Source organism: Carassius auratus, chromosome 22 (genome assembly GCF_003368295.1).
Source record: "Carassius auratus strain Wakin chromosome 22, ASM336829v1, whole genome shotgun sequence".
NCBI lineage: Eukaryota > Metazoa > Chordata > Actinopteri > Cypriniformes > Cyprinidae > Carassius > Carassius auratus.
The window spans coordinates 16,068,116-16,190,018 of NC_039264.1; the positions used below are offsets into that span (position 1 = coordinate 16,068,116).

The 121,903-nt window shown below is 36.3% G+C and overlaps 1 protein-coding gene across 6 annotated transcripts; it reads left to right on the forward strand.

The window, feature by feature from the left end:
- Positions 1-36,632: 36,632 nt before the first annotated feature.
- Positions 36,633-119,023, forward strand: pcbp4 (poly(rC) binding protein 4). 6 transcript variants are annotated; one of them, XM_026197918.1, is made up of 15 exons: positions 36,633-36,650; positions 36,813-36,915; positions 86,384-86,562; positions 89,281-89,304; positions 94,600-94,632; positions 97,142-97,258; positions 101,056-101,187; positions 102,536-102,664; positions 103,830-103,904; positions 105,922-105,993; positions 109,030-109,071; positions 109,291-109,369; positions 111,400-111,455; positions 114,955-115,124; positions 116,839-119,023. In XM_026197918.1, exons 3-15 carry the CDS (start codon positions 86,455-86,457, stop codon positions 117,170-117,172), a joined length of 1,371 nt encoding a protein of 456 aa, XP_026053703.1. In that variant the 5' UTR covers positions 36,633-36,650; positions 36,813-36,915; positions 86,384-86,454; the 3' UTR covers positions 117,173-119,023. The 6 variants fall into 6 exon arrangements, with proteins under 6 accessions (XP_026053703.1, XP_026053708.1, XP_026053707.1 ...); XM_026197923.1 differs by lacking the exon at positions 36,633-36,650 and having other exon boundaries at positions 36,768-36,915; positions 116,567-116,981; XM_026197920.1 differs by lacking the exon at positions 36,633-36,650 and having other exon boundaries at positions 36,770-36,915; positions 111,403-111,455.
- The last annotated feature ends 2,880 nt before the right edge of the window (positions 119,024-121,903 follow it).

Here is a 121,903-nt window from a genome sequence, read left to right on the forward strand (position 1 = left end):
TAAGACGGATCCCCCAGTTCCTGCACAGTGCTGAACAAATAACAGAAATAAGGGGAACGTCGAGGACTGACTCATGGTCTGGTTCACAATACATCCCAAAGATGTTCAGGGCAGTTCAGGTCATACTCTTTCTTTAGATTTGTGGTGTGGATTTTGAATAATCTGACTGATTCATATCTTTTAGCTCACCAAAATATTTCTTTAGGTTCTTCCTCTGGTTTGATCTCAGTTACAACTTTATTTCTTATAAGTACGACTTAGTATCTCGCAATTGTGACTATTTCTTGTAATCATGACTTTATTTCTCAAAATATGGCTTTATATCTTAATATGGCAGCTTGAACTTAATATTATAATGCAAAGTTTTTGTTAAATTGTTTCTTGTAATTTTGAATATTTCTTGTAATTGAGTGTTTAGATCTCACAATATGGGCTCATATCCTATATTTGCAAGTTTCGTCTTGCTTTTGAGACTTATCATTTCAACTTAATTTCTCATTACTGTCACTTTAAATCTTATGACTCTCTCCCTCTCAACTACAACTACTACATGCAACGTCTTTCACCATTATGATCAAACAATTTATTCTCTTTTCCCCCGTCACTCTACACTATATGAATGTCCTTTTCTGAAATAAATCAATCTATTTAAGATTATCTGTCACAATGATTTTTGTTTTTCATTATTGCAATGTTTCATATCTTATCATTTCAAAACATTTCTTGTAATTGCATCTTTGTATCTCACAGTTGTGAATATTTATTGTAGTTGTGACTCCAATTCCATTAATGCACTTTTTTTATATTTGTGACCTTTATTATGTCAACTTTTTCTTGTAATTTTTCAAAAACAAAAGTTGTAATTTTTATGCCATTTCTTGTAATTGTGTTTATATCTCATAATCCAGGTTCGTATCTTATAATGATGGCTTTTTTTACTTGCAATTGCAAATGGTAATTTAAACTTTATTTCTCATTATTGTCACTTTATATCTCACAATATAACTATCTCTATTTCTCACAAAACTACAACTATCTCATTTAACCTATTTCACCATTGTATTTATAGAATATGGCTTTTTTAACTTTTTATCCCCTCCTTTCCCTATGTATGAATTTCTAAATAAATAAATAAAGAAGAATAATGTTCACAATATGGCTTTATATCTGATTATTGCAGCTTTTCACTTTGTATCTCAAAATGTTGACTATTTCTTGTAGTTTTTATTTATTTTTTTTTTGCACAAAATGTATGGCTTTATTTATATTGCAACTTTTTTTTTGCATTTGTGACCACCAATGTATTTTTTTTTTTTCTTTTAAGTACAACTTTGTATTTGACAGTTCTGACTATTTATTTTAATAATATAACAGTGTGGGTTTATATATTATAATTAGTGTATTTTCTTGCATTTGCGATTGATAATTTCAACTTAATTTCTCATTGTATGACACTCTCGCAACTATGTTTTTGTAGCATGGGTCACAATTGTGAATTTAGGTACAGTATGCAGCATGACGAAATACTTCAGAATTGCATCATTTCATCTTAATAAAAGTTATTTTGAAATTCTTATGCAACATGGCAGTCTCATTATCGTTCTCATAAAACAATCCAAAACACTTTTTTGACCACTATTTGCAAAGTTGAAAGCACACCTTAAAATATGGCTTCACTAAGGGGGTGTTCATCCATACCCACATTGGGCAATGCAGTACAGCTCCTCAGGAAAATAGGTCACCCACCAGAACAAGCGTGGGCGACTTTGAGAAACATACACCCTTGCGACGAAAAGGGCTACACAAAAACCCTGAAGCTGCATTCAGCTGGAGGCCGAGGAAGCATTAAAAGTATCAATCGTACACTGCACTGCCATTTAAAGTTTATTGCCATCCATATTTTTTTCCGGAGAGGGAATATTAGAGAAGTGAAACAGAACCCCTGTTGTTCTTTAGCCTCTTCAAACACGGCGTGGACCGAGGACAGACCGGCCACTCCTGGGAGGGAGCCAGGTCTTACGCCTTTAAGCCATAAAAGAGCGCATGACTTATGAACGTCTGGTGTTAAAGAAAGATGGAGAAAGAGAAAAGGAGATCAATATTTAGGTTTATGCAGTTGGCAGCCTTCAAACGTGGCAGCTGGAGACAGGGCCTTGGACACTTGCGGGGGGTGTCAAATTTACAATGCTGAAAGCTGCGAAAATCCCCATAAACCATTGCAGCCCATTGTATTACACCCTCCCACAGCATTCTTCTTTAAAAATAAAGGTGATGGAGGATAAAGCTCAGAGCACAATAGCTAAAGGGAGAAATAGGCTGAGCTTTAAATATATCACTCTGCAGGGACAAAACTGCAAACAGCGACACGTAAAGTCCTTCAGGAGCATATCTGCGAGGATGTGACACAGAGAATTAATAAAACTGTCTTGAGCTGTTCAATTTTAATTAAGAGCTGGAGGGGTCTGGGAAGTGAGTTTTAAAGTGAAATGATTCCACCCCTTCTTAACCCAGCCCAGACCTTAGCCTAACCCCAAAGACGGCCTTCGCTGAAAATGCATTCTGACATGCAAATAAAACCGCCAGTCAAAGTGTGGCTTGATTCTCTAAATAGGCTCTGTTGTGCGTGCTTAAAAGTGGCATGGAGGAGTCTGGGAGGTGAATTTTTAATGAAGCAGATAATTTACTCACCTTCGTGTTGTTCTGCACCTGTATGACTTCCTTTTCTTCAGAAAGGCTCAGTGGTAGAGCATTGTATTAGCAGTGCAAAAGGTTGTGGGTTCGATTCCCAGGGAACACAGGTTAGGTAAAAATTGTATAGCCTGAATGCACTGTAAGTCGCTTTGGATAAAAGCGTCTGCTAAATGCATAAATGTAATGTAAATGTAATGAAGTCACAACTGTAAAATACAGACATGTACTTGAGATTCAAAGTCGCAATTATTAGCAACAGTCACAGATGTGAGAAATTAAGTCACATTTGTGTGAAATGAACGGGCAATTACAAGAAATTAAGTAAGCAATGAATTACAAAAAATTATTTACAAGAAACAAAGAAACAATTGTGAAATTTAAACTCTAGATTATAATTAAGAGCAACAGTCAAAATTAGTTGTTGTAAGAATGTTGTATTTGTAAAAAATGAAGCCGCGATTGCGAGAAATTGAGTCAATTTATTTTATTTCTCATAACTGTGACTATTTCTCAAAATTGCAACTTTATATCTCACAAATGCAACGATTTCTTTCAAATGCTACATACTTACATTTTTGCGATGGTACTTTTAAAGTGTATGTAACTTTTTTTTCTCAATGGTTTTGCCTTTTTGTCTTGTAATTGTGACTTATAGCTAACAGTATATACTTCAGAATAACAACAACATAGCTCACAATTTGAACTATTTCTCGGAATTATAACTGTATTGTTCATAGTTGCCTCTTAAAGACACATTTACAAGAAGTTACAATTTTGGGATAAAATGTTGCGATTGTATGTATAGTTGCATTTATGAGAGTCACAATTACAACTTCTAAAACATGAGTGCGACTTTGTATCTCAGTGATGACCCTCACAACTGAGTTCAATTACTTCTCACAGTGGTGGGAAATTAAAAGTTGCTGCCAAATTCGTTTCTCGCAACTTCAACTATTGTTCGTAAATTGCAACAATAACTCACAAATGTGGCCATTTCTCAAAAACGCTACATTCTTTATTATTCATTATGGTGACTTTATATGTTGATAAGTAACCATGTCTTGTTTTAATTCTGATGTAAAAACTAGCTTCCATAGTGTTGTGAACTTTATTAACCAATTCAGTGAAAATAACAAGCTTATAAGAACAATTTGTTTTTGAATCGGCTGATCCGCTGCTACAGTTTGAGACTTAAATTTGCAAAGTTTTCGTATGACTTTGGGAAACCGAAAACAGAAGGGAGCGTGTAAATAATGATAAGTAAACAGTAGTTTCTGGTGAACTACTGCTTAAGAATAAAATGATTCCACCAATTCCTAGCCCAGATGGACGGTCTTCACCAAAAATGCATTCTGACATGCAAATAAAACCACAAATCAAAGGACAGTTTGACGCTCCTAACAGAATCCATTCTGAGTCTTTAAAAGTAGCTTGGTCTCTTTCTGGAGATCAGTTTCCACAGTCAAACTCACTTAGACAGGCTAAGCTGTGTCCCTTTAGCGTGCCATATTGGAACGACACTATTTTTAGAACAGCTGATGTATTCCCTCTATTATTTTAAGCAACGAGACAACCATCACAGATTATATAAACACCCTCCCACTGCTTTTCAAACGCTACAGTATCTTCCTCCAAACAAATCCATAGATGTGTTAAAAGGATTTCAACCCCCCAAAATGGAAATTTTGTCGTCATTTATGCACCCTTATGTTTTTGAAAACACATATGGACTTATAGGTGAAATTTTGAAGAGTGCGCTGGCTTAAAATGTCTTGATGGCATTGTTTTCATCTCACAAGATGTTAGCTGCTGGACTGGAGTGGTGTAGGTTACTTGGGGATTCTTGTGATGTTTTTATAAGCTGTTAGGACTCTCATTCTGACGGCACCCATTCACCGCAGAGCATCCATTGGTGAGCAAGTGATGCAATGCTACATTCCTCCAAACTCATTCCCATGAAGTAACATCTTGAATGGCCCGAGGGTGAGTAAATATCCAGCAAATTGTCAATTTTTTGGACAAACTATTCCTTTAAGAGCCTGCCATTCCAAAATGATGGATTCATTCCTCAAGTCTGGAGGCAATCTAATTGCAGAACCAGTAGACGGCGAGGGTGAGAGGACAGGGAGAGGTAAAGAGATAGAAAGAGGGTTGTTTTTCCTTCTCGCGACAGTAATATCATCTCCCAGCAGACTTGGATGCTGTTGCCTCCCAGCTGAGGCGAGCCCAGACAAACAGGCGCAGGTCAATAATAACGGCGCTAGCAACTCTCTTCCACAACGCCAAGCTACGTCGCTGAGAAACGCTGGAGGAAAGACATAAAAGAATGAAGGGAAGAGGGTAGGTTGTGAGAAGACTGTGTGAAACTGCCTTAGGAGCGAGAACATGTCTGTGAGGAGCCCTGACAACCTCAAACCCCATCTGTTAGAGTTATAAACGCACTACTTCTGCCAAAAAACTACGCTTGTGTTTATGTTTAATGGCTCTGGAGTACCGTAGTAAGCACAGGACTCCGCTAGGCCCTGTCCGTTTATAAAACTGAAACTGTTCCCTTCTGACACCTGCTCCAAACCACTGGCAAGGACTCCAAATAGTCACCAAAAGACAGAATGAAAGGGGAAAATGAGGGTGACTTTGGATCCATTATGAAGCAATGCTCGGTCCCTGCTGGGAAAGATTTGGCTTGACATTTTTACATAGCAATTACCGCTTATTTTCCTCTCTTTGGGTCTTTCTTTGCGGTGCCATCGTGTGATATTGATGGCTCTGCCTCTATGCAGGGTTTAAATCAGACGTAGATCAGGCTGAATCTGGGGGAAACACACGGTGATGGTTTTGATTCGACTCTAATAGAAACTTAATACATTCATGAATGACAAACAAGACGCCACCTGATCTCTGGCAGCTGGAATGGAGAAAAAAGCCACATCCGATGCAATGTAACGACACTGAAAGCTGCTATTAATATATCTATATGGCCTGTTTTATGGCACGCACAGGTTGTTGTTGATGATGATGCATCATCTAATATGTTATTATAGGAAATAAATGAAAACATCTGCTAATTGTGTAAAAGTTCAAATTCTAAGAGTAAACTTAGCCCAGCTGTCATCTGATTTTTGCTGGCAGATTAATGCAAACAAAAGATTGATTATTTATTTATTATTGATTTTTAACTGATATGCAATGCAATGATGTAAGAGACTAAATCAAACATGTTATGCAACTGTATGCATTGACAATTAATTTGAATAACTGAATGATAACTAAGGTGAGGTAAATAAAATGTTACAAGGAATAGAGCAAGTTCTAACACACACACACACACACACACACACACACACACACACATATATATATATATATATATATATATATATATATATATATATATATATATATATATATATATATATAATGTTGAAATAAATGCAAGAGCTAAGGTAATACTATTTATCAAATAAATGCATGCAAGAATATTTACTATGTTGCATAAATAAATACTGTAAATTAATTCAGGATGTGAGGTCATATTTATTTTTTTCAGAAAGTGAAAAATACAATTAGGAAATTATAATCTGTATAATTTTTTTAAATATTAAAATACTTAAAATTAACAAAAAGAAAAAGGTGTGGTAAACAAACAAACAAATACTATATTGCAAAATAAATAAATGCAAGAAGTGAAGTATTCTTTATCATTTTTTTAACAAGCAAATAAAATGTAAGATATGAGGACATTTATAAAGTGTATACTTTTATTTTAAACATATTTCTCTTCAAATCAATCGATCAATAATGTAATAATTACTAGTTAGCAAAATAAAGAAATTAATAAAATATGTGAGTAAATATTAATTATTTATTTATTATTAAATAAAATGCAATATCTGGGAAAATTAAATATATACAGAAAGTCTGGTAACTGTATTTTTTTTTTTCAAATAAATAAATGCATGACTTGGGATAATTATCTTATTGTCAAACAAACAAACAAATAAATGTTGATGTGGTAATTATATTATTTTCAATAACAAAGCCTCTGTAATAATTTGCACCATCACTGTGCAGTTTATTATTGTAACAGCCTGCATATTAAAATGTTAAACTAGCCTTCGGCTTCGTAGCCATCACTAGCTGTATTGTGCTTTTTGGCATATGCTCGTGTGGACTGAGTGGAAACGGAGTTCAGTTTAACCACTGCGTTTAATGATTGTCTTTATGCTATATAACCACTGGTTTTTATCGTCAGTTGGACGACTCATGGCAAATCCCATGAAATTTGCTTTCTATAACTTTTTAGTTATCGCATGTTTCGCAGGCCCCAAACTGCCAAACGTTCCACTGGCGCCAAACACCCGCTGGCCATCTCGAAGTCGTCCTCACTGCGGGATCCAGTCAGCTGTGTGTTTCAGTGGAAGTGTTCAAACTATGAGTGTTTACAAGGAAGTTTGACTGCTGAAGATACATTCGGAGGATTGATGACTACTGAAAAGGCCAGGCCTCTTTTCTAAAACGCTGATGAACCAATTTCATCCCCATCCTTGTGAATAATATTCCATGGCTTTCAAACCATATGATTCATAATTATTTGCATGTAGCATATCTGGTTTCTCTCAAGTGAATAAAGTGCGGATTAAAATGAGTCGTTCCAAATTTCCTTCAGTTTATTGCCTGTTAAATGTCGCTGTGAAACCCCGAGGACTCAAAGAAGGAACACCATCCCTGACATGCTAACAAAACCCTATGTTAGATTTATTTTGGTAAAAAAAAAAAAAAAAAAAAAAATCTGATTATTTTTATTATCTTAACTTGTCAAGCTTCATGCCAGAATTAGCCGTGATTAAAATCCCCTGCAATTTCATACTTTGTTCTAGCACGATTGTCACATTATAACACTGTTTGGGCAATTACTGCCTCTTTCACTGGGGAATTATGCTTGCATTTCATTAAAATAAGAGCTGCAGGAATAATTGCGTCTCTCTTTTCCTTCTTCTTCTTCTTCAGTTCGTCTACTCTCTGCTTCACGTGCTTCTTTCCATGTCTGAGAAATGCGAGGAACAAACGTGCTGATGATAAACGAAATTAGTTTGAAATGAGAAAGACACAGGAGCATCATCGAGGGGATCCAGCATCAGCCGCAGGATTTCACTGCCAGAGAAGTCCAGTCTGTGGTTCGAGGAAGATTCACTGCTGCTGTAGGGCTCATTATGGCAACAACAACAAAAAAAGCTAACAAAATATTTTGGGTATTAAGTGTTTGAAATTGTATGTGACAGGTTGACAGACAGATAAAGGCGAGGTAAATATATATATATATATATATATATATATACACAGTGGGGCTCGAAAGTTTGGGCACCCTTTGCAGAATCTGTGAAAATGCAAGTGATTTTCAAAAAATAAGAGAAATCATACTAAATGCATGTTATATTTTATTTAGTACTGTCCTGAGTAAGATATTGTACATAAAAGATAGTAACATTTAGTCCACAAGACAAAAAAAATGCTGAAATTATTAAAATAACCCCACTCAAAAGTTTGGGAACCCTTGGTTCTTAGTACTGTGTTCTGTTACCTGATGATCCTCGACTGTCTTTCTGTTTTGTGATGGTTGTGCATGAGTCCCTTGTTTGTTCTGAACAGTTAAACTGAGCAGCGTTCTTCAGAAAAATCTTTAAGGTCCTGCAGATTCTTCAGTTTTCAAGCATCTTTGCATATTTGAACCCTTTCAAGCAGTGACTTTATGATTTTGAGATACATCTTTTCAGACTGAGGACATTTGAGGGACTCAAACACAACTATTTAAAAAGATTCAAACATTCACTGATGCTCCAGAAGGAAACGAGATGCATTAAGAGCTGGGGGTGAAAACTTTTGAACACAATGAAGATGGCCAAATTTGTTTTATTTTGTTGAAATATAATTTTTTTCCATTTAGTTCTGCCCTTCGTAAGCAACAGACGATACTTGTATGTTTTCCGGAAACACAAATTAAGTACAATTTACCTTGATCTTCAAATTCCAAAAGTTTTCACCCCCAGCTCTTATTGCATTCTTAATGATTCTGCAAAGGGTGCCCAACCTTTCAAGCCCCACTGTATATTAGTAAACTAATAAATCAATAAATTAATTAATCAATTAAGCACAGGTGAGGTAATTATAATAAACGATAACATTAAATTATACAGTATATTTGCTCAAGAATTAATGGAGAATGGGATCTACAGTTAAATATTAATGACATGATAGAAAAACACAATAAAGAAATAAAGAAAGAAATCAAAAACAGAATGACTGAAAGAACGGATGATAACAATTAATCTCTTTACTTACAAATTTTTTTTTTGCATTTTCTTGCATTATTTGTGTTACAATTAATGACCATAATTGAATGTGTTAAACCGATCGACCACTATTTATTTATTTATTTATTTGCTTACTTGTTTACTTACTTGCTTGTTTATTCACTTACTCAAGGTGTAAGTTTAAAATGTTTAAATCGGATTACTAAAAAAAAATCCATATAATATACATTTTTAACAACAGTACCATGATATATTGGTGATATAACATTGCTGTTACCACCACCTCTCTCTCTCTCTCTCTCTCTCTCTCTCTCTCTCTCTCTCTCTCATACACCATCTGTGCAGCCAGTGCAGTGTGATTTAGCCCTTAACGTGCTGTGCTTTTGTAGACATTAAACGCCTCGAGCCGAGTTTCTATTTATTCATGTTCTCCCGGGACTCAGAGTGACAACACAAAGACACCAAACCCGCCGGAAGAGGAACAGTTCAGCCCATCATTTGAATAATAATAATAATAATAATAATAATAATAATAACAACAATAATAATAATTTGAATATTATATTATAATGATAATAAAAACAATGATGAAATGAGCAGCCATAATGTCTTTATACATGTATAAATGCCGGTGAGGTGATAATGAATGAACGACATGAATGACAGACTTTTTTTTTTTTTTTTTTTTTTTTTTTTTTTTTTGAGCTGTGCTTTTAACTCATCAAATACAAAGATTCTCGAGCAGAATATCGATCTTACATCAAAACTAATTCCGGTTTCACTCATTTGACAAATAACGGTCTCGATGGGGGACTGAGATGTGCCTGCACAGATGCCAAAAGAAGCCAAAACACTGCGGAAATAACAGAAAAGCTCCTTTAAGAGCAGATCTCTGTTCGCTGCTCGCCTCGTTCAACTGTTAAACACTTCGGGGCCGTTTCATTTATCCGTCCTCCTTCCAATAAAAGAGACATTTTGATACAACAAAAGACAAGAAAACGCAGGAAGTGACAAATCCTCAGGAAGAATTTAATGTAATGTATTTTTTTTTTTACTGTCTATGGGTAAACCCGGTCCGTATTGTCGAGAGTATAGCGCCCCCCGGAGGAGCGGGCGGGAAGTGCGGAAACTGCATCAGTCTTTCTGTGCCACAGAAAAGCTCGAAGCAGTCTTGTCAGTGCATGATCACAATCTCGCTAAGCAGCCTTCCTCGTGGTTTTATTACAAAATGGAAGACAGACACTCATTTCGCTACAAAAGCTAGACTGGAAACCCAGAGCTCAGACTTAACTTTGCCTGATTACTGAGCGTCGAGCTGACAGATAGACTTGAGGACCGGCTGTATAAACCCAACAGGCCTTTCACAAGAGGGACGACCAGACAATTCCCTGCTCTCATTTGGGGATCAATATATACAGACGGCCCCTTGTTCATCTCCCCTAAATCCTCCATCACTAATGAGCATGGAAATGTGCTAAGAAAACTGCTTCCCAATAATATTTGCTCATTTGACAAATAAGAATGACCTAATAATAATAATAATAATAATAATAATAATAGCAATAATAATAATAATAATAATATTCTAATAGAAAAAAAGGGCAATATTGCTTTATTTATATATTTTACTGAATGGATGAATTAATGAATGAATGAATCTTTTTTTTTTCATTTTGGCCTAATATGAAAAGCAAATGGGTCATAAATTATTATTTACATAATAAATATTTAATATCTTAGAAATGTTGTGGGGTGGGGGAAATAAATATGTTTTCCTTTTTTTATTATATGTACACATCTATTTTATTTTCCTAAATAAAAAAATAAAATATATGAATCAAGAAAGATTATTATATAATATACTGTATATGTTATGCTATTAATTACAAAAATTATGACAATAACTTGGCATTAAAAACTATTCAATATATTGGTTTAATGAAATTATATATATATATTTCTGTTGGCTTAACACATAGAAGAAATGGGATTAAAATGTTAAGACATTACCAATTTAATATTAACATAATGAAAATACAGTATCTTTTGTTGTGACCCCCCCCCCCCCCAAAAAAAAATATAAATAAATAAATAAATAAAATTATATAAAATTATATATATATATATATATATATATATATATATATATATATATATATATATATATATATATATATATATAATTCTTACACTCTGAATATATGTCTATATATAGATGAAAAGTCTTCATAAAAATTTGTACATATGTGGAAAAATAATGAATTATACTTAATACATTTATATGCAGATAATTAATTAATGTTGTCCTTTTGGCCTAAAATGAAAATTAAATATGATAACTGTTTTAACTTGTCTAACTACAATATAACATCTTAAAACACTGAAAATATCAATGATTAATTTTGTTTGTTTTTACATGTTTTGTGTTTGATTATGTTATGTGTGATTTTGTATAAGTACGTATGATTGATATTATTATTATTATCATTGTTGTTGTTAATTATTTTAAATCCTTATATTAAAATAGCTGATTACAGAAGAGGTACATATGTGTTGCTTTATGTATGAACTCTATCTTTTATTTATTAAATAAACATACATTTGCTGTCAGCTGCATTTGAGAATATGTATCAAGAGAACTTTTTACAACAATATTTATTTATTTTAACCACTTTTAGGTACTACTACTATTTATTATTAATGACTGTTTTTTACTCACTGTAATTGTAGCATTATGCAGAAAGGATGTTGAAATAATCTTAACTCACCGGCTGGCCATCGCAGCCATCAACGCTGACACTAAGCGCTTCAATAAAGAGCAACCTTGATTCACTGATGCCCAGGAAGTTTTCTCAGGTCGAATCTGGCTCGTAAATATCCGTGAGCAGCTTTCCACTGAAGTGATGCTCTCATGAGGTCAATGGCATCTTTTTATTGCTTTGTTAAGTTTAATGTTTGCTTTGTAAAGCTGGAAATATCTAATATAATCTGGGAGCAGACAGAGTAATACCCCTCTCAACCTTGTATGTGGCATGGAAACTGACGGCCTATACAATGCTTTGTATTGTCTGGAACTGGTTTTCTATGAATAAGTATCCACGGTGAATTGGCTTGCAGAAAACATCCATTGAAAGGCCAGCCATATTGTTATAGGGACACTGTAACCCTCTTAATCTACATTTCCTTGTTATTCTTATATTCTACTTCCTCTGTATGTGAAATACTTCCTTCAAAAAAGAGCGGTGATATAAAACCACCATATATGTCTGTAACTATATGGATCTGTCTACTAGACATTAGAAATTAGTTAATTTATAACAACCATGATAATACAGGATGGTTTCAAACTGGTTTTAGGCAGAAAATTGGATGTTTATAGCTGATGGTGTTGATCAAATAATATATATTATAATATATTATTATTAATAATAATATTTTGATATTTTCTTTTCTGGTGGCATATTTAGATATGTTCTGAGTAACATTTGAGAAGAAAAAAAAATCATCAAACCAAATATATAAAACAAAAAGCAAAAACAGAAACAATACAAAGTGGAAATGGAAAAAAATAAATGTAGAACAAGAACTGAAACTAAACAAAACAAAAACAATGCAAAAACAAAAGCAATAAAAAGAAAAAGAAAACAAAACCAAAACAAAATGAACATAAACAATATATATATATATATATATATATATATATATATATATACACACACACAACAAAAACTGAAACAAAACAATGTAAAACAAACAAACAAACAAAAATACATAAATACAAAAGAAAACAAGAATTTACCTGATGTAAAACACAAAATAAAGGTAAGGAAACTAAACTAAAAACTGTCACGATTTTGCTATAGAGAGGAGCAAGGAACTCCTTGACAAGGGATAATCATAAACAACGGTCTTTAATAATCAAACGCAGGGAAACACAGGGCAGGCTGGAGACACACATAGCACATCAAGACGTTTAACAAGGAAACATAGGGCAGACAACACTTTAAATATAGGACTAAACTAGGTAATTAACGAGACACATCTAAACCAAATAAGACAATCACACATGGTAGAAACTGGGTCACAGGGAGCATGTGGGGAGAAAAACACACATGAGTCCATGGGCATGACAAAACCAAAAGAAAACAAAGGTGTAAACAATTTGGGAGATAGACAGAACATATAAAATAATAATAATAATATAAAATAAAATAATAAAATGGAGGTGACCTTCAAGATGAAGATGTTTTCTGTCATCCTACCTGTGTAGTTAATTTGCCTTTATTGTACCTTTATTGGTTAATCATCCTCACCTGTCCCTCGTTTGTCAACCAACTTAAGTTCTCCTCTCTGTTCTTGTCTTTGTTGGGTGTTGGAAATTTCATGCTATTTGGATGTTATCTTCCTCTGCCTGTGGATTATCATTAAAAGCATAGTACAAAGCATTGTACATGACCACATTTTAATAATCATTTCAAAATCGAAATGTCAGCGACGTCAGACAATCTTCTCATTGCGTTTCTGCTGCAATTTGCTGTGCTTCTCTAAGAGACAGTTTAGTAATGCACATCCTTTTGCATCGCTCTCTCTGTCTGTCTGGATTTAGCATCAGCTTCTGAAGAGCCAGTGTCTTTGACTCGGATATAAAGCAGGTCATTGGGCAGGCAGCAAGATGGTTAGTTCTGCAGACGGGTTTTCGCTTCAAATGCTAGGGGTGGAAAATGTCATGATGGCGAACGGATGGTTTTCAGAGCTGCCAACCAGGCTTTAGGAGCAGTGGACCAAGAGGAGACACAGAGAACCCCAGCCCTCCTTCTAATTAACTATTTAACACCTTAGATTAAGAAAACTGTGAATTATTGAAAGCACAGAGCACGGTGGAGCTGGGAAGAGCACAGCAGAAAGCCACACTGTACTGTAAAAGAGCTGAATGTGCAGCAGCATGTTAAACGCTCTGATAAATGAGGCATTGCTGCGCCACAATGTAATATGTAATATATATGCAATACATTAAATACAACCAGCTATTAACAAGACAAGAAATTTCTTACAAAGAATTACAAAGAGTGATTTTTAATATAAAACCTTACGCCATGGACATGCAGAGCAGCCGTTCTCAATCGGTTTTACTCTGAATGTCATGTGGCGACCCAACAAAAGATCAAAATGGCTATAAAGCAATATGGATTTAAGGAAAATAAAATAAATTATTGAAAACAACATTGTTGTATTTTTGTATTCAGATAATGTAACTAGATACTAATGTACCCGTTATCCGTGATGCTATCAGAACAGATCCGTCACCAATTATTTAAAGAGCACTGGTTCAAATAAAGTCTGTGACTCTCCCATCATGCCCAAAGCAGATGAAAAAGAGAATATATAGAGGTTGTTGATTCGACGTGAAATATTACTGTGTTGCCTAAAATGCGTTTTGCAGAAGAGATGAAGCTGATTTTGCACATCAATGCTTTTGCATTATAAGGCAGACAGAAATCATATCTGAGCTGTATCTATTTGTAACAGGAGAATGGCCAGAAATGTGCCCATCTATTTGTAAAGTAGGAACGATGAGCATTGATGCATCTTCCCACAAAAGAGATCTATTTTTTATTTTTCATATATATATATATATATATATTTTAACCTTTTCATTATTTTAGATCAAGCATATTCAACTAAGGTTTTTCTTCTTCTTCTTCTTCTTCTTCTTCTTCTTCTTCTTCTTCTTCTCTTTTCTTTCAAAGATCTAAATTATCAATTAATAACATTTTAGGACTCAATGTGATCCTTAAAATCCTTAAAAGTAAACCAAAACCAAACAACACACACACACACAAAATAAAAATTAAATTCAAAATAAATAAAAAATTCAAATGTTCATGTGAATTTACTGGCAGATTTGCAATAGTAAATCTGCACTCGTATTCATAGGACATTTTATCTTATCGCTAAGAGTTCTCCTACATAGCATTACACATTTTTGGCTAAGAGTTTTCTCTTGAAAACTATTCACAAAACTGCTGAGACAAACCTTTATTAAGGAATAGAGAGAAGTCTCAAGCTAAGAGTAAGCATATAATCAATGAAAAACAAGCATATAATCAAAGGAAAATTTGGAGTTGGGATAACCTCCAAAACCAAAAAAAAAAAAAAGAATAAAAAAGAAAAGAAAATATGATTGGGAAAACATATATGTAAAATTATAATTGCAGCGTGTTTTTAAAACGTTTATGTTCCGAGGCATTGCCAGCAACAGCTATATTAGCCCTTCTGGAAAAAAACAGTAGAAACCATCACAGAATTTGTATTGGTTTCACTGGTTATAACAGGAATTGTATTGGTTTTAATGGTAATTTTAGTGGTGCCTGTTGGTCTCTACTGGTGATTGGTCACCGTCTAATGTTAGCTTTTTAAAAAAACTAATTCCTATTGGTTTTAGTGCTAAAACGCTTTGTGAAATACTCTTAGAGCAATATTTAGGAGTCCTAAATTTAGGATTGACACACTCATTATTTTTACGATTTTCTCCTAAATTACTGAGTTATGAGCTACTTTTAGCCTTAAAAGTAGCCTTAAAGTGAAAGTGAAGTGACATTCAGTCAAGTATGGTGACCCATACTCAGAATTTGTGCTCTGCATTTAACCCATCCGAAATGCACACACACACACACAGAGCAGTGATGCTCAATGCTTTGTGAAATATATATATGCTTTAAGATGCTTTAAGATGCTTTGTGAAATATATATATATATATATATATATATATATATATATATATATATACATATATATATATATATATATATATATACATATATATATATATATATATATATATATATATATACATATATATATATACATATATACATATATATATATACATATATACATATATATATATACATATATATATATATATATACATATATATACATATATATATATATATATATATATATATATATTTCTTTACAAGCTAGAACAATTTATAGAAAATATGTTATTAATCACTTGTCGCCACCTACTTGCGTAACTATATAACCTACAGAAACCTACAGAAAATCATCACTAATGCACAGTCACTGATGAAAACAGATGAGCAGAGTGATTCAAATAGAAAAGATTAAAAAAAAAAAGATTAACCATTCCAGTAACACAAATAGAAAGTTAGTCTTAAATATTTTCTCTAAACGTTATTTCTATATCATTTGGGGATATTTTTTTATTAAATATTTTAGTTGGACATTCGTCTAATGTATACAAACAATACAACTTACTGCTTGTTTAACTTTCACAGAACATTTAAATGTAACATTCACATAATATTATGGCCTAAATGGCCTTTTCTCTAACGCTCACAGAAAAATATATATATAATAATAAAAATTAAGTAGACATTTTGAACATTGAAAAAACATTCAGAAATAACAGCTCATAACTTGATGAGAAATTTATCAAATCCCAGTGCTAAATATCAGCGCTCTCAACCAATCCGGTTCAAAGACGGGAACTTCCTATTGTACAATTGAGAATACAGAGAATTAAATACTTCGGAAAGACTAACGTGAGAAAAGATTTGTCCTCCGAGATGATTGTTATCGGCTCATAATTGCATCTGGATATATGGAGCACTTAACTGAATAAGGAGCTTTAGGGGAGCATTCGTAAGCCACCTGCACGTTGCAGAATTCATGGTAGGAGAACATCTGCGCGTTGAAAACAGAAATAAAAATAATGAGGGAGATTATCTTTCCATTCAAGCCCCTACTTTGCTAAAGAGGGTTCATAATTACACTGTCAGGGCACAGGGCCGCATGTGCTGTTGATAATTTAAAAATGCTTATAGATATATCCTCTGCTTCGTGTTTCTGGCCTCAATGGATTTAAATATGAAAAATAGGGTGGCACAGGAGTACTTTTAATTGCCTATATGAAAGGGCTTATCAGACATTAAAGGCAGCATACATCATAAGCACACACACAAACACGCACATATGAATAGATCAAACCTGGCAACTCATAGCAACATTAATACTGCTAATTAGACCCTGCTTTCAAAAGGCTGAGAGTACCGTTTCAGGTCTTGGGGTTTAATTATGATCTCGGAGCATACGTGTGTGTGTGTGTGTTTTTGTGTGAGTTGAACTATTCGTCTCAAATGAAGTGGAATATTCTCCCCAAGTGCTATGCATCTACCTATCTGCCTTTGTAGGTCTTCACAGCAGGGCATTCTTCCATTACGCTAATGAGTGAGGAAATGAATCGCTTCTGAACAGACCTTACAGCCCCAGGTGAAAACGGGTTTCCTGTATGAGCGAGGAGATCACTGGGCCCTGTGGCGCCACATATCGCATTCCGACTTAAAAAGGAACATTGAGTCTAATGATTTTGCATTGAAGAACCTCAGCCGTGTCTGTAAAACATGCATTGAAATATTGAGGCGACAAATCAACGTTTCCTTCCGTCAGCTGATGCATCCAGGTCGTTTGGCCATCTGAAACCCAAGAAAATATATTAATGTTTTGTCTTTATATTAGTGGTATTATTATTACTGTCTTTTATTGTGTGTTTAGCCAAGAAAATAATCATGAACTTTATACATAGGTTTCAGAATTTTAACAAAATGTATGTAACTCATGCATGGTTTGTGCTACGGAAATTACTTAACATCCTTACTCTTCTCAGCTTTGTAATGGCAGTGATTGGTGCCTGAGTTTTTGAAGTACTCAAAAGCGCATCCAAGTAAAAACCACCAAAAATAATGTTTACACATAGTTACATTATGATACAGGTATGTAATATCCAGTGAGAGGGGAGATGGGGGAATATCCCGGTCTATATGTCTCTTCATCTACTGAATGATTTTTATTTCATTCCCAGTTCCCACATGGGTGACACTACTCCAATAGACAAAGTACCCAAAATAATAATAATTTTTAAATATTGCTACGTTGCAATGATGCAAACAACAATAAAATCAGAGAAGGACTTTAACTGCAAGTGACATGAGCATATGCAAATCAAGAGCACACCCAATAACATCTTGCTCAAAATGTTCAGCTTATTTTTTCTTTTTTAAAGTAATTATTAAAATGACCACACTGACAATAATGTATATCTTCAATAAACATGTATATGACCAAAAATGTAAGAAGACATTTCAGTGGACTTTTAAAATGTGCTTTTCTTGAGAAAACATTTTTTTTTTTTTCTGATTTAGTCGAGTTGGTTTTGCATCGAACACAATGTGATTCTCTGCAATCGAGATCTGACAGCAACATCGCGTTTTTCCGCTTGGGTGAGCGATTCGCGGACAGATTACCTCACGCATGCAATCAGCCACATGCAGGGAAAACCAATGAAAACGTGCTACAATCCTGACGAGTCACAGCGATAGAGCGGAGATGAGAAAGCTGCAGAGAATCCGCTTGCCCGGAAGCTTCCATAACTGACGTAGATTTACAGAAAATGACTGCCATTTGACTGCGTTTTTTAGCACTTCCGTTTCTGACGCGCAGACTCAAACGAAGCTTGACGACGTCAGCAACCTGTCTGACAGATGTAAATCTTCTAGTAGCTGTGCGTGCAAACTGTCATCGTTAATCTTGCAGAGACGGCGAGCTTGAGCGGGGAGTTCTTTGACGTGAGCAGTGTTGTGGGTAACGCGTTACAAAGTAACGCGTTAGAGTACTCTAATTACTTTTTTCCTGAAATTTGTAACTTAACGCGTTAGTTTCGTGCGTAAGTAATCAGTAACTTCGTTATTTTTTTAAAAAAAGTAATCCGTTATTTTAAGGAAAGGAAAATCCCGACTGCAGCCTGCTTTTTGTCAGACAGTAGTCCTAGGTCTACTGTGCCACCTGCGGATGTACAGTATCAGCGGAGCCGAAGCTCCGCTGTGTGTGTGGGGTTTTTTTTTTTTTTTTTTTTCGAACTCCCGGCAAGATAGCAGAGAGGACAGTGTTTATGGAAGTACGCACATTATTTTCAATTTGTCAACGAAAAAGAAAAGAACATAACGGTAAAATGCACACTCTGCTTTGGTGAAAAGCTTCTGTCGACCGCCAAAAATTGTACCTCAAATTTAACGCTACGTTTTAATCACTACTTTGAAGAGTAAATGTAAGAGGACTGTGTTAAAGCGAATTTAGGCTTGTGACTGTGAGTGACACTTTAATAATAATTAGTTCGGCTATTAAGCGATTTGTCATTTGCCTGTGTGGCAGTGAAGGATTTAATTCGGTTTGTTATCATTTTTGTTTGACAGGCAGCTGTTAATTTCTGTTAGATCATTGGCTGGCTGGTTGTTCATCATTTCTAAATGGATTTAAATCTGCAAGCCTGTTTAAGGTTGTGTTTACAAGTAAGCATAATTGTACTTTGATAACTGCAATATTTAAAGTTAAAGAAAAATCAGGAGTTATCTTGTGGTGCTCATAATATACAGTAGCCTAGGCTACCCGGGCTGGGTAGGTGCAAATTTTGATTAATAATATGTTCTGTGATAATAAATAAATAAAACGCCATGTGGAATAGCCGATTGCTGACTGTCTTTCCTGTTATTGTTATCCTGCAGTGTTAATTTAGTCGGATGACTGACGTTATTCATTGTCGGGAGTCACGACTTCTAGGTGCATTTAAAGGGGCCGGGGGCTGTGTCTGTCATGTGTGAGCCGCTGCAAACGGCTTTTAATTTTTGGTAACGCATGAGTACTCTAACGCGTTACTTTTATGAATAGGTAACGCTGTATCATAACTGATTACTTTTAATTGATGGTAACGTTGTAACCTAACTAACTACTTTCCAAAGTAACTATACCCAACACTGGACGTGAGTGAGCAGGAGTAAGTATTCTGATTAATTATTTTGTATAGTATTTTAAAATGTACGCCAGTACGCCATAGTAAGTTAATTGCCTGCGAGCTTCTCCTCCTGTCTGTACGGTAATGTGACAGAGAGACGAGTGGTTATGATGCAATCGTTAGCCTATTTTTTACAAAAACTGTTTATATGGGGCCGTAATGTAACATAGAATGTAATGGAGCCCTTTATATATTGTCGTGTATCTTTAGAAATAAATAATGGACAAACGGAGTCTTTAAACGCCTCAGATGTAAAGTTATTCGCTGTCAAAGTGACGCCAAAATGAATGGGAGTCAATGGGAATGCTAACGCAAGTGAAGTTCTGCAACAAGATGGCGGCACGCGGCCGACTTCAACTTCCGGTCGACTTCCTTGCCGCCTGCATCCTACACACACAACTTCACAGCAACCATAGAGAAACCCTAACTCCCTGGTAACCACCCACAATCCCATACAATATTTCAATCAGCCACCCCCCACACATCTCTATCAATCAGATTGAAGCATATAAAGCCTGGAAACCATCTAAAACCCACAGCAACCGCAAACCAACTTTCTGGCAGCATCCTAGCATGGTCAAACACAGCTGACATTTACTTTTACTACTGTGAAAATGCAGTTACTTTTTTTTTTTTTACAATATTGCACCTCATTTCTACACAGTGCTTGAAGTTATGCAAGAACATGAGTGCGTGGAATGTCTTTTCTCACCAGAAACTGACCTACTGTTCAGGAAATAGAAATAGAAATTATGTTTATTGTCTACTGATGAGATGGTAACTGCCGAACTTTCAGCTGAAGTATTTGGACCGTCTACTGCATTCAAAGTGAGGTAAGCATGTAGTAGTTACAAAGGACATCATTTATTGATCTCGTTTTGTGTGGGCTCGTTGTGTCTGGCAGAGTTTAGAATAACACAAGTACGTCTCTCCAGAGAAGACACTTGGCCGCTTGAGTTAATGTTTTGCTGAAGCACGACGCATTTAACAAAAATAATAATTTGGAAATCATTGCTACTATGAATGATGAAAAGATCAACACCAATAACAACAAATTTCACCTCATTGTCTACAGCTTTACACGATTTGACGTGACAGTCAACGCGTCAACCACTCTACATGCAGAACACATTGATGCAAAACTGTAAAACAGATTGTATCTTGGAAATTTAAAGGCTTGATAATGAGATTCTGGAATATAATAACCCTCGTCTTAGCCTTTTACGGCTTCTGAGCAGACAGGAACAATAGCGAAGGAATGACAGAAGGTCATGTTCAATGACTTGCCAGTGTGCGCAGAGACTAAATGTATCTACTACCCTTCTTTGTTCCAGCGTTCAGCAACTTCCCTAAAACCCTACAGGCAGTAAAAGGGAGTGGGTGGACATTACCGATAAAAAGCAATTAATACCCGCAGTACATAATTAGAAGATATGACAAAGTAAGAGAACTTTTACAGCAGTCTAAACAAAAGACTCTAGTGTAGGAGGGCTCAGTCTCTTTTAGCATCACCACACAAGGGCAATGGACTCCTGCTGAACGCCAGAATAGAATAGAACAGAACAGAATAGAATAGAACAGAACAGGACAGATTAGAATACTCATATTTTTGGAATACTACTGTATAGAGAAAGAAAATGTGTCTCATATCAAGAAACTTCAGAGGTTTGACGGTAATCAGAGGTGACGTGTTTGATCTATGGGGTTTCTGGAACACCTACACAAGAGAGAAAGTGAAAGAGAATTAATATACTGTAATCCTGTTTTTCATCTTTTTTTGCCCTGTGCTAAATCACCCTATGCTTTATATATATATATATATATATATATATATATATATATATATATATATATATATATATATCAATGCAGTAGGGTTGCCATTACTTACTGCTTGTGCCTCTTAAAAATTGTCCTTGTGCCGATCTGTTTAACTGGCACAAGCCCACATTACCCATCAGCCCTGAGAGACCAAGGCTCCTACTTGAGCAATTCAACCCGCCACAAGTTGTGGATAAATCTCAGTTGGAGGTTAAAAAAGAACTCCCTTATCCATAATACAGGCCCACAAGATCCCATCTATCCTGTAAACAGCTTTGTTTGGGACCAAGTTGAGATTCATGTCCCATTCGGGCATGCATTGTGCCTGACCCGTGGCCCATTGGGATCTGCAGTTTGTTTGGCCGCCGGCCAATCACTATGTCCTACCCCAAGACCTCATTGGGGCCGTGAGATGATACATCACACTCGCTCTCCAGTGCTGATTCAGGCTCTCTGTCGTAAAAGATAAAAATAAAAAAAAATGGCTGCATATTAAATTTGGATGACCTCTTTGAGATTGTCCATTTTATTTATTTATTTTAGCTTCGTCGATCCTAATATCTGCAAAAAGTATTTTCCAAAAGATCCACAAAAACCCGTCTGGCAGATGATGTCGTTTTTTTTTTTTTTTTATGGAGGTCTGCCAGCGTATACATTAATGCATGTACAAATCAGACAGACCCTGCAGTTGTCAGAAACAATCTCTGTCTAGAGCTGAGGCTCTGAAGTAAGTAGAGTAAGGACACTGTCTTTCTAGGTCTCTTGAAGAAGTTTGGGAACAGTCATTTTCAATGGAACATAATTATTTAAAATATTGATCATCAAGTGAACAGAGTAAACTAAGAACCTAAAAGCCAAATTGGAAGAAGAAACAAACGTCAAGTTCTGACGAAAGTGTGGGCCGCTGGTGTAGGTGTACCATAAAGCTGCTCATAAAACCTTTTGAGTCTCATGTGGCTATGTTGTAATTTCTTGAAATTCAGTAGAAGGAAAGGATGAGCAGTTTCTTGTGGGAGGTTTGTGGGGAAAGCAGGGCCCATTGCCGTCTCATGGTAGTAATTACAGTAGCTCTGTTTATGGTGTGTCCAGATGGCGGCTCCTGTAATGTTTCTGAAGTTTAACTTTTCAGTTAAAATCTGTCGCTGCTTGGAAGTGCCAGATTTGGAAGCGCATCATCTCTTTTCAATTGTTTCTATTCTACGAGCCTTGGTTGTGATTCTATTGGAATGGCGCGGACACCATCATTGTCGAATTTTCACACAGGTGTGAAGTGCTCTCCCTCGTTACCTGGCTCTTTTAGAAAGTGCAGGTGTTACACAAAGGCATGGCCGTATGTAATAATTGCATTTTTTCTGCTTGGGATGACGCCCCTTGTTCAAAAGAATGTGTTTAATCCAGTGAAAAGCCAGACAGTCTGCGAGTTGTTTCACTAAATGGATGCTGCAGACTGAGGAATAACAGGTGTACAAAATATCTTTGGCTCTTTGAAATACAGTCGAGTGAGAAGAGAGAATAGCTGGAGACCAAATGCTGGAATATTCCTTAATAAATACTGGAGGCACGCCAGAAACGCAGTCATCTGAAGACCGGTTTTCTTCTGGTATCAACGTCCATCTGGAATGATCCAATCACAGTGTGTAAACAGGTTCCAGAACTTCCAGTAGGTCTCGGAAACACCGGATCATTCAAACCCCATTCCAAAATGGTTCAGGCCAGGTTCACGACATATGTGACAATGAAGTGTTTCCTTTAAAGGGATAGTTCATCCAAAAATGAAAATTACCCTGGCTTATATTGAAATCCTCCAATATTTTTCTTTACAAATACTCGTTTTGAACTTTGAATTTGTGACTGTTATTTTGTTTTGCTCTCTCCTCTACGCTTCTGTGTTTGTCACTGCGTTTCCCTATGTCACTCTTTCATGAAGGTGCGAACAACAGTTAGCAGAAGAAAGCGACATCAGGGGTTCAACTGTAATTTTATGAAGCTACAAGAATACTTTTTGTGTGCAAAGAAAACAATAACAACATCATTTATTCAGCAATTCTTCTCCCCGAGTTACCGACTTCTGCCATTTTGGAGAGTACCCCAGAACGTAATCAGCATTGTTTACATTCAGTAAACATTGCGTGCATGCGGAATGTAAACAAAGCTAATTGTTGATTACCATCCAGGGTACTCTCCAAAATGGCAGAAGATGGTAACTTGGGGAGAATAATTGTTAACCTAAATTATTTTATTACTGTTTGGTGGGCATAGGTGAGCAATTAATGACAGAATTTTCATTTTTGGCTGTACTTACCTTTTAAGTCTTCCAAGGACATTCCTACATACAGGTTTGGATATGAGGCAAATTAATGGCTTCTGTCAGTTAACATTTAAAAGACCCAACTTACTATATTGGTACACTCGAATGCACATGAACATCTACTGGATCATCCTAAAAAAGGTTTTTTAGTTTAATTTGAACTAAAGAAAATGTACAACACTGTTGCCGCCGGATTTTTTGATATTCAACATTTCAGATTCGACTGTCAGTTCTAGAGATTTCAGTCTTTTCACCATTCAAGAAACTTATGTCCCCTACATGAGGTAATTTCCAAGATGGCAGACAAGTGAACTGACCTGCCTTAGAAGGACCTTCTCCTCCCCTCTTCAAATTGGTCACTGGAGATGCATTCGAGACAAATGGTAATGCCAGCAAATCAAATAAACAGCAATCTTGGTTGGCTGACCGCTTGAGATCAGATCACCCAACGTGGGTGTTAACACCAGGTGTAAAGGCGGCTATGAGTCCTCAGACATGGGCTTCTGGTTGACAAGCTAGCAGAAAACAGTCATATAATGGACTGTGATGACATAGGGAATGGCTTAATAAAGTACTGGTCCTGTTCACTAGAGAAAACAAGAACTGCTGTCCTTTCTTTTTTAAGATTGGAACGCTCCTAAGCACTACTTTGGGGGACAGTTAACACATATAATGCCTGCTGACATTGTCCCTGGTTTATCCGAATTGCCTCCTGCACTCCCACTACCAAAATTCACCAGTTCAGAGGACTTTGTTAAATTATACCAAAACTTCCAATAATTGGAAGAAGAAAAGTTGCCAGCCTGGCCGTATGCCATTGGAGCCACCATAGAGATCGTAGACCCTCTCTTCCTACATACCTGCGGTGCTGTAATGGCTTGTGACAGCTGGCACGTCGCAGTTCAATATGATGATGTTTGGGACTAAACACCATCGCTGGGATGCTGCAATGTGCTTGTTGCAGGACAAAATATTCATGGCATGTCAACTCCATTTGCCGTTCCATCAAGAACTATGGGGGGGTTGTCAAAAGTCTCCCCAGCAAAAGATGATCGTAAAAGTAAGATTCAAGAAATTACTACTTTGTCTGGTAAATGAGTACTAGAACTTTATTGGTAGTGTCTAAAAGTACATAGTAGTGCAAAAGGCAGTTGCTTAGAATGGATAGAGGAAAGACAGTATGCAAATATTCCTTTGTTTTAAATGAATGAAAGTCAATCTTGTATTTCAGCAGACTGGATTTCAGTAGAGACTGCCATTAGCATGATGCTAAGCTAACAGCACAAGACCCAACAGAAAGCATAAATATACATACAGTTGAACACTAATACTGCCTAAAACTATCCATTTGTATTCCTGTTAAGCTATATTTTTTCTAAGCTTCAGTGTGATCCCAACAAATGCAAACGTTAGCTAACAGTTAGCCGTTTTCATAATTTGTTAATATGAATCTTAACTGAGACTGCTACTACTGGTGTTTTTTTAGCCGCCTCAAATGCAATTTCTGTTCAAAAGTGTTTGTTTAACTAGAGGAATAAAGTGTGATAAGTCTAGCTAACTATAGCTGTTGAAATGTATTGTACAGTATATGTTTAATAAAAGTACAAAAGCGCTAAAAAATTTGCACTAATATTAACCATGGCACCGAATCAAGTGTGAAGAACTACAGATACACGCTAAACTTTGTATTTGACTTTCTGTCTGTCTGTATCCTATAATGAGTGCATGTACCACAAAACAGGCCTGGGCAAGCCAGGTACATCATCATTCTCACTCGAACTATAATGTGGAAACCAAATCTCGAAATGAGTGTGTTGCCAAGATACACCCTCAAAAGCTCACAAAAATGCAGGAAAGGTTTGTGGATTAGCGTGCTAAATGCAGACTCTGCAAAGTTCATCCTGGGTAGGATTTCTGCTTGCTCAAGCCTTCATTAAAAATGCATTCTTGAACTCCAAACTGGATGAGAATTGGAAATTGTCTGAAGGAAGAGTATTCTGTAGCTCACAGATGAACGCGTGTGCTCCCGTTTCAACACTCAAAGGCAGCTTTATCAAAAAAAAAAAAAAACACTTGACTCTGTAATTAATCCAGTACTGGATTGCTTAAGCACATCAAAGCACAACTTGTGAAGCTATATATCGCTTATACAACTTCAAAGGAAAGGTATACAACAGTCACTGGACGTATGTCCTTCTAGGATTAATAATAAAAAAAGATTCAGTGCTTTCATTCATCTTAAAAAGTCACAGAAGATGAAAGACTGACTTTAATGAAGCAATAACTGAAATTAAGCCATATTCTCACTATATATTTGCACTTAATAGCCTTTTGTGACATTCTATTTTGCACAGTAAAGGTCAAAAATTTCACTATTTTCTTTCTGATTCTGACTTCCTGCAGATGCCTCAGAAATAGCAGTCTTTAAGGACACCTTAAATGTTTTAACATACATACACAGCCGTGTTAATAGAAAAGGCTACATCTTGGTACTATGTTCAACCCTTGACCAAGAGTTAGTATGTTAGCCCTAAAAGATGTGATAAAAGCGCCCCCTCTTGGATTTGAAGTAAATTACATTTTAGAATTACTTGACAAATTCATAAATTCATGATGTTTGACCTACACACACATACATATATAAATACAGATATGTGCATACTAGATGGGGTTTTATTATTTAATGTATTTATTTTTACACTAAGTATTGTGTTCTTTGCTTATCCAGGAGTGCCAATTTATGTCATTTGGCGCTACTTTAGAAAATGTCAAATAATAAATGACTAATTTCTAAGAGTTACAGGCGAGCTTCCTTCAGCTGTGTGAAGTTCATTTATAATTGATTAAAGATGGTTATCAAGTACATTCCCTTTCACCGCAAACCACCACAGCCGGCATTAACGCAAGTGTCACATCTGCCACGAAATCCTGGGATTAAGATCCTTGTGCAAACATAATGAGCAACACGCCAGTCAAACTTCAACGGAAAACAAGCAGGGTGAATCAATACACTCATTTTCAACCACGGTCTGCATTTATAACAGGTACGAGAGAGAGCGTTTGAACAATGGACTATTGATTTCGTGTCGGCCTAATACATCCTTTGGCTTATTAAAGTAAGCAGAAGCATTTGAAGACAGCGTTTTCTGAATTCCAGGGGTCTCGCAAACCCTTAGGCAGATCACAGAGAGCTCACAAAGCTATAATGGCCTCCTCTTGATATGACGCCTTCATGGTTTCCCAAACAGAGCTGACAAGGTTTTATTCGCTGACAGTTTATTTGAGCGAGAGCGAGTGAAATCTGCTCTTGGGTCTTGATCCGCTCCAAACGGACCTTCTTCTTGTCAATACTCCTGTCTCTGTAAATTACGAAGCTGAAGTCCTACACAGGGAAGGCTCAACTTTATTCTAAAAAAAGAAGACAAGTGAAGCGTTTGGATTAAGATGTAGACCTACGATGTATAACCAAGGTGTTTAATGTATTATGAGGGGATCTGATACATCAAAATGATAGATTGGGATGTAGGTCACAGTTTTGTGGACATTCAGGTGGCTATAAAGCATTTTAGGTTTCATTTAACCTTTTTTATGACTTAATTGATGGCTTTTCATTAAACATACAAACCCCATGCAGTTGCTTCACAGATCCCATATTTTTATCAGTATGGTACAAAATTATCCTATTTAAATCAATGTGATAAACAAGATATATGCGTTAATATATATATATTTTTTCACGTAATTTGGAATCACTAATGGATTACAATTTGTAAGTAATCTGCCCAGCTTTGTGTATATATCCGATCCCAGTTATAACTGATAAAAAAAAATAAAAAAATAAACTGATGTGACTTTTGGAAAGTTAAAGAAAATAAAATCTTGGAACATTACATTTTTTTCTTACATAATCTATAATAAAATAATATTGTTACATTATTCAGAAAGTGTAGAAAATATAAATTGTTTGTTTTTAACAAACAAAAATGCTAGATATGAAATTATCTTTAATGAGGTGAAGGAACTGGCCGTTGTTTTACAAAAATGTTGAACGAGTCGTTTCCTCCATCATCATTTCCGTGGAAATTTGGTAGAAATTACTTGAAATGACAAGAACAAAAATCGAAAAATGTTTTTTTTTTTTTTTTTCTCTACAACTTATAAGACTTTAATGTCATGAGGTGGTTAATTAATGGTATATGCTTGTTGAAAGCCGTCTTCTTGCATTATTTCAATTATTTTAAAAATAAAAATAAGTATTTATTGGTGGAATTAGTGGTAAAAAGTAATGACGCAAAGATTCCCACCAATCAGAGTCATGCCAAAAGAACTTGCAGCGCTGCTTAAGCTCTCAAAATGCTATTAGTCTCTACAGGTTTTATATTTGACAATTTCATATATTCATGCTTTAATTAAGGCTTTTTTAAAAATCCCCATGGTATAAATCAATGTGGGGGGGGGGGGATCAAGAACTAACGCCTCTGAAAAAGTGGGTGTGGCACTATTCTACATTCTAAATGATTGACGCATTTCTGTGTTTAGTGATTTGCATAAAACACACCCACACCTCCATATACTGTAAGGGTATGCTGCACACCTTTTGCCTTCCGTCAAACACATGGTGCTTTTTTCAGATATTTTATCTGTCCACAGACTCCAGAGCAATTTCAGCGGAATCCCATTCATATTTCAAAAACCTCCACTTGCTGACTTACAATCGGCTTAAATAAGATCTCACTTTCTAAAACGGCACAATTATCCATAACACCTGCACTGTGCCGCTGCGCTGACAGAGACTCCTCATCTTTAATTATTTCTAGCAAATGGACTTAATCTGCCCGCTTTTCTGCAAATACTCGGTATATTTCAAATCACACTTGCCTTAAACGGAAAATAGGTGGAAATCCAAAGCATGTGACTGGCAGATTTCTGAAAGTAGGACTTCTGAGTTCAGGACTAATTTATTAGAGCTGTATGCTATATTGTTTTAACTTTGAAGCCTATAATTAATGGCAACTTGTCACATACTGTAATTACACAGAATAACAATGCTTTTGAAGCAAAGGTCACTCTCATTATTCGTATCGGCTGGCAACACTGGATATCACTGCATCACAGTGAAATAAAAAGACTCACAAACACACCTATAGCAATATATATATATATATATATATATATATATATATATATATAAGGTGGACGTGTGAATATAAATAGCTGCTTAATGAAAAACAGTTACAAAGAAAAAAAACTACTATTAAGACGAACTAGAAAACGAAATACCTCACATCAAATGACAATATTTCACTCCATGTGAGCAGTGGTCTATAGATTAGACATACACTGCAAATCATGACTGGATCTTAATCAGTATTTTTGTCTAAGATTAATGTTTTACCCAATTGTTGCAGGTTATTGCGTTATACAAAACTTATTAATAAATGTTTGTAGATTAATGGTGAAACAAGAAAAATGACAATAGGATCAGAATAGTACACATTTCTGTGACCATTGTGCAGCCTTGCACCAGTAGATGTCTAAATGAGTCCAACATTTTCATAAGCGGTTTTTCATGATCGTCAAACTTTCCTATCAAAATGCTTGATTAAACACAGGAAATCGAACCTGATACATGCGTTTGTTTGTTTTTTTTGTTGTTTTTTTAAGATGGAGGCTATGTGTAAACATGATTGACACAATGTGAGGTCGTGTTTATTTTTTAACGTGCAAAAATTTCGTTGAGTCATTGAATCATTCACCCAATTCATTTTGGAAGGAAATACCTGTGGTCTGGCAACAAGTGAATATGTTTTTGCTTCGTTTGGAACTAAAATAGATCAAATATAATAAAACAAGTTTACCAAGTAATCCACGTTTATTTCATTTAATCTGACTTATTGTCAGTTGATATGAGTCAAAATAAGTGAGACTAACTGAAATAAGCCTGGCTTATTTGGTAAACTTGTTTTATGAAACAGGCCCCTGGAATGTGTCTAAATTAAACGTTTTGTTTTACGTTTTTATCGTTATATTATATAAAAGTAATATGGCCCTTGAGAATATGCACATACAAATATTAAATACATTTTGTAATTATGCAGGAATGATGGTAAACATGCAAATTGTCAACTATACACAAAATTGCATGGAACAAAATACAAAAATAAAGGTACATTAATATTACAAGCAAAAAAATAAAATAAAAAATAAGTGTAATAATATCTTTAAAAAAAGAAAAAAAGCACAAGGGTTTATACCCTCATATGCTAAACTGGCGCAATGGCGCAAACACGGTAAATATTTACCTAAATTAAGCTCCATATCGAGCCATGAAAAATCTGGGCGAAAATCTGTGACGATATTCACTGTAGTTTCACTTTCTTTTTCTGCCTGCTGTGTATTTATTCATAAATTTATGAAATTTATGCTTTCACTTAACCGATTCGTTTAAACACACAGAGTCATCAAGAATTGAACACTTTGTCTGGAGACCTGAAAATGTTTCAGCTTCGTTTGGAACTATTTCAGATGGCGGAGGGAAAATTGACCAGGTAAGTGGTAATAATTGCGTTAGATTTATTTATTTGCAGTGTTTGCCGACATGTCCCTTGGTTTAACCAGGTTTTATTACAGTAAAAGTGTAGTTACTATGTTTTTGTTTTAATCAGTATTTTTATTTATTTTTTATTTTTATTTTTTTGCATACTGACTACTATTTAACCACAGTTTTACTACAAACACCATGGCTAAACTATGGTTAGTGTAGTAAACTTTGGTTATTTTTATCTATTTATTTAGTTTAGAAACATTGGTTAATTTTCATGAGAGGTAACACTGCAATTGCTTGCAAATCTGTGGCTGTACATATTATATTAGTTTTTGATCCATTTTTAATCATATTAAAATGTATAACAAGTATCTTTGTAGAACAACAATCTTTACACATTGTAGCTCAAATGAAACTCACTTTGAAAGGAAAAAGAATTGAAGCCATTTAACAAACTACAAACTTCCCATTTAAGCTTTAAAACACCTTGATTGACTTTCTGAATCAAGGAGTGAATCAAATTGCCTTTGCCAACTGATAGCAATGTCCCAATTGATGTCAATAAAGCTTAACTACCCGAAACGTTCCTTTACATCAGACCGAACTACAAAAATGTTGACTATGAGTATGTTTACTCAGCAGAAGGCAACGCCACACGACAGATGAGAACATATGCCAGCGCCGGCGGATGCCTCTTCACTGTAGGGACTGTTAAGACTCGTTTTACAGGGGATAATCAACACCTGCTTGCGTGATAATGAAGCTCCTCTCTAATGGAAAAACTGGTGTTGTGTAACAGGCCTCCGTAAGGTCAGAACGATGGATGTGGAGATTGGATTTAATTTGCAGTCTGACCTTCACTGTCTTGAGGGATGAATTGGTTTGGCTTGAGAGGTGTGAGCATCACTTTTGAGGAATCAACAAGCTGACAGCCAGATCATAACAATAACCTGCCAAAAGGAGAAAACTGGGACATTTCTGGTCAAATTCTAAATCGAAACATAACGTTATTAATCTTATTTTCCGTAAAAAAAAAAAAAATGGAAAAATGATCCATGTTGGATTAGACCCGTATTTAATTTAATCATGTGGATGAAAATGAGGATTTAGATGTCCAGTCTTTACAAAGGCAAACACAGTTTTGGCTACTGAAAGTTCAGATCAGAAAGACAGCCGGACAATCAACAATATAATAACATCACAGAAGTCAATGGCTGCCAGCAACGTTAGGTTACCAACAATCTACACAACATATTTTTCTATGTTCAACAGAAGAAAGAAACTCGTACAGATTTGGAGCAACTTGAAGGTGAGTAGGGGAAAATGACCCCTACTTTTCCCAAAATAACCACAGAGAAAGTCTAGATTTGTATTGTAACTATGGACTACATTGACGAGAGTGATGAAGATGTTTTCACCATGAAGCTTACACTGGTGATGCATCGAAAACAGATTTTACAGTAAATTATATAATTTTCAGCAGTAAAAAGCTTGTTTTAAAGCTTGTTGTTTTGTAGAACATCACAGTTATATATTAGGCTATATAAAAACAACTGAGCCTGTAGAGAGGGAGTACAGAACGTGTTATTTGATAAAAAGAAATATAACTAAATTTTCAGACTGACATAATATTTATGTTAGTGGGGTAAAACGCCCTCAGGGGGCAATGAGCAACAACTAATTGGTTGAATCAAAATATCTGGACTTTATATTTAAAAGTCACCTCAAGTTAGCATCAGCTAGTTCGCTAGCCAGTTAGCATGAGCTAACATATATATATTTTTTTTTCAAATAGGCTATTATAATTTTGTAATCCATAACATAGGTAGGGAAAAATGCCCCCTTGGTACAAGTAAAATTTTTGTTAAAAAATAGCATGAAGTACAGTTCATTTAACATACTTTAATCAATAAAAAAAAAAATGGTGGGCGACTATACAGTTCCCTAAATGTATGCAAACAGAAAAACCGTATTACCATTAAATATCACTAGAGGGAGATATGTTTCCACCTCAGACCTTTTGAGTAAGACTGTGTTCAAGAGTCCTTAAAAGAAAGCTTTAAATAAACCAAAAACTGAATTTGAAGTTCAGTAAACAGCGTTTTCACCACCCAAAATGAACCAAACGTTATGCAGCTCGGCAAAAGCAACACGACGTGCCTCGTCGCCGACAGAGAATTCAATTACAATCCCTATTGTCATCATTACTATATCTGGGTCGCTGAATACCACTAGACCACTGCGTGCCTGTCATGTTGCACTTGTGTACTGTCTGGAAGCCTTCCACACCTCGACACGGTCCCCCGCCGTGTTTACACTCGGTGGAGCGCGGGCGCGTGCCGCGAATCTCAGGTATTTCTCAGGGCTGTCCGCGCGCGAGACACCTGTTGGTCTGTCTGTCAAATCTGACTCCATTTGAGTCAGTGCTGTTTGAATCGTATACATAGCTAAACCAAAATATCCTACTACATTCTTGAAAGTCATGAACAAATGCATTTTGGGTAGTCAGCGGTTATGATCGTTAAAGCACTGGGATTTTGGCATCGACGCTTTGAGAAGCAAATACAGGTGTGCGTTATGAGTGACCGAGGCCAGGTAATAAATCACTCCCAGAAAACATGTCAGAAACATTTATAGTTGTTTACCAGAGACAAATGGTCGTGTCAATTAAAGTTCGTGTCAAAAAGAAGATGCCAGTCATACTAAAACATAATCCTGACACCGCCCCACGCTTTCCTTTCAACAGAACTGTTGGCTGTTTCTCACTAAAAAGGGTGTGGAGAAAACTTCTGTCATCATTTACACACTCTAACGTCATTCCAAACCTTTATAGCTTTCTCCTGTGGAGACAAAACTGAGCTGAATGTTGATGCAGCTTTACAATGGCAGCAGCCTAACATGGAAACTTTTGTCAAATAAATGTAACTGCCTTTTCTTATTTATTTCAAAAATTCGATTTTTTTTTCTTGCAAATTCTTCAAAATTGTAAGTTTATATCTTGCACTTTGGAGTTCTTAAGTCAGAACTGAGATAAAGTCGAAATTACCATTTATATAATCATAATAATAATAATAATAATAATAATAATTATTATTATTATTTATTATTTATTATTATTATCATTTGGTGGAAACAGGCACCTACAATAAAGTGACTATGGACCAATAAAGATATAAAGCACCATAAAAGTAGTCAACTCACAAACCAGAGTTATTTGTTCGTAATCTTTTGACTTTACAGATAACATGTTTTTGATTCAATAAAAAAGAACCCGTTCCTAAACCACACAGTTTACCGTATGTTTACCGTATGTTTACCAGTTTATACGACTCATTCATTTGGGAATCAGACTACAGATTGTGCTATATGGTTTTGGTTCACTAAAAGAGCTGTTTAGGAGTCAATTTGTTCGCAGTTTCTGATTCACTAAAAAGAACCAGCTCATATGAGTCATTTATTCAAGAATCAGACTTGGATTGGGCCGTGTGTTTTTGATTCACCCAAAATTGCTGGTTAAGGTTTTTTTTTTTTCAGGAATTGGACATCACATCACGTCGCCTCAAGTTAGCTTGAGTTGATTCCCTAAAAAGAACTGGTTCCTAAACTAAATGGATTGCATTCTATTTTATTTACTAAAAAGAACTGACTCGTATAAGAGTCATTTGTTCAGGAATCGGACTACACGGATCGCGCAGTTTGTTTTTGATTCACTTAAATGAACCTGCTCATAAGAGTCATTTATTTGGAAAGTGGTTTGATTACACTGGCTGGGTTATTTGTTTTGATTCTCTAAAGAGAATCGGTTTTAGAAGAGTCTTTGTAGGAATCGGATTACACTGGTTGCTATTTATGATTCGGAAGAATAAGCACCTACAATACTATTCAATGTTTGTTGGGCTGGAACATTACACTCATTAGATACTCAAACCACATTTGGCATAGCTGAAAAAGCAAATGCAAAAGTGCAGTGCAAACATTCCCATTAACATGTTTGTGTTCTGTTAAAGAAAGCGAGGCATGTTTGCAACAACTTGAGAGTGAATAAATGATGACAGAATGTTGGTCATGTATTTATGCAGGCTATTCATTGAGAGCGTCTAAATTATTTATGCCTCTTATGTCTAACAATTCACTGAACAGCTCTACAACAATGGAAATAGGCGACATACGACGCCCGATCACCTGTGCCCATTTTTCACTGTCACATGACCACATTTACCATTGCCATCATTCCACATGCGCTCGAATATAGTGGATCAGTTTCAGTCCAGTTAAATATACACAGATAATTACACTGTTGTAATTAATTCAAAGAAGCATGGAACGACAGGCCAAAGCACAGATTAGCTTTTTGAGTTATAAATACATTATGTGGGGCAATTTCTGTACCACAATGACTTTTATTATTGTATAGCTAGTCAAGAAATTAATTTTGTAATTTAGCGGCACAGGTACGGTAGCAGAGCTCTGGGATGGCTTGTAATCAACTGGAGGTCTAGTCTAGTGTTCAAATCATCTCTGACTGGCTGAAATGAAAGATTTCTCTGACCCTGTGTGGCCCTGCGCTGCTCGTTACAAGTCCTCCGAATATTGAGAAAGGCAGCTTCAGGCCTCCGCCGACTTTATTTCATTTTTTACAGCAGGGAAATTAATTAAAACACCCAGAGAAGGAGAACGACTGCCAATAACACCTTCAGATAGCGAGAGACTGTCTGTGCACTTGTAGGGAGAAAGTGGAGTTATGTGACAAGACTAAATACAGGTATATCTAATTGATTTTATTTGCATGTATATTATTATTATTATTTATTTATTTATTTTTTTGGCTCAAGTAATTCAGATTAGAAAATCTGTTTACATTGCATAGAAAAAAATTCTAAATTGAAAACATAACCTTTTATTAGTTTCATCTACAGTAATATTTCAATTCAAGTAAATTATCCGGAAAATTATTTGCATATACTGTTGTTCGTCCTGTGCAGTTCTTGATAATAATAATAATGCATTTCAGTTGTGATTCTGTTAACATATAATTACTTTTAGACGTTGTATTGCCACTAGGGGGCCGTATTTCTTTGGACATGTCCGTTTGCCCTGTTCACAATGTATTTATTCATTCATCCATTTATTGTTGATCAATATAATGAATAATGCAGAAAGTCTTGGGCCTGGATTGTAAGCACCTGAAGACTGTTTGATGAGTCCGTCCGCAGTAGCCAAATGGATTTCATTGTGCAAATGGATTTTATAATGTCTGTGAAATCAGAGCTATTCTGCAAGCAAATGAGATGTAAAGTTGATCAATCTGATCACAAAATGAGCTGAGACTCTTATTTCATCATCACAGTTTTAGCATAAGTTAACCATCATATATCCTTAATTGAAAATAATAATAAAAATAAAAAAATAAAAAAGATACATGTAGATAAGTAACACTTTATAGGCCATACAATATTAATTAGCCTACACTATAAGAGAGTATTTATATTCAAATTGACGTGTGTTCTAGAACTTCCGTAGGCTATTTATTATTTCATATAGCCTACTCTAATTTGAGGCTTGTTAATGAGTCAGTTAAGTTACTTAAGTGTTAATGACTGTTTTACAAACGGTTAAATACATGTCTAAATGGCCATAACAAAAATAAAAACATCTTCATGGTTTATGACGCAAGAGCTTCGATGAATCGAAACGAACTGTATGTCGATGACTGTTAAATCAAACTTTCATGAAGACTCAAATCTCATTGATTGATTCATTTATTCATTCATGAATGTAATATTTTTTCTGCAGCTGGTCACTGTCCAATATAGCTAATCCAAGTACGAAATTTCCCAACGTTACGTCGAATCAAATCGAATATTCGTAGGGAATCGAATCTTTTTTATTGTTATTCATCAAAGTGCTGTGGAATCCAATATTTCTGTGTCATTCGCCACCAAATGACTTCAGAACAACTAGACCACTTGCGCGAAGAACTGTGAAATATTATGACGTACGTGACATTTTAAGAGAAAATGTCAGCCAAATCTCTTCTGAAATGATCGAGAGAGGACAATGGCTCAACTGAAGAAACCGACGCAGGGTGATTTGTCCTCTCGACATACGGTTGTGCATTGTTGTTCTTTTTAACCCTCGTTTGTCTTTTGTAATTGGATAGGATGGTCCTCTCTCTCTCTCTCTCTCTCTCTCTCTCTCTCTCTCTCTCTCTCTCTCTCTCTCTCTCTCTCTCTCTCTCTCTCTCTGACAGCGGGCTTTTCTCTCCTACAGTAAGCGCCTGGCACTGACATTATGTGGACATCAGCGAGGAATATATAGTGTATCATCTAAATTGGCATCGGGTTATCAGCGCATTCAACTTCATTATAACCAGGTAAGACGGCATTATTATGCCGGATATCTTTTCCCTGTATTCATTTCGTATCTGTACATGTTTTGGCAGAAGCATCCGCTGTTAATCTGATCCGGTCAGAAGTGAGAGATGGTTCAGAATCGCGCTGTTCTCCCTGAGGAAAACGCTGCTGCTGTTGTTTTGGGAATAAAAGCGTTACGCGTTGCGTACCGGTCCGTTTCAGCACAACTGATACAAGTTTAACAACTAATGTAAATAGGAACGGCGAAGTTTACAGATTTGTCAACGTTTTATGCAGTAATTTACTACGCAGCTGTTTGAACGTGCCGTTAAATTAGCATAACGCGCAATTACCCTCCGTATCTTGTGTAGAAGACGAGACCAAGTTGACTTGTGAATTTAGATTGCTAGTTAATCGGATTAATCTGCTAATGCAAAGTCAATCTGAACCAACCCAACCCTGGCTAGTGATTTAGGATTCAAATCTGTTTATACTCGGACTGAAGAATCCTCATTGGTTCTTTGCACTACTTTAAGGTTATGAAGCACGTTTTGGTTGTATTAAGTTGTTTATGCATAGCATGGCATTGGTTTCAAGTTTCGTTAAAGGTTTAGTACAAAACCTAAAAAGTTATTTCTAGTGAAAGCGCCTCCATCAAGCCTTTTTGGTTCAGTTGAAGCCTGTGTGTGGTTTGTGGTGTGGATTGAAGTTCATAGATTGGTGGCCAGATGCCAGAGGTCTGGGTGATCACTCCTTCTGGACATCTATTTGATTTCGGATGCTCGAATTGATCAGGTTGACCGGGAGCCGAACCCCCACAATTAGTGCAAATACTAATTTGCTCGGGTCAGTGACTGAATGACTGAGCATCTTTGTAATTGAACTGATCCAGGAGAGAGCATGGGCCGTTTGTTAATGGTTCTATCTATCTATCATTCTATCTATCGTTCAATCGATCTATCGTTCTATCTATCTATCTATCATTCTATCTATCATTCTATTGTTCTATCTATCCAATATATTCCAAATAACTACCACTTGTGCATCTATCTATCTATCCATCCATCCATCATCATTTTCAGTACACTCAATATTGAATGTAATTTAATATAAAACTGTGAAAGATCTGTGTTGTATGATTTACTTTGAAACAGTCTCTTTCACTTATTACGTTTCACAAATAATTGCAAAGAGATACACTGAATTACACACACAAAAAAAATGGTTTATTAAGTGTTTATATCATATTTCAATTTAAAGAAAGGATCTACTAATATTTGCCGGGCACAACTGTTACTGCATTATATATTTCTAAATATTATTAAGGCATTTGTTCAGTGATTGAAATTGCTCTCCATCACCAAAGAAATGAAGTAAAAGCTTGACTGCTCCAGCTGAGCTTGTAATGTAGAATAAAAACCTCATTGTGCTCATGGTATTTTCTCTGCTAAACTGTTTGGCATGTGAGCAGCTAATTCTTCTTCTCCGAATCACTGAATAGACATCTTTGTTGCTGTTCTTTTGCCTCTCAGTACAAACTAGCTTTGAAGATAACTTTGGGTATTAATAGGGTGTCCAGGGACATGTTCATAGCTGGTCCTCATCGTGTGAGATGTCCTTCAAAATAGGTTGGAAAAAAACTTCATTTCTTATCAAATGGCTTTTTACGAAATAAGACGTGCCGATGTAATTGTTGGCAAAGGTTTGACAAATCTGCACCAAAGCACATTAGTTTTGGTTCTGTGATTAAGCCCCTTGTCAACTCAAAAGCAAGTTCATAAGAAAACAAATTGCCTCTCTGGTTGAGGAAATGAGGAGGCCAAAAAAAGTGATGAATGGCTTTTAAGGGTAAGTGTAAACATCCTTCCAAAACAAAGTCGGAATCAAGAGCGGCTTTGCTTGAAGATCTTCAGACCTCCTCGTTGAAGCACCTAACTCACAATGTGGCAGACAGGCCATTAACTGCGGTTTAATCTGCACCAGGCCCTTTTCTCCTCAACGTTCTGATCTGCGACACTATTTTTAGCCCCTCAAAACAACCCCGCTACCCCAACCCCCTAAAACCCCTGCAGGCGTCTGTGAGGAATCCAGCATTTAGGATAAGAGCGCAGGCTCACTTGGCGCTGCGTGAGGATGCTAAGTTTGTCAGCGTGACATGCATGTGATTCATGCAAATTCTCCCTTTGTTTGTTTCGGGCGACTCTGCGGCGCGTGGTGCATCACGAGGTGGCAGAGCTGATCGTACACAGATTCTGCATTTAAAAAAAGATCGGAGATCAGGATATTGACCGCTCGCATGTACATTGGCATTAACAAATGCGGCCTTCGGCCTGCAGCGTGACTCTTACGACTGGGGCTTTAGTTTAAGCACGAGATTATTTTTATAAAATTAGAAACCCATATGACTTTCTTTTGTCTGTGGAACCTTAATGGAGCGATTCTGCAGCTCTTTCCAATACAATGCAATGCAAAGCATCCCCCCCCCCACACAAATCATGAAGAAAACGGTTTAAATTTTCAGTCATTTGAAGCTTTTATATTTATTTTTGGGCAATTTTGAGCTAACAGTCCGACCAAATACTTTTCCTTTTCGACACTCATTTATTAAATTCTTTAAATCTTTCATACGGTTTGCAAATCATTTTTCAATTACCTATTATCTGTATTTTAAGAAATAAGGGACTTTTTTAGGTATGCACAATCAATATATGCATGTGAAAATAAAATTAAAACACTGTTATTATCAGCCGATATTATTATTTAATTTATTTATTGTATTTTTTATGTTGTTTCAGAATATATTGACTAAATACTCAATATTTGGATATTTAATTGTGCATTTCTTTCTTCATGATTAATTTCATGTTTAGATCATCTAGCGCAGACTTCACATGTTACATTTAACACCGATAATTGATTTTTATCATTATATTATGTGTTTTGCTTTTAGTATGCAATATTCTTTTTGACTAATTTAAGATGAGCCATTTATCAGTTATTGGTCAAAACATACAAAGTTTCTAAGGTATGTATTTTTTGAAAAATATTACTGGATTTCTTTTATCAGCCATTTATGGATTATTGGTCATAACAATTTCTTTTTTTTTCTTTTTTTATATTGGTGCATCCTTTGTTTTCTTTAATGTTTTGTTAATAGATTATATTTATATTTCATAATATACTATAAACATAAAATACTGCATTTGAATACAGCTATTTATAGATTATTGACCATGACGTGAATAATAAAAAATATTTATTGACTTAACAGTATCAGACATAATTTTAATATTGGTCTATCTACTGTATATATCTGTCTATCAGTCTGTCTGTCTGTGAATAAATCGTTCGTTTTTTTTTTTTGTGAACTTCCTCTTTAAGTAAAAAGAAACCAGCATATTGACGGATTGATAGTATAATAATGGCTTAACGTCTGTCGTATGAGGTAAACAAATTAGATCCATTGAGTTTCGCAGAAAGAGAGGAAACTTGCTGTCACTGTGAGTTTGGAGCTGAAACAACTGTTCCCCCAGACTCTCCTCCTATAGCACTTCCTCCAGCTATATTTGTCAGCTTACATGAGGATATTTTTCCAGTCTGGTACATTTATAGGTAATGCTAAGAATTTTATTTTTGACAGACAGTGTTTTCCAGACTGGACCATTGGTGACTCTTTTTGCCACCACAAAGCTCAACCAATCAGAATCAAGGACCGGAACAATCCGTTTTATGATTGTTTATTAAATTATTATTATTATTTATTATGTATAGTCACAATGGGCTGCAATATGGATTCTTCAGAAAATCTCCTTTCCATTATACAGAAAAAACTACAATAAAAGCATAACAACAGCATAAAAAATGCTACTAAAGTGTTTCTAAGTTACAATTTTGCATTTAATTCCATTGTTATTTTTTTGTATGTTTAAACATATTTGTAGTACTTTGTAATACTTGTAGTAGTGTGTTACTTTGTCATTTCTTTGTGACGTTGAAACAACTTTCACTCAGATATTGCTAGTAAATCCTACACATTTTATCATTTTCATTCTTCTACTCATGCCGGTTTTGACAAAAAAAGGGCAAAAAATAATGAATCTCCTTTCTGTTATACAGAAAAAAACTACACTAAAAGCATAATAACAGCATAAAAAAGTGTTTCTAAGTAACTTACAGTTTCTTTGTAATTTTTTGTATGTTTAAACGTATTTGTAGTACATAATTTCTTTGTGACGTTGAAACAAGTTTCACTCAGAAATTGCTAGTAAATCCTACACATTTCTTTATCATTTTATCATTTTCATTCTTCTACTCATGCCGGTCTTGACAAAAAAAGGGCAAAAAATTATGAATGTTAATTTGAAACGGATATTATATCTCACTACTTCAGCCAGCTTCTACTGTATAGCATCAAGGTTGTTGCTTTTGTCTAGAGACTGCATCTAAACTTAGAAGCGATTCTCCGTTGTGCGTGTTGTTTGACACTCATATCTGCTTCAGTCGAAGTTTTCTCCCATCAATGTCACAACAGCACCCCCCCTTTCCTCGCCCACTGTCAATGTTGTGCTTCCAACTTTTTCCGAGCGGCTTTGATATGTTTCTTTGGAAGAGAGAGTGTTGCAATTTAGAGCTCTGAGAATTTTTAGATCAAGACATGCTTCTTCTCTATCTTTCCCATTTCCAACGGTATCAAAGCCAGCTGGCAAGGTTGCAATCAAAAGCTGAAGATAATTTCCGGAAAACGCGCCACGTTTGACCCGCTCGCGACAAGCAAAAGAACATTGTCGTTTTGATAAAAGAACGCAGAGATATTTGCGTCTTACTGTCGTTCATAACGACTGTTAAAGTTAGCGAGGATTGTGTAATTGTTCAGTCGATTTATACAGGCCTCCACTGAATAATTTCCAACAGAACGGTGCTTTCATAGAAAGAGAATACAGATATTGTTTCATGTGTGCTAGCGAGCAGAATGTGCGAAACGCAGCCCACTGCTCCGAACAAGCTTCCCCTTATTTGTCTGCTTTCTGAGAGATTGAGGTCATTGTTAATTGAAACACAGACACATGTTAATTAGTGTGAGATATTTTCCCCCTGAATCTCTCCAACTAACGATGTCCTTCAATTAATTACAGCGTTCCTGTCTCCGCTGCAAGCTAGTGCTAGTTAAAAGAAAAACAAATGAAAGGAATTGTTCACCCACAAATGAACATTCACTCGTGTGCTTCACAAACGGACTTTCTTTCTTCTGTCGAGCACATAAGGAGATGTTTAGCAGAATGTTCATGCTGCTCTTTTCCTAGCAATGAAAACCGTGGCCACACGCTGTTTAGCTGCAAAATGTAATTTTATTTGCGCTTCTGAATTTTCAAAACCAGTGTCATTTGGTGCCATTGATATAGAACCTGATGCAGGAGGGAAGAAGATAATAACATGGGGCTCTGGGAATTGTTTCTTGGTCGTTGTATTCATGTTTTTTTAATTTGTAGTTTGGCCACAGGCATGTTCTGTCATGTGATTCCCTTGTCTTTGTGTTATGTTCTGACTGGTTCATGTGTCATGTTCTCATTGGTTGTCTTAGTCATGTGTCTTGTTTCTCATTGGTTGGTTCTTGTCATGTGACCCTCATTGTTTGCTACAAATAGCCCTCATTGTTGCCTTTGTTCTTTGTCTAGCTTTAATGTTGTAACCTGCTGTCGGAGAGTCTAGTCTGTTTTCGTCAAGTCTGTTCATGCTGTTCATGTCTTTTTGGATTATGTTTGTCTTTATGTTACATAAACTGCACTTGGATTCTCACTTCAGCTTACCTAATTGTTACAGTGATGCAGATATTGACTTTAATTTCAGTATGTTCCTCACACACAGCTATTCTATGATTTTCAAAGTGCTATATATTACACGAATTCACACAAACCACTATTTTGAGGCTTTTATGGCCCTTTTTGTCATTTTTGGAGCAGTGTTGTTAAAAATACTTCCAAGAATTGTTTTGGTAATGTAAATACAAAAGAGATGAAAAACTTTAAATGTTGGAAACTAAACAAATTAAGGTTAAAATGAAATAAAATGACTAATATAAAAATAATAATGACTTAAATTTAAGTTTGTTTCTCACACAAGGCTATTGTATAGATTTCGAAGAGTTGGATTGTACAAATGATATGAAAAACTATTATGCTGTACCTAAATTATGATTTGTTTGGAGCAGCTGAACTAAAACTATTAAGAATACTTTTGGTAAAGAGTTCTTTGTACATGTTAAAATAAAATAAACAGAATAGATTAAACTTGAAAAAAAACTAAATTTTGAAGTAAAATTGAAATAAGTTGAAGTAATAAAATTGCTAATATATATATATATATATATATATATATATATATATACATATATATATATATATATATATACATATATATATATATATATATATATATATATATATATATATATATATATATATATTACTATAAAATTGAAAAGGGCAGCCTGAACTTTACACTAAATATCTGCTTTTGTGTTTTACAGAGAAAAAGTATTTTCTGAATAGCATTATCTACATATTATTCAAATTAATATTCAAATTCTAGCCAATGCTGGTAAGCTGATCTTTTATTTCCTAATAATCGATGACTAGAAATATTCTTAATTATTTTGTCAAAAAACAAAAGAAACGCTAAAAGCAGAATTATACAAGTGATAATTATATTTGTTATTAATGCTATTATCATTATTATTAATTTACTGTTATTTTTCTACAGTCAACCTAAATGTAAAAGCATGTGAAATTGAATAATAAATGATAAACTAAAAACGGCAACCAGAATACTGCTATAGTACAGCTATATATTGTGAATCCGTTTTATTTTAATGTGCTTATTTTATAGGCAATTGTGACCAAATTAAATGCCTTAATAAAGGAGTGTAAAATAAGTGATTTAGTCAAATTGTTAGTCTAGTGAAGCTGCCATCAACTCAAAAGTTTGCCTGGGAGAAATGTATAATGCTCTTTGAGATCCTCTAATAAAGCTTGAGTAATTAATTCCAAAACCAGGAGGATTTCCTGACAACCACCAAGTTTCTCCATGCTGATTTTTGGGATATAATCAATCTGACGTGTGTATCAAACACCTGTTTTCCCTAAACAGAATGGCTGCCACTTTCCATTTTAATCAGCCACGGGAAATATTGCCATGGTGTGCTTGACACAACAGCTCTTCTCCAGCCCAGCAACCCAAATGCGGATCTATCTCCTCTCCGAAGAGAGATTCCCCTCCAGCGATATTTATGAGAGGCACTATCCGCCTCCCACAGCCGCAAATGATGGTACGTGTGTACCTGAGCGTTGTGGGCACCTTGCCATGGCATTACGCCTTTACATCAAGAAGAACGCTGTCGTACAATCTATTTTCTAAAGTAGTACTTAAAAGAATGAAGAGGGGCGGGACCTCTGGACTTTCCACCACTCGCTGGGAGTCTTGATAGTAGGAAAAAAAGAGAGTTGATTTGAAAGCACTCTGTATCCTCAGAGGGACGGCTGAGCGCATAGGGAAGAGCTGAAATCCTCCATTAGACTCAAAGGTTACAGGTTAATAACTGACTGTGGAAATAGGATAGGAGAATGAACGCTTTTTGGCATTTGAGCTAAGTGAAAATTGCGTCTTGAAAAACGTGCGAATCTAGCGGAAGGGAAGGGTGAGGTCTTGTCTGTAAAAGCAAGATGTTTAAGTGGACGTCAGCTCAAAATTGACCTTATTTGTTAATGTGTTTCTCGCCTTATTGTGCTTGATTTGGACGTCTGATTACCAAATGTCTTTGCAGCATTTCATCATCATTGTACTGCCTCTGAAACAACTAGGTCTAGAAGGTTTTGTAGGGCAATAAAATGTAATGGTAGATTATAAATATTTCGAATGTATTTGACTTTAATGCACAACTAATTTTCGGAATAAATATTTTGAGACTTCAATGAGGCCAAAACTGTGATTTTTAGATGAAACGCACTGCTCTCTGGTGACACAGGGAAACTGGTTATAAATATAATATTTCCCTAAAGTTGTGATTCATTCATAGATGAATCATAACTATAGCGTTCACAAATCATTTTTGCTAATCTGTGACCCAACAGTAGTTGGTAACATGTTATAATATTAACGTAATATTACTTAATCTAAATATATTTATATATTTGTATTGCAATTTGAATATAAATATACATTATTTTATAATATGTCATATAAATTAAACATTTTTTTTTTACTAATTATATATGTTATGCTTTGTTTTTGCTTCAATACCAACGTTTAATAACAATAGCAATAAACTATTAATAATAATATCTATCTATTTAACAATGACAATATTGCTGTCATTGACAGACATCATTGACAATTGTATCAATGATTTTTCACATTTTTTCCAAGGATAATAATACGTTTAGAATTGCTTCAGAGTGATTAAAATGACAAAATGTACATTTTTGGCCAGCCTACTCTTTATAATATGCAGTCATCTTTGTCCATTGCGAACTTGAATGCCAGGTCGAATTACACAGAGCGACCGAAGCGAGACGCAGCATTCGAGCAGCCATGGAGGAAGCACTTCCACGTAATTGAGTTGTACTAAAACATGCTCCATTAATTCACATCTAATGCGCAACTTTTAAGCAAGATCTAGGTCAAATAGTATGTCTCAAAGAAAGAAAGAAAACTTCAAGTCCGCCATTTATTTTAAATGAGCCCCCCCCCCATGCATTATTCGGCTTCTTCGGCTCATGCTTGGGCGCACAATTATGTCAAGCATTGCCTTGGCCCTTGAACAAGCATCTAAATGGTTCACTTGGTCGTAAAGAAGATTGCAGTAGCACTCAAGTACTTTATTATTTAAGACCCATCATCTGCTCGTTTCCAAAACTGGAGTCCTGCTGCACCTCCCGAGGTTGGATGAGGTGGAATCGTTTGTGTAATCCAAAAGCAAGAGTCCCATCTGTAGTTGTCGACGAATCTAGATGTTTGTGTCTTATGAATGCAACAAATTCTGGGACTTTTGTCATCTCATGTCCTGATATGGGAATCTTAGGTGATTTCGATAAATTAAAAGCTTTTTGCCTTTTGAGCTGGAAGGGCTGGCATTGGGAATGAGGTCAAACTGGTACTTAATTATGCTGGAGGAATATGTAAAGATGTGAAAAGATCTGTAAAGGTGGGGCAGCAGGGATGGGAAAGCTTATAGTAAAATATTTTCTTGCACATGAAAACGTAAAAAAAAAAAAAAGTACAGTAATGTACATATATACTAAAATACAATGTTTAAAACATGGCATTGTATTGATACTATGTTAAAAATATCACAGTAATACTATGGCATTTTTGAAGATGGATTCATATTTAAATACCACAGTATTTACATGACTATTCAATGTACTTCATATGATAAGTAGTTTTTTTTTGTTTTTTGTTTTTACCATGGCAGTACAGAATGCTATTGTACTTCTAGAGTATTTTATTTCTAAAAGATGGTACTCTGAGGTATTACCATATTACATGTCCTAAGAATATGATATCACCATGCTAACATGTACAAAAAAATAAATAAACATGGTAATACATTGGTATCTTTTGTATGTGTTTACTGTCTTGGAGAGATTAATATTCCCATCTTCCTTTTATACAAATAGTCCAATTTCTTAATTTGCTCATGCTATGAACATGATTGATTCCTCAAATTAGGTTTGTGCATGTTTCTAAACAAACAAAACAATTTTTTTTTTTTTTTACTGAAAACCTCCTAGATTTGCATCGAAAAAGGGACTCAAGCAATATCTGGGGGCCAGAATATCATACTTTTGAGTTGGGACAGTAATACCCTAGTAACAATGCAGCAATCACCCAGAATGCACTGTGGCAGTTTTGCACAGAAAATGTAACAATTTAGTTAATTTGTGTAACAGTACTGCTCTTTTTTTCATTGTTGTGTTTTCCCCGACAACAACTGACTTATGTCTCTCCGAGAAAAATACGCCCTTGTTTGGGAGACAGTTTCCCCTAAGTCAAATAAATAACAATGGTGAAGGAGCTGCCATAATGGAAGCTCACATGTCATGAGGAATGCTCCCAAGGCGGCGCGAGAGGGGGGTGTTATGCTGTGTGGGCGCATGCATGCACGTCTTTATCCTCGAACACGTCAGAATGATTCATACGATGACAGAGCAGCCACTGTGCCGGCCCCGCCATCTCTTCCTGCTCACAAGTGGCTGCTTTGTGCCTCCGTCAACCTCGGTGCAGAGACGGCAGGACACAACAAGCGAGGACCCATTCAGAGAGAGATGTCCACGCTCTCTGGATTTGACCGGCCCAGGACCGGTGAGGAGGAGGAGAAGGTGTGAGGAGAGACAGCAATGGGGAGTCTTGCCAAGTCGGCAGACAGCATCCATTCCCATCCTGAATTTAATATCCTAATGCACTCTTGGAATCACAGATCTAATAAGAAAAGAGATGGGAAGGGAAGGGGGGGAGGGAGGGAAGGGGGGGAGGGAGGGAAAGAGGGTGGTCCTTTTCAATAATGAAAACTGGGCAGAAATCTCTCAAGCAGCGAGAGAGAGAGAGAGAGAGAGAGAGCCAGAGAGAGGCCTACCATAAATTACAGAGTCAGGAAGTGACACGCACGTCTCCAAAAGCTCTTGGAAATGCCAATATCTGGACTTATTTGTAGTGCAAAGATGCGGCAGTTGCAATCCCAAGCAGTAAAAGGGCTTTGCTGGGTGGAAAACTCAAGACTGAAGCATTGCTGACTGTGAACCTCAATCCAGACGGTGTAAAAGAAACAGCCGACTGCTCAACTTTATCTCCCTCTCCATCATGCCTTTCTTTGTCCCAACTTTTTCGTAGAGTTCAGGGATTTGATTGTTGCTCCACAGCACAAGACACATTTAGAACCACATTTTTGACAGTTTTGTAGTCAAGACCAGCACATTTGAGCCCAAGTTAACAAAACTGGACCAGAAACGTGTCATGTCTAAGTCAAGTCCGAGACCAGAAGAGGATTGATTCTTAGTCAAGACCAAGACCAGAAATGAGTAGATTACGAATCAAGACAAAGACCTGAAGTGGGTAAATTCAGGGTCATGAACAAACCCAGAAGAGGGTCGATTCCTAGTCAATACTAAGACCAGAATTAGGTCGAGTCCAAGTCAAGACTGAAACCAGAAAAGGGTAGATTCTGAGTCAAAACCAAAACAAGAAGAGGGTAAATTACTAGTCAAGCCCAAGACCAGAAACGGGTCAAGTCCGAATCAAGACAAAGACCTGAAGAGGGTCGATTCCGAGTCATAAATGAAACCAGAAGATGGGGTTGATTCCGAGTCAATACTAAGACCAGAAATGGATTGAGTCTGAGTTAAGACAGACCTGAAGATGGATAATTTAAAGTAAAGAATGAAAAGGTTGATTTCAAAACAAGACTAAGACCAGAAACGAGTTGAGTCCAAATCAAGACAAAGACCTGAAGAGGGTCGATTCCTAATCCAGACTTAAATCAGAATGGGTTGAGTCTTGGTTAAGACAGACCTGAAGAGGGGATTCAAAGTCAAGAACATTTTTTTTTAGCTTTCTTCTGTGGAACACAAAAGAAGATATTTTGAAAAAATTTAACTGCATGTTTTTGTTCATACAATAAAAGTACAGTTTTGTTTTGAATGCCATTTACTTTCATTGCTTGGATAAAGACAGTTGGATAACAGTTTAGTTTAAGGACTAATTCTCACTAGTAACTAGTTGCTTATTAGCATGCCTATTATTAACATATTGGCTGTTTATTATTACTTATAAAGCATATGTTCTACATGACCATATGCTACATCCCTATTCCTACCCAACACATATACCTAATAACTGCCTTACTATTAATAAGCAGCAAATTAGGAGTTTATTGAGGCAAAAGTCATAGTTAATGGTTTGTTAATAGCAAGAATTGGACCTTAAAATAAAGTGTGACCGACAGTTGAAACATTCTTTGAAATATCTTCTTTTACACTCCATGTAAGAAAGCTGTGCAGGTCTGGAACAACATGAGGGTGAGTAAATTGTGTATAATGACTGTAAACAGCCAATTTTCGATTTCATGTTGACTTTAAGTGAACTTAACGCAGAACTGTTATGTCTCATGAGCTATAAAACAACATTTGAGCAATAAAATCTTCCTCCGCCTTATGGCTTTCCTTATTCTCTCTCTCTCTCTCTCGATCACCTCCTTGTTTTATCTTGAATATACTTGTCTGCACTGGTAATTACTGCACAGATCTCTCTGTTATGTAGTGCAGAGGATGTGGTGTCAGTATGAATTAGGGATGAGACAGCCCTGCAGCTGACGTCTGCACTCGTTTTGAAGATATAATCATCCACCCTCGTGGCTCCACCAGCACTCGGTTCCGTCCCCACCTACTCGTTACGCTAAAATACAAGCTAATTGCTATTATTAGCCTGCTAGGTTTCTGCAAAATAAATCGATTAATCTGACTTTGAGGTTAAAAAAAACAGGGTGAGGTTTAGCGTGTCCCATGCTGGTGGGATGATGGGACTGTCGTAGTACTCTGGCTTAGTTTTAGCAGCAGACATCTCGTCCAGGAACAAGGCTGTACCCTGCACAGTCCTCGGAAATAGTCTAATTCCTCTTTCCCGGAATAAGCAAATGAATCTCACTACAGGACAGACGCAAGCTTGGGCTCCATTGGACAGAATGGGACAGTTAAATCCCCAAGTTGTCCATTATTTCTGACATTTTCTCTCTTTTAGTGTATTTTCCCAAAATAGGTTTTTCAGGTAAACAAGATATTTGATGTCAAAATACTATTTTATGTTTGTAACTAAAATAACTTGCCTTAATTTCACTGTTTCAGATTATGTTACATTAGATTATACTGCAGTACTTTTAAAAACATTCTACACCAAAGCTATTCAAATAAAATACCATAAAAAGTTTTCCTAAACATGACTTGCAGTTTCCGTATTTGGTTGACCAGAAATCAGCATGCAACATTTAGAAAATGTAAATTTTTTTGCAACTAAAATCAAACGTTTTTAAAAACGAAAGACCTAAAAAAAAACAAAAAAAAACATTAACTATAATAATAGGATACTAATATCCTAATAAGCTAACATTTTTGGTAATGCGTAATGGGATCTTGGATGTCAGAAGGTTTATAATCATTGCAAGAAGGCTTTCTAACAACATCATTACAAGGTTTTTACAATGTTACGATTTTTTAAGTATATTACAGATATATGATTAAAACATTATTGCAATATTATTATATATATTTGAAAAAAAAAATACAATGTAGTTGTTCTAATGAAGTATCACTCTTATGGTATCTGTATTTAATTAGTAAACACTTTACTTTTAAAGAAATATACGCCAGATATATAAGAACATAAGAATGTAGGCATTTTGAGTTGTGGGTCGGACGTCTCAAGGTTTATAAAACGTTGCAAGAAGATTTTCTAACAATATCATTACAACGTTTCTGCAGTGTTTTTGTATTGAGATTTGCATACATCGCTATAACAATATTCCTACAATGTTATGAAAATAAAAAATAAATTAGTAAACACTGTTAAAGAATAAAAAAAAAAATAATAGCCTTGCGTAGTAGCAGGTTGGATGTCACAGAGTTTATAAAACATTGCAAGATGATTTTCTAACAATGTTTTTATAACATTTCTACAATGATATTACTTTTTTTTTACTTTCAAGGCTAAGAATGAAAAAAAATTATCTTTTCAGGATTTTCGAAGGAAACAGACAGACAGCAAGAAACAACAACAAATGTTAATTACAACATTTTTTTTTATCAAATTCCCATTCATGTATGGTACTTTAGTTAATAAACACTTTACTTTTAAGGAAATTTATGGTAAAGAAGATTTTGTGATGCCACAAGATTTAAGGAAATGTTGCATTTTCTAACAAAGTCACTAAAACATTTCTGCATTGTTTTTTTTGTCTTAGAAAAAAAAAGTAGCGCCCATCACAAGGTTTATTACAAAGTTTATGCATGTTATAAAAAAGTTTTTAATTATGTATTTATTATTAAAAAATATATATTATGGCTAAAAATACTGTAAATAAAACATTATTGTGGTATTTTCAGTACTTTAGAGAAACATTTTTACCATAAAGTTCTGCTAGGAAAATTATCCTTCAACTAGTAAAAAACATAAATAAATAAACAGCATTGTATAGGAGCAGTTTGGGCATTAAAAGGTTTATAAAATGTTGCAAGAAGATTTTCTAACAACATCATTACAATGTTTCTGCAAAGGTATGACTTTTTAAACTTTAAAGGCTGAGGATTAAAACAAACTGTGATTTTTTTTTTCAGGACTTTTGAAAAAAAAAATAGCGCAAATTTAGTATATTTATCGCAAAATTGCGATTTATTTTCAAAACGCTTTCAAAAAATAACTTTTCTTGCAGCGATTGTATTCAATTAGTTAACACTTTACTTTTTAAGGAAATTTATAAGATAAAAATAAAAATTGCAATGCTACGATATTTCTAAAAACGTTGCAGTAAGATTTTCTAACAATGCCGTTACAATGTTATGAAAACACTTATATATAAAAGCTTAAGAATGTAGGATAGAAACATCATTACTGTTTAGAACTCATAGAACCCGTAGTTTTGCCAGTCAGGCGATGTGACTTTGTGTTTTTATGCAGCGTTGATTATTGTGAGAGCAGAAAAGCGGTGGCGGTGAGCAGGGTAACTCCGGGTAAAGGAGCTGGCGCACTTGCATTTGAGCATGCACATTTATTTTTACACCGCGTTTGTGTTCCTCTGCGACATGCGGCATGTCTTTGCCTCGGCACTGAGCTGCTTAGCATTCTAGAGGCTGGTTACCACTCGCTGGCTTTGATCAAACCCTGTTTCTAGACACCGCTCCGCCTTTACTCTGCTTGCCATGAAAGATCCTGACGCCCATAACCTCTGCATCTCTCCCACAAATCCTCTCCGCTCTTTCCTGATGGCCTATGGGTGGTTTTGAAGGAATGTCATAGGTTGTTATGAGTGGGTGAGAAGTGGCAAGCTCTCGGAGGTTCCCTCAGCCCTGTCCTCGCATCCCGCGCTAAGCCGTTTGTTGCTGGCGTGACAGTAGCAACCGCTAACCGTTGCTAAAAGTGGCCTGCTTTTCCTAGCACTGGCTAATCTCACTTTGTTTCGCCAAGCTCCCAGTTTCCACAAAGCACCTAAATAACAGCACTGGCTTGTAAGAGCCGGCCCGGGTCGAGCAGGAGGGATTTACAGTCCATCGCTGCAGATTAATCGATGCCCGCTAAATGTATTCATACACTTATAATTCAAGGCTGGATGTTAATCATTCAATCCTAGAGTGTTTTTGTTTGTGGCTAGGGACTTTGTTTTTTCTTCTTTCTGTCTGCCGAATGCCTAAAATATTTAACAGGGCTTGTGCTATTTTTGGATGGAAGCTCATTCTCCCTCTCTGTGTGTGTTCCTTTGCTTTTTCTCTTTTCGAACCATGATACAACCACTTCTGAAATACAGTCGGATGCAGTTTACGGCTGTGCCAAGAAGCAGCAGAGAGTAGGGCTTCGAGGTATGACAGCGTTGAAATGTAGAGATTGCATTCATATGTGATGCTGTTCTACAAAATCAAACACCAAGCAGAAAGTGTTTTGTTTGGGAATCCTTTTTTTTTTTTTTTTTTTTTTAAGGGCTGTCTAATTCTTGTCCACCTCCACCTTTTAATGTGAGGCTTCATACTTATCATTGTGTTTGTTTGTTTGAGTTGTTAATATTCTTCTTATTATTAGTGCAGCTTATTTTGTAAACTTAATAATATTAATAAAAGGTTACACTTCATTTTTAGATTAAACAAGGAAACCTAAAGTAAAGTGTTACCTAATAATAATAATAATAATAATAATAATAATAATAATAATAAATATGTATTTATAATTAAGTGTATTTAAGTTATTTTTAAACTAAATTATTATTATTATTATTATTATTATCATTTGCATTTTGGTTACCTATAATAATAATACTACTACTACTAATAATAATTTGTTTATTTGTTTGTTTATTTTTAAACTACATATTATTAATAATATTATTATTGTTTTAATTTGTTTTAATGTTAACTATAATAATGATAATAATAATAATAATAATAATTATTATTATTATTATTATTATTATTTATGTATTTATTTATTGTTCAGTTTATTTTAAAACTACATTTTATTCTTATTATTATTATTATTATTTATGTATTTATTTATTGTTCAGTTTATTTTTAAACTACATTTTATTATTATTATTATTATTATTATTATTATTATTATTATTATTATTATTATTATTATTATTAACCATTTCATCTTATTAAAGCTCTATACATTTAATAAATAAACACATACATGTCTATAATGAATTTTTTTCTTCCAGATAATATCTCTAATTCAGAAAATATTATTATTATCCATTTATTATATTGGCCATATTCTGGAAATAATTACTTCCATTGGCTTGAGTTTTTAATGTTTTTAATACAATATAAATTTGAAGCAAAATTATATTAGTTAGACATACCTAGACTTTTTTCAGAAAATGTATTTATAATAATTTTTTTTTAAGCAAACACCTCACTGTATTCTGTTGAATTTCTTAGATCTATTTTTGGTTCAGCCACACAGTCCTAGCAGAGAATATATGGAGGCCAAAACAAGTTTGCGGTTTCGACAGCGATTGGTGCTTTGAAGATATCCTGATGCAAATGAAAGAAGTTGGCAGGTGTCACCATTCACTAAGGACATGTAGCCTATCAGCGTGCATGTTAATCACTTTCAATGCATCCTAGATCTGTCTGTTTTTCACCTCTTTCTTCTTTCCCTGCTGTGCATCTGTCCATCATGATGACAGACAGATGGGATGCACCCTGGAAAAAGAAAATCTGCATGGAAATCTGCTGTTGTGACAGACAGAAAGAGCAAAGTCCTGTACTCGGAGACAAATCTCAGGCAGAAAAGCTAATCTAAGAGCAGATTCGGTTGCTAATGCTCTTAGCCTTTGCGCCCCGTCCTGGTACAGTTCGTCCACCTCGGTGCGATTTCCCACAAGGGATAAAGGTCGGATTCGTGTTGGCTCACTGTCAGTCGTCCACATGGTGTTGATGTCAACTCACTTCTTCTTAAAGGACTGTCACAAATCGACAGACGTCATGAGACGTTTGAAGGTTTGAAGTGCCGTTTTCAGCATCAGTGATGAATGTTAAACACTTGCTTCTGCCCAATTAAATTTGAAGCCTTCAGATATTATTTTTGGATACTTCTATCCTCACTTATGAAAAGGCATTTCCTTTTTGGTTACTGCTTGGTCAAATACAGTATGCTGCTCACTGACGAAACCTGGTGAAGCGCATTAATCTGGTTGACCACGTAAGTGTAGCTAAAGATGTATCGATGTTAACATTGTCACTGATTCATTTTTACGTTTTGGTTACTAATAAATGGTATTAAAATCCTAAAAATACTCAAAACACAATCCAAATTCTTTCCTTTTTGTCGAAATAAATGAAAACGTAAAATACTAATTGTATTAATAATGAATGAACTAAAATATATCATTTAAAATCCTGCATTCTAATTTACAAAATGTAAAAATATATTCGCTAATTATTTGTATTAATAAAAGTGTTTGTAATGTTTTTATAAAGTTTTTAACGATATTTAATATTATTATTATTATATTTAAAATATATTACATAAAACATTACAAAATAAAGTTGTTCAGGTATTTAATTCTAAACATATACTATAGTTTAAAAAAATATTATTATTATTATTATTATCACGTTTTGTAAATGATTGCAATTATTATATTAATAATAAAGTTCTGTTACTATTACTGCTTTTAGAATTTACTTAATTTTTCATCCGTGTGTGTGTGAATGCATAGAAACATTTATCAAATTTATGAAAATATATTTATAAATGATTATATTAACAGCTGAAACAAAGTGTATAAATCTGTATTTAAAATAATATATTTTTAATGCTATTTAAATGGTGTTTTCTCTAGTGATGCATAGGTACTTTTGCTAAGTATATTGTGCATAAATAGATATTTTTAAGGGAAAATGAGCATATGCATGGAAATCCATTATCAACTGATACAATAAATTAGGGAAATCTGTAATATCAGCTGATGACTGCTAGTAAACTGGTATATTAAACATCTCAACTTGTAGATGCCTGAGCTAGTGAAGCAGCCAGTTGAGGATTGAACAGAGCAAGCATTACCTTTCCCTCACAGTAGACATGGAGATTGTGCTCCTTCATTATCTTCACCAAAGTGTTTCAAAACAAATGTCACCCATAGGTTTATTACGACACTCGCAGGTCCTAAAAATCCCGCCCTCTCCGTTGCATATCACCTCAAGCGTGAGAACCAAACATGCTGTCTGGGATTAGACTCAAAGGTCATATATGTCCCAGTTAGCGTGCCGTTTATGGTGAGATAAAAGAGTGAGGTTTGAGGAATAGCTTTGAATACTCGACCTGAAGAGCAGCATGTAGGATTTTCCTCGTGTCTCGAGTGTACGAGCGCCTTCAAATGAGCTTTTTCCACACATGGCTTCCCAGAGTCCAACACAAAGCCCTTGTTGAAGCGGTGAGATGGTTTCTCATTAGAGAGCTGGTTGCTTTTCTCCAGTTCTTTGACTTTACCGCAAGGGCTGAGATGTTCAACATTTGACGATTTGGTTTTCGGATTAGCGCCATGATGGATTATACAACTGGTGGTCTAGACCATTTAGATTGCTTGCTGTTTAGTGTCCTAGTTTATTTCGTGATCACTTTTTTCCTGGTTAAAATGTTGTTTACTAGTTAGGAGCCCATTAAATTGAGTATTATGGATTTGGGGACCCAAAAAGGAAAATTTTAGGTCAACTTTAGGTCATCCAAGATGTAGCTGAGTTTGTTTCTTCATCAGATTTGAAGAAATGTAGCATTGCATCACTGCTCACCAATGAATCCTCTGTAGTGAATGGGTGCCGTCAGAGTCCAAACAGCTGATAAAAACCTCACAATAATCCACAAGCAATCCACACCACTCCAGTCCGTCAGTTAACATCTTGAAAAGCTTGAAAAGTTATGTTTTTGTAAGAAACAAATGCATAATTAAGACATTTTAACTTCGAAACATTGCTTAACATTGTTTCCTCCAGTGAAAAGGTCACATCAAAATCCACAAACATATTTCGTTTGAACGATTTTAGACTGTTTTTGGCTTGTAAACGGAGCTTGATCTGTACAAATTTCGCTTCTGGCAATTTTTTTTTTTACTGAGTAAAGCAATATTATGGATTACAAACTCCTCTAGATCTTGGATGATCTGAGGTAGAGTATATTTTCAACAAATCTTCATTTTTGGTGAATGTTGTTTCTCAAGGCAGAATAACGTGAACTAGATGTGGGACTGAAGGTCACACAGCCCAGACTGGCGGGTCACGTTGGAATCATGCATATCAATTATTTTTATTTCTTGTTTTTGGCTGACGCTCGGAGTGGCCAATTTGGGTGCTCGTTTTAGATCGCTGGCATTCCAGGCAAGGTAAGCGGCCACATTTAACCACCGGTTCTGGTGTTTTATTGGTGTGGCGTCGCTCCAGCATAAATGAATAGGTGTTACGGTGCCCAGCTCGGCCTCTGCTCAGTGGGTGAATGCAGCATAATGTGTAAATATAACCATAATCCAATTTAACTGTCGAGAAAATATACAGATGGTGCACTTCGATTTAAGCTTAGCACGTGAGAATCTCATGAAACCATGTCTAGGTCACATTTTAAGGTTAAATTTATATTTATTTTGGACGTGATTATTCAGTTTGACAGCACTATCATTATTGTTGTTAAATTCTTCCTATTGGTTGTTATTGTTCAATATTTTTGGGCCATTTAGCAGTGTTTGATATGCTATTAAATCGTAATTATTTTAATGAATGACTAATTGTTCTAAAATTAAAAGGAAAAGGGGAAAAAAAGGAAGGGGAAAAAAGTTCTTATAACCTGCTATTAACAATTTCAAGAGTAAATGTATTTGTCACACTGTAAATTTACAACAAAGGGCAATATATGTTAAACTAGTGATTGAAATGGTAACTTAAGAAAAATAATGATGAGAAAATTGTAAAAATAAATTGTGATTTACACTTTCTCTTGTTCATATGTAAACATTAAATTAAAATCTTGAGGGTGAAATAAAAAAAAGAGGAAAAAAACTATTATCAGTGGTAAATCCACTGAAATAAATAAACTATTTATACACCATAAATGTTTTAGAAATTGTTTATTTATGCATTAAATGTAATAAACATAAAAAGTGTATACATTAATTTTTAAAAATCATTTGATTATATATTTATGTATGTAATGCATTTATTAAAATAATAATGCATTGTAAATGGGGATTAAATATGGGATGGAAATATTCTTAATTTTGTGAAAATTCTTAAAGTATAATTCCTTGATTATTTCTTTGATTATGGGTTGAAATAGACTGTGTTCTTAAATGGTTTTGTGAGATTTAATAACACAGCAGCTGTGCAGTGCACAGAGTCAGCTCCTCTATACGTGCCGGTGACACTTGATTCAAATAAAACGAGATGAAAACAATCCAATCCAGACTCGCTCCTCTGGCTGCACATTCTGAGGAGAGGGATCTTGACATCCGTGCACCTGCATTTTTAATTTCCACCCTGACCACTCTTCAGGCCTCTGGTTCCTCCAGCAGAGATCAGTCAGAGCCAGATGGAGATGTCTTTTCCCGCAAGTCATATATTACTCTTTCATTCCCCTATCTCTCTCTGTCATGAAGCAAAGGACTTTACTGAAAACGTCTCCTGCCAGTGCTCCTCCGTCACAGGGTTTCAGGCGAGCCGAAGTGCTCCAAATGTAAAAATAGCATGACGTACTGTCTGCCGTTTGCCAATGTAATAATAAAAAAAAATGATTTGTTAGCGTCTGACTCTTTAGTGCTGGGTAAAACACAGGAGCCAATAACCAGAGACTTATAGATGTAATCGAATGAAGAATCACTCGGCTCAAATTACGACCAATCTAGGCGCAAGGACAAAATGTACATATCTGTAATGCATCCTCATTACATTTACTGGAGCCATTCAGAGATCAGGTGACGGACATTAAAACAGATAAAATCCCTTTGGATTTCATTGTAGGAGTGACTTTGGAAGGTCTTTTTTTTATTTGGGACAGTAAGAAACTACCCAGAACACTCTAGCAACTGCAAAGCAACATAAAAACCCTTTAGGACAGCCTAGCGATCACTATAACGCAATCTGAACACATTATCAACTGAACATATTATGACAAAAAACGACAAAAAAACATTTAGAACACCTTAGCGACTGCACAGTAATATGTTAAAAATCATTGAGAACAACCTAGCAACTAGTAAAATCCAACTGGAACACCTTAGTGATTGAACAACAATGTTAAAAACCATTTAGAACACCCTAACAACCTCTAAAATCCAAGTAGCGATTGAACAACAATGCTAAAACCATTTAAAACTCCCTAGCAACCGCTAAAATCCAATCGGAACACCGTAGAGATTGAACAACAATGCTAAAACCATTTAGAACACCATAGAAACCGCTAAAATCCAATCGGAACACCGTAGCGATTGAACAACAATGCTAAAACCATTTAGAACTCCCTAGCAACCGCTAAAATCCAATCGGAACACCGTAGAGATTGAACAACAATGCTAAAACCATTTAGAACACCATAGAAACCGCTAAAATCCAATCGGAACACCGTAGCGATTGAACAACAATGCTAAAACCATTTAGAACTCCCTAGCAACCGCTAAAATCCAATCGGAACACTGTAGAGATTGAACAACAATGCTAAAACCATTTAGAACTCCCTAGCAACCGCTAAAATCCAATCGGAACACCGTAGCGATTGAACAACAATGCTAAAACCATTTAGAACTCCCTAGCAACCGCTAAAATCCAATCGGAACACTGTAGAGATTGAACAACAATGCTAAAACCATTTAGAACTCCCTAGCAACCGCTAAAATCCAATCGGAACACCGTAGCGATTGAACAACAATGCTAAAACCATTTAGAACTCCCTAGCAACCGCTAAAATCCAATCGGAACACCGTAGCGATTGAACAACAATGCTAAAACCATTTAGAACTCCCTAGCAACCGCTAAAATCCAATCGGAACACCGTAGAGATTGAACAACAATGCTAAAACCATTTAGAACTCCCTAGCAACCGCTAAAATCCAATCGGAACACCGTAGAGATTGAACAACAATGCTAAAACCATTTAGAACTCCCTAGCAACCGCTAAAATCCAATCGGAACACCGTAGAGATTGAACAACAATGCTAAAACCATTTAGAACACCCTAGCAACCGATAAAATCCAATCGGAACAACGTAGCGATTGAACAACAATGCTAAAACCATTTAGAACTCCCTAGCAACCGCTAAAATCCAATCGGAATACCGTAGCGATTGAACAACAATGCTAAAACCATTTAGAACTCCCTAGCAACCGCTAAAATCCAATCAGAACACCGTAGCGATTGAACAACAATGCTAAAACCATTTAGAACTCCCTAGCAACCGCTAAAATCCAAGCGGAACAACGTAGAGATTGAACAACAATGCTAAAACCATTTAGAACTCCCTAGCAACCGCTAAAATCCAATCGGAACACCGTAGCGATTGAACAACAATGCTAAAACCATTTAGAACTCCCTAGCAACCGCTAAAATCCAATCGGAACACCGTAGCGATTGAACAACAATGCTAAAACCATTAAGAACTCCCTAGCAACCGCTAAAATCCAATCGGAACACCGTAGCGATTGAACAACAATGCTAAAACCATTTAGAACTCCCTAGCAACCGCTAAAATCCAATCGGAACACCGTAGAGATTGAACAACAATGCTAAAACCATTTAGAACTCCCTAGCAACCGCTAAAATCCAATCGGAACACCGTAGAGATTGAACAACAATGCTAAAACCATTTAGAACTCCCTAGCAACCGCTAAAATCCAAGCGGAACACCGTAGCGATTGAACAACAATGCTAAAACCATTTAGAACTCCCTAGCAACCGCTAAAATCCAATCGGAACACCGTAGCGATTGAACAACAATGCTAAAACCATTTAGAACTCCCTAGCAACCGCTAAAATCCAATCGGAACACCGTAGCGATTGAACAACAATGCTAAAACCATTTAGAACTCCCTAGCAACCGCTAAAATCCAATCGGAACACCGTAGAGATTGAACAACAATGATAAAACCATTTAGAACTCCCTAGCAACCGCTAAAATCCAATCGGAACACCGTAGCGATTGAACAACAATGCTAAAACCATTTAGAACTCCCTAGCAACCGCTAAAATCCAATCGGAACACCGTAGCGATTGAACAACAATGCTAAAACCATTAAGAACACCATAGAAACCGCTAAAATCCAATCGGAACACCGTAGCGATTGAACAACAATGCTAAAACCATTTAGAACTCCCTAGCAACCGCTAAAATCCAATCAGAACACCGTAGCGATTGAACAACAATGCTAAAACCATTTAGAACTCCCTAGCAACCGCTAAAATCCAATCAGAACACCGTAGAGATTGAACAACAATGCTAAAACCATTTAGAACTCCCTAGCAACCGCTAAAATCCAATCAGAACACCGTAGAGATTGAACAACAATGCTAAAACCATTTAGAACTCCCTAGCAACCGCTAAAATCCAATCAGAACACCGTAGAGATTGAACAACAATGCTAAAACCATTTAGAACACCATAGCAACCGCTAAAATCCAATCGGAACACCGTAGCGATTGAACAACAATGCTAAAACCATTTAGAACTCCCTAGCAACCGCTAAAATCCAATCAGAACACCGTAGAGATTGAACAACAATGCTAAAACCATTTAGAACTCCCTAGCAACCGCTAAAATCCAATCGGAACAACGTAGCAATTGAACAACAATGCTAAAACCATTTAGAACTCCCTAGCAACCGCTAAAATCCAATCAGAACACCGTAGAGATTGAACAACAATGCTAAAACCATTTAGAACTCCCTAGCAACCGCTAAAATCCAATCAGAACACCGTAGAGATTGAACAACAATGCTAAAACCATTTAGAACTCCCTAGCAACCGCTAAAATCCAATCAGAACACCGTAGCGATTGAACAACAATGCTAAAACCATTTAGAACTCCCTAGCAACCGCTAAAATCCAATCGGAACACCGTAGAGATTGAACAACAATGCTAAAACCATTTAGAACTCCCTAGCAACCGCTAAAATCCAATCGGAACACCGTAGAGATTGAACAACAATGCTAAAACCATTTAGAACTCCCTAGCAACCGCTAAAATCCAATCAGAACACCGTAGCGATTGAACAACAATGCTAAAACCATTTAGAACTCCCTAGCAACCGCTAAAATCCAATCGGAACACTGTAGAGATTGAACAACAATGCTAAAACCATTTAGAACTCCCTAGCAACCGCTAAAATCCAATCGGAACAACGTAGCAATTGAACAATCTGGTTAATTATGTACTATAAGTAAAAATTAATTAATTAATTTGTTTGTAAAAATATGTAACATTACAGTTTTGTTTTAATAAGTGGAATTTTATCAAATTTATAAATGCTGCCAAGTTTTCAGTGTACTATTTTTATGTAATAAACTGGGTATTGCATTTCTTATTTCCAAAAAATATCTCGCTCAAAAGTGTTAAAAGAAACGTTGATGGGGCTGTTAAGGAACCTGCATTCTGAAATGTATTCTTCTTTGTTCTCGTCACATCCTCTACCTTTAATCCTCCACATATTTTACTTGACTAAACTGATCAGAGTCAAAGTTCAGTTCAGGATTAGTTGATTAGTTAGGCTGAGTTAATCGGGAGCGAGCCACTATGGAAAAATCTTTCTTTATTTATTTTAACTCTTTGAAAGTCTTATCCCAATCCAGCAGAGTTCTTTATCCGCTCTTATCCTGCTCTTAACCTTTGAATCTCCACAGACACTCATCAGGCGGCTCTGCTGGGAACAAAAGCGCCTGACAGGCCTGTATGATAACTATTACAGATGAGAAACGCCATGCCTCTAAATTTACACATCTATCTTGCTTAGGAATATTTTGAAATCTATATGCTAATTAATAGTTTTATCTTTCCGCCCAAGTCTCACAATGTCCTATTATAAAAGCTTCCAAGACCTCTTCTGGCTCTTTGAGTGAGTATAATGTCACATTACTTTTTAAAGTATTTAAGGAACAAATTCTATGCTTTTTGTGAGATCCCTGTTATTAGATAAACTGTTTTCCACCATGTTACAAGAAACCCTGTTACTGATTCTAGTATTTGTAGTGCTGACTGGCCTGGATTTGCATGGAATGGAACATCTAAAAATAATATATATATATATATTTTGTTTAAACATTTTTATATATTTTTTTGTAATTGCATTTCTTGTATAGTCTCTAAATAAATAAATACACACACACACACACACACACACACACACACACATATATATATATATATATATATATATATATGTGTGTGTGTGTGTGTGTGTGTGTGTGTGTGTGTGTGTGTGTGTGTCTCATATACCCTATTTCTGCGAAAGGATTTTTGTTCTCTATTATCTTTTTTTTTTTTTTGTCTCCTCTACAGTATCAAGTCTATATTCAAACACCATGTAATTTATTTTATCCTTTGCATGTTTATGAAAAATCCATGCCCTGGTCTGTAGACTCCACTGCAGTGGTTTATCAGACATGAAGAGTTCCCGAAAGCAAGCAGAGAGTAATGCGAGTCTCTATAACCTGAACCGCCTGGCTATTCTAAAACTATCGATCATGGGGCTCCAAACCCCCATCCCAGCATCTCTAGTGGCTTCTCGGGTTGCTTGCATCATCATCATGGTGTGGAACCAGTGTAAAGCGACAGCTTGATAGAACGACCTTCGACCTAGACAGAGGTCAAAGGTCTAGATAGGCGTTTCTCCTAAATGACAGTCCATACTCACAATGCCTTAAACTGAAGGACGAGGACTGGAGAGGGATGAAAACAAAAGGGTTACTCAACTGTATCAGTGAATAATTGAGAACACAGGAGGTAAGAAATTCATTTTCCGTAGTTTAAAAGAGGGTAAAATAAAACATGTTTCAGTTTTATGCATCAAGGGATGCATATTACATGTTTTTATTTTTTTTTATTTCATTTGAAAGTCCCTCTATTTCTGACCTACTTTTTAATGCTTTAACTTTAGCCATACACAGCAAAATATAATTTACATAAACGGTGCCTTTAAATAACAATTCAATCCAATGGAGGGAAAAATAAATAAATAAAACTAGAAATAGCATGGAATATTTAACAGAAGGGGTAAGAAACAAATGCACGTAAAATAATCCCCAATAGAACTGCATCGCATATATTTTTAGTTGCACTTTAGTTTGTAGCTATGATATGTCTGTCAACGATGTAACCGAATGTAGCCAGAAAATTGGTTGTAATCTGAGAGAATCGGCAGCATATGTAGGGATCTCGCCTGAGGGGCTAATGTGTCCCGTGAGTACAAAGTGGTCCACGCAGCAGAGCGCCCATTTACTCCTGTGTGAAGGGGAATTTAACAGACGATTGCTCGATCTGAAGAGGGCTACGTGCCATTAGCGAGCCCTGTGGGACAACGTACACTAGAGGCTAAGCCTTACTTATAAGGTTGGACTTCATCAGAGAAAAACTCCATTTGCACAAGTGTGCAAATGTGAGTTACTGGCCACAGTCTTGTTTTACATACTTAAGGTTCGCTCTGTTTGACCACTGAGTTTGTGTGTCTTGCAGGTTCTAGTGCACGACTTGGCATTTTAAAGATGCAGCGCCCAAGTTAAAACTAAAAATCTAGATCTCTCTTTGCTTCCATCCCATTCCCTGGAATTTATTTATTTATTTATTTTTTACACAAAAACGTGATCTTTGTGAATTTGCCATTAACAAACCTCCTTAACACTAGGGGGCAACAGAGTTGCTTTGAAATGTTCGCGCTATTAGTCAGAGCTAGCTGAAAACATGGCTGACTTCAGCTAACTCTCTTTAAACAGTTTTTTCTTTCTGTCATGAGAGTATTTGACCTGAAAGACAAGGTGCGCATTAAATATCGCATGCGATTTATCATGCAGCCCTTCTAAGCATTATGCAAAATTGCGAAGTATTTTACAGCTAATGGCGAACAAAAAAACTGAACAATACATCCTTGATCTTCACCATTAAACGACCTATTAAATGGGCCTAGGAGGAAATTCATACGAGACACGAGAGGAAATGATGGTTCGGATCTTAACGGGATTCTGTATTGGCGTAGCGTGTTCTACAATTAGTCTTGTGAGCTCATCGATTTAAGCCCACTATCTAGCAAGAGACGAGACGTGCAGATCCATTGTGGGTGTTTTTACCCAGAGGGGCCGTCCTGATTGCTGTCCAGATGTCCATTACTTTAATTGAGAGTAAGGAACAGCAGACTGCCAACTTGAGAGAGAGAAGGAGATAAGACAGGAAGAGGTAAAGTGCAGGGATGAGATGCTATTCCTGGTCAAAACATTCCACTTTGCCTCTGTTCTAAGTGCTGGAGCAATCCTGTCGTCCTGTTGGTGCATTAATGTCTCCTCTGTCTATACAATCATATAATGGGATCCCTCTTCTGCACTATCCTAAATAATGTTACAGAAAAGGCCATTTTTATTGTGTTCCCTTGTGGATTTTTGCATAACACGACCAGGCATTTAAATAAACAGGGTTCATTTTATTAGTATGTTGACTTTAAACTATTTTGCTATGAGTTATTCAGTCACGTACAACTGCGAAGGTCATGTTTCTAGATGACGTCCGTCGAGGCTTAGTTCATTCCAGTGTCATTTAGGATGACAATACCTTTATGTAGGTCTCACAGGGACTGTAGTCTGAGTTTGTGGAGACGCCAAGCTTAGGGACAAAGCCTTGTATTTGTTTTGAAAGGTTCCCTTTTCATAGTTTGTAGTGTTTTAGATATTTCTGGGGTGATAATTTAGTTGGGTATGGTTTTATTTTACAACAGTTGCTTGTTCGGAGGATATGAGATCATTTGTCTCGGCTGCATTTTAATTGTGGTTTGTTTGTTTTTCTAACATTTATTTGATTAAGGCGCCATGGTCAAACCGAAAACTGAAAATACATTTGTGAATTTTAATAATAAATCAGTTTGAAATGGAAGCAGTATTGTTAGGAATATAACATAGGCTTTGCAAGAGACATTTTTTTTTTCTTAGCAAATAAATTGTGCCTCTTAATTAACTCGCAAATTAATCCGCTCAAGACTTTCATATTTTGAACAATTATAGGACTTTTTTTTCTGATTAATAGTCAAAGTAAGCGTGGGAGTACTGCTTCTAATAATTATAATGCCTGATATAATGGATGATTTTAATCAAGGAAATTAAAATGAGACACAAACCTTGTGTCTTTCGTGATCAATTGCAGTAACTTGCCTGCCATCACTGAATATTACAGAAGCGGTTTAACTCGAGTGACATATTTGTTTTAGGGCCTGATGGCTGATTTACGATGGTTATTTTGGGCTTTCAAACAACAGGTGATATCAACAATGAGATTTATCCATGTGCGACCACTACAATCTTGCAGGCTTTGCATTCAGTTCAGCCAAAACTGTGTTTCAGTGTTTAAAAACTATTTTAAACTACTACACTCTCTATTAGATACACAATTTAGACTGCATAGATCAATATCAGAGTGAATGTAATGATATATAACAAATTATTTATTTTATTTATAGTTTATAATAATAATAATAATACTTGTTATTATTATTATTAAATATAAAGGTACATTTAACCAAATATGTTTTATGGATTTCAATTTTTTTTAATTTTTAATGATACATTTTATGGATACAGATTTAGTTCATAACATCAGTAGTAATTATGTGTTGTTGTTATTATTATTATTAATATTATTAAATATGAAGGCATATTCACAATATTTAGTATAATTTAATATTAAATAATTCGAGTGAAAATATAATGAATAAAAATCCAATTTGATAAAATATTTAATGTAATTTAAGTTTTAAATTAAATAAAGTTTTGTCAAATTTGCCTTTTTATGCAATACAATAATAATAATGATAATAATAATAATGTTATATTGTTATATCTATTATTATGAAATATGAAGGCAAATGTACAAAATATGTTGTGTATTTTTTATATACAGTTATTTCATAACAACAACAGTATGTTGTTCATTGTAAATATGAATGCACATTTACAATATTTAATATAATTTACTATTAAAATCAGTATTAATTTAATATTAAAAGAAATTTGCCTTTTCTATATAATAATAATAATAATGTTAGGTCATTTTTGAATTTCATACTATTATTATTTTTATGTAGTCAAACTTAATAATAATAATAATAAAATAATAATGATTTCAATAATGTAAAATTTAAGTAGCAGTCGTGAAATATATGTATGTATATTGAAACTGGAGCAATGAAAAGCCAAGAAGCAGAAAATATACTTCTGCCGTCTCAGCAGAGAACCAACAGATGGCTAAATTATCTTGACTTATTGTACTATTGAATTGCATAAGACACAGGAAGCCTAGCATTATATTGTCCCTTGTAAATCCGAACAAGCACAATGGCTGTGGAAAGCTTGAGGATCCGTAAAATCATGGGGAGAAAACAAAATCAATAGGTGCTGTAGGGGTTAATGAGGCAGATGCATGTTACGTAGAAGAGTTTGAATGCTATCTGGCCGGCTTAGCTGAAGGTACGCGGGACAGGGGCCAGACTGTGTTCTAGCACACGATGGACCCCCCTGGAGACAGAGACAGAGTGTTCACTCAATAGACGAAAAACGGACTGACACGCTCTCGCCATGGACGGCTGAGCTAGTCAACATCGCTATAGCTTCACTGTCAGGTGTGGTTTTATTTTTAATCGTTGGAATGTAGCACTGCAAACTGGGATTTTATACCAAGTAACATGTAAATGAACAAGGGTTAACAGCACGTGAACCTCTTAACAAGCTGCCTGTGCTGTGTAGGACTCTGTGAGGACCACATTTACCTGCTTCGCTGGCACTGATAATTGCTGACAAAACCAACAGTGGATCCAGTTGGCGGCCCTTGCCCAGCCCTCAGATGGTTAGCCAAATGACACCGCGTGTATAGCGGTCAGCGCTTCCCATTCTTTGCTACAGACAAAGGGAGACATTTACTAATGAGAGCAGGCCATCCAGTCCATCAGACGCCTCCATCACACACGCATTGACTGAACAGAGCTGTAAATCACAATTAGAGTGACATGTCTTAACAAGCCTGTCTGCCGTCCCCACTTCTTCGCCCGTTGTAGCATAAACCCCCAGAATTACAATTATATAATTAGATCATTTGTCCCTTCACTTAATTGGCACTGTGTCGCGGTGGGTTGTTATGCTGCTCCTCATTTAAGACTAATATTTTGTTGTTGAACTAATAAGATAAAGATGCGTAAATGTCAGCAGTGCATTTATTAAATCGCAACGGGATCCAGGATATTAGTAAATGGATATTGCAACCTAGGTTTACCATTTGTCATCTGAAGGATTAATGAGATTCGTCTGAGACGATACATTCATTTGCGACGAGGATTTTTTAATCAGACGTATCTGTTTGTAATATGTTTATTTATATCCCTCCAAAGCAATCTTTCTGAACACCAGGAGTGCGAGATTCGATGGTGCGCGAGTTTTAAAGCCATAATTTTGTTTATCTGAAGCACGCATTTCGGAGAATCAGATTGCCGGGTTTTGATGGATTACAGCCGGTCTTTGTGCCTGCTTTGTAATGCAGATAAATCAAAAGGCCATCTTCGTTTCATTAATGCGCACACACACACTAGCTCATTGTATGTGCAAACTCAAGTAAAACATGCTTGTTGTATTACATTTATGCATTGATTTTGTTTATAAAGATATTTATTAGAAACTGAAGTGTCTAATTTGGTGTAAGTACACCGAATAACAGCAAAAAAGAGACTGTTTTCGACCAAAAATACTCCCTGTCTGCTATTGGTTTTTTAATAAGATGGCAATGACCCCAAACTCACCCCATTGGTTGAGTCAGTTCTGCTGTTGCCGGGCTGTTTAGGTGGCTCAAACAAACAGAGAAAAGTTTTGAAAACAGCAGAGACAGAATTTACACATTAGGAGAACAACCAATAGTAATAGCAAAAAAAAAAAAAAAAAAGAAAAAAAAAAAGGACTGTTTTAAAAAAAAAAAAAAACAACTTTCTGTCATTGGTCTGTGAAACAGATTGCCCCGCCCTAAACTCACCCCATTGGTTGAGTCAGTTCTGCTGTTGTCAGGCTAGTCGGGTGGCTCAAACAAACAGAACTGTTTGAAACCATAACAGAACCAGAGTTTACATTTTAGGTTGATTCCCCCATAATAACAAAAAAAAAAGTCTCTGTTTTAAAACAGAAACACTCCCTGCCTGCAACTGGTCAGTGAAACAAATAGCCCCGCCTCCAAACTCATCCAATAGGATGACTCAGTTCTGATGTCGTTGGGCTGATCAAGAAGCTCAAGTGTTTAAAAAAAAAAAAAAAAAAACAGAGCCAGAGTTTATACTTTGGGTGAATCAGTCTATACATATATTACATTTTACAATTTACACCTATATGGTGTGATGCTGCAAATGAAAGGGCAGTGCTTGAATGGATATTATAGGGCAGATGGTTGATAAAGATAGCAATCATTTATTTCTTCTACCGTGAAGTTTGGTAACGAAAGGAAATTAGGTTGTATTAGTCATCAAAATGGCTATGATATAAAACAGAGTGAAAACATCTCCATTGTATTAAAGGATAAAATGGCAAGGAAGCTGGCTGTCAAGAGCAGGGCCGAATGTAACCTTTAACACCTGTGACATTTTATCAGTTGGGGTAATTACCACCTCCATGTGACTGAACATCAATCACCCTGGCTTATCTTTGAACAAAATTAAGAAATAAACAGTGGCAGCCAAAATGTACACTGAATGGGTCATTAGCAGCGTAAATGTGTAACTCATTTTGCTTTTCTCATTTGTTTTTAATAGTTCTTGGGTCTCTCATGATGCGGTCTGACAGTATGATAGGGCAAGAGGTCAGCGCTCTTACAGAGTGTTAGGGCACAGCGAGCGAGCAGCTTTGCTCCCCGCGGACCTCATTAAAACCTTGAGGAGAAGTAGTGTGAGTCTGACCACTGAAGAGTGCTGCCTGGTAGAAGTTAAAGTGCTCAGGCCTTCAAAGACATGTTGGGAACTTCAAATATTAGAGGGAATGTTATGTGTTTCTTGTGTTTTTGTCGCCCCGGTGGTACAGCTTATTATGTAGCAAAGTCGAAGGCTTGAGTGTTTTTGAACTGCTTTATACAATTACTTTATGTGAAGTTAGGTCTTGAAGAAACATTTCAATCAACTAATGGGATCGTGCTTTTTACAGTTATGGGCTTCAACCCTTGTGAATCAGTATCAAAATTAGTATTGATTGTCAAGGTAGGTTTTGGGAAGAAGTTACTCATGAGGATACGTAAATCAAAGTTTTTTCCTTGAAGGATGAACTATTCCTTTTATGCATATGGTATTTTTAAACATGTAAAAGAGCATTGACCCTGGAATGGTTGTCTAAAGAATGTTGATCAAGCAATAGGTCCTACTTGCTGACATCACATAGTGCCCAATTACGCACTTTGAATAATTAAACACGTGTTTATTGGTGGAAATTGAGTAGTTGTGTATATCAAAAGCAGGACATGTTTTCACAAGGGGGAAAAGCGTGGAGTCCTGTCACCTGCACTCTAATTCGAGCAGGCTGTCTGAATCCCTCAGGGGTCCAGCTGTCCAGCTCGGAACAGCTGAGGAGCTTCCCAAAGATCAGAGGCACACGCCCGAGCCGATCTGCTTGTGCAGCTGACAAAAGCCAAACCCCGAACCTCCGCCCAGCCCCACTCAGTTTGCTTTGTGCAACAGTCCTGGAATCCATTCCTGTGTGAAGGGTGGGTGGCACGTCGTGTTGTTTTAGCACCATGCTCTACTGGGCTCAGGCGTCAAGTCCCTAAACCTACCGTGTCCGAGACACATATCTGTCATTGGAAGGGCTGACGAACACAGGCCTCTAATAGCTTGGATATCACAAGCCACCCCTCAGAAATAAAAAAAGAAGCCGTGACGGCAACTGAAGGCGTCAGTCGCAAGTCAATTCAAATGGAAGATGCACTGCAGTGCTGGTATATTATGTATTTGGGTCAGTTTGTGTCAGGAAGGCTGGGGTTGGCTCATCAAGAGCGAAGTTTCCCATAATCTCCGTGTAAGGCAAGAAACAAGATAGAAGTTCTCTCAAGTTTTCTTTTGGAAACAGTCTGGGATAAAGTGCCAGATTCATTTGACAATTACGAACTCTTTCAGAGAAGCAATCACAAGCACATGCGTATGGCTCTGGTCAAGAGGAAGCACTTACGGATGGATGTCCAACCAATAGCCGTTCCCTGTGATCTCACTGTAGTCTCACAGGAAGCAAATGGGAACTCTGAAAATCCAATAACTCCTTTACTTCCTTCCTCCGGTCCTTTTTTTCCAATCTCCATTGTATTTACTCCGTCATCCGTTGGTATGCGTGTAATCCTTTGCCACTTCAGAACCGGGGTCAGGGATAGAAAATGAGAAAACAAGTTGGGGTAATTTTCCTCTGCCAATATTCTCGGCCGGTGACCTTCACCCAGACTGAAGTGGAGGAAGCCAGGCAAGTGGCTGGCCGAGGAATCGAGGGGTGAGAAATGAAAGCTAAGAAAAGCAAAGTAGAAATGAAGTTTCCTGCCAGCTACACCCACCGAACCCAACGGCAAAGCCGCGGTAAGGATAAGTAACTCTGCTGCCTTTTGCAGAGCATCTAATTAAATCGAAATGGGACAGTTTCCGGTTATTGCCTATACTTATTAAGTACCTACCCAGTCCTTGTACTCCAAGCTTTGATTGGAGTCTGAGATCACTGAACAAATTTAATTCGGCACCCCCACTCAGCTGGAGCCTTTCACACAAAATTAGAAAAAATGATGAGTAGAATTGCACTTTAAAATTTTGAGAAATCAATAATACCTTCATATGCTAGTCTCAGTGGTTGGATTAGTGGCTCTCTGTTTGACTTTGGTAACTACTTCTATTATTCACAAAATTAGAATGTTACTTCTGGGATTAAGCAATAAGAGAGTATGCTGGCCTTAACAACCAGACAATTTGCAATTATTCAGACCATTTCTTATCAGCAAGAAATAGACCATCTTTAAAATTCAGAAACTCTTCTGAAGTTGTAATTTATAGGCAGTTTTTATGGATGCGTGTATAAGATGACCAAACAATGGTGATTTGATTAGAAAGGCCATGACTGGCACCTCCACACTGTCCGTGTGGGATCTTCCCACACACATTATAATCTGCCATCTGACTTATTGAATCATGACTCGAGCGTGATCCATGCCATCCCTGTAATTGTTGTGCCAGGTAACTGGTTATTTAGGTGGCGACACTAGCCGTGAAGTTTCTTTTGAGCAACACAAAAACCATAAAGCATGAAATCTAAGGACAATAAACATTATTAGCATAAGCCTTTTGTCTAAAACTTTAGATTTATGTGCTAGAGATTGGTTTATTTTATCCTTTGTAGTTCATGATTAGGCTGCGTTCATCCAAGAACATGTCTTTATGCAAAATAAAAGAAAACTATTTAGGGGCGGCATTAGACTTTCTGGCTATTTGTCTTTTGTACCAAAAGTCTTGATACAAGAAAAAACGAAATATTATCCAGAAAATACAAATAGGATGAGACACACACAATCAGTAAACAAAAACAACAACCTTGTTATTAGCATAAGTCTAAGTAACTCAATAAAGCTTAATATTTATTGCGACTGTCTTTCATTTTATCCTGACATGATTAGGTAAATGTCTTTTGAGGTGAAAATAAAACAAACTAAATACGTAGGGTGACAATTAGACTTAACATGAGCAATAAAGAAAACAATGACCCTATTGATAGCATTAGCATATAAGCTAAGCCATACTAAATTTAACCATAGTTTTACAAAAAATAAAACAAAAACAAAGAACATTATTACTGTTGTGTGGTAACCACAAATGAACCATAGTTTTGCCACATTAATATTATTTGTAGTTGGAGTCTGGAAGCTACGTAATTAAACTGTGACCACTGAGTGCATGAAGTGTCCAACATGCAGTCTTAATTTTTTTTCATTGAGAGAGATAATTCAATTTTGTTATTATTCACTTACCCACTCCGCGTTTCAATCATGTTTATGTTTCTTTCTTAAATTAAGTACAAAGTACGATATTTAGAAGAATGTTTGGATCCAAAATTTAACGGTAGCCATTGACGTCCATAGAAACTTGTCCGTATTATTTTGGTTGCTTTTCATGTTTTTTGAGAATTTTAATTTTTGGGTGAACTGTCGCCTTCGATATTTGAAGTGCGTTTATGTCTTGTTGGACTTTTCCATGTGAACACACTACTTGTTTTATTTATACTACAAAACAGCCTTGTTTAGTGCATAAAATTGTGAACTGGGACACAAGAAAAATGATTTAGGTAGCAGCACTAATCACAAAGTCCCGATTGGCTATTTGTCTTTTTCACGAGAAACCCTGGAGCTATCAAATTCAACCAAATTCAAAGCAATGCAAATATTGATGACAATCACACACAAACAATCAATGAGCAAATATAATAAACCTGTTGTTAGCATTAGCATTTAAGCTAACTTGGTAGCTTTAGTTGGTGGTTTGTTTCTAGTTCAGTTTAATGCAGTCAGTAAACAGACTGCCTTTGTCCAGGAAAAATGTTCTCAAATGCAAGAAGAGACTGTAAAGGAAGAAGAGGTAATTTTGGTGCAGACAATCAATAGTATCAAATCTACATTAGAAAACCGTCCTTGTGAAACTACATGAGGATTCATTTAGAAAGATGTGGCATTGTCTTTGTGGAGCTTTTGTTTGTGTCCTAGAGTACACGTTGGCAATGACTTTGCAGTGCTGAGATTCAAATGTTAGGTGTCCATCATTTGAATATTACCCAGCATTCTGCTTCTCTTCGTCCTTGTGCAAACAGCAGTTTTTGATTCTGTGTGAGCCAAATGCTTCTTTTCACTGATCTGAAGTCAGAAGTCTGTTTGAATCTCCTCTTCTACCACATATGCACATTTATTTTCTTTTTATTCTTTCTTTTGAGGAAGCTGATTCCAGATCAGCACTCAGAAAAAAAAAAGAAAAAAAAAAAGAAAATGGAGCGTGACTCTGATCTCATGAGTCATGTCACCTTTTGCACAGATTTTCTCAATATTAGCATACGCTTTTGCCTTCGGTCTTTCTCTTGCTGTAGTTTAGTGAATGTTTAAATGGCAAAGAACATTTATGTACATAATTAGCAGCTGAAATTTAATCAAAACTATAAGGGGAACAAATTCATTCATTCATTCATTCATTCAGTGTAATTATTTAATCAATGAATTAATCAATCAAGTTATTTATTTATTAGTTTGAAGTGTAAAAAATGACACCAACAACCAATCCATTAAATATTTTTTTTATTATTTATACACAATTGTACATTTCACTAATTGTAATTTCACATAATTTTACTTAATAATTTAATAATAATAATAATAATAATAATTAAAATAATAGGTATGACAATAATAATAATAATAATAATAAACAATAAATAAATAAATCCAGTTATGTATTTATTTATTTGATTGTTTGAAATGTGTAAAAATGTAATTAATTAACAACAACAAAAACAACAATTCATCCATTTTTATGTATTTATATTTTTCTACATAATTTTTTACAAATCTAATAAGAAATATGTATAACAATGTAGTTAATTAATAATAAATAATTAGAATATTATTAATGATTAATACTATTATATTGTATAATAAATCCAGTTATTTATTTATGTATTTATTTATTTGTTTGTTTGAAATGTGTAAAAACAATTATTTAAGAGGAGGAAGAAGAAGAATTTAGTGTAGCATTAAATGACTGGATTTATTTATTTATTCTTTCATTCATTTAATGTTGTATTACTGTCAATTATTATTTATCAGTTATTATTATTATATATATATTCACTGTTATATCTTGCGTTTGTCATTTCTATGTGTACTGCTGCACATGTGCCCGATGCATTCCTCCTCCAGCCCCAATCCCTGCGCTGAGCTGTTTTCAGACCCGTCACATAAATCTCCAGCGGCCGGAGCCCCTCGGCAGACAAGGTCACCGCCGCCGTTTAGCTGCCAGTCATCCGGCAGACCTGCTTCTACAAAGCAACGTTACCCGGCGCTGCACAGTCAGCTCTCTGTGACAAACATAAGACACGACGCAAATAGTAGCGCAGCAACAACACTTTGAATGTCTCAAACTCACAGTAATTATTTTAATACAGCACAAGTCTTTGACAATATAATCACTCTCGGATTCACGATAACGTGGCGTTATCTTTACCTCTGAGGCATTTATTGACCTTTAAGCCATTGTAGTGGCACGAGCTGTCAGTGAGGAAATTGATTCAGAAAAGATAGCAATCAGAAAATCCAGAAATTCATCCTTAACTGTGCTGCTCGCTGCAATTATCGCAAACCAAACGTACGATTGTGAGGCAACAGTGACAAAAGAAATCAGGCTAAGTTGAGTCTGACTGCTTTGTAGTTAAGCTGGCGCTCTTCAGAGTGGAGAACGCGGCTTCTTTCGAGAGCTCTTCAACGCCCCTGCTATCCCACTCAGCATAATTATAGTGATCATGAGCACGGGATGAGTGATGGAAGGAGAGGGAGGGCGAGACGTGAGGATGGATGGAGTGGGTGGAGGGAGGAAAGGCGAAACGCCATGATCTTGTTTTGTCTTTGTGTTCTGGCAAGGCCCCGTTAAATCTCAGACATGCTACCCTACACTCGTGCTGTTTAAATAGTGTGTGTGTGTGTGTGTGTGTCGCTGTGAGGAACCCTCTGAGCACGAATCGCAGAGAAATGCATATCAACTTGGAGTTTTTTTTAATAAATTGTTTTAGGCAAATCTGTTTCGCTTACTTTGGAAAAAAGTTGCATTTTTTTTCCCATCTAGCACTGATTGGATCCTGTTCTGTGAACAGCAAAACCCTTTTGAAACTAGATAATTGGCATCCATGTTCATAACCTGGACACTTTCAGATTTGTGTCTGATTTTCAACATTTTTTAAATAAATAAATAAAATATATATGGATTTTTTTTTTATAATGTTTTTTTTAACATTTTTATTTAACACATAAGTATTCATGCATTTCTCATGCATTTATCTATTTATTTATTTGTATTATGTAATTTCCATTGTTTATTTGTTTGTTATTTTTCCCTTTAATTTAGGATTTTGCAAATAATTCAGATATTAAAAAATGGATGACATAGACAAATATGTCATTAAAAATCCATTAGTTTAACAAAATCCATAAATATTTATGTATTTGTATATTTTTCATTTAATACTAAGTGTGTATTGATGTATTTTTTATCAAATAATTTCCTTTCTATGCATGCATTTTTACATTCAGATGCAATATCTGTATGACTTATTTGGGTCAGATTTGAATATAAATCTAAACATATAATTAAATATACATTTAAAATATACATAAAAATACATAAGAGCTTCAAATCTGTTTTTAGTTGAGGTTTTTAGTTCATTAATGCAGTTTATACATTTATTTTTCATGTATTTATTTATTTTAAAGTAAATTCAACTTTTTTTTTTTCTTTTTTTTTTCTTCTATGCATTCATTATTATGTGATCTCCAAACTAATTTTCTCCCTGTGATAAGATCTTGTCCCATGTGTGTAAATAGCAAAACTCTTCTAAGATGCAATTTTAGGCATTCACATTGATAACTAAAACACTTTCAGGTGCAATATGGGATTACATTGAGGACTTCTTTTGGGGGAAAATTCAGATACATAATGGATGACAGATAAGAGCAATACACAAACACTGCATTAATAAAATAAAATAAAATAAATCAATATTTAAAATGGATAAATAAGGGCTGTTTTTATCTATTTTTGATATATTGTACTTAATACATAAGTGTGTAATCATATAATTTTTTAAGTTTTTTTTTTTTTTTTCTTATCTTTGCTAATCAACATTATGATTTATTGGGATCTGTTTCTGAAAACCAATTACCAATTCATTTATGACTATCATTGAACTGTAAATTAGGGAAAAACTGAGCCGTAAAACATGAATTGAAAGTTATATTTCTGTTCTGTATCTAATAATATCCACTAGCACTTTCAAACCTCAGACTAAAAAACAACAACTTTAGATACAGTTTTGCTATGGGTTCATGTGTGTATTCTTTTGCGAATTCAAATGTTTTTTTGTCAGAAGAGAAAATATTATTTACCCACGGCCTGCTGGCTCATTGTTGTCCTGCATACGAGATTAGCTCCAGTGCTTTTAACCAGCTTCCTTTCATATCGTCAAAGCTATTCACCCAACAATGAGATTAACTCAGCCCTGTGTGATGTAAATAGAGCCTCCGGTTCAAGGACAGCCCAGCGTTTATAGAGACGGAGGCTTGTCTGTTTGATTTGGAGGAGTGATGGCCATTTGGGGGAACAACCCGTTGGGACAGGCCGGGAATCCTTCATCCATGGGCCACTGAGAAAGAGAAAGGGAATCGGTTGATGGACGGGGATCTTAAAAAAAATGGGTTTAACCCCATCCTACAAGTATTCGAAAACAGTTCCATAATTCATGTACACTGAGACGAAGTGTCATTGGCTGTAATAGAAATTCTGTTGTGTGTTGATGGACGGTCAATGGAGTCCTTCAGAATCTGAGAATAAACCTGTAATCCACAACCTTAGATGGTATATGTTTTCAGTAAACAGTTTTTCTTGAATCAGGTCTTGAAGAAACAACCCATAGGAGCATTTGATTGCTTGTACTATAGCTGTTTTTAGAGCCTAATAATGTAGTTAGCATTAGAAGTTACATTAGTGAAATTTCCACAAATTGTTACAGGTAAAAAAAAAAAAAAAGCTACATTTTTGACAAAAGGCATATGAGCCCTATGTATGAAGTCACTTTAAAGGGTTAGTTGACCCAAAAATAAAAACTCTGTCATTAATTACTCATGCACATGTCATTCTAAGATCACAGTTCATCTTTCGAACTCAAATTAAGATATTTTTGATGAACTCCGAGGGCTCTCTGACCCTCCCCAGACAACAATGTAATTACCTGCATTTTGGAGAGTATCCTATGAAAGTGAAGTGAAGTGAAGTGACATTCAGCCAAGTATGGTGACCCATACTCAGAATTTGTGCTCTGCATTTAACCCATCCGAAATGCACACACACAGAGCAGTGGGCAGCCATTTATGCTGCGGCGCCCGGGGAGCAGTTGGGGGTTCGATGCCTTGCTCAAGGGCACCTAAGTCGTGGTATTGAAGGTGGAGAGAGAACTGTACATGCACTCCCCCCACCCACAATTCCGTCCGGCCCGAGACTAGAACCCACAACCCTTCGATTGGGAGTCCAACCCTCTAACCATTAGGCCACGACTTCCCCGTAAACAATGAACGTAAACAATGTGTCAGCTGCACCACACGGATTTGTTTTCTTTATTATTTATGCTTTGATCTGAACGAAAACAACGGATCCGTGGGACAGAGCTTACACAGAACAGCATTCTTTGTTTACGTTCAGTGGATATCGTCCAAAATGGCGCAAGGGTTGAGGAGACAAATTGCTGAATAAAGTCAATGTTTTGGATTTCTTTGCGCACAATAAGTATTCTTGTAGCTTCGTAAAATTCCGTTTGAACCTCTGATGTCACATGGACTATTTTACCGATTTCCTTGCGACGTTTCTGGACGTTGATCGTGTTAATTACATTGCTGTCTATGGGAGGGTCAGAGAGCTTTCAGAATTCATAAAAAAATATCTTAACTTGTGTTCCAAAGATGAGGTCTTAGAACGACATGAGGGTGAGTAATTAATGACAGAATTCTTTTTTTATTATTATTATATTCCTTTAAAACCAATCAGCTTTCTGTTAGGAAGCACAGCGAGTTTGCGTGACCAGCTTGAACCCGTTGCCAAATCTGTGTGAGGAAATATTTTGTCCTTTCACAAAATGTTGTGGATTTCTATTGAAATTATTTACCAATGTTTGGTGAATGAAAATGTGACTATACAATAAGGTTGGCGTATACAGGTCTGAGATATTTCTTAGGAGAAATAAAAACAAATGGAGACATACAATACAAGTATTGAGCTATAACATTTACGTGGCTTACTGTTTGATCATTGGATGCTGGAAGAATTGAAAATGTTTGAGTTCATATTGAGTTTTTTCACTTGTACTATATAATTTTGGTATCTTCCACAAATTGCACAATTTGAGATATGCAGTAGTAGTACTTGATTGAAAGTCAACACTTTCGACATACATTTGAGATCCCTAGCTGGTGCCAGAAACCTTGACTACAAGTAGACTTTTCTCAGGAAAGAAAAATACAATAAACGACAAGATATGGTCTCTTTCAACAACCAAACAAATGAGGAAAGTGTTACTTATTTAATGTGCAAAGAGGGTAGCCAATCACAACAGAGCTTGTTTACATACAAAAGAATGAACTACAATGCAATGAACCACTGTGAATGACATTATTAAATAAAAACATTGGAGAAAGATAAAACTATCAATTTACAATTGTCGACTGTTTATATAAAAACAACATATTTTAAGTTTATTGCAAAATATGCTAAATATATTTTGAGAGCATGTGAAGACATCTCGATTACATCATTTGCGGTGCTTCATGGGAGTGGGTGGAGTTCAGTGCACGTTTGGTGCGATTTGCTTGCTGCGACTCTGATTGGTGGAATTTACTTTACAGCATCATGGGTAATGTAGTTTTTCACCAAGGATTACACTATTAAATATAACACATATGGTGAAATAATGCAAACTGGTGGCTTCAACCAAAGCAAATAACATTAAGAACCTCACAGTAGGTAGCCTATGTTTTTAAAAGTTTATAAGTTATTATTAAAAATTAATTTCCCTATGGAGAAAATAATTGGTGTTTTACTTATGGAACTGGACTGTTGCTCTCTCTCTCTCTCTCTCTCTCTCTCTCTCTCTCTCTCTCTCTCTCTATATATATATATATATATATATATATATATATATATATATTATTTTGTTTATTTTTTATTGCAAGAAACCTTGACTACAATTGGACATTTTTTTCCTGGAAAGAAAGATACAATAAACTGCAGTATATGACCACTTTAAAATATGAATGTTGTAAGGCAAAGCTGCACACTGCAGTATGAACTAATAACCAAGTGTTCATCAAGCCCCCAGTGATCATTAAGGCCCTTCTGGTGCACCCCTTCCATTCTCGCTTTGGTGGTTTCCTGTAACAGCTCTTGTATTCATGGAATGCACCATTATAAATATTGAAGGGTTAAGGGGGGAGGGCTGCGTGACAAGCACACAGTGAACCGACACATTAGCCTGAGCGGCCTTGACTGGCAGGGTGTGTATTTGAGCAGTGTGTCAAACATGGAAGAAGAGAGCGAATGAGAGAAACAGAGCAATGCAAATAGCAGCGCTCTGCCGTGACCTCGAACTCCTCCCTGCATACAGATGCTTTGAATGAATCCTGAGTTTGTGTTCATATTCAAACCCTCCCAGCATGAGTGCAGGTGCTCCCTAATGTCATCGCAAGAGCACTTATCGATCTCAAGCTGTGCTCTGAGATGCACTTAAATCTTGTGCATTTGGGATCGTAGCTCACAGCATGTGGTCAATATACCATGTTACATTTATGTAAGGACACATGAGGCAATCTGTTTCTGATGTTTAGACATGCTTACTGTACCATGATAATATGAGATGCCTAAGATGGTAATACTATGGACAATGCCATGGTATTTACATGGTACTCTTAAATAATCAATAACTGTATTTGCATGAATTACAATATTCTGATATTAATCAGAATTTGTTTATATTCTGATTGTGCAGGTGTCATGTAAGAGCATTAACTTGAATTGCTATAATCAGATTAGGCTAATATTCTGGTTTCTAAAATCTGAATAACACAGCTGCCTTATTCTTGTTTGAATCATAATTTTGGGCCATGCAAACACCTTATTCAGAAAACCCATCATATTTTTTTTTTTTAATATAAATCGATGCATGTCCAAACAAAGATAATCTAGGTGATATTAAATATACATAGCAAAAAATTTAGATAATGAGGAAATGCATATTTGGAGTAGGAGGAGACTATTAACGTTTAACATTTTAAGGTAGGTCTGCATTCGCGAAATTTCACAGAAGATTATGAGGGACTAAAAAAGTTACATTGTAGTGATTTATGAAGCACTGTTCACTCAGAAGTCACTTTCAAAACATACAGCTTTCTTTTGGACAACATGGCGTATCTGTTGCGAAATATTTTGCATAATTACCCATCACATGGATTTGTATTGAAATTGCTTGATTTTATCCACAAAAATTCGTAAAACAGTGGTAAATGTTATCACACCTTGACAAACATTAAAGGAAATGACCTACATTTTGTGATTTATCACACTCTTTTGCATATTATTAGCCTATTATTTAAGACACAAATTACTTGTTTATTATTATTTAAAGTGTCATTCATCCCGAAACAATGGTACATGCTTTTTTTGTCGGCCAAAATCCGATTTTGTGCATATCTGGATGGAATCTCATTTGAATGACTGACTGTCCACACAGCATATCACAACTGTTCTCATATCCGATTTGTATGTCCATAAACACTGTGCATTCATTTCTATGGTATACAGACGTTGTCTTATGACATAGCAGCATGTCATGTCGTAAGACATTCTAAATTATTATATTTAGTTTAGTCAGCGGCAGAAATGCAGGAAAGCTGTAATGTGCAGCTTTATTCCGTGCTGCCATCTCCGCTATTTTCAAAACTCAAATGCCAGGATATTGTGTTTTTCCACTTGAGTTGCACTTCGCAACAACACAAGCTTGTTTCTGGCATGTTTTCTGCAAAAAACCGTCTGATGTGTTTAGTTTTTCGTGATGTGAGAGTGTAAAAAAGCTACACCGATCTGGTCAGACTGAAACGGATTTCCAGAAATGCGAATAGGACTAGGATATTTTGAAAATTTGCGAAAATTTGAATAGGACTCTAAACCACATACAAATGTAGCCCGAAACAGATTTGCACAAACCGGATTTCATGTAGTACGCTGCTGTTCAGACTATCTAAATATTTTCGTATTTCAGTCGGATTTGCACAACAATCAGATGTAGGCTGACAGTCTGGACGAGGCTTTTGTCTGTCATCCCATTTTGATTTAGGTCAAAACTCGTCCTAGACAGTTTGTTCGATCTTCACCAAATTTTACACATATCATCGTCAGGCCATGCTGGCAAAAAAGGAATTCAAAGCTTTTTGATACCTCCAACCATTTTCGTATAACTTATCATCAAATTTGTTGACATGGTGCCAAACTGGATCTGATAATGATACCAAAATGTGTGCGCCAGATATTGGTCAAAAGCGATGAGCAATTATCTCACATTACAAGTGGCATGTACAGTATTTATGGGTTTCCAGCTATCAATACATGTCTTTAATTACAAATGTTTTCAATTGGTCTGATCCTCCTTGCAATGCTAATCACTTTATTTTCATTTCTTCTACAGAAATATTCCGGTAGCTTTTCTTTTTCCAAAATAAAGTCTTAGCCAGAATACAGAACTCAGTTGAAAGCTCTGTGCATGTAAACACAGTCACTGTGGGGCTCTAATGTAATTGACTGTGGCCAGTCTTGATAATCCATATTTTCACACACTACAGGCGGCGAAGCATCATTTAGCACTGCTAATTAGTCTTCATTAGATGCGCCATTGTATTACACATAAAGAAAAAGGAGATTTACAGGTGATTTGCATTAATTATATGGGAGATCATGTTCAAACAGTGACATTAGATATACAGGTGTAAGTAGGGAATGTTCCTGGATAAACATCTTCGGTGGTCTAGAAACAACATTTCAGGTTGGATTTCAAGATTAGAGGTTTAGATCTGTTGTTTAGTGCTGTGGATAGATTAAAAAATGACATTAAAAACATTTTTATGTAATTGATTATTGGTTCAGTGCATGGGAACCTTAACAGTCAGCACTGGATTTTTTTTATTCTAAACAAAGTCAGGCAATTTTTTTATACTTTCTTGCCTTTCTTGGTCGAATGAAAACTTTGGATTGGTTAGAAACATTTTGATTTCTTCACTAACTTGACTTGCCTTCTGTTTTGCCGTAGCATCACATATTTAGCCAAGTGCATTTAGGCCTAGACATAGTCATAAACCTCTTGACTGAGGTTGTTTTAAAACCTGACATCTGTAGCAGAAGCCATTTATTATCATGATGTGGCTTGAAAAATGTACACATATTGATTAATGACAAGATGAAATTTACATTTGGCATTTTGTAATTTGGCTACATTTGGATTAATAAATCAGAAGCAAGGCTTAAGTAAGGCACTTAATCAAAACACAACATAGACCAGTTTAGGAGAATTTTAATGAGCTGTCTGATTTAGTGTGAAGATACTATGTCAGAAATATATTCCCGTTTAATAAAATCAATCAATATTATACAGTTCAATTACATTAAGAATGATCAATTAAATTGTTCAAGTTTTATACTTTAATTTCATTACCATATTTTAAAAATAAATTTGTATAAAAACATTAAAAAACAAAAAACGACATCAAAAAATATCATAGGACCCTATTTTTTTAAATATTATGAATTAAATTGGTTAGGCATCCTTTTTATCTAATAAAATTAAAAGAATTAAAATGGAATCCAGAAAAAAAAATGAAAACAGAAAAAAACGTAAAAAATAAAAAAAGTAGTTAATTGTTGAAGTGCCATGTAGCTTTGATTTGAGTTTATTTGTTTTTGGTATTTATAGCTAAAATGTTTTGTTTGTTTCGATAAAAATTTTATTAAACCACTAAAACGAGTCTAGAAAAAAAGTAAATTAAAATTAAAAAAAGTATTTGGGGAACGTTATTCCAGTTAGTTGCCAAACATAATTTATATATATTCGATTTCCATTTTTTTATTTTTTTATTTATTTCAGGTTTCAGTTAAATTATTAAGTTAAGTCATTTCATGTGCTTTTCTCATTTTGATTATTTCTCAGTTTAAATATTTCTATATAGCTTTGATTTAATTTGTGTTTGTTTTAATAATTTCTGCTAAACTTTTATGAATTCAGTTTATTAGACCTTTTATGATTTAATACAGTTTAATCAAACCATTAAAATTTGAATCTATTTATTTCTTTTATCTTTTTTAATGACAAATGCAGAATTTGGGGAGAAAAAATGTTACTGAATTTTGAGAAGAAAAAGAAAAAGATCACACTGATCGACCCTAGTTTAATGTTATTTTAGAGTGGAGGTATTACGAGTCGACTATGTTTCTGTTGTTCTGGGACCAACAGAAGATCCAGAAACACATTTAACTTGGCAAAATCCTGCCGACCACAGGTGCGAACCAATGGGAACCATCATCTCACTCTCGTTCCTCTCGCTGTCTCTTCTTCTAATTGGTTGGTGAATCGCCTTGAGGGACCAGAAAAAAAATGAGGCAGGCACAAGTAGTGATGGCTCTGCACTAATGACATGCATACGCCACCACCACCACCCCTGGACATGACTATCCAACTCCTACACAGGCCTCACTGACGCCTCTCGGCTTCGCTTTTTGGATTTCTGACCTACTTTCTCAGAGCCCCAACTGACTGATGTGCCACCCCTTTGAAATCTTGGCTGTCTTCCGATGTTATCTGAAAACACACACACACCCACACCTGTAACTGAGCGGCCTCGACAAACGCAGCTTTAATTAAAGTGTCGGCAGATTTCAGAAAGCGCGACGTGGGTGAATGTGGGTGGTGTTACGGCGAGCAGATGTTCTAGGAATCATCAAGCACTCATTCGTCATTAGCATGCTGTGATGCCGCAGTTTTAGCACCTGGGACGTCTGATGTAGCAGTTCCTCTGAGAGCCGAGAGCTTATTTCATTCACCCTGAAGCTTTATAAAACACTTGCCAATCAACTTTTAAATTATAACACATGCAGCCTAATTTTGGGGACGTTTAGAAGCTGATGGAAGGTTTTGAGTGTTACTATAAGTAGGCTTGATTCTGATCCTTTGGGAAATGGAAGAACAAATGAAATATTTAGCTTTTTTTTTTATCAACCAAACTCTCCTTTTCTAACTGAGAGACTTGCTCTGATTACTCGGAGACACAACAAGGAGTCAATGTAAGAGGATGCATAATAAAGAAAATAAAAATTTAGTTATTCTATGCTTTTAGAAACATGTTTTTTTAAATATATATATATATATATATATATATATATATATATATATATATATATATAGCATGTATAACTATTTTGCTTTAGCTTTATTTTTTGTGATTTCTTTTATTTTATTATTTATTCTATACAAGTTTTGCTTTTTATCATTTCAAATTTGATCAATTTCAAACCCGACACACTTAAAATTAAAATGATGCCTAACCGAAATGAAAGTTAAATCATTAAACTTACTACTAACTATAAAAAAGTAAAAAATAAATAAATAAACTTGTATAGAAATATTTTAAACATAAACTAGAAGGCACATCAAGTTACTATAAACTAAAATAATTACTTAGTTAATTATTCAGTTGAAGTTACTTTTTATTTATAATAAGTGTATGTGCTTTTCTCATTTCTACTAGTTTTTGTTTAGCATACGGTATGTCTGTGTAGCTGTGAATTGAGTTTATTTGTTTTAGTAATTTATTTACTTATATATAATTGTATTTTATTTAGTTTCTAATATATCATCTTTCATTTCTTTAAGTTAAAGTTGTTTTATTTCATATTTAGATGTTTTCAATTATTGAAAACGATTTAATTTAGACTTTAGTTAACAATAATAATGTTTGTATGTGTAATATTCTCGCACATCTTATTTTTCAAAATGGTTTTGAACTAACTTTCAACTTTGTCATAAAAAGGTAAAATTTTCTCATATATTTTACTTATAGACCTTTACACACAGTCATGAAGGCCTATTTTATTTTCATTTCATCTCATTTTATCAGAATGTTGGTTGGACCACATATCTGAAATGATCCTTCCTCCAAAAATCACCTCTGTCATTGTTTGGGCGATTCAGGGATTGTAGAATGCATATAAAATGATTATGGATCATTTGATCCAAAACAGCTTCAAATTTGCTATCTTAGATATTTCCTACTGCTCTTTACACCATTCTGCCTAAAAAGGTCTCAACATGTACAGGCACGGTTGCACAAAAACCTGCAATTTCCTGTATCAAAAAGAAAAAGAAAAAAAATAGCCGAACTCAGCATCACCTCTCCCATCACCAAAAGGCGCTGTGAATGGGAGTCATTTCAGCGAGCACTTCCACTAGTCCTCTCCTTCTTTGTAAGATTGGCTAAATTGGTGCCACTGGCTTTGGTGGCCCTCATTGTCATCATTCAGCTGCTGAGCCATTGTTGAGTTGTGTGTCATGGTTGTCCTCACTTAACTGAACACTTAGCACATAAGAGCAGATGGTGTGGCTATTACATATCATCTTATTTACTGCTGTGAGACATGCTGACTCCTGTCAAGGCAAACAGAAGCCACCACGTGTTCCAATCTAGGCCGGGGTCATTTCCCAACCCCTCCCATGTGTTTCGCTCTCTCACTGTTCGGTGGCAATAAATATGGACCTACAGTTGATATCAAATATTGACATATCCACCTTTCAGAATCTGCTAAATGTTATATAGGCTATTTTACCAAAAAATGAGAATATATATATATATATATATATGTGTGTGTATAAATTTACACATTTCCCTTTTGTTCATAAGTTTTCATCCCCCCCGGCTCTTAATGCATGGTTTTTCCTTCTGGATCATCAGTAATCATTTGACCTCTTTTTCAGGTTAGTACTAAATAAACTATAACATGCATTTTTGTATGATCCCTCTTTGTTATTAACATTTTGCAGATTCTGAAAGGGGGATGTGAACTTATGACATCAACTGTAGTTGGCTTTTCTTCAACATTTTAAAAGCGTCATTTTGTTCCAGTGTTAAGATATTGACCTATGCTTTGTGTGTTGTCGTTCCAGAGTGGTGAGTGGAAGGAGACATCCTGCCTTCCCCCCTCCCTGCCCATTCCATCATCCGAAGAGCATCTTTCATGCGTCTCCCTGGGCCCGAATCCCACGTCAGGATGAACTGTGAGCAGGATTTTGGAGATGGAGGCATGAACGTAACTCTAACTCTCCGGCTGCTCATGCACGGCAAGGTAAATGCACACACTTACACAACAAACATTGAGTGTTTTCGATGCAAGACAACCTTGAGAGAAGCAGCCCAATGTTTACATTTTGAATTTATACTGTGCTTTATACAGTAACTTCTTATGAAAACTGAAGCTGGATGATTATGTTTGATATTTACCTTATGCTCAGGGGTATTTTGTTTTAACATAATCTCTGATTTAACTTCAGCATGCAGATAGTATTGAGAAGTGTGATTTTGTATGTTATTTTGATATATTGGTTTAAAAAAATGATGATTATGATTTCATCATTATTCAAAAATGTTCACTGAAGTTCCCATGTGAGAAAAATACATAAATAAATAGCTTTTTTTTTTTTTGCATTTTACATAGCAAGAAATTCTTAATCATTTAAAAATACAATTTAGTAGGATCATTTTGTCTTCTATTTTAACTTGTACAGCTCAGAACAAGTATATTGTTTTGAATCTGCTTGAATTCTCTAAAGTTCTTAGTAAACAAATGGTTGTGGATTTCATTGCCATGTCATTACAGTGTCAACATGTTCGTTTAATTGTCAGCCAGCTGCCAGTGACAGATTTCCACCCACATGCCTAAAACTCCTTGGTTTTTCTCATTTGCATATTACTTAAAAGGAAAAAGTCATGAAAAACCAAGGAAAACATAATGAACCGTTAATAAACCACCACATTTATATGATTTATGTGCCAATTTACCTTAATTCTCCATCACCAGATTGTCATCCGATCTTCCAATGAAGATAAACACAGAGATCATTCAAGACTTAAGGGATGTCTTACATTTTTGGCAGTTTAAAACTCACATCCTTGCTGAAAACATTTCAAGAAATTTTGGTACATGATGTCACAGTACCGTAAGTGGTACATGACATCATCCTTCAGACTTTTTCCTGCACTCTAGCCAGAGTTATAACACTTCACAAATCAACTGCCACCTGCGAGAAAACAAAGGCGACGGTTTGCATATTCCTACAGCATGATTCGTATTGGAATTTTTAGAAAAACAATCAAGCATGAAAGTCCACCTCTAAACCTAATTGTCAGTTAGAATGATCTTAATTGTACACAATCTTACGAAAATGTACAAATTACTACAAAGCAATTTAAATTAGCCACCAAAACTTACAATATTAACAAATTGCCAATAGAGTGTGTTGAGCCACTTGACATTACAAGAAAGTGCATTGCCATTTAATGAATGTGATTTTAATGACCATTTGTCAAGCATACTTTAAAGTCAACATGAAATCAACACATTTTTGGTCTTATTGTAAATGGTAAATCAGTGTATGTTACTCTAATGGTGCGTTCACACCAGATGCAAATGAAGCATTAAGCGCGAGTGATTTACATGTTTAGTCACTGCAAAGACAGTATTGCCTCTTTTTATTTTCAATTTAACATCAATAGATTAATTGAATAAAGACCAAAGATTACCCAAAACAAATTATATTTTATGTTTAACCACTAAAGAGACATCAGAGCCAGCTGCAAATGTCAGAAGGACAAGCCGAGTCGAGACTGATCTCATTAGTAACATGAGGACTGAGCTCCCGCTGATCGCGTGGAGCTGATCGTCTCCGAAATCGGCGAAACATTTTTAAATCGGCGCTGTCTTTACAAATAATCCACATATTTGAGTTTAAAACAACTACATTCTCGCATGAAATACTTTTAAAACTACATTTCATACACAATAACAGTAATATTTGGAAAATTATCCGAATAAATAGTGGTTGAAATCACAATGCTGCGTGAACTCTGGAAGTCCCTCCCTTGACGCAAATTTGTGTCTGTTCAAAAGTGAATTTCACGCACGAATGAAGTGAGTAAACTGCAAATGTTCCAGTGCCCAACTAAGTGTGAATAACGCGAATTATTCATTAAGTCATATCTGGTGTAAACACCCCGTTAAGAAGAAAAATATTTTGCTGTTTAATATCTAATTAAAATGAAATCATCCAACATTTAAAACAGCTTTACAACAAACTTCCATACACACTTAAAAATAAAGGTTTCAGAATGGGTTTTTCACAGTGAAGCCATAGAACAGGGGTTCTTAACTCTGGACCTTGAGATCATCTTTCTTGCAGACCTTAGCTGCAACCCTAAACAAACATACCTAAACAAGCTAGTCAAGGTCTTCAGGATTGCTACGAATTTGCAGGTAGATGTGTTTAGTAGGCAGGATCTCGAGGTCCAGAGTTGAGGACTCCAACCATAGAAGAACCATTTTTGGTTCTCCAGTGAACAGAAACACTTTTTATTAGAGCGAAGAATCTTTTTCCATGAGTGGAGTGGAAAGGTTTCATGGGTGTTAAAGGTTCTTAATGGAACCACTGATGCCAATAAAGAACCTTTTGTTTTTAAGAGTGTATAGTAACTTTCGCAATCCAATCAAATCCCGATGGATAAAACCAAGTTTTGTCCTGAAATATTGTACTTCTTGGTCACATAAATCAAATGGGTTATGAACACCATTTTGAGTTGACTTTAAACCCAAGATGGGACATTTAAAAGGTACCAAGTGCTTCCAGAGCCTGTAGGGCCCTAAACTAATATGGATAACTTATATTCCACGTGATCCCGAGTGCACAGACACTCCAGACCCAGCCTACCTCATCAAAACCCACAGACGGATGAGTGGGGGGTGAGCTTGGTAATCAATAAGCTGACATTTGCTTTGTTTCTCTTTTCACAGGAGGTCGGCAGCATCATAGGCAAGGTGAGCGAATCTCTTTGTTCCTGTTGTCCCTGCTGTTGACTTATTAGATTTGGTGGATGCGTCTTGAGATTTTTGTCGCTATTGGGTTTGTTTTTTCCTCTGTATTAGATTGTTCCCACAATCTTTCTCACAGACCTCTAGGTTACAATCCAAAAGCCCAGATTAGAATCCTACAGAATGTGTCACTGTGTGACATGATGTTTCCTAGCAAATGACTTGTTAAATGCAACGAGTCGTGCATCTTATGTATTAATGATCTGGATATATTACGCTGTTCAATTCTACAGCTAGCTCTGTTTATCCCTAGAGCGGAGAGGCACGATGTAGATGTCACAATGATTAGTAAACAGTGTGTCAGCTCCTGATGAGATGATTTTTGTGGGATTTTTTTTTTCCTGCTTCGGCCAACTCTGGGTCCTGGAGCGACAAAACACATACACGCACGAATACACACAGTTGTTGGCATTTCCTTGGCTCCAAAGAAATCTCTTGCGACACAAAGCTCTCTTCAGAACTGGCCTGCTAATAGGTCTCTGGGCCTTTGCCAGAGTTTGGCCTCCGGACAAGAGCCAGACGGACGGATACAGACCGCTCTGAGCTCCATTGCTGCAAATACATCTTCTCGAAAACACAATTCACTCTTTTTGTCTTGCACAAAAAAATAGCAAAATAAAGACTGCTGCGGTGTCGTAAAAGTGAATCTCCAGAAGAACATCTAAACGACAAGTCAAGAACAAGCTTAGCTGCATTTCCTGTTGCAGGAATCTCATCGACTAATAAAAAACAAAGCCTAGATGCAACAATGCCCTGAAACATAATCAACTTGAATATGTGAACACAAACACAACCTTGATTTCATAGTGTGTTCTGATTAAAACATTTAAAAAACTAATCAATAACAAGCTTAGCTGCACTCACTGTAACAGGGATCTCATCAACCAATGGAAACAAACGATAACTGCAACAAGTAATGGCCGAAACATATTCTGCACCAGAGCTGGGTAGATTACTTTCAATATCCATTATATTACACATTTTAATGATGTAATCAGACTACCTTTTGATTACTTTGAGATTGCTTTTGATCCAACTAGCTTATCACATTGATTTAAAAGAGATAATCTTGTAACATTAGTTGTATTTTTGATATGCAATGTTGAAACACTTCTTAAACCTGAGATGATTTTTTGTAAATCGAGTGGTCAAATGCTGTGTAGCCACCTGACTGATGACCGGTTTTTAAATTATTAAATTATAAATCATATATTGCTATTATGTGAATATGTAATCATGTTATCAATAAAATAAAAATAAATAAGTAATTTAATCTAATTGCAAGTACTTAATTTTTGTAATCTGATTACGTAATCCAGATTTCATAATCAGTTACTACACAGTCCTGGGCCGGGTTTCCCGATAACGATGTATCTTAGCTCTTAAGAGCGTTTTCTACGTGCAAACTTACGAACGCTCGCAGCAATTCCACGAGCGTTTCCCAAAAATGCACTTAACATGAACGCGCGAGAACGCGCTCTACGTGCTACTTAGGAGTCGCTGTCCATTCGCGAAGTGCTAAAATGTAACCTTATATGGAATCGTATTCTGAACGTTTAACCTAATAATTGTCATCTGTTTTGGATTACCAATCAATACAATCAAGTCTATATAAAGCACCTACATACAGGCGGAGACACTGACAAAATGGCTGAAAAAAAAAAAAAAAAAAAAAGATACCTTTCAAAAGGATGAAATTAATGTCCTCTTAGAGGAGATAGAGAAAAACAAAGATGTGTTTTTTTTTCATCTTGTTTTCCCCTTTTTATTTATTTCATTTATAAATTCATGTAAACAATAAACGAGTACAATAAAGTGTACAATAAAGTACAATCAAAATATTATTATATTACTGGCGTTGCAGTGTGTTAAATCTAGATAAAAGTGTAATCTGCCGGTTGTCCTGCAGGTGTCCTCATAAATCTGTCTTCTTACAATGCACTTGGGGATGTACGATTACTCCAGAGCACTCGTAGATCTACAAAGATTTTCAAGTGCTACTTAAGCTACGATGCTTTTGGGAAACAGACCGTAATATTAAGATCAATCGTACGATCGTTTTTACGATCAACTTAGGCTTACGATGCTTTTGGGAAACGCAGCCCTGGTCTGTGCAGACATGTGAACGCAAGCATTCCCTGCTAAGCAAACTTGATTAAATATTGTGTTCCGATTAAAACATCCAAACAACAAATCAAGAACAAACGTGGCTGCACTTCCTGTAGCAGGGATCTCATCGACCAATAAAAACAAAGCATAGTTGCAACAAGCAGTGCCAGAAACCGAATCTATGCAAGTAGGTGAACGCTACACAAACTGGATCTCATATTTTATTCTGGTTAAAACTTACAAATTACAAATCAAGAATAAGCTTAGCTTCAGTTCCTGTAGCAAGGATCTAAACCAATAAAAAGAAACCCCTGCAACAAGTAGTGCCTGAAACATACGCAGTAATGTGAATGCAAATCTTCCTTGCTATGTAAACTTAATATTTACGCAAAATTCTTAAATTCTTTTCAAATTTTATATTGTGTTCTTGTGGCGCTATAGCTAACATATAAATGCCTATAAAGTTTGCAGAGAATCTAGCTGAGCATGTATGCTGAAGTTAATTAAACTATCTACACGATTAGCTAGCTATCTGAATTATAACATGTTTAGAACTAAATTCTGGGATTATGCACACTTTCAGTTTGCCGGCCAGGCATTGGTGTGTATTTAAATACTTGCGTAAAGTATGTTTCTGGCTGTACTTCCCACTACTGGCAATGTTCCCAAATCAAAGTGTAACATTGCTGTATCAAAAAGAAAAAGTTAAAAAGCCTCCATCCTTTTGATGCATTATTTTAAGACAGAGTCAGATTTTTCATCAAGCGAGTTTGAATATTATATTCTCTCACCAAGGACTGAAATGATAAACATCTGTCCCAAGGCTTTTGGGTGACATTTATGGAATGATGATCATGTAATGCTCAATCACGTTCCAGTATAAGATCAGCTAAATTATGTATTGTTATCCTCTGTTGTCTTCTTTTTCCCTCTCTTGTTTTTTCTCTGAAGCATAGTAAATAAATGAAGGCCTATGGTGTATAACTCCCCACTGTGAAATCAATAAACCAAGGCTTGGCTTTACAGACATAGATTAAACACAGTCCTAGACTAAATCTGTGCCGTTACCGGTGGTTTTCCATCACAAATCTCCACTGGAGATATATTCGTGGGGAGGGGCAGCCTATAGAGTCAATTAATATTCATAATGCATCTTTCAGGAGAAAGGAATGAAGGTGAATAGTAAATTATAATCAGTAAAAGAGCTCAGCCGCAGTGGACAATGTTTAATTTGAAATAAATTAAAATGAGGCCTCGGAAGGGACTGCAAGTACAAGAGTTCAATGGGCTTCATTCATAAAAAACACAAGCAGAACAAAACAAGCATTATGGAGTGTCAGTAAATTATAAATAATGTATTGCTATTGTGTGATAATCGTGTAATCAATAAAAAGCATCTGCAGTAGAATTATGAGTATTTCAAAATGTAATTTAATCTAATTACAAGTACCTAGTTTTTGGAATCGGATTACATAATCCAGGTTTAAGTAATCGGTTACTATGAACAGAACACATTTCTTCGTTCATGCTGGCTTCTGTTCAAGAAGCATGCATAAAATGTTACGATGGATCAATATTCGGAATTGTATTGTATGAATGGTATGGATGGAAACATTTTTTTTGTTATAATCTTTTTTTTTTTTTTTTATTAGTTAATTTAAAAAAATACAAAAAGCTTAAAATATTCATATAATTGGGATGCCATCATAGGTTCTAATAATAGTTGGATTTTTTTTATTTTAGCAATTATAGTAGATAGTTCTAGTAATTTTGTTTTGTTTTTGTAATTTTAGTTTAGTTTTTTAACATATATATATTTATATCCTTATATCCTTTTTATAATAGTTTTTATTTCAGTTTGAATTTTTAGTGATTTTAGTAGATCGTTAAATTAAATGAATATGAGAAATGTTTTTTTGGCAACAAGTTGTAATGAAATACTTTTTAAATGCTTCAGTTAATGTTGATTTTATTTTCAAATAACATTTAGTTAGTTAACTATAACCCAACATATATAACTCAAAACATTTTTGTCAGTCATTTTGTTAAATATGATTTTTTTATGTTCCATTGGCTGAATGACCAACACACAAGTATAACACATTTTAACAAAATCCTGTCATGAAACTCTAGATGATGCAGTCCAAAATATCTACCTCAATCTGACCTAATGACATCATCACATGGTGATTGATTATTTTTGTATTTGCAGCCAATGAGCTTGGTGCTCAACATTCAAGTATTAACATTCAAATACTTGGCTAGTGCTTGCTGTAGCAATTGCAGTATGATTCAGAAACCCTCCACCTTCCCCAGCTCCACCTGTTAGGTCTTCTGTGGGGTGATTCATGTATGTTACATAGGGGTTATTCATATACTGTATGTAATAAGTGCAGCAGCAATATTTCCTACCAAAGCCTCCGAGAGTTGTCATGATAGAAATGTACTTCTGGTGTTCTGCAGCCTTGTTTTTGTTCATTTATATTTGGTTTCAACTCTGAAAGGGACTGGTTAAGTTATTCTTAGGTTTGTTAATAAGTATTTGCAAACATTACTACTTGCAACATGTTTGATGTTTTAAATAACTTTGTGGCATGATATTTTATTCCTATTAAGGCTAGATTTATGAGATGGGTGGTCTCGAAACCGTTTCATCTGAAATGTCAATTTCCCTGATAAATTAAAACCAACCAAGCCTCGCTTCACCTCTGTTATGACATATCCAATCATCCTTTTAGCCCATCTACAGACAATGAAATGCCAGTCAAGCGTGCAAAAGCAGGTCTCGGGATCTGCAGTCATGACTATGCCATACACGTTAGCTTCTGTGTCAGAGATAGAGGGAGGCTATTTAAGTGATTCATGGACTATTGATTCCCTAGTCAGTCCAATTGCAGGGACTTCGATTGGAAAACCTGTTCCCCTGAGACCTATCCATGCAGATGCCATATTGCTGTGTAGTGAAGCAGAATTGATATTAATTTGGAGCTATCTGTTCAACTAGTCGATCTCACTTTATCCTTCACTATAAGCCATTGTGAAAGACAGTCACCCTGGGAAAACAACATATCATGCAAACAAACGCGAGACAAATGCAATAAGTGCTTTATGATCTTTTTTTCTCCCCTACAGAAAGGAGAGACAGTGAAAAGGATACGAGAGGAGGTAAGCTACAAAATAGAGTCGTTCTCAGCTTCCCAGCATGCATCATGCACACATAACAGACTGTATTCCTTTTAAGCTAGTGCGGCACTATTCCACATGGATTTTTACACATAAATGTGGTTTAATGCTGGAAAAAAGACACTGAAACGCCCTTACGTCCCACATATGTCCTCAAAACAGTTGATGTCCACCACATTGAATCTGAAAGACTGCAGAAGACATGAATATTTAAATTAAGCCTCTCATCTCAAGGGCGCATGATGCACACACACACACACAGCAGACTCTAATTCATTAGTTTGATATGAATGCGTTGGTATTTTCAAGGTAGTTGCTAATAACAATAGCTTCCAGATAAAGATTGAAGTGGGTTACCAAGGAGAAAAACCCAGGAGTGGGTGAGTGTGTCCCTCCGAGAATAAAAAATAAAATCTTTTTTTTTTTTTCTGACATTAATAATCAGTAGACATTCTTCCTTGTCTCTAGTTCTCTAGCTCGCCTGAACCTCTACCTAATGGTTTTTGCTTCTTAACAACATAAAATGTCAAAAATAATGTTTATTCAACCTAATTAACAGTTTGGGGGTGGCAAATGTTAACACAAGCCTGCACATGAGGCATTCTCTATTGCATTAGTTGGGACACCACAGGGGTCAATCCTGGGCCCGGTAGATGTCATAAACTGAAGAAATTCCCACTGGAGGTTTTTTTATTTTTTTCTGCTGTTTTGTGCTTTTTATTAGCAGAAGTAGAATACTTTTTTTTTTTGAAGAAGAAGAAGAAGAAATACATTTCTATCACTCCACAACAAATCTTTTAAAATTCAGAACAGAAAAGAAATTAAAAGGTTAAACAAATTAAAACAATCATAAATTATAGTGGAATTCATTATAATCACCAAGTCTATACAAGATTGAAGCAGAACTGAAACTACTATTTTGTGGGGGGGAAATGGTAATGGTAAATAAACTTCGGCTCAACATGTTTGAGCTTTATGCTTGGTTTGCATGCTTTACAGTAATTGCATCAGATAAGCGTTTTTATTTTATTTTTTGCTATTTTATAGATAGTAATAATATATAATTTGAATAAAACGTAAGTTATACCGCAGCTTCAATACATTGTTGACTAAACTCACTTGCATTTGCATGCATTTGTGCATGATTGATAGAGAGATCAGTTTAAATGAAGCTGACAGTCAGATCCCTGCAGGAGAATAAATCATGCAGTTCAGTCCAGATCTCTGCTGAAGACATCCACACATTTGGACAGAACACACACAATACACACACCTAACACAAGGCTTATGTGGGCGGAACTGGTTTCCCTGAGGAGGTCAGGTAAATTTCTGTTTTACAGACGTACGTTGTGATTTTAATCCCATCCGAATCGAACATGCCGGCGTTCTTCTCGCACAACCCCGGTTAAAAAAATACAGAACAAATTGCCTACTATTTTCTCGAACATCCTCTGAGAAATCTAATCCTGTCAGGATAGGAATGTCTTGTGGTATATTACTTTTTTTGTTTTTGTTTTTTACAATGCTGAATACAGTATTTTTTTTTTCTTCATTATGGATTAAGGTGTTAAAAAAACAGTTGGTGGTTCAAGTACTGCTGGCATCCTACCTGATGTAGAAAGAAAATGCATTTTTATTGATTAATGTGCCTAAAAATGCACACATGCCTCCTGCATATTTCATTTCTGAGGTTAAAGGGTTAGTTCAGCCAAAAATGGCATAAATTACTCACCCTGAAGTCATCCTGGGTGCATATGTTCTTTCAGACAAATTCAGTTAGAATTATTTAAAAAATTGTCTTTGATCTTTCAAGCCGTTTGATGCCACTCATCGGGTGTTGCACTCCATCGGTCCATGAGAAGTTTAATAAAAACAACTCAAACATTAAAAAAAGTGTCTCACACAGCTCCAGGGGGTGAACAAAGGCCTCCAGTAGTGAATAAACGTGTTTTTGTAAGAAAAATATCCATATTCCAAACGTAATAATCACTTTAATCTAGCTTGCAATCACAGTTGTAAACAAAGCAGTTTTGGGGCAATGACGCTTTGCGCATGCGGTGCTCAGAAGTGACGCAGGCGGAAACAAAACAATGGTCACCGGGGGATTTCGATATAAGCCAAGAGGGAGACTGGTTTGCCTTTGCTATAGTAAGGAATCTTTGTTCACCCTTTGGGACACTTTTTTTTTTAATGGATGCGCTTTTTATTAAACTTCTCATGGACCGATGGAGTGCACCACCCACTGAGTTGCATCAAACGGCTTGAAAGATCAAAGAATTTATGGGCTAATTTTCATTTTTGGGTGGAGTAACACTTTCAAATACAATAAAAGCAAAGCCACAACTTTCCTATGCATTTGAGCAGCAATACCACTAGAGTAAATGCATAATATATAGTTTATTTACACTGTTTTTTTTATTGTTTTTTTTTACTCTTTCTCTTTATCAACCTCCCATCCATTTACTGTTCCTTTACATTTCCATGCTTACAGAGCAGTGCCCGTATCAATATCTCAGAAGGCTCATGCCCAGAGAGAATCATCACCATCACGGGTGCCACAGAGTGTGTGTTTAGAGCCTTCACTATGATCACAATCAAACTGGAGGAGGTAAGTACAGAAAAACCACTCTTACATATACAAGCATGCTGAGCAATAACCATACAATAAAAACATGCATGTCATTGCGCCAATATTAGAGAAACAGACCCATAAAAAACATCAAGACTGACCTTATTAGTCAAGACTATTGGAAATTGGATAAAAATCTACTTATACCTATGAATAATTAATGCTATGTTAAATCTACTCAAATCTGTCACATCGTCAACAGTATGTGCAAATTACTGTTGCTATTTGTTATCGAACATAAAAATTTGATGACACCAATGAATAACCACTTGATGCTATTCAAAACCTTTTTAAATTTACCGCATCATTAACAGTCTGCAAATAAGTGACTTGTGCAGAAACTGAATGGTTTCCGAACGATTTTCAGAGATAAAGCTGTCAGGTTGAATGCGTGAACACCCTTTAACTCTGTGTGTTTGAATTTCAGCTATTTTTGAGACATGGTTTGTAAGAACAGCTGGATGAAAGTGTCGTGGGTAGTTTTCATATATTGTCAGTCGGTCCCATAGCAGTGGGGTGCTATCTGTTGTAGGATAACCTTCGAAATATAATTTGAGCCCGTACACGTTACATTCCCTTGCTGATGCCAGTGAACGATTGCTGAAATGAGACATACAGCTCTCTGAAAAAAATGTGCTAGACTTCTCAAATCACGATGGGACTTTACTGATGTGTGTCAAGTTCGCCTGACAGCAACATTTACTCAACCAATGGCATGAGTCTGAGGTCGCGATCTGTATTTATGAGCGATAACACTTTTAAGCGTAGGAAATTGGGAGGAAATTATAAAAATGAAGCTAAGTGCATAAGCAGCCAAATGTAAACCTGAAAATACCCAGTCATTTATAGACACATACATACTTATGCGTCCCACATCCGTATTTTATATTAATGGCATCAGTAGAGTTATATAACTGCCAGTCAATGAGGTGTGTATGTCTGCCTGCAGCATCCGCAAAGTAATAATGAATCTTCTCACTCCTGCTAAATTCATTATGTATTTGATATCCTTTCATAGCAGGCAGGGTGCCATTCATTAAACATCTGTTAGGAATCTCCCTGTCTTCCGCACGAGAACCATTTCCGTAACGGAAGAGTCACCATAGAAACCCCTGAGGTGGCGGCGGGGTGCGTTTATGATGAGCATTACTGGTTGAGTTTTACAAGGAGCTCTATTGAGGTCTGGCCCAGCTTTGATCCAGAATGTTTTTTCCCGCTCTTTCAGTCAGCTGAGAACATGGAGGACATCTAAGAGCCATGTTTCAGGGTTTCGGATGATATATGACAGAATAGACGAAGAATTTCGGAGCTTAGGGAGAAGACTGTAAAAGTCTAGACTAGAAAAGAACAGAGTTGGGGTTTTTTTAAGCTTAAATTTTACAAAATGTTTTATTTAAATCTAATGCAGGCATTCCCATTTTTTCTTTCTCCAAATATATTTACTTGAAATACCCCTGATTTTTAAATATTGGTTAATATTCACATGACATGCAGGTACACAAATGTTTAATGCACTTCATGTTGTTAATAACAACAAATGTAATATATATTTTTTATAGACTATCCTATTTAAATCAATGTGACAAACAAGTATTGTAATGTAATGGATTACGTTACAAACAACTTCTTTTTCTTGTAATTTGGAATCAGTAACAGAACCCCGTTTAAATATAAAGCAGTTGTGTTAAAATAATTATAATTAAAACTAAATACATTTACATTAGAAATCTGCCGTGATAGATTTGTATGGTACATTTCACAAGTAATTACAAATAAATTACATGTAACACATTGAATTAAACATTACATTTAAGCAGAAAAGTATTTTCTTCAACCAATAATCTCATGTGTTCTAATATATTAGTTACATTAGAATATTTCATCCAATGTATTATTAACAACTTTAATAAAAATCATGTTACATTGTATAATAATAATCATTTATCATCATATTTTTAATGCTTGAGATCCAGGGGGAAGTCGTGTCCTAATGGTTAGAGAGTTTGACTCCTAACCCTAGGGTTGTGGGTTCGAGTCTTGGGCCGGCAATACCACGACTGAGGTGCCCTTGAGCAAGGCACAGCTCTTTAGTTGCATCAGATCAAAAGCCTTTACAAATTGTCATAAATTCTGAGCCAGGACCCCCTTACTCAACAGCTAATATGCAAATAAGAAAGTCAATCTGCTGAGAGTAATGTCTAAATTGATATTTTATTATCCAGGAGGGTTGTTAAATGAGACGAGAGGGATGAGGGGTAAAGGCTTTGTGTGATGTCCTACATCAAGAATGAATCAGGGGAGTGGACATCCTTTATTCACTGTAATTAAGAAAGAAGTATATTAATATCACTCCTAATTCCACTGAGAAAAGACTACAGAGAGCCACAAAAAGGCACTGGGAACAGAAAGTAATAGAGAATATAATTTCAGTCAGCCATTTGGATATTCCTTTCCACAACATCGGCAAGAAAAGATGCACAGATTTCTTTTTTTCCACCTCCCCTTTGTTCTCTGGAGGTTTTGGGGCGAGACTTTGAAAGAACACAACAACAGCGTCTCCAAACCTCTAGCGCTGATAGAAGCGCTAAACAGAGAAGAAAAAGACTCAGTAGCTCTACTTTCTGAGACGCCACTTGCGGCATATTCATTCGACTCACGTAGGTGAAGTCTAGGTTGATGGGCAAAGAGACAGCACACGCTATTTACATTTCAAACCCGGCTAGATTCCTGCTCCCCCCTAATTGATTGCAGAAGTGGTGGGCCACGATTCAGGCTGATATTTATTACCTGGTTTAATTAAAGAGAAAGCCTCGGAAACTGCACTAGGTGAATAATGGTCGCTGAAGCTGATTTCTTGTAGTGGCTGGAATATGAGTGTGGAGCGCTAGTCGTCCTCCTCTACTTGAAGGGATAGCTCTACTTAAAGCAATAACCATAAGAAATTTCTGAAAAGACAAGATGTGCTATTTTATCGGGGTTCTGTTTTCTCACCTTGCGAATGCAAGTCACATCTTGATAGAGACAAGTGCGGCTGACAGGTGGGTAATTATCATTTAATTTGGTCATAAAAATCAATGGGTGTCTTCGACAGCGTTGCAACTGTGTTCAGTCAACTATAACCTTTTGATAGCGAGGCACATCGATCTGCAAACTCTGAATAGGGAAATTGATTAAAGTGGCTTTGGTAAAGACCATTTCATCAGATTGCAGTCAAAAGCCACGAAGGGTCAATGGTGCACAATGGCATTTTCAAACCTTGGAACAAAGAACATACGTTAACAATCCTTGTGAATTATGAGGAAATCCTTCCAAGGGAAATCAATAGATTAATTCATGGCATGCCTCAAATCTTGTTGAGCAATGCTGTTGCTAGTTTACAACCAAGCCTCCGATCTCTTGTAACCTGAATCAGGTAACAAATAACGTGCTTTTTATTTACTTTTGCTTGTTTCCAGCAAAATATGCCAACAGTTGGCAGCACTCATGTTTGGAAAGGCCAGAGTCGTTGATTCCCTCTATAAAGTCTTTTAGCATGAGGATATCATAGGGCCAGTTCCCTCCGGGAGTAACATGAGGTTCATTCACTTGCTCAAGGGTACAAGTGATGGATCAGTGCTTGAAGGCTCAATCCTAAAACGTTCTACTTACCAGACCAGATGGTCTTGCATGGTTCCAAACCACTCAGAATCAAAATCCTTATTCTTTTGAAAGATACCATAAAAGCCACAGCACAACTTTCCGATAACACGTCATTCGTCCTATGTTTGGCTCTGAAGGACTTGGCTGCTCTTGTGGCGAATGGCACAGTCAGCAGTAAGCCTCCAGTCACGCTGCGGCTGGTCATCCCAGCCAGCCAGTGCGGTTCCCTCATAGGCAAGGGTGGCTCCAAAATCAAAGAGATCAGAGAGGTGAGTGCTTTTCTATCCTTGTCTTTCTTTCCTCCTCCCCAAGACTTCCATGTTAGGACTGCTTTCCCCCTTGCATATTTCATGTGTTTGGATGCCAGTAAAAGCCCATTTATTTTACATTTATGGTCTCTGGGCTGTCAAGATGGTATGAGGTAATGGTGAATGGTCTGTCATGCTAAATTGGTAGTGTTCCGTAATGCAGGGGGTGTGGGGAAGGTTGTTGGAGTTCATCAAGTGTGTTCAGCTTATCAAAGCAAGAAAGTACGTTCTGAAATGGGGTATGTTTGGTGGGTTGTTGGAGGCTTTAAAGTTAGCAGCACCAAGTAAACACAGTGCATCTCAATGTATTTAGTCCTACCTTCTTGCTTCATGGGGTTTGGTTAAGCAACTCTTGGAAATCTCAAGGGGTTTTTCCACCATTGTTTTGATTATAAATGTATGTGTATTTTAACCTAGCAATACTTTAGGGGGAATTGCTAGAAGTTATCTAAATCTGTTTGGGCACATTTTCAAAGAGAAACCCAAATGTGAAATTATGTCATTAATTACCCATCTTCATGTCATCCCAAACCAGTAAGACATTTGTCACAAATTCAGATATTTTTGATGAAATTCAAGAGCTTTTTCTGACCTTGCATAGAAACCAATGCAACTACCACGTTAAAGGCCCAGAAAGGTAGTAAGGACATTGTTATAATAGTCCGTGAGACATCAGTGGTTTAACCGTAATTTTACGAAACTACAAGAATTATTTTTCTGCACCAAGAAAACAAAAATAATGAATTTATTCAACAATATGTTTTCTTCCATGTCGATCTTTGATGCGCATTCATGTACCACGATGCACCCATGTGGTGCCACACAAAAAGTATTCTCGTGGCTTTCTAAAATTAAGGTTCAACCAATTATTCCACATGGACTATTTTAAAGATGTCCTAACTACCCTTCTGGGCCTTGTCTATGTAGGGTTGGAAAGCTCTCGGATTTCAACAAATATATCTTAATTTATTTTCCAAAGTTGAACGAAGGTCTTATGGAGGTTTGGAAAGACATGAGGGTGAGTAATTAATGACAGAATTTTCATCTTTGAGTGAACTATCCCTTTAAGGTTTGGGTTGGTCCTCATTTTACATTACCTAGGTCAGGGCTGTCCAATCCTGCTTTCAAGGGATCAAGTTATTAATGAACTCCAACCCTAAATAAAGACATCTCAACCTAAACATGCTATTAAAGGCCTCACCTGTCAGACAGGCGTGTGGTAGCTAAACTCTGCATGAAGCTGGCATTCCAAGAGCAGGATTAGACAGGTCTGACCTAGGTAATGATCTGTTCTTCTTTGGTTTGGCAGAAAACAGGGGCTCAGGTACAGGTGGCAGGAGATCTTCTACCTAACTCCACAGAGAGAGGTGTGACGATATCTGGCAGCCAGGATGCCATCATCCAGTGTGTCAAGCTCATCTGCACTGTAATACTGGAGGTAATTTGACTCTGAGCTTCATTAACACAAGACTTTTATGCAGGCATTTGCCTTGAAAAAAACTGTTGTGGATGACTATTGTGTGATATTCCTAATCTGCAAGACTTCAAAGGCTTCTGTGCTTCAAAGACCGCATACTGGTTTTCAGTTTTATCTTTATAAATGGATATGATACATTTCTGGAGACTAAACAGATATTCTTATTAATTTTTGCATGTCAAATACTTTTTCCTAACTAACTGCATGTTAAAAATCATTACAGTAATGATTAGTGAATGTGGTCTCAGCTCTCACACAGCGTGAAATGCATTTGCTCTTGAATGGGTTTCTTTGCACATTAATGGTTGAGACACAGCGTTTGTACTTTTTATTCAGTGGGATTGTGCTGAATGCACACTGCTCGTTCTGTTTAATTTTTAATGGACTGGATGAGGGGAAGATTGTTGACGGCTACACTGCCCATTTTAGGAATCCTCGGCTGTCTGCCTGTTCTGGGATGCAAATTATGTGAAGTCACCCAATGAATACTTAAAAAGATGATTTTTGTTTGGTTGAGCAATTGTGGGGGGATGCGCTTCACTGGGTTTTCATCAATTTGGCCTTATTCTGACCTCTTAATTGAATTAAATATGAGCAGGTACAGTCAGTTATCGGCGTACTAATGTTTTATTCGATAAAATATGTCCTTCAGGCCCAGATGACACCTCGTCTTGAACTAAAAGGCCATGAGTGATTTCAGAGTCATTTTGTAAATGCATTTTATTTTTTGGTTTGAACAACAGACTTGTGATGCTACTCAAAGAAAACATGCTCAGGGCACGTTTTCAGCATTGCAAGTTTTCCATCTGAGGATATCATGAGCAAGCATTAATAGCATTCTGAAATAATTTGGCCAAATGACTTCCTGTGAGAGGATAATGGTATGCTTTTAAGTGATCCGATGAAGAGCCAATCGATAAATGTTACATTTGTGCACCGTGCCAGCATTTCCAGTCATTAAGATAATATGACCAAATGACTTTGCAAATGCCTTGGGTAAGAGAAACCGTGATTTGTTCTAGACTTTTTTTAGTGCTATTGTCGAATGAGCTGAGAATGATAGTCAAAGTTTAATATTGAGGGTGAATTTGTAAAGTTGAAATGAATAACTGTTGTCTGTTTGTAGTCTCCTCCAAAGGGTGCTACCATTCCGTACCGCCCCGCTCCTGCTCCAGGCACGGTGCTCCTTGCTGGAAATCAGGTAAAAATACACACCAAAATGGCAAAACACATGGTTCCTTCATCAGCAATACTAACTGTCCTATTTTTTTTTTTTATAAAATCCATAACACTTAAAGGTGCACTAAAAATGTCAAATATTCCATAGTGCACCTTTAATAATTGTTAAAGGAATCGATCAAAGATGTAACTTTGTTTCAAACAATTATTACCTTTTCCTTCTGGGGAATTTTTGCATATCCTGACCACTCTTCTTAAAATAATGAAAGTGAATGAGTTGTCATGCAAACAGTCACAAAAGTAGTCAACAAATCTACTGTACAACAAGTCTACTGTATTCCAAGTTAAATAATGACAGAATTTAATTTTGGGACAAACTATTCCTTCAAGGCCTTGTTCACACTGCACACAAATCTGATTTGTTTTTTCACATCTTCAGTCTTCAGGACTGGCTGTCCAAAGTGACATTTTGCAAGGAATGGAATTGAAATCCATTTTTTTCAGACAGTATAGTCAATGTCTGGTACAGCTACATCGATTGTGAGAGTCATGACGTACGTGTCATTTTGATGCCGAGAGAGTTGTTTCTTTTACAGCTGAAATTAGCAAGTTGTCATTGTGGATGTTTATTATGGCTTCTCACCATGGTGTTAAATTTACCAGGTTTACAGTATTTAATTGTATGAATGCATGCATTTTAAAGGATGACTGTATTGAAATCAGTTTTTTGTTGTTGTTGTAGATCAGTCTAGTCATAGTGTTTGTATACATCAAAAAATAAATAAATAAAGATGCCGGTGTGAACAAGGTTTAATTGTCTCAAATATAAGCCTCATAGCTAGTGCTGGGATCAAGCAGATCCAATTAACACCACCAAAAACACCAATCCCACCTGTAAATATGCTGTGTGCACTGAAAATACTTAATATTCAGTTGATTTAATATTGTAGAGTTTCATAAAGCGCCACACAGATGACAGCATGCTGCCTCTATATTTCCTTTAATAAAGAGCGTCTGTCCATCTATGAAGGGTATTTTTGCTTTGGGACAGTCTGTGGTTATGAAATATTTCTAAGCTTGTTTGTTGTGTGTTCTCATTAATGACATGGACTGAAGTCATGTAAACAAAGCATTGCAAACATGAATATATACATCTAAGGTTTAATTCCATTTATTAGGTTACACTGTTATGAATCTGTCATGCAGCTAATATCATATTGCGAGAAATTCTTACGGCCTCAATAGAGCTTATTCAGTGTGAATGGCATGTTTAATTTGGCACAAATGAAAATGGGATTCAGGAATGGAAGTATATTCAAAACCTGAAACACAAATTTGTGAGTAAAAAGTGTTCACAACTCTCAGTTTTGTCTGAGGATATATTTTGATTGCTTAAACTAAATTTGTTCGTAAAACCATTCTTACTTAAATCATCGTATTTAGAGGCCTTTGATTAAACTCTGTTTCCATCCTTCACAGCCTTGTTTTCATCCCCATCAAATAAAGTATTCTGTCTGTCCTGACTAAAGTCATTTGTTTCACTTTTTAATCTATCGTTAGCACCGTTAACTCATTTCAAGTAATTCTCTAACACATTGCCTGAAGAGAGTAGGAGAGGCCGTTAGGTTTATTCGTGTTGACACAGCTATTCATTATCAACACTACTATGCATGAATAACAGTAGCATTAAGACCAATCAGGTTTATGAATATTCCTAACCATTAAAATTATTGTGAAGTCATTTGCCAATAGTGTAATTAATTGGACTGGTAGAAACTTTGACGTGCACTAATGATGCATCGTCTGTTTAAAATATTTACCTGTCTGTCATGATGAATAAGATTAATGTCTAATAATGCAATTAATGTTCATTGCTTCATCTTTTTTAAACACTTTTCTGTCTGTATTCAAATCATACCTAATGGTAACGATAGCAAAACTGACGCTAAAGTACATGCGAAATATGTATAATCGTAAGACTAAATGACATGTGAATGAAGCCTTGGTTTGTGTCTCTGTCCCCTATTTGCCTTTTTAAGGTTTTCGAAACATCAGAGTTTGCGTCTCACCCGCTTTTCTCAGTGGCTCAGGGCGGGCTGGATCTGCAACAAGTGAGTATGACTTATCCATGAAGGATAATATAGGGAGCCTTGCTTCCCACTCTTTCTTTATTTGACACTTTTGCCCCTGCATGGAGATGGGAATTCTGTTCCCCTCTATCATTCCTCTTGCCGCATGTTGCAGCCAGTGTCCTCCCCACTTGAGCAAGGGAGCGAGACTATACAGCAATTACTGTTTTTAGAAATGAAATTGTTTTTCCACTTGACATTCAGTTCAGGCATGGCTTTACCATTGATCCGCTGCAATTTTATTGATTTTTGCTGAGAACTGAGTTTTGACTTGATTTTGTGAATTTGTGTAAACTTTACAGGTATTAAATATAGGGTGTCCCTCAAGGCTGTGGCTTTGGACCTATAATGTTAACATTTTATAAGATGTAGCAATAAATATTTATTTTTTTACCCAAAACACTTACTTTTCTGTTTTTATGTAGCTCACATACACAGAATTATGAGCTCAAAAAAAAAAAAAAATGCAACATTATAAAATGTATGCATTCGTAAATTTTGTGAGGAACTGGTCAAAAATGAAGTTGATTTTTCATTTTACTTTCTAAGTTTGTTAAAAAATAATCTACTTTGCTTTGAAGTGTATAATTTACAGAGTGTGAAAAAAAATATCCCTTTTCTTTAACAGTATGAGGTGCTTATCACTGACGTTTCTGTGAGAAACATTTATTCTGGATGTTTTAGTAATAGGATACTCTGCTGCTGTTGGAAGTTCATTTGAGGATACTATGATGGTGTGAATGACTGATAATCTCTCGACGTAATGTTTAGGTCTTCTGGGCAGACTGTTATCAGTGTATCTGTGCAAGTTTAACTATGAAGATTAAAAGGAATAGTTGATAGCATCATTCCCAAGTCAGCAGTTAAGCACAGTGGTGAAATCATTTTTATCATGGCCTTGAGACACAATATTAAGGTTAAGAGTGTAAAGTGTCTATAAAAGGAGTTTTTCCTAAAAGATAAAATTGACCAAGCTTTATGTGATTGCAAATCTACGAGATTTAAATTTTTCTGTGAAACCCAGAAGAGATGTTTAGCAGAATGTCTAAGCTGATTATATTTACATAAGTTTACATTTGCACTTTAACTTGCACTTGAACAAGTGGCATTTGTTGTCACTGTTTGCTGGTATGATACATATAATATTCCTGGTCTGATAAAGAGCTATAGCGGAGGGCAAACATTAGTTAAACGACTAAACTAACTGTTTTATGACTTTAGAAGTTTAATGGACTACATTTATGACCTATTTTGAGATTGACATTCCCTGGTCACTGTCCGCTTTCGTTGTATGGAAAACAACCGCATGAATATTACTGGAATCATCTTGTGTTTTGAGAGTGAATTCATTTTATTTTTTGGGTGAACTGTTACTTTAAGTGTCAGCTGCTTCTGACTAATGCTGATGTGAGGGCCAAAAAGGGGAACCATGTGACCTTCCAGTACACACACTCTACCTCGAGACCTGTAAGGACGAGGTGTCAAGCCCGAGCACTGACATTCCTCTTAAACGAGCGGAGATAAATGCTGTCTGCCAGGAGACAGGGGACTGACATCACCACGGCTCTCGCTAATGAAGGCACCACGTATGTGTGTGTGTGTGCATAAGGATTACGCTGCGTTAAGTGGCTCAGCCGGGCGATTAATGCATTTCTACATTATTTACGAGCGTTTTGAGCTCAGAGAACAGGAAGGAAAGAAATAATATGGAAATGACTGAAATGATGAAAGCTCTGTCTCCTTTTTGCTACCTTAAGTCCTTACCCGGCATAGCTTTTGAAACCAAGTAATAGTTCAACCAAATTAAATTCCAGTTTATGTCCTCAGCCCCCTCAAAAAGGTTAGGAGCAAAATGAGGGTATCAGGCTCCAGAAATAAATGGCCATTAAAGAGATCCATATGACTTACGCGCTATATTCCAAGTCTCCTGAATCAAAAATAATACAAAATTGAAGTCCTCAATAATCAGTTGTGAAGAAATGAGAGTAGTGTCATGTCTTTGGTATTCTGATGTAAATTCAATATCCAACTGCTCCATAGAAGCAAGCAAGCCGTATTTTTTACATTGTAAGCTCAAACTGAAAAGGAACAGGAGGACAAACAATAAAGATAACAAAACAAAATGGAGCCTAACAGAGACACTGAAGAGTATAGGGGTGCCAGTCACGTAGCAAACTCTTGAGCTAAACCCGTCCTGACAAAGAAGGGTCATGTTTCCCCACCCTAAACAATGTTTGTCTTGAGAGCCGTGACCAATCATTTTCATTAACTTGGCTACCAGAGACACAAACTAGGGTTGCTCCTCAACATGGACTGCCATTTCTGCATCACTGATCTTTTTTATTTTATTTTCCATTTTATCCTCCCTTGGTTTCTCTCTCTCCATCCCCCTTCCATGCGTTTAAACTTTTAAACAGGGTTATGCAAGAGAACCTCTGGGAACAGCACACAGCGTTCTCTGTAGCTTTTGCGTCTGGCTATTTGGCTTCTCATTCTCTTTGATGAAGAAGCCTTGATTCAGAGATCTTCTAGTTTCACATATGTCCCCTTTAGAAAGTTTTTGAATAATAAAGGTGGGAGGGTGGTCAAGAGGGATCTAGTTCTGGCAAGTTGAAAAGTGCCCAAATACGTTCTAAAATCAGGCAACAGAGAAGAGAAGACCAGCAAACAACTCTAGGCTTGAATGTTTATATCTTGCATAGATATATACCAATAATTACATATCAACATACATTCATAATTTAACAGCTTCAATGTTTAGCATGTGCGAATGTTATATACTTCTTTGAGGGTTCAACATTTCTTTTAATAACATTAAAATGATGATAGCTTCTACAGCTTATTTCCTGATCTGAAGATTCTGTAGAAGATGCATAATAGTGCCCCTTACCGTAAAACAGTGAAAACATGGATTGCCAGATGATGGAGAAAGAGTTAAATAGTTACGAGTCATATTATTTAATAATATGTTCTAAGTGTTTCTTTCAATTTTAACACTTGTTACTGTTTCTTTTTCAGGCTTATACTGTACAAAACCAATACGGCATTCCACACTCAGAGGTAAGAAGCTTTAAAGAGAATTTCTGAAAACCGTCTTCATTCGGCATAACTTCCATTAGTTGAGTGTTCTTTTGTAAAGTAAATGAGCTTGTTTTACAATTGTGAATGAACTATACAGTATGGTTAAATTCTCAGCTGTGTCTTTTGACAAAACCCTGTGCATTTTGATAAAACCCTTGCATAAAATTGAAATGACATTTCCCTTCCATTTTTTCCCAGTTGGCCAAGTTGCACCAGTTGTCCATGCAGCAGGGTCTTGCCCCCATAGCTCAACCAACGGCCACCCAAGTTCTGCCTGGTATGTTTTTTCCAATCCGAGGCTCTTTGCGGAGGAAGATAATGGTTGGGATGGAGGCAGATCACACAAATTATGGGATAGACAGTGGCTAGACTGTAATCAGCTTGTTGCCACCTTGGTCACATAAGCAGGATTCCCCTTTTAAATCATTCACTGGAATATGGTGAAAAGGTCATATAGTTATGTTTTTAAAGGCAAGGAACAATGTGAATGCAAAAAAGTAGGTTATTTTTCCAACTTTTTCTCTACTTCTAATTAGGCGTGGTGTTGAGATATATAGATATAGGGAGAACTCTAGTGCAAAAAACAACTTATATTCACCCAGAAGCACAAGTCTACATTAGCAGCGCTAAATCTCCTCGTACAGTGAGTGTGGATATGACAACAATTTCACCTGAGAACACATGCTTAAGTACGTGAAATCAAACAGACCTCCCAAAGACCCAAAAGCCATCCAAGTTCAAGGTAACACACCTGAGCTCCATGGAGCATAAGGCACATGCAGATTGCAGCCGCAAAAATATGGCCAAGCTTTACAAGGCTCCACAGTCAGCTCCTGGGGCTTTTCAGAGGCATGACAAATGTCCAGCTAGGAGGGACTCTCTTCTTTTCTTGCTCCTTCACCTTTTTCCCTTGCACAGAACCAGACACCCAATTATACAGCCACCCCAAGATATTCAGCAATGTGTTTCAAGTTGCATGGAGTTTCCCAACATTTGCCAAAGGTTTGGTTGTGTAGGCTCTCTAAAGCTAACAGACTGTTGAATATTACATAAACAAGCACTTTTGGAGCAAATGTGAGAATCGAGAAGCCCCTTCGAGGAATTGAGTGGTCAAAACAAATGTAATAGTTGCCCCCTGCCGCTAAAACTACAAGAGCACATCCTATCATGATATGGCTGGGGAATTTGATTATGTCTGAGGTAAAAAGCTCATCAGTCAAGGCAATGTTTCAGTCTATTAAATAGGCCCCTGTTGGGTTGAGAGGCGCTGCTGGGTCTGGGTCTCCTGTTGAGACAGGAAGTAGATGGAAAGAGAAACAGGCTAGCTCTGTGCTCATCCCTGTTGAAAAAAAACAATCATTATTTTTCTTATGATATGAATTTTTTAAATGTCATTATACCAGTGTCTTTTAAACAACGTTCAGAATGCGACACTGTTTGAGAGTGGTCTCTTTTCACAGCTGCACTGTGGGGTGGAAACATCTGTACGTGTTACTAAGTGTCAAAGTTCCAAAACTACATGAACAAAATACAAACCGTCATATACCATGGAAGTGGTATAATTTTGAACAAAACCGTGATATGCATTTTTGGTCTTACCGCCCTTCACTAATTTCATCTCTACCGAGCATAAGTGGCATAATGTTGATCCACAGGCCTAGGTTTTGGCTTATAATCAAGCTAAGATGCTCTTTTGTGGTAAACCGATTTAAAAGGGTTATACATTTAGTAGTTTGGGAGGTAACCTAGTCTAAGTGTTGGATAAGTTGGACAAGTGACTGTCAGGACTTGAGGTTTAAGGGTATTCTGATTAACCACCCTAACTGAGCTAATGGGGACTTAGTTTACCTGGTTAACCTTGTTCTGAAACAGCTTGACCGCTTTAGACTTTTTTTTGTTCAGAATGCAAGGATAAAGAACCTTGATGATTTACACGCCAATATAATTTAAAAAACAATTTCAGGTCGTCCCAACCCAAACCATGCCATTAGTTGAGCTACTGTTGCTGTGTTGATCCAAATAAACAGATTGCGATTTGGTTCGATACAGTCCTACAGTCTGAATGATTTTAAAAAAAGGTTATTATTTACAATGAACATACAAAAGAGTAAAGGGAGAAAGAAATGTGCTGTGCATGATGGGTGAAAATAACACGTCTTAAGATTACTCTCATCCACATGAATTCAGAGGAGCTTCTGTCAAATTTAGAAGAACACAAATGCTGAACGAAAAGAAAGGCAAATAAATAAGAAAGCAAACAGTGAATTCTCCTATGGTTTGTTAACTTGGTACCTATTCGTCTTCCAGCAGGTATCGAGTCCGGTTCCCAGACAGCATCACAAGAACTTCTCATTCCAAATGACGTAAGTTATCACATTACTCATGCTACTCACTGATAATCTGTACAACAACACTTTTGCTTTAGTAATAATGCCTAATTATGTTTTTGAAGACATTATTTAATCTTTGAGGATGGTCATATCTTTGATTTAGACTTAAGTGCTTTCTATAGAAACACCTCTCATGGCACACTTTGGCCATGCAGAAATCTTTTCAGAAGTCTTTTTATCTGTCCACCCCCTGCTCTGCTAGAAGAGCTTCACAAGATCCAGTTCAATCCTGTCATGGCGTCTGACATGCTTAGCACTCCTCTGCTGTCAAAACAGAGACGGTAAATAAAGCCAGAGCCTTTTGTCAGAGCTCTAGGTTGTGGTGCAGACCCCGCACCCCGGGGGCCGATGGGACGTTCCCTTCATGCCTTCTGACTGGGGCTCCCTCTCGCCTCCACGTCTCCCTGAGATCACAGGATTAATCGACTGGCGAAGGGCCCAGACATGGACTCTGACCATACTCAGCTCTCAGTGTTCTGTTCTTTTAAGCCCTCATGCCCAACTAGTAATAATCTACAATTAAGGCAGCGATAGTTAAATGGTGCTGTTCAAATCAATCTGTGTACGGTCTGACTTTTCCCATTATCGGACACCAGTTAAACAGTTTATATTCTAAAAAGTCATTGTAATGTTGTTTATCAAACTGTTTTTGAAAACAAGTGCATGTGAACTACTACTTATTCATTTTGTGGTGTTGTCAGTAAATGTGGTTAGTGAGCTTTTCATAATTACTCTTAGAATATTCCCTGAAATTTGAGAAATATTTTAGTTATACAAGCCAAGTGCTCTTATACAAATGAGTGTGAAGCTTACATAGTGCATACATCAGCATTTTTGGTTTCTTGTGCAGCTGTAATGACCCGAGTGGATGCATTATCTAGAGGGATTCCGTACAAGCTAATTTATTGACTACCTTGATGCACATGAACAAGAAACCAGCTCTTATCACACTGACACCAGCTTCAAATAAATATTGACTTCCTCAATGCATTCATTAGGTACTAGACCTCATTTCTAAACCTCAATGTACATGGTAAACTTCAAAGAAACTACACCAATTTCTCCAACCAAGGTGCTAATTTAGCATGCTTGTACATTCAAATTCCTGCGTAAAGCTATAAACAGGGCAATGTAAGGTATGTATTATTGAAGTGCCCTCACAGCGATGCAATTCCAAGGCAAGGCAACATCAAACAGACATCAAACGCCTGGCAGACCAAGTTGTTTATCATTCGCAATCAGGTTTCTCTGTATATAGGAGCAGTTCCTCCATGGTGAACCATCCCTGTAAATGGGTAGAAACATGTCACACTTAGATTGGGATCACAGAGCACAGCAGTGGATGCGGAGACTAACCTGTGAGAGGTGGAGGCGACCATCAGCGATACCAGTTTTAGCTGGCAGGAAATGTGTACATGTTCCCCATACTTTCAAAACTAAAACCTAAGTAGACTCACCTAAAATATACCTAGTCTTCAGCATGACTAGGGTATATATACCTGTGTTTCACTTCGGACAGATTTGACCCCAAGCATGCATCTTGATGTCAATGGATACAAAGGAATAAATAAAACATAAGTATTTGTTTGGAACTGGTAAACTTGACGGTTGGAGGAAGGTGTGTAGGAGTCGATACTTTGTTTCGTTGATATCTTGCTGGCGGATGGACAATTCGTAGTGTTCAAAAAAGGAAGGATATCAGTGGGCAAATATGTGGTGCAGTGCAGATGACATGCTGGAATCCTCTATGTCAGGGTGGCAGTGAGACCTGGAGGTCGACTATAAGCACTTAGCCACAATCAGCTGAGCCATTAATAGCCCCTGGGCACCAGGGGGAGCGGTGTGACGAATCAGGAGCTTTGACGTTCATGTGACTCGTGAGGAAAGGAATGCTTTGTGGAGCAATTCTTGCTCACATAATCCAACGCAGACTCCAAAGTGAGGGTTGGGGGCTGGGATGCAGGGTGGACAAAATACAACCTGTCAGTCATTCGAATGTCAAACTTTTAACTCATCCCAGTTGGGGTCATGCCACTTTATCATTGTCTGAGCTTGACATCAAGCCTCGAGGTCACCCAACCCCCTCGGTCCACTTCCTTGTGGACATCTTCCACAGAAGGTACAGTAATCTGGATTTATAAAGAAGGTTTTAGCTGAGTTGGATAGCCTCAAACATATATATTTAATCCCACAGTAGGATGAATTAGTTGACCACTTGCTGTTAAACTGACTGGATCTGCTGAACTATTAGCAAAGGCTTGATATAGAGACAATGCCATGCACAGACACAGTCATCTTAGGCCCAGATGAACAAACACAACAAACCAGCACCTCAAAGTTAACCAAGAGAGATTGGAGTGTTTGTTAAGGGACACATTCGATACAGGCATTTGAGCACAAATACTGTCCCTGAAATCAATAGTCACTTGGGAACGGTTGCACCATCTAGACATAAAAAAGCTGGGTGTAAGCCCTACTTTGGGCTTTGCAACGTCCTGCTTTATGATAAATATTTACACCTGTTGCACTAACTGAAACTATGATCAGGCGCAATTATGCCTGGCATAGACAATGTGCATCCACGCTGACACATTCTCCTGCACTTATATAGCTGAGATGACGTTAACGCCACAATGGCTACAACTAGTAACATAGAACTGAATTTCTCAAGACATAAATGTAAGTGAAGCCACCACGCCATGGTTTCATTGAGTAAACATTTCCTAACAAGTCTGTGTTTCTATATCTGAATTCACCCTGCACATTTCCATGACAGCATCAGGGTTAAACAAAATATAATAAATGTAATACAATGCTTCTCTCTGGAGTTTTTTCTTTTTTTATGTACAATGAATGTCTTTCCTGAGGTAATTTTGACTGTCCATGACATGTCTTGTTTTACTCTTTCTGTGGCTGAAAATAATTCACATTTATAGTTTGTATTTTGTGATAAAATTCACAGAATATGAAAGCTGATAATTTATTTTGAAGATTCTACGTAGAGAAATTCTACGCATGACTTGAAGCGCATTTTATATCCAGTCTAGCCTTACAACCGTTGTATGTCCAGCTGGTGCAGCCGGCCCCTGGGCAATAGGACCAGTTGTATGCCATGTTTTATGAATTTCTGTATTGCAGTTGATCAAGCTCCAGGGAAATTATCCTAATGTGGAATCTGAGCGACACAATTAGTTTTCTTTAAACTGGCTAGGTTGCAATATGCACCATGAACATTGGTGTCCTGTCCTGTTCCCGGGAGGACCACTGGTTTAGCTCCAATTAAACACACTTGAACCAGCTAGTCAAGGCCTTCAGGATTTCTAGAAACCTCCAGGCAGGTGTATGGAAGCGTATGGACTTTGGCCCTACAGAGGCTGGATTAGACACCCCTGTCTAAGAGAGAAATAGTGCCAAGGAATAGCTGTTTATATATAATATTTATTAAACTGATTGGTATTTTCTTTCCTCCTAGCTGATTGGCTCAATTATCGGCAGACAGGGTACAAAAATCAACGAGATCCGCCAGGTGTCCGGGGCTCAGATCAAGATCGGCAGTCAACTGGACAGCACTAGTGACCGACACGTCACCATCACGGGCTCCCCAATCAGCATCAATTTGGCCCAATATCTAATCACATCCTGGTAAGCACTGGAAGCCATTCCATCATAATTGAACTTGACCACTCCATGTGTTTACGTGGCATAATTAACACCATAATGCTGTAGAAGACCCTGACAAAACCTCTGGAATTTTCAATCAGGGGTCTTTCCAGTCCATAGTTTGCTGGCAAAAGAAGCACTCTTGAGCAAAAGCATTGCACAACTACAAAGCAAGGAGATGTGCTAGGAAGAAGCCAGACTGAGGGATTAATTGGCCAAGTTTCAAGCCAGAAGCTTGTTAGAGCTTTAAGGCAGAGTATTTTGGCTGCCTCATAGACAGACTGTAATTTTCTCCCACAAGATCTTTGTGGTTGCAATTTGATCAAATGTTGTGTCAGGCAAGAAAGCAGTAAATTCCTGACAACTCAGTTCCTCAGTGAAGACTTCTCCATCAATGCGGGGGCCAAATTTCATTTGCTAATGTAACAAAATTAATAGTTCTGTTCTTTACCCAGGCTTATAAAAATGTCGGTTCAGTTAACATAAGGAATTTGCAAATCCCTTATAATAAATCTGAACAATTAAAACCAATCTTGTAAGTGAAGTTCAAGTCGGTAACAAAAAGACGACTAGAATATATTTTGTGGACCCGAGCAATATGCATTAATGAATGCTAATTAGGAAACAGAATGAGTGGCTTCTTTATTTATTCCCACATTTCAGTACTGGCTAGGAAAGAAATTAAGATTTCTAACAGATGCAGTGTCGTGCAAAATAATATATTAATTCTTCTAGCATATTATGACACAGCAGGTTGACAAAAGAGCCGTAATTGGGTCTTGAATGAAATATTTATGCTTGTCTCAGGTGTGTTCAACAAGCAGACCGGTGCAGAATGTCAAACTCACTCTGAGAAGCCCCTCATTATTTTATTTGAAATCTGTTACTCCGGCATCCTGCATGGAAAAATTACTATGTTGGTTTTGGGAAAGCTTTTGTTGTTTTGTTTCTGTCTTAATATTATTGATTTCCCATCAGTTGAATTCCTATCAGTTTGGTTTTTGACAAGTGACGGCAACAAACGCAGATCCCAGAGCAACCGAAGGCACTCTAGCGGCAGTATACTTCCTTAATGAGTCAGCTCCATCAAGCCAGTAGAAATCAAACATGATTATTCATGTCCTGGATAAAGTCTGGAGCCGTCACCCCCAATCTGTGTCACTCTCAAAGAATACTTCCTCCGAGACAGACGTCTCGTTTCAATGCATTGCATCAGCGCATTCTGCATATTGAACACACCCCATACTTGATAATGTCCTGAGAAATCAGTTATACGCCCTCGATATGTACGTTAATGGCAGAGCGCATTTGATTACATGCATTCGTCAACATGGTACTCAGGGCAAATGCATCTTTTTGACGAATTGATAAAAGATTAAGGAAATGCTACTGAAATTGAAATCATTTTGTTTCTTTTCCCAAAGCCCTTACCCAAGCCATCACCCTGAATTAAACAGCTCCTTTCCCATGAGTGCCAAGGTCCCCCCTCAAATAATCTGTTGCAACCACCAGCAAAACACACCTCTCTTATGATTTTTTGTTTCTGTTTTTTGATTCTTTCTATTTATTTTTTATTTCTCTCAACTTTTGTTTAACATGTCTTTTATTTAACCTTCTAACCCTTCTCCATCCGGCTCCCCTCCCTTGTCCCTCCACCCTCCTCTCCTCCACCTCCTTCCTTCCCTCCCTCGTACAGTTTAGAGACCGCCAAATCCACTGCCCAGTCCTCCTCCATGTCGACCCCTGTAGACCTCAACATGAGCTTCACCCAGACTGCTCCCCATGCATCGTCCTCTGCCGCAGCCCTGGCAGCGATGGGCGGCCTGCCCCACGCTCCACTCTTGGGCGCCCCCTATACCCTTCCCCTCTCCAGCCTCCTGGGAATCAAATCCGTCCCCTTCTTGACTCTCTCGGCCCCTGCTGGCGCCGCCGCTGCCCCCGCCCACGGCACCTTGGCCTCCTACACCGCCAAGATCTCCTCTGCCAACGGCATCAAGAAACCAGAGCGACAGAAGTTTGCGCCCTACTGAAGAGGAACTACCGAGTCCCTCCTTTGTTTCCAAGAGAGGAATTAATTGAGGGTTCTTCTCTTCATAGCCAGATGTAGCGGTGTAGAAACAGACAGCACCAACTTATTTTCTTTTTGGTTTAGTAGCTTGTCCTGAAAAAAAAAACTGTAGGAAAATAATGGCATCAATTTTAATTATGACTTTTTTGGGGGGCTGAGGTAGCCGCTAAAGCCATAGACTATACCTAATCTCCTTTTTTCCCCGAAATCTTTACATACGTTTATTGTCTGCTCTTATTTATTGATAATAACAAAATATTCCCGCAAAGAGTTTATAACGTAGAACACTGTTGACTGATGCTAATCTCTTATGTATCAGCTTTTATACAATGATGTCTGTGAATGCTTCTGTATACAACTTCCTGATTTTCTTTTTTCTTTTTCTTTTTTTAGAAATCTTTAAATGATGTATTAAAACAAAATATGAAAAAAAAGGAAATGTTTTTAATAATGACAACAGATCTAAACCTTGCTTTCGTGTTACATTTTTACATTTTGTTCACATTCGTTTTGAAATGTTATTTATTTTATTTATTGTGCGGAGTGTTTCTTTTACAGTCAATGTTTGTTTTCTGTAATGGCTGCAGGTTAAAAAAAAATACTTCCATTCGATCATGGTTACATACGTCCTGAAAAAGACACACGTCTAAGTAACCACGAACAAGATAGTTGTTTAAGTACTGAGTTTCTTTACTTTCTATGGGACGTGTAGGGTGCCACGTTGAAATCTGGTGTGATTAAATATAAAATACGAAAATTTGATCAAATACGAAACAGCTAGCAAATTAATTTCACATTTTTGGCTAGCCATGGTAGTGTATGGACAATATAATTTCAGGGGGTGTCTTTCACCATTTCTAATGGCATAAAATGACTACTATGCATGGTGACTGCCCTTGTTGGAAACTAATGCTGCATGTTGACTTGGCCCCTCACACTAGCAAAGATAGCTAACACACAGGTCTCTGTCGATGGCGTTAAAACTAGGTTGCAATATTTGGAAATACTAGAATATACACATATAGCAGACCTACACACCAACCTGCTTCAAGTGTAGCTACAGTAATCATTATGCTCGATCACAGAGTATATTACATGGACTGACTTTTTGTTTGTTTTTTTTCTTAAAAAAAAAATAATAATATAGAAATAATCACACTTATTTTTCTAAACCTAGATTCCTAAAAACGTAATGTGACCACTCACATGATTCATTCACTTGGTAGATGTAGGTGTAACCTTGACTCGTGTTTGTCATTTTATTTTATTTTTTATCATCATTTTTTGTTTTGTTTAGATCTTCTCAAACCTCTTTCCCATACTCATTTGCATGAATTTAACTTGGCGTCTATGCAAAACATCTCGGGGGCGGTTCAGCGAGGTATCCTATGTCATGCTTCATAGATGGCCCTAAATAAACCACCATTGGGAAAGGGCTATCAGCAAAGGCGGAACCCAAGACAAGGACAATGATGCTCTCAAATGTATGAACCATGCCATGTAAAATATATATACATAAATATATATGTTATATTATATCCATATTTCCCATTCCAAAGCCTAACAGATAACCACAGTTTAACACACTATACGACACAGTGTGGCTATGATAAACACTGTCACACTTCACAGCGATAATTCCAGGATAGCCGGACATGGTTCGAAAACTGTTGAAAAGATTGCATTTTCGGAGGTCTGGTTTTTGGATTCACATGAGGTTTCGTTTGTCAGCCTTGGCATAAATGCAACTCTTGTTTTACTTTTATTCATCAATGCCATACAAATGAATAAAAACAATACTGTATTAACGTAATCCAGTCTCTTTTGTTCTTTCGCAGCTGTGCGAAATTAAGCAACATTAACATTAATAGCTGAGTGTGAATGTGGTGGCGTTTTTTTTTTTAATTTAAATAGGAAGTTTAGACCTGAAAAGTGTTTGAACTTAACACCTCAAATAAACACGCAATTAAAACTAAACCCTAAGGTACAATGTGTGTTTTATTAAAGCAATAATCCACTCAAGGCCATTATATTGCAGCGATTTTATCATGGGTAAGGGGTGTTGATAAGGTTAGGCATGACACAAAGCCCCTTAACTAAGGTAAAATCAGTGTGCTTTATGGCCTCCAGTGTGATGTTGCTTGCATAAAATGACAGCAACAGTAATATAAGACAAGCAATATTAATTTCCTTTACAGTAACTTTCTTCAAAATCAAATTTGTGAGTTGAAGCGTGCCAAATTTTGAATCGGAGCCTATGTAAGTTCAATGTCAACATGAAATAGAAATTCATCTTGTCTATTTTCAAGAAGGACCTTACAGACACGTTGACGAATTTGTAATTTTTAATCAAAATGTCATAACTTGATCTTCCAGTGAAATGACAGACGTCTCTCTGGTGACATATGTTGGACTTCTCCAATTACTTCGTCCATTTAAACTCTGCCCCTTTAATAAAATTGACTGCAAGCTTACATTTACATCCTATTCAGATTGCATTTTCCCCTTTCTGACAATTTATTAAACATACATCGCAATATGTTAACGTCACATTGTCACTTCTGTTACATAGCAACTTGCCTACAAAATATATAAATATATACATTTAATAATAATAAGTAGTAGTTTGAGACTGACTCGATTACATCTGAAATGTGTCATGAAACTGTACAGTCACTACTGAAAACTTCTGTTTTTGAAGAAAGTAAACATTTTTGGCTTGTTTAAAGGGACAGTTCACTCAAAAATGACGATTTTGTCACTATTTACACAGCGTAATGTTGTTCTTAAACACAAAACGTTTTGAAGAATGCTGGTAACCAAACAGTTTCTTGTAGCCTTTGACTTCCACAGTCGATGGCTTCCAGCAGATTTCTGGTTTCCAACATTCTTCAAAATGTATTTTCAGTGTTCCAACAGAACAAAGAACTCTCTTTGTAATAGCCGTTGAAATTACACTAACTGCTTTACCAGACCCATATCCCATCACTAATCTCACGCTACATCCGCCATGAAAGGTTAATACGCTTACGTTAAAAATCGAATATTCAAATCAGCTTTTCTCTGGATTCATTATGCAGTCTTAATGCCAACGCACAGTCATTAGAAGATTTGCCTGTTCTGTCAACATCGACGTAACGTTTTACAAGGTTAGCATCCTCTCAAAAGCTAATTAAAAAGCCATCGCGCGATGGGCCGTTAAAATAAGCAGCCTAAAATAAGACATCCCACTTTTGTTTGAACAAGTCTCCGTTGTGTCACTCAGTGCAGAGGGTGTATTTTCATTTCTGAGGAAAAGCCCCTTGAGACTAGTACAGCTGAATCCCAATAGCGATAGCCAAAATTCATGTGTATAATAAACAAACTCCGCTATAATAACATGCTGACACATCAGCCGCCCTTTCTATCTTACTAACCTGGGCCGAGAGTGGGCGGATTGCCATCACGCCACCAAATGCAACGACGCCAGAGATGAAAGCAGTCTATGAATAAAGCTTACACCTCGCAGCAGCTGCTCAAACACAAACAAATTCTTACAGGCGGGGTTTTCTGTCCCGAATGGGTGGGGGCGTGTGTAATGAAAGCCTAAACACAGTCTACATCCCTCACAAAGGATCTTGCCGATGCCCACACACGACAATCCGTGACATCTTGCGCAAAAAACAAAACCCAAGTTTGGTGTCCTCCATTGATGTCGACTGTCCATGGACTGAGACGGATACTTTACAAGAGCAATTATGCTACGATAACCTCCTACACCCAGTGAGTGGAATAATAATTGCAATTCACCAACAATTAAAGACAATCTGGAGAAAAAGCAGTTGGAAACGGAAGCAGGTAATTATATGGTGATGGCCATTTTGGCTGTGGTGCGAGCTGAACACCAGTGGACTTGGCATGTGAGTAAAAACACATGCTCTGTGCCATGTACTTGGGGTAAAAAACATCAAATTGGAATTAAATTCAGAGGAGAGTGAAATTCATCCCCTCCATTAAACAGAAACTAGAGAGTATTTTTAGCCTAAAGCTATTCAAAATTATTTAGGGCCACTTTGGGTTCTGTGATTGTAATTTTCTTGACGTCCTTCACATTAGAGTGAACTTTTGCCTTCAACACTACACGCACGCCGCCATTAATTTGTCCAAGGCCAGGGCAAGAGGCATCATGGGATACACAGTAACAAGTCATTCACCATGAGTATGAGGTCTGGTTTGAGGTTGAATGCAACATTTTAAAGGCTTATATAATGGCCTAAATTTCTCCAAGATCAAAAGAGAGGATCAAAGGCAATGAATGTGGATTATTAATTTATTTTCTGGTGACCTGTTAATGAGTTGAGTGTATTTTTGCAGCGTGCTAATGTGATTCAAACAGGTACGCAGAGCACACAGTTCAATTTTCAGATTCATATGGAAAACCAATTATTTAATATGCTTGGAGAGCGTTTTCATTTCCAGTGTTTGCAATAATTCTTAATATGTTTGAGAGGTAAACATTTCATAAACACCAAAGCTACTTTCTCGTTAAAGATTGTTTCAATTTAAGCTGTTGTAAATAAGCTATCTTTGATATGACCCTTTAGGAAAAACAGAGGATTTTATGCAACTTCAAAGATGGGATGGAAAATACATACATACAATATATATATATATATATATGAAGAGAAATTACTATCTATTTTGTAAATGCATA

Coding starts and splice junctions, on each gene's coding strand:
- pcbp4 (XM_026197918.1), top strand. CDS start 86,455: ATGCGTCTCCCTGGGCCCGAATCCCACGTCAGGATGAACTGTGAGCAG. Junction 86,563..89,280: donor GGCTGCTCATGCACGGCAAG/GTAAATGCACAC, acceptor CTCTTTTCACAG/GAGGTCGGCAGCATCATAGG. Junction 115,125..116,838: donor CAATATCTAATCACATCCTG/GTAAGCACTGGA, acceptor TCCCTCGTACAG/TTTAGAGACCGCCAAATCCA.